This window comes from Vigna unguiculata, chromosome 11 (assembly GCF_004118075.2).
Source record: "Vigna unguiculata cultivar IT97K-499-35 chromosome 11, ASM411807v1, whole genome shotgun sequence".
Classification (NCBI taxonomy): domain Eukaryota; kingdom Viridiplantae; phylum Streptophyta; class Magnoliopsida; order Fabales; family Fabaceae; genus Vigna; species Vigna unguiculata.
Genome location: NC_040289.1, coordinates 40880432 through 40991238, shown reverse-complemented (window position 1 = coordinate 40991238; position 110807 = coordinate 40880432). Strand labels below are relative to the sequence as shown.

At 32.8% G+C, this 110807-nt stretch overlaps 17 protein-coding genes, 1 long non-coding RNA gene and 2 other non-coding genes across 27 annotated transcripts; 8 read left to right on the top strand and 12 right to left on the bottom strand.

Moving 5' to 3' along the window:
• The first annotated feature begins 642 nt into the window (after positions 1–642).
• LOC114168677 (DNA-directed RNA polymerases II, IV and V subunit 11) lies at positions 643–2759 on the top strand. Its single transcript, XM_028053576.1, has 5 exons — positions 643–825; positions 914–1003; positions 1105–1183; positions 1902–1997; positions 2431–2759. Exons 1-5 carry the CDS (start codon positions 773–775, stop codon positions 2461–2463), a joined length of 351 nt encoding a protein of 116 aa, XP_027909377.1. The 5' UTR covers positions 643–772; the 3' UTR covers positions 2464–2759.
• Positions 2760–4296: 1537 nt separating this feature from the next.
• On the bottom strand, positions 4297–8309 carry LOC114170432 (cation/H(+) antiporter 28). The gene is made up of 5 exons (XM_028055907.1): positions 7773–8309; positions 6620–7675; positions 6027–6158; positions 5139–5777; positions 4297–5039 (listed from the first exon to the last, which is right to left on the bottom strand). Exons 1-5 carry the CDS (start codon positions 7929–7931, stop codon positions 4431–4433), a joined length of 2595 nt encoding a protein of 864 aa, XP_027911708.1. The 5' UTR covers positions 7932–8309; the 3' UTR covers positions 4297–4430.
• Positions 8310–10153: 1844 nt separating this feature from the next.
• On the bottom strand, positions 10154–20957 carry LOC114168160 (protein transport protein SEC31 homolog B). Its single transcript, XM_028052895.1, has 22 exons — positions 20383–20957; positions 19182–19236; positions 18942–19064; positions 18705–18801; positions 18579–18615; positions 18376–18481; positions 18236–18293; positions 16831–16928; positions 16583–16702; positions 15651–15693; positions 15296–15417; positions 15085–15212; positions 14423–14978; positions 14217–14309; positions 13590–13775; positions 13288–13501; positions 12563–12660; positions 12290–12469; positions 11562–11684; positions 11211–11475; positions 10841–11079; positions 10154–10745 (listed from the first exon to the last, which is right to left on the bottom strand). The coding sequence occupies exons 1-22, from the start codon at positions 20697–20699 to the stop codon at positions 10650–10652; spliced, it is 3354 nt and encodes a 1117-aa protein (XP_027908696.1). The 5' UTR covers positions 20700–20957; the 3' UTR covers positions 10154–10649.
• A 4533-nt stretch (positions 20958–25490) lies between these two features.
• Positions 25491–26489, bottom strand: LOC114168176 (lactoylglutathione lyase). The gene is made up of 2 exons (XM_028052915.1): positions 25968–26489; positions 25491–25889 (listed from the first exon to the last, which is right to left on the bottom strand). Exons 1-2 carry the CDS (start codon positions 26310–26312, stop codon positions 25647–25649), a joined length of 588 nt encoding a protein of 195 aa, XP_027908716.1. The 5' UTR covers positions 26313–26489; the 3' UTR covers positions 25491–25646.
• Positions 26490–27024: 535 nt separating this feature from the next.
• On the top strand, positions 27025–30747 carry LOC114168175 (EEF1A lysine methyltransferase 4). Of its 2 annotated transcripts, XM_028052913.1 has the most exons (8): positions 27026–27379; positions 28498–28611; positions 28720–28788; positions 28928–28947; positions 29111–29163; positions 29273–29303; positions 29717–29798; positions 30281–30747. In XM_028052913.1, the coding sequence occupies exons 1-8, from the start codon at positions 27196–27198 to the stop codon at positions 30484–30486; spliced, it is 759 nt and encodes a 252-aa protein (XP_027908714.1). In that variant the 5' UTR covers positions 27026–27195; the 3' UTR covers positions 30487–30747. The 2 variants fall into 2 exon arrangements, with proteins under 2 accessions (XP_027908715.1, XP_027908714.1); XM_028052914.1 differs by lacking the exon at positions 28498–28611 and having other exon boundaries at positions 27025–27379.
• Positions 30748–33636: 2889 nt separating this feature from the next.
• On the top strand, positions 33637–40029 carry LOC114168692 (serine carboxypeptidase-like 40). Its single transcript, XM_028053600.1, has 7 exons — positions 33637–34118; positions 36409–36516; positions 36604–36878; positions 38663–38914; positions 39030–39238; positions 39420–39525; positions 39704–40029. Exons 1-7 carry the CDS (start codon positions 33737–33739, stop codon positions 39863–39865), a joined length of 1494 nt encoding a protein of 497 aa, XP_027909401.1. The 5' UTR covers positions 33637–33736; the 3' UTR covers positions 39866–40029.
• LOC114168691 (ubiquitin-like modifier-activating enzyme atg7) lies at positions 38642–45466 on the bottom strand. 2 transcript variants are annotated; one of them, XM_028053599.1, is made up of 15 exons: positions 45157–45466; positions 44743–44960; positions 44440–44631; positions 44290–44344; positions 44083–44177; positions 43250–43439; positions 43051–43150; positions 42789–42933; positions 42557–42715; positions 42271–42459; positions 41927–42118; positions 41738–41853; positions 41447–41603; positions 40638–40811; positions 38642–38766 (listed from the first exon to the last, which is right to left on the bottom strand). In XM_028053599.1, the coding sequence occupies exons 1-14, from the start codon at positions 45275–45277 to the stop codon at positions 40644–40646; spliced, it is 2097 nt and encodes a 698-aa protein (XP_027909400.1). In that variant the 5' UTR covers positions 45278–45466; the 3' UTR covers positions 38642–38766; positions 40638–40643. The 2 variants fall into 2 exon arrangements, with proteins under 2 accessions (XP_027909400.1, XP_027909398.1); XM_028053597.1 differs by lacking the exon at positions 38642–38766 and having other exon boundaries at positions 40484–40811.
• A 1052-nt stretch (positions 45467–46518) lies between these two features.
• Positions 46519–47643, bottom strand: LOC114168836. Its single transcript, XM_028053797.1, has 3 exons — positions 47392–47643; positions 47258–47310; positions 46519–46929 (listed from the first exon to the last, which is right to left on the bottom strand). The coding sequence occupies exons 1-3, from the start codon at positions 47480–47482 to the stop codon at positions 46810–46812; spliced, it is 264 nt and encodes an 87-aa protein (XP_027909598.1). The 5' UTR covers positions 47483–47643; the 3' UTR covers positions 46519–46809.
• A 606-nt stretch (positions 47644–48249) lies between these two features.
• LOC114168996 (pentatricopeptide repeat-containing protein At1g34160) lies at positions 48250–50080 on the bottom strand. The gene has a single exon (XM_028054002.1). It carries the CDS (start codon positions 50005–50007, stop codon positions 48274–48276), a length of 1734 nt encoding a protein of 577 aa, XP_027909803.1. The 5' UTR covers positions 50008–50080; the 3' UTR covers positions 48250–48273.
• Positions 50081–50907: 827 nt separating this feature from the next.
• LOC114168701 (protein RETICULATA-RELATED 4, chloroplastic-like) lies at positions 50908–54664 on the bottom strand. The gene is made up of 8 exons (XM_028053608.1): positions 54047–54664; positions 53744–53812; positions 53491–53622; positions 53306–53359; positions 53189–53233; positions 51698–51837; positions 51433–51558; positions 50908–51336 (listed from the first exon to the last, which is right to left on the bottom strand). Exons 1-8 carry the CDS (start codon positions 54563–54565, stop codon positions 51288–51290), a joined length of 1134 nt encoding a protein of 377 aa, XP_027909409.1. The 5' UTR covers positions 54566–54664; the 3' UTR covers positions 50908–51287.
• A 3852-nt stretch (positions 54665–58516) lies between these two features.
• LOC114169727 (50S ribosomal protein L1, chloroplastic) lies at positions 58517–63667 on the top strand. Its single transcript, XM_028054994.1, has 7 exons — positions 58517–58910; positions 59694–59873; positions 59970–60024; positions 61937–62064; positions 62725–62808; positions 63030–63155; positions 63239–63667. The coding sequence occupies exons 1-7, from the start codon at positions 58569–58571 to the stop codon at positions 63371–63373; spliced, it is 1050 nt and encodes a 349-aa protein (XP_027910795.1). The 5' UTR covers positions 58517–58568; the 3' UTR covers positions 63374–63667.
• Positions 63668–64997: 1330 nt separating this feature from the next.
• LOC114169617 (uncharacterized GPI-anchored protein At1g61900) lies at positions 64998–69781 on the top strand. 2 transcript variants are annotated; one of them, XM_028054853.1, is made up of 8 exons: positions 64998–65302; positions 66144–66300; positions 66560–67429; positions 67926–68171; positions 68280–68294; positions 68697–68837; positions 68934–68981; positions 69204–69781. In XM_028054853.1, the coding sequence occupies exons 2-8, from the start codon at positions 66267–66269 to the stop codon at positions 69275–69277; spliced, it is 1428 nt and encodes a 475-aa protein (XP_027910654.1). In that variant the 5' UTR covers positions 64998–65302; positions 66144–66266; the 3' UTR covers positions 69278–69781. The 2 variants fall into 2 exon arrangements, with proteins under 2 accessions (XP_027910654.1, XP_027910655.1); XM_028054854.1 differs by having other exon boundaries at positions 65028–65302; positions 65998–66300.
• Positions 69782–70723: 942 nt separating this feature from the next.
• Positions 70724–70795, top strand: TRNAG-UCC. The gene has a single exon. It is a non-coding gene; the product is annotated as a tRNA-Gly (tRNA).
• Positions 70796–70899: 104 nt separating this feature from the next.
• LOC114169977 (tyrosine--tRNA ligase, cytoplasmic) lies at positions 70900–73928 on the top strand. The gene is made up of 4 exons (XM_028055405.1): positions 70900–71412; positions 72413–72619; positions 73271–73431; positions 73805–73928. The coding sequence occupies exons 1-3, from the start codon at positions 70999–71001 to the stop codon at positions 73412–73414; spliced, it is 765 nt and encodes a 254-aa protein (XP_027911206.1). The 5' UTR covers positions 70900–70998; the 3' UTR covers positions 73415–73431; positions 73805–73928.
• Positions 72050–72552, bottom strand: LOC114169978. Its single transcript, XR_003601031.1, has 2 exons — positions 72440–72552; positions 72050–72362 (listed from the first exon to the last, which is right to left on the bottom strand). It is a non-coding gene; the product is annotated as an uncharacterized LOC114169978 (long non-coding RNA).
• LOC114169975 (polyamine oxidase 1-like) lies at positions 72630–85529 on the bottom strand. 4 transcript variants are annotated; one of them, XM_028055403.1, is made up of 11 exons: positions 85400–85529; positions 85055–85304; positions 84752–84886; positions 84585–84637; positions 84351–84505; positions 80827–80970; positions 78208–78357; positions 74704–74958; positions 74064–74145; positions 73086–73115; positions 72630–72967 (listed from the first exon to the last, which is right to left on the bottom strand). In XM_028055403.1, exons 1-10 carry the CDS (start codon positions 85449–85451, stop codon positions 73108–73110), a joined length of 1284 nt encoding a protein of 427 aa, XP_027911204.1. In that variant the 5' UTR covers positions 85452–85529; the 3' UTR covers positions 72630–72967; positions 73086–73107. The 4 variants fall into 4 exon arrangements, with proteins under 4 accessions (XP_027911204.1, XP_027911203.1, XP_027911202.1 ...); XM_028055402.1 differs by having other exon boundaries at positions 72630–73115; XM_028055401.1 differs by lacking the exons at positions 72630–72967; positions 73086–73115 and adding an exon at positions 73502–73961.
• Positions 85530–85613: 84 nt separating this feature from the next.
• TRNAR-UCU lies at positions 85614–85686 on the bottom strand. Its single transcript has one exon. It is a non-coding gene; the product is annotated as a tRNA-Arg (tRNA).
• Positions 85687–88568: 2882 nt separating this feature from the next.
• Positions 88569–88980, bottom strand: LOC114168454. The gene has a single exon (XM_028053273.1). The coding sequence runs from the start codon at positions 88925–88927 to the stop codon at positions 88700–88702; it is 228 nt and encodes a 75-aa protein (XP_027909074.1). The 5' UTR covers positions 88928–88980; the 3' UTR covers positions 88569–88699.
• A 3084-nt stretch (positions 88981–92064) lies between these two features.
• LOC114170546 lies at positions 92065–95856 on the bottom strand. The gene is made up of 3 exons (XM_028056049.1): positions 95717–95856; positions 95481–95643; positions 92065–93302 (listed from the first exon to the last, which is right to left on the bottom strand). Exons 1-3 carry the CDS (start codon positions 95774–95776, stop codon positions 93187–93189), a joined length of 339 nt encoding a protein of 112 aa, XP_027911850.1. The 5' UTR covers positions 95777–95856; the 3' UTR covers positions 92065–93186.
• A 4191-nt stretch (positions 95857–100047) lies between these two features.
• Positions 100048–107647, top strand: LOC114168425. Of its 2 annotated transcripts, XM_028053223.1 has the most exons (16): positions 100049–100238; positions 100484–100561; positions 101297–101346; positions 101468–101521; positions 101683–101735; positions 101852–101924; positions 102509–102570; positions 103133–103201; positions 104092–104197; positions 104915–104979; positions 105188–105288; positions 105816–105911; positions 106479–106546; positions 106690–106735; positions 107136–107212; positions 107331–107647. In XM_028053223.1, exons 1-16 carry the CDS (start codon positions 100095–100097, stop codon positions 107335–107337), a joined length of 1149 nt encoding a protein of 382 aa, XP_027909024.1. In that variant the 5' UTR covers positions 100049–100094; the 3' UTR covers positions 107338–107647. The 2 variants fall into 2 exon arrangements, with proteins under 2 accessions (XP_027909025.1, XP_027909024.1); XM_028053224.1 differs by lacking the exons at positions 107136–107212; positions 107331–107647 and adding an exon at positions 107031–107129 and having other exon boundaries at positions 100048–100238.
• The last annotated feature ends 3160 nt before the right edge of the window (positions 107648–110807 follow it).

Below are 110807 nucleotides of genomic sequence, written 5' to 3'. Positions count from 1 at the left end.
TAAGGTAGTGAAAAACAAATGAAGTATTACAATTCTAGCTGCTTATGGCGACAATTTATATGCAGGGTGGCTCAGCAGGTTCTCAACAAAAACTCCTCTCGTTTAAATGTACAGCTTATACTTCTACTGCCCTAATCTGACAAATTAGAGCTGTTTTTTGTCATTTTTAATTTTATTATTACTCGTTTTGCTTAAAGTAGCGAAGGACATTATAACACTAATGGGAGGTTAAAAGAAAATTAAGATGTAAGAGTCACTTTTGTGCAAAATTAAAAGAAAATTCAGATGAAAAAAAAATCTGTATGATAAAAATATGGTAGATTGCAATTGTTTAAATGATTAGAAGCGGACAAATTCTGATTATTGGACATTATACAAATTTGTTAATTAATAACGTGTTAACATTAAATTTCACTGCCCCTATCCCTTCCTTTATAAAGCTCCAACCGTCTCTTGAACATTAACCTATTTTTAATATCTAATGAAAACTATTTTCTGAGTTCTGTATTTGACTTGTATATAACATAAACCACTTTCTATCATGTCATGGAGAATAAAATACATATTATATGTAAATTAAAAATATATATAATATTTATCAATCCTTGGTTAGAATAACAATAAGGGAGTGAGAGGTTTTGGGTTAATGTTTATGGTAGAGAGAAGATCTTGGGCCTGGCCCGTTTTAAGTGTGATGGTATTTGATTTGAAGAGTGGTGGAACGAGGGAGGAAGAAGAGTAGTCATAGCATAGAGAGAAAAGAACTGAAGCCATGAATGCCCCAGATCGTTATGAGCGTTTCGTCGTTCCTGAAGGCACCAAAAAGTAACTAATTCCTCTCTCAATCCTTTTCTTCCACCTTTCATTTGCACTTTCTGATTCCCATTTTTTTTTTATACAACGTTGAAAATAGGGTCTCTTACGAGAGGGACACCAAGATCATCAATGCCGCGTCCTTCACCATCGAGCGAGAGGAACACACTATCGGCAACATCTTGCGCATGTAAATACCTTTCCCTTTACTCTTAATCTTTATTCAATTACCGCGAAACCCTAACTTTTCTTTGCTGCTGCTGTTGCTGTTGGCAATGAATTGATATTCAGGCAACTCCACAGAGACCCCAACGTGTTATTTGCTGGATACAAGCTTCCCCACCCTCTTCAGTACAAAATCATTGTCAGGGTGAGATAACGAATTTTTCTTGTCATCAATTAGCTTCAATTTTTTCTTTTCTCATGGAATAATTATTATTTTTTTATTTCTTACTTTTCGAAATTTCGCAAGCAAGATTTTAGTTGTAACCTATTTATCTGGTGTGGTTTAGGGGCAAAGAAAAAGAAGACGCAAATTCTAGTTTAGTTGGAAATTAGGATGCATTCTATTGTTGTCCTGTTGTTAGAATTTGGATGTAAATGAACTGAACTGGTGGTGTGAAAACCTAAGAAGAAGAGATATGACACTGGGTATGAATATGGTATGGTTCTGGTATGAATTGGAACATGGAGACATGAAATTTTTTTTAATAATAATTCACAGCATTTTGCTATGTTACAAAGCTTAAAACTAAAATGAAAATTTGAATTGCAGGAGAGAATTTATATTTTAAAATGAGCATGACTTACTCTACACTTGATAAATGTTAAAAATAAAAATTTATCTAAGTGTGTATGCAGTGTCAGACATACGACTTAACATGTTCGCTGTTTGGAAGTGTCTTTGCTTCATAGTTTTAAACCCATTTGGTTGCCTCCATCTGCCTCTATTTTAGTATTTTGATATGTAGGTATTATAGTTTCTTTCTTATTTTCCAGGAACTGGGGAGTACTTACCCATTTTTTATTGTTTTTTATGAGAAATAATAGTTATTTGAGCACTATTTGTTATGTTGTTTTTGTTGTAGATACATACTACAAGCCAGTCTTCGCCAATGCAGGCATATAATCAGTCTATTAATGATCTGGACAGGGAACTTGATCATTTGAAGAATGCGTTTGAGGTAAAAGCGTCTTTTTGTTTTCTTAGTGCAATATATCTAAATTCTATGACCTTTTTTTCTAGAGTCATTTTAGAAATATGTATGTCTAATTAAGGACATCAATGCCACACGTGGGATTCAGACATAGATTTTACTTAATCTGGGAATGCAAACTGAAATATGTATGTCTAATTAAGGACATCAATGCCACACGTGGGATTCAGACATAGATTTTGTTTAATCTGGGAATGCAAACCTGTTGAATGTCAGATAATTACTTACCAATGTCTCTTGATGGTTTTTATGAGGTGACCTAATAGCCACTTCAAACATCTTTAATATCATTCTAAACAGTGCATCTTAAAAATGATTATAGTATGTATGGACCCTGTTCAGTATTATCATTTGTTTTTTTGTTGGGCCGGTAATAACATGTTCAAAAATTTTACTGCAGGCAGAGATGTTGAAGTTTTCAAGGGACTATTGATTGGATGGTGTCACGTTACATGCCCTGGCAGATATTTTTGAAATAGTGAATCACTTCTGCCAAATGGAATTTAAATGGGATGTTTTGTGCATTTTGGGAGATTTGTTAAATATGGTTGTGTTGAAGAAATTTTAACATTTGTAAACAGTTACTTTATGATAGTTATGTCAACAATTGTTAGTAAATAGCTGTATGGATGATATATATAACGGACTCGGTGTGGAATTATTAACTGTGACAATTATATTCTGCCGAGGACTTTTCGTGGCTATTAATTAGTCATATTTGCGTAAAAATTATTTAGTTATCATTAATCATATATATTGTTTGGAGTATGCTTTAGTCATTTAGGTAAAATTATTAGTGAAGTTAATTAATTTGCTCATAATATGGTGTAATCTGGGTTGGTAATTGTAAGTGTTTTATTTAATAAATCTTAAAACAATCTATGTGATTAATATTGAATAAAGTAAAAGTTAGTAGATAATATTTAAGAAAAGGTAAAAGTCTTAGAATGTATCATTCAACCTCTGCAAGATAACAAAGTCCTTTCTATAAGATAAAATAAGTTAGAAATTCATAAGATAAGAATAAAAATGTTTGGAACTTTTAGCTAAGGGACTTGTTTCACAAACCAAATAGATAAAATGACCCCAATTCATGATTTAAAATGACATCAATTCATCAGACAAAATGCCTCAAAAAAAAAAAAAAAAACTCCCGCTGCACCATCGAGATGTTTGGCAATGCCTTGTGTGAAAAAAATGCTTGGTTGCTGCACCACATTGCCAACGGAATTTCCGCAGCTGCTTCCGAATTGTCCACCGAATGCATAGCAAAGTGACACCAAACTGCTTTTTTTTCACGGTGCCAAAACTACCCACCAGCTGCTCGATAAATTGCTTCACCGAACAACTTTGCATATGATGATTATGCCACTGCTTCAAGACAGTGCACCACCTAGATGCTTTCATTTTGCACCATGACCCGAATTTGAATTCTTACACTGTTTCATTCTCATTATTTCATCTTGCACCAGCACACCTTGACGAAATGCTCCTTGCCAAAAAAATTAAACCACTTCAAAATCTGCATCGTTTTCAATTGCATGCCATGAACACAAAATTCAATCACTCACCAATTATCGTAGGAGATCGCCGCTTTCCCTTAATTCACATAACGTGCCCAAATTGTGAATGAAGTTGTCCTGCACCGCAAACCAACCACCGAACAGCTGCTCCCAATTTACGCAAGAAACAATGCCAATTGCATGCTACCTCATGCTTAATTCACGCCAAGGATGCGCCGTCTTCACCGCTTGCATTATCGCATCGTTCACACCAACTCGTGCCATGCAGCACCGTAATCACGTTACAAAATTCACGGAATCTCAAGCAGTCAAGAAAAGAAACAAGATTTGACAACAAAATTAGCGACCAAAAACACACCAAGTTGTGACACAAATAGCGACGGAACTGAATTGTGAATTTTGATCTTGTTTTCGAGTTCGACGGAATGACTCGGAGATAGCTATGTCAGCAATTACTAGTAAGTATCTGTATGTTTTTTATAGCTTTCGGACTTGGTATGGAAGTACAATTACCTGAAGTTAGAATGATTTTTTGTTCTCTTCCCCCTCTTAGTCTTTTTAAGAATCATCTTTTTTAGAAGCAACTAGTTTTGTATGATTTATTCCACAAATCGAATAGTGTAGAGAGATATGTTTCTGTGGGGTGAACTCTCCATGTTTTAATTTTCCTTTCGACTTGTAGGATTGTGAGTACCAATGTATTCTGCGTGCCTTTGTAGACATGATTGCTGAATGCAATTTTTATTGATTACAACATTCTGAGTAAATCTATCAAATTGTACATTTATCTATTCAATTTTCACAGTGGTTCTAGCAATTCTCTGTTTCTCTGCTACAGTTTGTATCTATTCCTACACTACCTATCCATTTACATGTACTACATGATAGTGAAGTCCTCGTCAAGCCCAGCTAGTTCTCCTCTAAGTTTGTGTTGTTGAATTATCAACACAGACACTGACTTTGAAAAATCTGGTCCTGAAAGAACGTCCCCTATTGGTCCCAGTTCTGGACACTGTTGCCAATCATTCATACCCTTTGTCAATATGGAGTTTGCTCCACCTTCTCTTCCTACAATCACCAGTGAGTATTCCCCTTCAAAGGATCTAAGAGTAGAGAAGGTCTCTGATGCATTTGCAAGATGCTTCTCCAAATAAGAAATGCGACCTCCAACTATATGCTGTTCATAGAACTGTGCAAAACATTCATCATCCAATCCCATCTCCTGCTCCTGCTCTGGGAGGGTCACCCTATAAGCTGCAAGTCTTGAAGATTCTGCACTGGTATCTACCAGGAATCTTATCACTGTCACGTGCACTCCCTTATGCCATGCCACACGACCCACATAGCAAAGTGCTTCTCTATCATCTCTTCCGCCAATGAATATTGCTGCTACTTTAACCGATGGCTCAGTCCTTGATATTTTCCCAATTGACCCAAAACCTCTGTTCACCAGAATTCCCACCGAACAAGGAGAGTTCTTTAATAACTGTTCAACAAAAAATGTCTATCAGTGCAGAAACTACAAGCTCTCTGAGATAACATTGAAAAGCATTTATTTCCCTGACAATGAATGACATCACATTACCTTTCGGTTCACATATCTGAAGCCTGGATTTCCAGTATCGAATTTTCCGTCCTGACGCTGGTTCCTGTGGAATGGAAGTATAATGAGTGCAGCCATCAAGTTCTCTGCTAAAACGCAGATGTTCTGCGCCATGTTATTGATTGTTGACAGTGCCATCGCTCTTTTGAGAGTAATACCATCTCCATCAGTATCTATATAGGCCTGAAACATGTTCGTTATTTGTTCTCTCATCTCTATCACGGCCTTGTCTTTTATAGTATTACTCTGTACTCCTTCACCACTCTCCATTGTTGATGCTATATGTTCAGTTAACTCAATAATTTCTGCGACATATATTACTAATCCAGGGTCTGATATCCCTCTCGAGATCTCCATGAAGTTGATGGAAGCAGGAACACTATCAAGTCCGTGAAGGCATAGGAATATTCTTAACTCACTTGATGGCTTCAGCAATTGGAGGGCGTTGGTGTGAGTAGGTGCCCTTTTCCTCGCACGTCTGATGATCTGTGCCACAATCACAGGGGAATGCACCACTGCGAAAAATATTGCTGCCACCGACAGAAGGCCCGAGTCGGCACTATCGGTGCTGGGGTGACAGGTCAGCTGGTAATACAAGAGAATGGTAATCATGTCACGATGTGATTTTCATTGCTAAACATGCTTTGTGTTAAATTTAAATGGGTTAAATATTTTTTTTCTAAGTTTCACTCAAATTTGGAATTGATTTTTGGTATTAATTTAGTCCAGGAGATGGAGAGGAAGCAGCCTGGTTCGAGCACCAAAGACCTTCCAGCTGGGGTTCTCCGCTCCTGCTTCCATCTCCATCTCATTCCGAGGGGACCGGGTAGATCAAGACTAGGAGATAGGTAGCCCGGTTAACCAGACAACCTGGAGGGACTTCCTGCCATACAGGAAAGGAAAGACCTGGGGCCTGTACTCCGGAACTCCGCTTATATCGAAGGGGAGCAGCTTTTTATGCGACACTACTCTGGCGAAGAGTGAACCGCTTCCTACGCATTTCTGTCGGTCAAAAGACCAGATCCCATTACCTATTTCCACATCTCCGGTACCGGTCTAATTCACCTCGCAACGAAGGGCGCACTTATCTTAGAATAATGACAGGATTCCCTCGTATTTAGTACTTCTATGATATCGGTTAAACTACGCCCACTTCTGGCTCATCAACTAGGGCAGATCACTATATGGATTTAGTCTTTTTAACTAGATTTTGTTAAGTTTATGTAACGATTTAAGCGCATTTCATGATAGTATTTGAATTGTTAACATGGTTCAACTATTTTTGTTTAAATACTAATTCAATTATTATCATAAAACACATTTGAAACTTTAATTAAATTTTAAAAAAATTGATTAAATAGACTAAATTCACACATTTTTACAAAAATTAAATTGATCAAAATTTGAATGAAGGACTAATTTTAAATTTAGCTGGAACTTTAAGGGAAAAAAACATATTTAACCCGATTTAAATTCTCAGGTTGATAAAGATGGAAGTAATCGGTAATTAGGAAAATACTTGCCACTTTGATTGCCATGTAGATTTGAAAATGGCCCTTGGTGACGAGGAGCATTCCGATCAAAACAGATTCGCGCCAGTTAAAGCCAAGGATTGCCCCAGAAATGAGTGTGCCGATTACTTTACCGGAGACGACTATGAGAAGGGGAAGAAAAAACCTTAACCAAGTAAAAGGGTCTCCGGGTCTGAATTTGGTGACATCAGCTGCATTTCCCATCCACAAGAAGAAGATGGGGAAGAAGATGGTGGACAAGATGTAGTTGATTTTGCTGATAATCCATTTGGAAACTCTTCCATCACGGGGAAGACAAATCCCTGTCATAAACGCACTTAGAACCGGACTAAAGTCGTATAGAGTCGAGGGGGCACAAATCAAGGCCATGAAGGCAACCGACAATACCAGATGCGACCCTTTCATGGGTCTGCCTTCAGGGTTCTCATTGTTCACCCACGCCAAGAAAACCGGCGAAACCACCGCCGTGAACGACGTCTGCACCACCACCGCAATTATGGCTTTGACGTCGCTCTTCAGCGTCCTGTCACGGTGGTGGCCGATGCAGTATGAATCGGTCGGCATGAAAATGTAGCAGAGTGAGAAAACCAACAAGCAGATTAAATCGGAGTGCATTCCCGCTGCTATCACAAGCTTTCCGATGTCTGATTTTCCTATTTTCAGATTTGTTATGAGGCGCGTGAGAACCGGAGATGCTGAACTCGCCAGAAGAGCAGAGATGGAGATGGTGAATGCTATGCCGGTGTAGCGTGAGAAGAAATGGAGAAATGGGATCGTTGTGATGGAAATGGCGAAGGTGGAGAATATTGCGCAGTATGCAACGAGAGCATCTTTGTTGGGGCGTTTGAACAGCACGTAGGGATCCATCTCTATACCCAAAGCAAACATGTAACACATCATCCCAAAATCTATGATAAATCCAAAGGCTCTGTTGAATTCATCGAATAGTTTTCGTAAAAAAGGTATGTTCCCCAATACTAGTCCTACCTGCAATTCATCAGAAACAGCGAGAGAGTATCAGAAAGTTTTGATCTTTTCTGCAACGTTCTTGCATGTTGTTGATAAGCAGAAGAAGCTAGCTTACAACAATGTCAGAAGTAATGCGAGGTTGTGAATAGGGCTTTAGAAGGAAATGTAAACCGTTGCATGCAAGCACCATGGCCATATACACGATGAAATTTTTGGCTAACTGAAGAATGAGGTACCCTAGCTTTTCTGAACATTGGGTGAAGGCTATTGTCATGTCGATCCAAGCTTATATGTATGTATGTACGTTAACTATTATTATTATTATGTTATTATCTTTTTCCTTTTCTTTAGCTTCTTACCATTTCTTACCAGGTACATTCTCATCTTGGAGCACGCGATTTTTCCTTCTCGTTATTGTTTTTTGTTGATTATCATCAATTGTCGCCAATTCTTTGCCAATGTTTTTGGTTGAAGCGAGTGGTCGTGATTCATGGCTTGCTTTCAGGAGACAATGCAGGAACTCTCTCTCCAGTATCACACATATGTAGACACAACACGAGGATGCTAATAAACCGAAAATCATGGCTAAATCACAAATCTTCTACTAAATTTTCATCACTGCTTCTTTCTATATTTCTAAATGCCAAAACCTCTCCACTCCTATGATGTAATATATAGTGTTTACATAGATTCTGTTTTTTTTTTCTTCAAATTATTGATTAAACCTTTTAGATTTAGTCAAGATATTAACACTTCTTTTCAGAAATATTACTGATTTTAAGAAAAGTATATTAAAAAATATAGAAGAATCCTTTTATGCAATGGTTTATAATAGTTCAAATATTAAAGAGTTAAAACAATTATTATTTGATTTGATTAATGATATTAATTAAATTATTAGTAGACACAATTAGTTCTATAAGAACTCCACCTAATATATCAACATTCTTGCCGATTCACAACCTTTCATGAAATAAAAATATTTATTTTAGTTAAATTTTGATTTTAATAATCTTTTAATACCTGATATGCCATCCTTGAATATTATTTTACACATATTTGATTTGTTTTATTAATGCTAGGAAGGAATGTGCAAGCTTATGTCAACGATATCTATCAATGGTTAATGTTGAAGGCACACATCAGAGTCACTTGGAGGAGCTATTCTTGACTGTCAACAAGTATTAGTTGAAGCCTAATCCCGAAAAATATGTTTCAAGGTAAAAACTGGCAGGTTCCTAAATTTTTTTGCTGACAAAAAAAGGGAATTATGGGAGAAGTGCGTGGTTATTATCAGTATGAGGAGTACAAATGGTGTCAAAGAAGTACAGAGATTAATCGGAAGAATGATCGCTAAACCTTAACCTAAATCCTAAATCGCTCTATCTAAGTTTCTGGCCACTGAATGGAGATTAGGGTTTTCCTTATTTCCAATCAATTTGGAAAAACGAGTGATTCCAGTGAAGCGAAGAATGTGAGAGAGCGTTCATACGACTCAGAATATTTACAGTTCGGTCACCGAGCATGCAATGAGTTTAGTATTAGAGCAGAATGTCGAGAATGAGCAAAGGTTAGTTTACTTCGTAAATAAAGTGTTGCATTCGGGTACAGAGTCGATATTTGAAACTGGAAAAAGCAACACTCATGGTGGTGATAACTTTCAGAGTCATGTGGTAATTCATCATGATAGACTTACTTTATATTTGATAACATTTTAAATTTAAAACATGTTGACCTCTATCGGAAAGTTTCCATCTCAAAGATCATAGGTGATTTATAAAAATTTTAGTTCGTTTACTTAGGAATAATTTAACAATTTAATATTTATTTTTAAAAATAAAATAAAAACTCTTATTTACCATACTTTTGAAGAAGGTTTTTTCCATCAAAGGAAAGATTTTCACACTCATTCTTCCTGCGATTTAAGTCTCCTTCCTCCAAACACAAGTATTTCAACGAGTCATTGTGGATAATTTGGGTAGAAACGAGGACTTTTCAGAATAAAAGTATGATCCAGATATTCCGTTCGATCAAGAGAATGGATAGAAAGAGCATATGGACGCATGAAGAATTGAAAAATAGATAGTTGTTTGGATCACAACTCCCATGAAGAAAAGAGGGAAACCAACAATAAAATAACTTTTGACATGGACATATAACGAAATACACAAACAAAATGATTGTTACCCGTACTGGAGGAAAAAGAAATATTTTGTAGATAATCATTTACGAATATACTCAAATTCCTTTCACTGTTTTCATCATAATAATAAACAATTTTAATATTAATGAACAATAATAAACAATAATAATAACAAATAAAATGAATTTTCCTTATTATTAATCTCTCTGCTCATTTTTACCTTTTCTTTTTTTTTCTTTCAATCCATCTATTTCTTTTCCTACCATGTGATGCATTATGACTATGAAAAATGAATGCAGCAGGATAACCAATAGGAAGCAGTGCGACAAAATGACGCGTACAAGTTGGAGAAATGAGAAATTAAATGATGGATGATTAAATAAACATGATGCTACATTATTCACCTGTTTGACGATCAATCAATACTTATATGACTAGAGTGATACAAAATATTTCTTTAAAAAGAAAAAGGAAACATCGATCTAAAACTGGAGCTTGGAGCGTCAACGGTACCAGAGGGGTGAGAGGAAAAAACCATCTGGAAGTTTAGGTCAAATAAACAGAAAAAACACTGTTCTTCATATTACAAATATCGATTGAAAAACAATCTGCTAAATTTTCTGATCATTTCCTGAAAACTATCTTCAGTAACAGCTTTTAATAACAGTCGATGTGAAAGCTGCAGACACAGCAAGAAATTGTAGAAGCACATAGAATCAAAACCCTGCACCTGAAATCTAGTGATGGCAGTAGTCTGTGTACATAGATGAGAGGATAAGCAATCACTGCTGCAAGACGCTAATCACACGAAAATTTTCCAAAATCAGTAAAATGAAATCTGTAACTTGTTTAACTTAGTCTCACGCTCTGCCTTGTCTTGATCATCCGCTTGAGTGAACCTAACCAGGACTGGCATTCATCCCACTCGGTAGTAGTGAGAAGAACCTGCAACACAAGTAAAACAGATAGAATGTAAATATGATGCAAGCTCTTAAAATAGGCAAATACAATAATTTACATTTGCAAATTGCAATCTATACCTGAATTTGTAAGGCTGTACCAAAATCACCATTGTCTAATGACTGACAAAGCTGAAGGAGCTTATCAGAAGCATTTTTGGAAATGTCTCCACTATTCAACTTGGCAAACAACCCACCAAGTCTCTTCGAGTTGTCTTCTATCTCCCGCTTCTTTGCTGGGTTTGCACGGGAACCTCCCAGGGCATCTGATGTCTCGTTGAAGAGTCTTGTCAATGTTGTGACAATAGGCATTTGATGCCCTGCCATAGTCAAACCAAGCAAATAGTGCAACAAAGATGAGATGTTTAGTTACCCAATTGTAAAATTAACACAGGAAAGTTCAGGTTTAATTTAGTCAATGTCAAATTCCTGGATACCACAAAACAATTACCAGGAACTTTTGAAGTATCAGCAGTCTGCAGAGTTGGAGGTGGGGCGGGTGGTGCAGCAGCTGGTTGCACAGGTTGCACTTGAGGGGGACTGGGTGGTTGTATTGATCCCACCCCAGGTCTTTGGACACCACCAGAACTGGGGACTGGCATGAATCCCATCGGATTTGGGGTAGGGGCCGCAACTTGTGACAGGTTGTGGCCATGAACCAAGCCCACTTGTGATGTAGCAGAGGGTGTAGGCTGGTAAGGTGGATTGGTGGTTGTCTGAAATAGACAAAGTATAGGCTTAATCCACAGGTAGCCTCAAGCACTTGATAATATCAAAATTCAAATTAAAAAGGTTAACTGACATTATACAACTGAGAACCCAATGTGGGCTGCTGATACTGCTCCACATTTCTAAGCACGGGAGGAGTTTGAGGATCGAAAGTTCTCAAAGGAGGTGGTGCAACAGCAGTATTTGAGAAATTCAGCTACAACAAATATTTAGATTTAAGAAAGCAACAAGGGAAAAAGTACAAATAACAAAAAATTTGAATTTTGGATGGAATATAACATTAAATCTTATATTAGAATTTGCTACTAAAACACGCTAAACCAAAATTCAAGATTATACAAGGGTGACTGAGTATGAATTTCCCTCATCGCACCATCTAATGGTAACAAAACTAAATAAGAATGTTCCAAACCCAAATATTATCGACCATGTGTCATAGCCAAAGTTTAAATTTAAAACATTCTTCTGGCATCTCAAGGAAATGGTTGCATTTCCACCACTTGAGTTTGAAATTACATTCCGAAGCAACTTTTCTACTATGTCTCCAAAATCAACCAATTGGAGTCAAAACTTACTCACACTAAGTGCATGTTCGGTTCAACTAATTTAAAAGTGATATGATGTCTATATGATGTCTCTAAAAGAGCTTTAAAGAAAGTAACTACTCCCCCCCAAAAAAACTACAGATTGTCCATATATTTGGATTCAAAATCAAGTTATCACTAAGCTTTATTCTATAAACATTACCCACAAACACTATAACAGCTCTTTTTTAAGAAGTTACATGATATGATAACATACCTGGGGAGTTTGTGCAACTTGAGTGGTCTGCGGTGGAACAAACAAATTAGGCTGCTGAGGTTGCTGGGGTGGAGTAGAAGTACCATAACCTCTTCCGTATCTAGGATCAAACGGCTGTTGATAGCTATCAGGATATTGAATTCCAGGAACACCATGCTGCACTTGAGTGGGTACTGATTCCTAGATGATGAAACACGTGGAATAATTTTAAATCATAGAAAGACAGTACTTATTGCATGAAAAAAATGCCAAAGAACAAAGTTAAATTATTACCTGATAATAATTTCTATTATAACTGGAATTATCGGCACCGTAATAGGACGCACCATGTGCTTGAGTATTTTCAAAAGCAGCGGTTTTGAACTCTTTCTCTGCAAGGAATTAACCATTTGAAAAGGAAGCAAAAGAAGTGAAGAAAAGACATGTATACAGAAAGCTTCAACATTGGACAAAAATAGAAACACAAGAAGCTGAATTTTGTACACAGATCTCTCCAATCAAGAATCCTTGATAGAAAAAAAAATAGTGTTCCGCCTTCGATTAACATTGATTTAACTGAAATGCAGCTCTATATATCAAATGTGATTTGACAGTGACTAGTTTTTAAAGTAGAATAATGATAGAAATAGCATTTACAGAAAAGGAACTATAGGTAAAACCATTCAGTTTATAAACAACTAAACACTCCAATATTCATTAAGAAAGTTCAAAGAGTGGCAGACGGATCAAGTCTTGCTAAAACAAGAATTTTTTTGTTTATCACGAACTCCTCTTTCAGTTGCTAGCAATATCCCCCCACCCTTTTTCTCCAAAAACACACACAGCAAATTTGGTTGGAAGTAAAAATCACATCATACTACATTAGCAATATACAACTATTTTATACCATGTTTATTCATAACATTATAATGATATCACTGTTCGAATAAAAAAAAATCGGCATGCAAAATGTCACTAGCTAACAATCAGCATCCCATTGTGTCCAATTAACTTTTTACCAGGTTCTGTAGAAAGTGCAATTCGATCTTTCAAAATCGTAAGTTCAGGCGATAGTTCTTCAGAACCCAAAAGTTTTAAATACTCCATTGCTGTAGTCAATAGCCCTTGACTAGCTAAAATTTCAGCATATTTCTCAACAAGCTTGCACAGAGAAGCACTAAACCGCTTCTGCCCAGTTGCCAAGGCGAGCACAATAGTCTTTTCCATTAAATCCTAACAACATATAATTTTGTCAATTTACAAGTTGTAATAATGCTAAGTGGGAACTTTGCAACCGTGAAAACAAAAGTATTGACTTTACCTGAAGAAGGTCAACATAAGATTTCCCCTCGTACTCATTAGATAGGCTCCTTGACCAAATTTCAACAGTTTTATCAATATTCCCAGCACATATATAACACAGGGTTGCAGCTAATGTATTGCCAGCCCCCATGAGCTTCGATGCAAGTGTGTCACAAAGCATGGTCCATTCATCTCTCTGAGCAAACTGTTAATATTTGATAACATGAATAATATGAGTGTAATACACAATAACTCAATCATGAAAATTAATGGCTATTATGGAGTTTTTCTAATTTGTACTATAAGAGAAATTTTGGTCATAACTTGATCCAGTAAAACATATACTGCAAGTAACAACAATACAAAGACATATAGTTAAAAGACAAAGCAAGAAAGGGAATTGGAGCAGGATTCCAAGATTCAGTAATTCTAGAGATGTCAAAATCTTAAAAAGAAATAATAAACTATTAAAGAAAACCAGGGTACATCAAGAAAGAAGAGCAAGTGAGTGCGAAATGCTGGAAAAATTTGCGATTTCCAATCAATAGAAAAGAGTGTTTGCTAGAACTCCTCACACTAAAATGATTTCAGCACTTCAAACTCCAACCAAAAAAATTGACTAGCAGCGAGGACCAATAAGACTTACACTACAAAGAAGAGCAAGGGTTTCTTTCCAGAATTTCAGGGGCCTAGTGTTCACTAAGCTCAATAGATCATTGCTGACCATTGCTGATACAATCTGAAAATGACAATAACCCACAAATACACAAGATTAGTAAAAACCAAAATATCAGGTCGGTATTTGATAGAAATTGTTAGATAATGACAGATTACAATGCCATCATTAGCTACCTTCAAGTATGGTGACCGGACCATTTTAAGGTACTGATCACGTGTACTTTCCCACAAGGAAGCATTCCCAACATGAGCAATAACTAATGCATCTGCCCATTTATTTGCAGAAATGCATTGCATAACTGCCCCCTTGTAGTCCCCAACAACTAAAGCATGCTGAACACTGTCATCAAATGAAGGGTCACTGCTTTCTTCCATTTCTGCATCATCTTGAATTTTCTCGGAACCGTTGGCATTTTCAGCAACAACAAAGGTACCAGCAGACGTAGATAAAGGGGTATCAGCTTTTGGACTGGGAAGATTGTTAAAGAAATCCTCTCCATTATCAGTCGAGAAATTAACCGATTCATTAGTAGCCACATGTCCAGCATTGTCAACAGTTGTGTCCTCCAGTCCAAGTGCATTTACTTCTTGGGAAAGATCATCATTAACTGTGTCTTTTGCTTCACTGGGTACATTGAAGCCAAGATGTGAGAGGAGTTTTGTCCGTGCAGTCCCATCATCTTCAAACATAACTTTTAAAAAGCCCCATGTTTCTCTTTCCTCCTCAGATCTATAACATCAAAAAATTATCAGCATTGTTCAAAAAGTAAAGAGTAAGGTTAGACATCAAAAATAAAGATCATTAGACAATATTGCTCTGAGTAAATGGAACTCACTCTGATTCCTGTGATTTTTTATCACATAAAACCCTCAACAAAGACCTTTCACCATTTTGTATGGCAGCTTCAAATTCAGAAGACCGACTCACTAGACCATTTTCAGTGACCAAATTATGCACGTAAACCTAGAAAATCGGTTGTAGAATGAATTCAGCTAAAAGTTTTAAGAATTTGATAAATAAATATGATTAAAGCACTAAAACCTTACCTCTGAAGCACCAGCAGAAGAACCTGTCGCAGATGCCCTAGGATGAAAAGACACAAGTTTGCCTCCAAAACCAAAAGACACGCCAGCAGGACGCTTGTACCATTTTGGTGCTCTCAGTGGTACTGCACAGAAAGGAAATATCCGCAAAAGATTCAAAAAAGCCTCGATACCAAGGGCACCAAAGGAAAATAAAGCCTAGCCTAAACCTCAACAACACAAAACGAACACAAAGATACACCCACAATATGCTTATCAAGAAAAGCAGCATAGACTTTTAAGTCATGTACAGTTGAATATGAAAATATATAATAGCTAGTTTGACTAATTTCATACAAGTAAAGAAATAAAGTATCACCTGCACCAAAATCATTTTCCGCAGCACCACTTTGACGGCAACCCTGCATACAATTACAAATATTACCATAAATAATATGGTCAATATACAGATCTACAGTAAGAGAATCTGGAATGCAAATTATTGCTACACCAAAAGGAAATTAAAAATAGGAAAAACAAATTTAAAATTGCTTGCATTTCTAAACGCTATTTCTTGAATAATTTGACTTAAAAAAGGAAAAATTAAATATAAGTCTAATTCTGTGAAAAACGTAATAAATAACCCAATTAAACCAAGTCTATATAGGCAAAACGGGTTTTGATAAAAGGTCCAATTCAATATCAAAAGTTGATTATAGGCAAATACCCACCCGCTTGAAGAGTGATTTTATGAAAATAAGATCATGGGGAAAAGATACAATGAAAAAAAAAAAAGGCATTTTCCACAATGCAGTCTATAATTGACAATCAGTGTAATTTCTATGAATTCAACAATAAAAAAATACTTATTTTATGAGTTACAACATGATTGATGAGATAAAAAAATACAGATACAATTTTACAACAGTAATTAATCTAGAAAAACAAGATGAATAATGAGGAACAATGTGATGGTTATATTATATCAAATTATGTAAAGAATGTATTTGTAGAGAGTAAAACATTAATTCATAAACCATATAAATATTTGTATATGTTGTAGGGTAAAATATTAATTCATCATACAATTTATACCACTACCTCTCCATATGATCTACTGTATTTATGACCAATATAAATATAGTGAATAAAATTTAGCCACAACTAATCTAGGATTTACTTATCCATGTCACTTTGTTGTATCAGTCCAAATGAATTTTTACAACTTTAAAGCAGACTTCCACATACTTGTCAAATAAAATCAAGTGAATACTCTCCAAAACAAAAACAAACCACCAAAATTACTTGTACCTTAATATTGTATATACCAATTTTTCCATCAAAGGAAGATGCTGATATTACTCCAGGTATCTTAGGATACCAATGCACATCAAAATTCCAGTTTGTCCCAGCTGGCAATTCGTAGGCTATCTGTACCCCCACCCCACCCAAACAGGAAAACCATCATCATTGAGCAAAAGTTCTATAAATGTAAAGGTCAAGTTCTGGAAATCATCAAACAGAATATGAGATGGGTAAAAAAAAAAACCAAACACCACCTCTCCAGAAATCATGTCCCAGCATATAGTTCGGCTATCTTTACCACAGGTAAGCAAATAAGAGCTATCATTGGGACACCACGACATTGCAATCACACCTAATATGGCAAATTCAGGCAACAAAACCAAATCAGATAGACTAAAAAACAGTGAGTATACTATAGCTTCACAATAAACGACAAGGACTATAAATCACAAATCACAACCTCACACTATCATCCATCTGCTCAAAAATTCAACAAGAATCATGGACAATCTTACAATACATTATACTTGGTTCAAAAGCAAGAGCCATAAAACACAGCTTTAATAAAGGAAGAGCACAACAGAGATGACAAATAAAAAGAAAATTATCACCAAATCATACAAGATGGCCTACCAGGGTGTAGCTCAATTGCTAAAATGAAAGAAAAACGGACTACCATCTAATTTTTGGAGGGATTTGATAAGTATAGACTTTATTATACCTTGATTTTTAAATAAATTTTCAGTTATGGCACATTTTGGCAACACTGGCTCTTTACTGAGCACTATATAATATAAGAAAATCAACCGTACAAAGAAAAATTGCCTTGATTTTTAAGTAAATTTGCCCAGTTCAGGCACATTTTAGCAACACTGGCTCTATACTGTGCACTATATATATATAAGAAAATCAACCATACAAATGTACATGAATGGATACCAGTCCAAGCATATTAGTGAAGTGCTTTTGCAGTGTTTCCAAACAAGGAATATAAAAGGCGTAATAGGAAGTAAGGTTACTTCCAAATAGACATCATATTCATATCTAGAATGTACCAGTATGACACTTCAAGGACACTCCTACTCACATCTTGAATTTTTCCACTTTGATTTCTGAGGATTTTCATTTTTACACAAATAAAAGTAGAAATACTGTATAATTGAATAAACAGTATTTTATTCACTCATGAAAGAAATATTAATTCCCTTTCAATTTAAGCTTGTGCTTTTTAAATAATACTAATACTGTTCCATATATTATACCATAACCAAGCCAAGACGTGTCCCAAAGTTTCTAGAAATTGACATTATGTCAAAGTTGTGTGCCCATATGGCATCCATGTCTCCAGCAATATCGAAGCTTCCTAGCACCATGTCACCCCCCCACCCCCTCCCCCCAAATCCCCCCTACTCTTTCTGTATAATTCACACAAATTTAGATAAATAAGAGAACATGAAGATCTATCCAAAAGTCAAATTATCTACCCAGGCCAGCTCCACAGCTAACAGTACTTGCTCACTTACTTCTCACATGCTTTGGTCTTTTAACTAAAAGATCAATGAGGGAGGGAATTAAGAAAAATAAAATTCATCGACATAGGAAAGGAGCATTGACAAAGACCACCACACGAATTATACATAAATTAACAGGTTCCATTACCTCTAGTGTGTCCCGCAAACTCCTTTATTGGTGAAATTATATTCCTCATATCCCAAAGCTGGATCAACATGCTCATATAATGTCAATGCATACAACCCTTGAAATAAAAAGACAAAAAAGTTGCAGTAACTATAATATACCCTCAAGGAAGGAGAGCCATCTTCATCTGATGCAACGACAAGTTGTGTGGCAACATCAGGATTCCACTGCAAAACAGAGCATCTCCTTCTAACCGAATCTGCAAAGCTGCCAGATTACAAATCATACATAAGGTTATTTTTTCTGGATATAGAATACCAAACTTCTTCCTAAACGAAAGGCAGAAGATGAGCAACCAGGTTACCTTATCACTGGCTTTTGCTTCTTCAGGTCCCAGACCACTAGAAAAATAAAACCAAAATATATATAATATTCCACCAAACATAAATTCAGAACAGAATAGAAAGAGTAGATTATATTCTTGAATTACCTGTGGTCCCATTATATGAAGTAGATGCTAATATGTGCTGGACTTTACTGTTCCAAGATAAGAATGAAATTTCTCCCTGGGAAGCAGAGCCAGTACTCTGCACCATTATCATATACACTAGATGTGTGAAATTTATTAAATTAAAAAGAGAAATATCTGAAGATTACAACCTATTAATTCATCAAAACAATGGCAAATGTAGGTAGCATGCACACTCTCAAGGGAAAAATCTCCCACCTTTAGTGGTGGAAAATGAGTAGGCTCAGAAGGATTGACCAAATCCCATATGCAAATTTCACCATCCTCAGCTCCGGATGCAAGAAGATTTGGTGCAATGACATTAAACTCAAGACCACGAACCTGAAACATAAAAATATTCAGTATAGGATTTTAAATTAAGTGAACAGTACACATGGTCAAGAACATTGAACAATTAAAACTTATCAGGTTGACTTATAAAAGAAAAGCAGAACTTACAGGTCCTTTATGTCTTACAAGGTGTCCAACAAGAGAACTTTGATTTGACTCCGAGCTGAGAAAAGATGCCAAAATAAATAAACTCGTTGGATGAACAGAGTAAAAATAGTAGATGAAACTAAAATTATAACTTGAATGAATTAAGCAATGAACCAAAATATCCAAAATTGCAATATGTTTTATCAGTGATGCACAGTTTGTTTGCTCCAAAAGAAATTATTGTCTCTCTATTTTCGTGACAACCACTCTGCAGTGTTAAAATTTGAAGAGAACTTCATTTTGAGCTGCCATCGGTTGGATCTAAGTGATTGCCAATCACTTGCATCAACAGACAAGGCATCCATCTATAATTGCTCAGCTTAAAAATTTTGAAAGGCAAAGATGACTTAAAATTGAGGGAAAGACGTTCGCATTGCTTTTACGTGAAAATATTTGAATAATTCTGCTCAAAGGATGTAAAATTCAGGAATCGTTCATCAAAATTAATATACTTTTAGGAAACCTTCATCTCGTATTCTTCCAAAATTTTCTTATACAGAGAAACCACAACATCCCACTCGCTAGGAAAGTAAAGGAACATAAACACAGAGCTCCACAATTCTAATACTTTCAAAATATAATGAGCAGCATTAAAATCACTAAGCTATCTATTAACAAAAGGGTTGCTCATCTCTTTCCTCCTGATGCATCTTTTCATTTGATGCTTTAGGAAGATACCTTACCTCCCTGCTTCTTCGCTATGATCTAATGTATGAAATCTTTATTCTTTCTTCAATAAGTAGAAGAAAAAAGGGGGTGCAAACAGTACTGAACAGCGATGTATGTATTCTTACACATAAATCACCATTTTAACTCAATAATCCTAAAGCAGCAAATGAAAATGGCCACTGTACTATACCAAAAAGTATAATTATAATAAAAATAATAGTAATAAGTATTATTATTATTATTCATAATGAGAAAACAGCAATTGGAAATTGAATGTTAATTTTAATTGCATCAAAATTATATCATCCGATAAAAAATTCCAGAGCTTCATCCCCTAATCACTGATGTTGAATTGTTGCACCAATTCATGCATTAAAAAAACTACTCAACCAGTGATAGGAGGCCATCTAACCCTAGAAACTCTAATCTCCATACCCAAATATCATGTCCAATATCAAAACAAAAGCAACACGTGAGAGAAAGGTCCAATTACCGGATCAGAGTGAGAGGATTCCAGATGTCAATGTTGCCATCCACCAACCCACCAGCGACGAGGCCAAGGGAGAATCCTTCGGAGCCAGAACCGTTCTTCCCCCACGTGAGACGGTTGAAGCGGTCGGAGCTCGGGCACTCGGCGACGACAGGCAGTTCCGAATCGTCGGACTGAAAATCGAGCTTGAATATCTCGAGATTTGCGGACGAGCTAAATGACAGATCAACGGCGCCAGCCATGGTCCCGGCAGCAAGGTACGGCGCGTCGGGCGCCAGCGCTACCGACGCCGATCGATTCACCCCTTTTATGCACGCCATTCGATCTCCGAAAACCTAATTGCAGCGAAAACACGGAATTGAAATCACGAATCAGAAATTTCAGAGTGCGGGTGGAGAGCGGAAATAGATCTAGGAATTGTGAATGTTTGGATCTGATCTATGGAATGCGAGAGTGAGAAGAACCACTCTCTCTCTCTCTCTCTTTCTCTCCCCGTTGTGCTTGTTCCTCCCTTTTTCTTCTCTCACCGTTTTTTCTACAATTTATTTTGCGTTGTCAAAACTCGTTGTTTCAAGTTTATAGATACACTCGCTGTGTGACACACTTTGGGCTTTGAAAGGGTGGTCTTGTCTCTAACGTACAACCGTTTAAGCCAGGTCTTGCAATGATGTAGTAGTACACGCCGCACTGGATTATTATTTCCTACAAGGCACCACACGAATCAGTGGCATCGCCAATTAGGGATTGACACGTGAGAAATTTGTGAGACAATTTATATGCATTTTAGCCACTGAGAAATTCTCTAATCCACTTTCATCTCATAATTACTTCTACACCCTTCCCATTTCCTCTAATCTTAATTAAATTAATCTTTTCTAAATTACAAAACTGATTTTATGTAAACCTAAAAACTATTTTTTTAAAATATTAACTAAAAAAATTATATCAAATATCCTTGACTCAAAGTTATGTAAGAACATAAATAAACTTGGTTATTTATATACTCAATTGAATTTATCTATAATTAGATTTTATTTATTTATTTAAATTGAATTTTTTGTTTTAAAATTTTGAATAAGTTGTCCATCAGTCTTTTCTTCGGACAAATAATTTGTATATGTTTTTAAGAGGTTATGTTTGTCTGAGTTTTGTTTTGTTATAAATTACTTTCAAATTAAAGACAAAATAAAAAACTTAAAAATTTGTTTAGTTTTATTTTAAATTTTAACAATGTTTATTTGGTTAAATAGATTTAAATCATTTAAAACTAACTACGTCACTAAAAAAAATATGTAAAAGTAATTAATTAGTCATTGCATTTATGTGAAATAAATTTAACATTTATAAATTTAATTCATAGATATAATGAGATGATGACATAAATACATTAAGATATATATATATATATATATATATTCACGAAGTTGGGCTAATAGACGTACATGTCATCTGGGCTCAGAAACCAAAGTCTAAACCTTATATCTATGCAAGCAAAATTGGGTTGATTTGATTTGAGTACTTTAAATTATGTTTGATTTATAAATCACATAAATTATAAATGTGTTTGATATAACTATTACAAAACTTATATAATTCTTTCTTAAAAATCAATTTTATGCAATTAAATTAGACTTGAAATCTAAATCATGATACTATAGTTTCTTTTTAATTATTTTCGAATCTATTGCATTTTCTTACTTTAAACCCATAGTTTAAAGATGTGAAGGGATGTGTTAAGAACTGTCTTATTTGTGATAACCTTGAAGAGTATAATTTATTAGCATTCAACTTTATTTAAAGATTAATTGACAAGATTACATTGTACTTTAGTTTCATGTAATGAAAATGTTTTATATTTAAAGTCTTCGGACAAAAAGAAAGTAAAATCATTAAAAATTATTTTTAAAGACGATTTTTAAACAAATTAGTATATATGAAAATAAATAAAAGTCTTTTCAAGAGGTAAAAAAATATTTCAACACGAAACATAAATTTGTCTTCACCATGTCTTTGAGTAAAAAATAGACAAAAGTTAAAAGTTAAAATAATTAAACAGTAAAAAGTTTCTATTAGAATGTCAAATACAAATAATTACTATATAGGATTATTTTCTATTTCAAAACTAAAATATCAATGTTAAGACTATCTCAATTATCTAGTAAAAATATAACAAAAAATAATTAAAATATATCTATAATTAAATCTATCAAATAAAATATAAATTTTATGTTTCATAAATTAAAAGATACAATTTTTAAAATCTTGATTGAAACCCATAAACTAGACAATAAATTCGTATTTTATATAATTGTGAATTATTATATATCATAAAATAATTACATTTTTTTTAAACGTTATTTTCCTTCTTGTATATTTTGGTATACTTTAAACCGCTTTAATATATATCATTAACAAATAAAAAAATCTTTTGGTGTATATAAACTTTTAGAATTTTATAAGTAATAATTTTTTAAAATTAAAATAATGACTTTATTTAATCTTTATATTCTTTAAGTAATTATTTTTTATAAATTAAAATAATTACTTTTTTATTTTAAAAAATATAATAATCAATTATTTAAATTTAACTATTTTTTAAATTAAAATAATTATTTAACCATTTTAAATACTGTTCTTATAAATTTAATTAATTTTAAATAAAATTAATTGCTTACAACAAAAAAGATACATCCGTACCTTTCACGTATGCAATAAATATTTGTGTTTTAATTTTAACGTCACAGTTAAATGTACAAAATTTAAAATAAATGTACTCCTAAACAAAATTAATAAATATAATTAATGATTAAAATATTCAATAAATTAAAAGTTTTGAGCTATCTGTGAGATTTGATATCATCTGACATTTAACGAAATATTTAAACCATATAATTCGAAGTATTTAACAAATAGAGAATTAACATAAAAAAAAAATAACAAGTAACATTCACAATGAACAGTAAGTTTAGAAAAAGAAAAAAAAAAAAATCAATCCGAAATGTTATCGTTAAGAAGACCCTGCTGTTCTTAAAAATAACTAGACGAATATAATAATATTAAGTGATTTTAAACTACGTTGTGACAAAGAAAATAAAAACGCATAATTTTTTACGAAAAAAACACCATTTAAACCGTATATACTAATGTAAACACACATATAATATATACATATTTTTGAAATAAACATAAATGTATATTTTACATTAAAAGATGATTATATTATAATGATGTTAAGTTAATATATATAATAAATTTATATTTACTAAAAATAAAATAAAATTAATAGAAACAATTAAAAAAAATAACTAACTGTAAATAAATAAATAAATAATTTTATAAAAAATATGTTAAAATAATAATAATTTTTTATAATTTAATAAATAATTATACTAATAAAATTTGAATTATAAAATATAAACAACTAAAATAATCTTTATTTATATTAGCGTATAGAAAATATATATAATTAATTTTTAAAATAGTTGCTAAATATAAAATTTCAAAAAAAATAAAATATGTACACAAAAAAAATTATTAAAATAACTGTTAAGAACAAATGAGATTTGTAAAATTACAAGATAAATTATTTATAAAATAATTAGTTTTTAAAATAATAATTAAGAGTAAAATTGAAATAAGTAAAATATGAATTCAAAAGAAAGTATATATATATATATATATATATATATATATATATATATATATATATATATATATATATATATATTAGAAAATGAAACAAAAACTATAAAGCTGCATATAATATGAACAATACTCACACAATTGGCAAGTTTTTTTAAGGTTTACCGTGTGATTGAAAAAAAAAAACATCATAACTTTTAAGATATTTAAATATATTGAATTTGAATTTATGTTATTTTAAATTGTTTCATATTTTCAATGTTTTGGTCATATAATATAATTTAAAACTCGTTGTAAGGTATTTTAGTAAGGTCGAATTTAATGTAAGGTTGGTTAAATTTAATTGAGTTAAGTTAGTTTGGACTAAGATCAAGTTGATCTAGGATCAAATCAAGCTTAATTAATTTATACTTATATCGAGTTAAGTTAATTTAGATCTAAATTAATCTAAGTTTATTCAAATTTAGAGTGGGTTTAGTTAATTGTATTTAGTTGATCCACTCTAGTTGAATTCGACTAAGCCCATTTAAATCTTAATTCAATAAAAACTAAATCATGGCCAACCTAATAAAAGATGTTGTTAAATCGTGTTTACTCGATACTATGTTAAATTTAATCAATTTAGACTTAATCGATTTTAGTCAAGTTAGATGGATAAATCAATATTCATTCAACTTAAAAGACCCGCATTCAATTTAGTTGAATTGGGTTCAAATAGATCTTAGTTTAGCAAATACCAAGTTAAATTTAACTAAATCAAAACCATGACAAGTTGAATTTAGTTAAAATCAAGAAAATAGTTAAAATAAAAAAAAACTAAAGTTAATTTAATTAAATTGACTTTGAATCAACTCATACCAGTTAAGCTAGTTGACTTAGATTGAATTAGGATAAAGTTTGGCAAAGTCTACCACAAATCAAGTCTACCACAAATCAAGTTTAAAAAGTTTAAATTAGAATGGACTTAGAAAAGGCCAAGCCAAAATAAGTACTTTTTTCAAGTTGAGTTACTTTTCAACTTGAGTTGGATTTTGAATTAAACAGACAAGGTTTACTTGAGAATATGTTAAACTAAAAAATAAATTAAACTAATGTTGAATTGTAATATAAGATTGAAATAATGTTAAATTAGATTAGATTAATCGGACAAAGTTTACTTTAATCGATAATATGTTAAACTAAATTGAATTAATCTTTATTAGTTAAATCTAAATTATTTCAATTTGATTTGACTTCAATTTAACCTAAATTAGAAATATAAACTAAAAAGAATATAAATAATATATATGAGATTATTTCCACGAAAAACATCCTTCATTTTTTTAAAATAAAAATAATTTGTGACGGTGAGATAAAGATGATCTGTACAATTGTTGATTCTTTAGGAAAAACTTCTTATGGTTTTACTCCATGTTTTTGTTTAAATTCAGATTTTAATCCTCTAGGTTAGGAATGATCATCCTTTCATTTAAAATAAGTAATCGGTGCTAAAACAAAATACACACAATTTCTGGAGCCGTTAAAACATAGTAGTTGATTCGAGTTAAGAAGATTTATAGCAGATTCATAAACTCAGCATGAAAGCTAACGAAGCAAGATGAAGAAGTATTTGAAAAAGTAAACTTTCACTGTGTGTGATTTGTCTCCACGGGTGGCGTGTGGCGATCCATTGGAATCTTGATCTTGCTGAGTGACTCAGCAGGAACGAGTTTCAGATTCTCGCAGTTGCATATCTCCACCATGAACCCATCTGGGTCGTTGAAGAATATCTGCTCCATTCTCGTTCCATCTTCAGCCTCCAGATTCCTTTTCATGTACCTCACGTTCATCTCCTTCAACTTCTTCTCCATTGCTTCAACATCTTCACACTAACAAAACAAGTAACCCCAAATCCATAAAAAAGATCAAAGCTATATATAGTTTTTTTCCAATAGCTAAATCTATACCTGAAAAGATATATGGTTGTCCTGAGGATCCAAGTGTTGAGCATCGGAAGGCAATCTCTGATCTTCTTCTTTCGACTGCACCAAGTGAATTCCGACTCCATAATTGAACAACCATGCACCCTCAAAGTCCAAACCTTGGGGCCTCTCAGTTACAACAAATCCCAGCACCTTTGTGTAGAAATCTATGGATTCCTTCACATTTCTACACAGCCTTGAAACGTGGTTCAGAGCCATCAATGGAGGTGCCTTCTCATCATCCTCTTCCTTTTCCTCCTTCCCTTTCTCTGCCTTTCCATCAATCTTTTTCTCTTCTTCTCTCACCTCTTGCTGTTGCATTTCATTCATCAATATTTCCCTCAAATTGCTGAAAACTTTCAACTCCAATTCTTAAGGCTCTCAGAATAACTGTGCCTTGCATTTTATTCACATAAAAAACAGAGTGAATCAATAAAAACTGGTTTTTACGAAGCGGTGACAGCGTTTCTTCCTCATCTGGTTGCTTTGGACGCAAACGGTGCGGTGCGGTGTTCTTTTCTCATGGCATGTTTTATTTCTTATTATAACATTTTTGTCAGTGGTTTTTCTTCATAAAAATATCTTAATTAAAGCTATTTTAAATAAATAATAAATGAAATATATTGATATATATTTTTTCTAGGATTTCAACCTCTCCGTATAAAACACATTTTAGAAATTTTGATTATTTACTTGCGAAACTGCTGTTAATAAAGTTAGAATAACACCGACTATTTAGAATAATTTAATAACATTTCTTACACATTATACATTGCATGATTGAATTACCATGTATAAATAAAATTATTATTTTTTAAATACTTTTTTTTTCCTGAAGATGCATGAGAATAATAAATTTAGAAATGAATATACCGGATCTTTCATTGAACCGTGAAGGAATGAATGCTGGATAAGGATTTGTGTATCTGCACATGAGGAGAAGGCCCACAAACAAAGGCCCACACACAAAAAAAAGGCCCACAGAAAATGAGAAGAATGGGAAGAAGTGAAGTTCACACTTTCTGAAGTCTCATTTATATATATAGTTAAAAAATAAATAAAAAAATAAAAAGAAGAAAATCTGGTTTTGTCGCCGCCGTGTTCCATTCCCACCACACAGTCTCACGCACCAACCAACCACCATAACCGATTTCTCACTCGCTCACTCGCTCGCACACGCACTGTTCGAACTGCAGAAAGATAAGATTGGAAGATGTATAGGGATGTGTCTAGCTGCAACACCTACAACTACGGCGACGCGCTGTATTGGGACGCGCGCTACGTCCAAGAGGGTGGTTCCTTCGATTGGTACCAGCGTTATTCTGCTCTCAGACCTTTCGTGCGCAATTTCATCCCTCTTTCTTCCAGGATTCTAATGGTTGGTTGCGGCAATGCTGGTAAAGCTTTCCCCTTTCTCTTTTCTCTTTCTTCACTTCGCTCTCAGCACCAACACAACTCAATACAATCATTCCATTTCGATTCCTCTCTCCTTCTCTGCTCTAATTTCACCAACTCTAGGGTTTTTCCTCTTTTGAGGATTGCAAACGCTGGATCTTATTTTGTTAACTAAAACAGCACATCCTTCTGTTTATTTCCCGCTTCTTCTCTAAACGGAGAAGAACATTTCATTCTCGAGTAACTTTTGAAGTGAGTTGCTACCAATTGATGGAATAGAATTTGTTTTAGCTCATGTTTGTGCCATTGATTGCCAAGGCTCTGGAAGTTTGAATAGTGATACGATCATATGACCAACAAGAGGAGAAATAGGGATTTCCTTGGTAATTGGTTTGTGGAGGATGAATCTTGTTAGTAAACACGAAATGGCTTTGGTTGGAGATATAAGCTGCGGTATAGTTTATATAGTTTAAGTAGTGTTTCACATAATATGGAAGAAAATAACTGCCCTGAAGAGATTTTGCAGTGTGGGAGTTATAAAATAGTTTAGGAAATTGTACTAAAGCAATGAGGATGGAGGTGGTAGGTTTAGTTTTCATTCTCATCCATGCAGAAGATGGAGTTCTCATTCTCTATTACTCGTATACGTATTTATAGTATTTTGAAGATGATTGATGAATCTAGTCCAGGAACTTTGTAACTGATTTTTTTTTTTTTTTATAGTATTTTACTTGTATTTTCGTTTAAGGCATCCATGGCATTTTATTTTAAATTATGAAAGTCATTATTTTTTTTTCTTTTTTAAGAATTTATTTATATATAGTATACATGGTGCAAACTATTTGCCCATAAAAAAGATGTAAACTATAAGAGAAATTCAAAACAATGGCTATCATGCTATAGCGATTTTGGGACCATTCTTTAGGCACCACTATCCGGGATTTAAACATTGCTAGAAACAAGTTATTGATTAATTGAATGTGAGCTATTCATACGCTTATCTCGGTATCTTATCATATGCCATGCCATCTTGCTTGAATGAAATTTATCGTGTGTGAACTATTGAATTCATATTTTTCGGAGAATCTTACAAGGAGAAGGATACTGTCATATTTTACAGTTATGTCCGAGGATATGGTCAAAGATGGTTATGAGCACATCACAAATATTGATATTTCATCGGTTGCGATTGAGATGATGAGAAGAAAATATGAGTACATACCTCAGCTAAAATGTATCTAATTGATGACATTGTTTTGTTTATTTGTATAGTATGTTACTTTTTAACTAACTTTAAAGGCCCTAAACTCCTTACTTATGCTTCCTCAATGAATCTCAATAGACTTGCAGATGGATGTCAGGGATATGAGCCTTTTTCCAGATGAATCCTTTGACGGTGTTATTGATAAAGGTATCATAACTCCATTCAATGCAAACTTTGTCTAAATTAATGAAATCTAGAATGTATACATGTTTCGTAATTCTTATACTGATGCTGCTTTGGTCTCGTTATTACATTTTCACCATTGCTTGGTTGATGGTTGATCTAGGAACTCTCGATTCATTGATGGTATGTTGCTTCACTGATAGTTCTCATAATTTATCTATATACCTCTACACACACACACACACACACACACACACACACACACATATATATATATATATATATATATATATATATATATTTCTCTGCATGTCCTAATCCTCGATTTTGCTTGTATGTACTTCAGTGTGGTACTGATGCTCCAATTAGTGCTTCTCAGATGCTTGCAGAAGTGTGTAGGTTGTATAGACTTTAATGAGAATAAATTTCTTGAGATTTGAACAGAAGCTTTAACCGACCATCTTCTTGTCGAAATTCTCATTGATTATGTCTATTTTCTTCTTTGCAGACTTCTAAAACCTGGAGGGACTTATATTTTGGTAATATTATCTTCTATTTATATAAATCAGAATAGCTGTCTGTCTTTGATGGAAGTGTTTTCAGGAGCTAATATTCAATGGAAAAAGTTTTTAGGAACCTTTTTTACGACGATAAAACTTTTAAGAGTTTTATTTAACTTCTTGAATTGAATTTAAACTTTTTAAACAAATTTTCATTAGTTTAAAATTATCCAGATCATAATATGAATTACTTACCGTAACTTAAAATGAAACTTGTAAGTTCAATAATTATTATTTTTAGGAACTCAAATGATAATCTTGCAATATATTTAAAAATATTTATTATAAATTTTATGTATGAAAATAATTTATCATTTGTTTGTATTATATAGGCTAAAATATTGGTTTACTTGGATAAGTATAGCTAATTTTTGAATGGTGACTTGTTTCAGATCACGTATGGCGATCCAACAGTAAGGATGCCTCATCTAAGCAGACCCGTATACAATTGGAAAATTACGTTGTATAATATCCGTAAGTTTATTCCTTTTCATCTTTTCTTGTGCTAGAAAAAACTTTTTCTTCACCACTAAATGTAGATAAATTGCCCTTTTACTCTTCATTTTGTTCTTGACATTGGATAATTTGGGCCAAAAGAGGTATAGAAGAAGATTTATTTTGGTTTCGTTCTTATTTGGATAATGAGCAAAGCTATCTGATAATTAAATATTTTTGCAAGATTGAAGATCTTTGTCTTCTAAAATGTCAGATCTTCAATGCTTGAGGGAGAGTTGATACTATGCTTGTAGGCATCTTTGCAAAAAAACTAAATGTAATTTGAAAATTAAATGATTCTTAAATAGCAGAATCAACTTATTAAACAAGTTCATTTCTTATTTAAGATCATGGTGATTCTTTTGCAAAAGGTTATGCTCTCATGAATTTATATGAAGAAACAGCATGAATTATAATTTGTTGAAGTTGTGGATCTGTAATTCAGTGTTCTTCTGATGCAGCAAGACCTGGATTTCAAAAGGCCGAAAGTAGTACACCATCGAGAAAATCATTCTTGGAGCCCATCCCTCTTTCAGAAAAGGGATTGCTACCAGCAGATTTCGTTCTGGAAGATCCAGACTCTCACTTTATATATGTTTGTAAAAAGATAAATGACACAGAGATAGACACTATACCCACATACCAATTAACAGCTGATGTTTTATAGCGCTGACTTATTTTAATGTTCATCATAGTCATTTATGGTCGCTCTTGTCATCTGTATTAGTTGGATAAGTTACCACCATCAATGTGTTGTTGTTTGCAATAGCATTTTATTTTCATAAGTTAGAGCAGTGAAGTTAGCTTGTAGAGATGATTGAAATCATTAAAATCTTTGAAGAAATCAGACAAATTGACTGATTAATGTATTGTTTTGCCGGGATTTTGTTTGGACGAAGATGAATGGATTGTATGTTGTATTCTTCTATTATAATATGTTTCATTGAAAGATTGAGGATTTGTGATAGCAAAATGGTTTGGGAAAGAATGTGCATGTGTGTTACTGGTGTTAGTGTGAGGGACACTGGATGAGTTTGTTTGGCTGGCTCTTAACCGTAGCTCTTTACCTTATCACTTTACTTTTTATTAAATTACTTTGATCTTTGTTTTCGTTGATAAATATCAAATTAGTTTTGCTTTTTTTATCTTAATTTAGTCTTGAATTTTTTTAAAATAATTCAATTTCGTCTTTATCGGTTGTTGTGAATTATTGTTAGTTTTTCACAAACTGTTTTAAATTCAAGAAAATCACATATCGATATGTAATATCGATTTAATTAAAGATGAGACAAAAAAATAAACGGAGGACCAATATAATACTATTCACAAAATAAGGAAAAAAAATTAAATTAACTTTTTTTTTCTTAAGTTTATTATCAATTTGACCTGATTTTCTTCCACCGAAGGACGTGATATATCAGACTAATTTAAATTCCTTTTATTCTCTCTTTAAAGTGAATAAGTGTCATTAAATTTAGAAAAACTCAATCCAAATTTTTAGGAATCTTAATTGAACGAAAGATAGTAAATATATGTTAAAAATTATATATAATTTACTTTATTATGTCTTTCCCTGTCAAGATCTGGTCTTTACTCTATCCTTAACATTTTGGTAATTAACATTTGTGATTTCTTTGACTTATTATACAAGTCGATCACGATATAATTACTACTATATCATTAAGCAGAAAAAAAAATGTAAAGCTAAATTATGAAGTACATTCAATCACTACGGGTCTCTCATTTGTAGTAAAGAATGTTATGTCTTTATCTCATAAATAAATCTTGGTTAGGTATATTATTATCATGGAATATTTCTTGATATACAAAACAATATAAACAACACCAAAAAAAGTGTCCCACTGATAGTGATTGCTCATAATTAATTTGAACCATTCTTTTCTTCATGCCTACTACAAGCTTTTGAAACTAACGGACACAAAATATGAATGCAGTGTTAAACTTTTGTCAGAAGCAATTTGGGATCAAATTTTAAGAGTAATTTATTAGAAACGAATCCCACAGAATTAGTAAAGGGCTTTTATGTTTTCGTCACCTTTTTCTATTTGAAAGCGTTTTTTAGTCCAAAAGAAGACATGGAATTCTGAAAAATGCAGGTTGAAGCAATATTTTGGAGAATCACAGTGTTGGAAAAGAAACTACCTAACGAGTTTAAATACAAGAAAAAAAATTGCTTTAGTTTGTGAATTTGTATAATTAAATACAAGAAAGTGAATGATGAGAAGAAAAGAAAACAAAATAAATGAGATACAATGATTGATGTGACAGAGGAATAGATAAATAAATAATATAACAAAATAATATTATATTAACAGCACCATTATTTTTATAAATTCAAGAAATATTGAGCTGCATGTGCTTTTATGTCCATGCCTATTAGAATATAATTCATCAATCAGTAGTGCAGTATTTATCTCCATTAAATTCAATTCTTTGTTTTGAAGAAATTTGGTAGAGTTTTTAGTTTTGGGTGAGACACAACAGTTGAGTTCAAACATGTGGATGTAAAATTTGGCTGTCATGCTAAATTGAAGTAAAGAAATTCATCCATGTGCAGGGTTTTGTATATTTCTTCATTTATCAATTATATTTATTGAGAAATTGAAAGATTATATTTTTATATGGTCATGAAACATTAGTTTATATATATATATATATATATATATATATATATAAAGTATTTGATATCAATTTTACATTAAAATCTTAAAATAATAATATTATGAGTCTTTAATTTATATAATGTTTAATTTTATCTATTATATTTAATATGAGACTTGACTCACATTTAAATATTCTCGATACATGATGACCATCCACAATCTAAATGTTGAGTTTTCTTTTATTTAGAATTGCCCTTTTTGATCTATGCATTTTTTTTTTTAATGTTGAAACTTGGCATGTGCATCATTTGTGATGAATCTTCCTTCCTCCTTCTTCTACCATCTTTTTCTCTGTCTTTTCCATTCGCCATTTTCATAATTTACACAAATCAGTAGTATTAAAAAAGCAGACTCATTGAAATGACACCCTTATGAAAGTCAACAAATGGGCACAATAATTACCCTAACCCTAAATTCAATAAATAAAGTGATTCCGAAATTGAATAGCTATCATTAGACACCAGAAAAGAGTTAACACATTTTAATTTCTTCCTACATGGATTCTTCCTTTTGTCACTTTTGTTCCCTTTTTCACATTCTCTTGCCCTAACCCAATTCTTCTCCTAACCAAATTAACTCACATTTAGCTTCAAGAAACCATACCAAAATAACAAACCCTAATAATTATAATAATCTTACACCGTCCAAAGTTAATTTTCTTTAATAAAATATATACACAGAAGATAATCTGATTTGATCTCACGAAAAAGTAAATTTTAAATCTAATTCAATTTTATAAATTAAATTCGTATTTGAATACACGTTTTAAAATTGATTTTACACGAATTAATTTCTGGCCAAAACAACAACTAATTGTTGTTTTCCTTTAAACACAAATCTCCAAAATTCATTTCAACGACAACCAAACACATTATCTAAGGGATTATTAAAAGATTCTTATCTTAAATTTAGTTATGATATTGAAATAAAATTGCACTCCTAAGATCCACTTTCATGTGGCCTAACACAATTGGTGGCTAAGGAGAAGGTAAGGTTCAAATTTGGCCCACATGCTTATCATATCAATTTTGGGTTGCTCAATCTTACCCTTCAACCATGTCTTGGTTGTTGCAACTTCAAAAATCTAAAGCAGTTATTCTTCTTTGTACAATACAATATATAGTGTGATGGTGGCACAAAACTTTTTGGCATATTATAAACCCATACCATTAATTCTCACATTTGCTATATATATTTGCCACTCTTCTCAGTGATTCTCCACAGAAAGACACAATGGGCAAAGCAAACACTTCTTGTTGTGTCTTTCTTCTATCCCTTTTCACTCTTTCATTCTTTGTGCCTCAAACCTCTGCAAATAGGCAACTTCAAACCCTCAACAAACTGCAAAATTCTAAGTTTTTCAGAGGAATTTCACAAACTGATAAGAGTGAGTTTGAGGTTGAAGAGGTTGTTCTTGATGGCATTGTTGATTCTCAAAAGGGTCTCAAAGAAAAAGATAGAATCGGAAGACTTCCAGGGCAACCCCAAGTGAGTTTTTCTCAGTATGGAGGGTATGTAACTGTGGATAAAGTTGCAGGTCGTGCCTTCTACTATTACTTTGTTGAAGCTCAACGTTCTAAACACTCACTCCCTCTTCTTCTTTGGCTCAATGGAGGTAAGCAAGAACAACAACAATATCAATCTTATTAGATCTAATTCTTTATCGTCATTTTCAAAATAACTTTGAGCTTATTCTTTTGTTTCCGAAAAACTAGCATATTAAATAAATTCGTAAATACGTAAATAACGTGTGTTATGCACTCAAATATGAAAGCTATGTTAATTTTGTAGTTTATTAAAAGACTAGTATATTGAATGGATTAGTGAAAAGGGTATGCACTCAAACATGAAAGCTATGTTAATTTTGTAGTTTATGAGTTTGAATGCTTTGAAAGTTACACGCTTTAGAGTAAGTGTGTGTGAGCCATTGTGTCCACACGCATGCACATGTAAATGTTTTTTTTTGCCTCCAATTCATGCTATTTTAAGGGACACATCACTTAAATTCAAACAAAAAATGCCAAACAAAATTCACAAGAATCTGGCCTGAGATGCTTGCTAAATTCATTGCTTCCTTTTTTTTTTTCCTTTGCAATGAAAGTGATGTAAATGGTTTAATTAAGATGAACTATAGCAATTGCTCCAAATGTGGTTGCAACCCTACATGAACACACTTATAACCACACATAATTTTTAATGTTGTTTTTTTCTTAGGGAAACTTCATTATTTTGGAAGTTACTTTCAACCCACTTAAGTTGAGTTAGATCACGTGAACTCATTCAATAAAACATGAATATTTTTGTCACTCTGAATCTACTTATGGTCAATTGTTTCACACGACTCCTATGTTGTTCATAATTAGATGAGTTGTTATATAATAAACATTAATTAACTAATTAATTGGAGTGTTTAAATTAATGAGCTGTCTAAAAATTATTGCTAATGAACTGTTTGTGGAAAGAGAGAGACTTGAGCTGTCATAGTTATTCTATTCACTAATTATATCACAACAAATGGTTCATTCATTCTTCTTAGAGGTGATTCATCATAAACAAGTGGATTCTTATGAAGGTGTTCAAATCCCATAATTCAAGCATCCAGAAGATTTTTGCATTTATTGTAACCATTTTAAAAAGATGCCCTACCAATGTTTTTATATTTTTTTAATTTTTATGCAACATAAGTATTTATTGGCTTTACAAAAGTGTAAGCTAATCGAGTCTAAATTCTTTATTATATTTTTTCTGTCTCCTATTAAGCATTAAAAATACACTATATTGATATTAATATTTTTTTAATTTATTTTAAAACGTTAAAATTAATGGTAGTTTGTCTATTATAAAAGTATAGTAGATGAAGTGTAAAAAAAACTAGTAAAAAATCCAAATTTTAAAACTTTATTTATTTTCTCATCAGAAAAAAGACAAAGACTTTATTTGTTTCACCCAAAGACTAAATTGTGAATACAAGTCAAATCCTGTTTTCGATATGAAATTTAAAATGGTCATTTTCCACTTAGAAGTAAAATACCAATCTTTTTCAACACTAATGGTAGTCCATTCAAATTAAATTATTGTATATTTATTGTTCACTGGTCATCATGATCAACATATACTATGTTTTTGTCAACTTGCGAACCTCATGTGCTTGTTTATATGGTGGGGTAACACCATGCTTTTTGTGTATAGAACTTTTTATTACAATACACTATGAATACGAGTTACTCGTATTAAAAAAGAAAAGCTGATACCACTTTTAACATAAAATTTCAAATTTTTTTGTATTTTGTATTTTTAGGTTTAATATGTTTTTATTTATTAACTTTTTTAATGAAAAATAAAATCGGTTTTTCTTCTAAATTTGAACTAATTTATTTTTTTATTTTTGGAAATACGTGAATTTAGTCTTTTTAACGAAATATTGTTAAATTTATTTAATGTTTCAAACGTGTTTCTTATCTAACATTGGAGCATAAATGTGTCAAATAGTGTAAATAATTCAATACTATCATCATAAAACGCGTTTTAAACGTTAAATAAATCTAACAAAAAAATCGGTTAAAAGAATTCACACATTTCTAAAGTTTGAGAATAAAATTAGACCAAAATTTTGAAGATGAATTAATTTTAATTTTTACTAAAAGTTGCGGGATAAAAACATATTATCTTTATTCTATTACACAACTCAATTAAATGAATTGTCTATATAAAAGACTTGAAGGTTTAAGATTTGTGAATTTTTTTCTTATATATCACTCAATTTTTTCTATTTTGATTAATGCAAGACTTTTAACTCATAGTTGATTTTTTAACTATGTATACACCAAACATGCTAATTAATAAGAAAATAATTGAACCTAATTGCATATTATTGTGATTTAATTCTTTGTGATATAACTTTTCAGGCCCAGGATGTTCTTCTCTTGCCTATGGAGCAATGCAAGAACTTGGACCCTTTAGAGTAAACAGTGATGGCAAAACACTGCACACAAATGCATTTTCATGGAACAGAGGTATATACCAAAATCAAAATTGTCTTCTTTTTCCCTATACTGTAAAATAAAATGATAGTTGATCTCACTTGTAATTGGGTTTTGAAGTTGCCAATGTTCTGTTCCTGGAGTCACCTGCTGGAGTAGGGTTTTCCTATTCAAACAAATCAACAGATTATGGTTCCAATGGAGATAAGAAAACAGCTGCAGATAATTATTTGTTCTTGGTGAATTGGTTGCAGAGATTTCCTGAGTATAAAAACAGAGATTTTTTTATTGCTGGAGAGAGCTATGCTGGGCATTATGTGCCTCAACTTGCACACACCATTCTTTATCATAACAAAAGGGCAAATAAAGCAATCATCAACTTCAAAGGAATCTTGGTACGAATACATTCCTTATTTTTTTTCGACAATGATATTTTAATTTTTAAATTTTGACAATTTTCTCTTATAATATGAGGTGATATTTTATAAGTAGTTTTGAAATATTGAGAATGAAAAAATAAAAAAATGAAAAACCATTTAAAAAATGACACTTAAAATTATAAAAAAAGTTGTCAAATAGTAAAAAAAATATTTCCCCTTTTTGTTTTTCAAATGCAAATAGTGGTTGTTGACCCATGTGTTAATTAGGTCTACAATATAATTGATAAGTCCTATATCTCACATTAGTCATGGTTTAGTTGAATAGGCTTTTTCTAAATTGTTGTACCTATTATTGTTGACTAGGCTTTTTCTTAAATTTTGTTACTTTCATATTTAAAAAATTATAATAACACAAAAAAACCTAGTAAAAAAGGTTTGAGATTAGTTGGATTCAAAAGGGAATTTGGGTTTGGACCAACCCACTTTTCCTTGGGTGGGTCCAAGTTTATGAGCCGTGATTGGTTTATTGAATTGAAATAATGAAATTGTAGTCCTTGCTATGAGAGATGAGAGGATAGGGTTGTATAATTTTTGGAGATAATGTTGATTTTTTTATTGTTAGTGGGCTAAGAAGTAGATATGATTAGTGGTCCCTTAAGGCCTGACTCAGTATGGGTGGTGACACAGTGTAGATTGGTCATTATTTGATTCAATTTGGCACCATAGCTATCATTGGTTGAACAATGAAATGTATACAAACTTCATACAAAATATAAATAAAGATAACAAATAAAATGTTTTGTTAGATAAATAATTTTTTTAATATAATAAAAATACAGAATTTTAATAATAATCGAAGTGAAGAGACACATGTATTTATTAAAGAAAACAAATTGTTATATAATTAATACTTATATAAGATTAATTACATAAGAACGTAAATTTTTTCTCTTTAATAAAAATATTTAACAATTACTAAATATCATATATGTACTGAATTGCGTTAACTAATAAAATTAAAAAGTTTAAAGTTGTGATATTAAGAGTGTAACCTTTTTGTTGTACTAAAAATAAAATATGTAATAATTATAATACTGAATTAAATATTTACTTTTCTTTGTTCATTGTACTAAGTATACAGAAACTACAGATGTTAAAATAACCTTACAAGTATTATTCTTTAATTTTAGAGAATTGAAATAGATTATAGATATATTTTAATAGTCCAACTATATCCTATAAATTCTTTTAATTAGTTGGTCTTGTTTGTCAAAATATTCACGCATAATTGAAAGATATACATTATGGAGATTAGTTGATTTTAAAAAAATAGTAAAATGGGAAAAATGTGGAGTTTATGAGATATTCATAGATTTTACATAGATGAAGTGTAATATAGCTATTTGTTACACTCTAAGTAATTAATGTATATGCCAAAGTGAAACAATTTGGCACCCTTGAATAAAAAATGAAAATTTAATAACAATTATTCATGAGTTCATCATAGAAAGAGATGGTACTTGAGTCATTCTCCTTATCAGAATGGACAATGATATTTTTCTTTCTCTCTCTCTCCAACTGTTGCAATCATAATTGCAGTTTCAAAACCTCAGCTCTAAGAAAAAAGCTCGTAGTTTTGTAAGTGACTGAATTGAATCTTACATATACCATAAAAAAAAAACGAGTCAAATAATGGTAAAGGATTTGAATTCTTATTATCTTCGTTCAGAAATTGTTATTGCAATTACAGAACAGGACTAACATATAGAACTCTACGTGTGTTTTTTCACATTGTACAGATTGGAAATGCAGTGATCAACGAAGATACTGACTCGTCAGGACTGTATGATTATCTTGCAAGCCATGCAATCATCTCAGATGAAGCAGCTTATCTCAATAAAGCCTGTGATTCCTCATCAAAGATAGGGAGAAATCAGTGCGATGCAGCAGAATTAGAACTTGAGAAAAATATTGAATACATTGATTTATACAATATTTATGCTCCACTGTGCGACAGTACAAAACTCACACCCCAGCCAAAAAGATATTCTGTAAGCTTCAAATTTCAGTTTTTTTTTTTCTTTCTATTTGTTAAATATTTAGTCCAACATGATGCATGAAGTTCACTCTGATGAAAGATTCCATTTTTATTTTGTTTTGTTGCAGATTGTCACTGATCCATGTAGTGAGTATTATGTGCATGCATATATTAACAGAAAAGATGTTCAAGAGGCTCTCCATGCTAATGTCACCAATCTCAAACATGATTGGGAACCCTGCAGCGAAGTCATTACTAAGTGGGTAGATAGTGCTTCAACAGTTCTTCCACTTTTACACGAATTACTCAACAATGGCCTTAGAGTTTGGATTTTCAGGTAAAATCTTCATCCACCCACTTGTAGGGGCTATTTTGATCATTTAAAAAAGTTAACTTTTGCATTTATAAAGAAAGAGATTAAGAGGTAAAATAGTGAATATAAAGTGTGTGTAAAATTTTACTGGGTATCGAAATAATAGTACCCATCTTCTAATAACTAATTCTCCATGTTATTACAGTGGTGACACAGATGGAAGGGTGCCTATTACTTCAACCAAGTATTCGGTTAAGAAGATGGAGCTTCCCGTTGAAACTGTTTGGCACCCTTGGTTTTCCCATGGAGAGGTAATAAAGAAACCTCAGTTTTCACTAACTTTTTAATCGGTGCAAATGCATTACAGCTAATTAATGATTGTACATGTTGCATTGAAAGAATAATCATGAAGCGTGGTAGCTGCTTTAACATTTATAATCATACTTAATAGCATAAGAAAGCATTTTCACAATAACTTTTCTGTGACAGGTTGGTGGCTTTGCAGAAGTATATAAGGGAGGCCTAACATTAGCTACTGTGAGGGAAGCAGGGCATCAAGTGCCAAGTTACCAACCCGCAAGGGCCCTAACTTTGATAAAAAATTTCTTAGACGGCACTCCTCTTCCCGGTCCTCCCAAAAGACATAACTAGTTTCTTGGAATTTCGTTTCCAATAATTATTGTAGTGATGTCTAATTTGAATGAAAATAAATTCAATTATAGTTGGGGTTCTTGGATTCTATTTTTGTTGGCAATCTTTCATTGGTAAGAAGACTCTTGTAAGGCTGTAAATATCATTATAAGCTCAAGCCAAAACTTGAACATGGCAGGACATAAATGGTGCAACCCTTCAAGCCTAATTGCACTAAAAGGAAAAGAAAGTATATTTATTTGGATTCCTAAAAATATGGTGTATTCAATGTTTCGTAAAACATGGCCTTGAAGAATTGCTTATAAATGAGCACGACCCAAATCACCAGACGGTTAATTACAAAACCCACAAATACAGAAGCAAGGGTCACTAAACAGGGAGTATAACCTACCTAATAAGTCTCGCATAAGTTTTAATAATGAAAAAGTAAAGTTTAAAAACCAATAATGAAATAAAAATCTGAAGATGGTGTTTAACCTTTTCCCTTACAGCAAGAAAATGGTGATTAAGATACAGTGATAATGGTGTGGTTAAATAAGATAGCCATAAATGGTTAGTAAAGCTTGAGGTTGCCTTCTCAGATTTAGATTTTGCACGTGTTAATAAATTACCGACTGGTAAATGTATAATAAACTTCAATTGCTGACATTGATGAATATACAGTTATTACATGAATTCAGTTTTGTACATTTGACAAGTTATGGCAGTATGGTACTAAACCATTGCTAAAAAAATCATATAAATTGCACAGATTAATTTATGTACAACTGACCGATCATTAAATTTCAACACAGTCGTCATCCTCCTCGTCTATCTCCCTGTCCCAATCCAAGGAGGTGGCTGATTTCATCAACTCTGTCAGTCCAGTGAGATCCTCTAGGTAAGTAGGATGATTAATGGCTTGAAGTATGAACTCCATTCCTTGGTTTCGATATTCTAATACAACCTGAATGGTTGCAATTTAAAAAAACATGGACAGAGAAAATGGTGATGATGTGTTCGACAACCTAGGCCAACAATATACCTCACGAACATCTATTAAACTTTGATGCATGCACCTATGCCAATGAGAGGACAACACGCACTACTACTCTACTATGAAAGATAAATCTAATCAGTTCTCCATGTAAATTTTCTCCCAAAATTCCAGCATATTGATTGTTTATTTGAGAGTTTGTCAATTAAATTACACAAAAAAAAAATATATTCAATAATTGGAATTAATAATTACAAACTCCAATCCACCCTCCATTTGTGTAATTCCCTTTTCCAATTCCATATTCCACTTTTTCCTCTATGAACAGAAATATTATTCCACTTTGCACTACTAATTGAATCTGATTGATGTTAATGGTTTTAAACTAAACCACAAATAAAGCTCGAAGAAGTTCGAGAAAACGCCTTGGTCTAAGTAATTATTCTTTTAATTTTTAATAATTAAAATTTAGGTAAACTAAAGTTAAGCACTAAATCTTGTTAGCACAGTTTCATGCCCAGGCGTTATAGGCAACACATCCAGATCACTACTAATTGCAGAAGAAGCATTATCAAATAACGAAACTATTTAGCACCCAGACTTACTGTATGACTACAGGCAGTGCAGCTGTCTGAGGAGTAACCAATAAGGGTCATTTGAGAAAATTGAGAAAGGGAGCCGCGAATCTGATGAGGTAAAATACCAAGAGGTTGCTCAGTAGCTCGATCGACACTGTTGCTAATGTCTCCTACTGCAAATATCCTGTGAAGGTATAATTGATATCTCAATTTCAAGATGGATAAATAAAGCAACAAATGGGATTTCCTCTTTGGCTCCCTATCGTGATGCTTCAAAATTCTCGTACATAAAATAAATGTTTGTTGAATTTGAATTACCCTTGAGGATGATGCAAAATCCCGACTAGAAGTTCAACTGCAAGGGCTGAAGCAACAGGAGCCAGCCCTGGTCGGGTCACTGTACATTGTTGGTCCAAAGTACGGTTGGATGTTGACTGCAGAAAGCCATTATGAATTAGTTATAATGCATAAGTTAAAATATCATACAGAATGCAGCACGAAAATTACATCGGTAGGTGCAACAACATCACTGCAGAAATAACAGCCCAATCTATGCTTTCCATTTGCATCATTAACTGGCATATCAACAGATGAAGAATTAACAATTTCAGCATTCAACTTGTGGTCCTGACTTAAAGGACCAGCTCCATGGCGCATAACCAAGAAACTGTCAAACCCTAGTGCAGCAGTAATGGTAATCTGCAAATTGATGAATAAAAAGATACATAAGCATATTAGTTAAGGATACCCAATCAAAGAATAGATTGGATAACAATCACAACATATGCTTCATTTTGAAATGTGAATCACGTGTTAAATCCATCCCCTTAATGAGAATAAACTGATCCAACCTTGTTAGTATTGGCACAGAGAAGTGTTGGCAGCCATCGACTTTCCCTTGTATCGGTTAACAAAAAAACTGAATCGTGAGCTTCAATTAAATCATGCAACCTTTTACAATCATCAAGCACACTATTGTGTTCCTGGCTTTGTATGGGATGTCCAGGCATTGGTATAGCCATAACAATACCTTCTGCATCCTGAAAATGAAAAAAATGCATGTAGTTTATCTGAAAAATACGATGATCAGATCTACCAATTTAGCATCAAGTGAAGTCTTACGGATTAATAATTTACCACTGCTGGAAATATCCGTTTGAGACTTTCAACTGCTGCAGTAGCTTTAAATTCACCACCATTAAGACAGTTATCCAAAGTATAAAGAGACTGCCTCAATGGGTTAGACATAGCCACCCTACCATTGTCAACTAGAGTAATTTTTCGAACACCCCATGCCTGCAAAAGAACGTTTCTTCCATTATCACAAATTGAAGGATAAGAATGACAATATGATTTTCTCAACACTCACCATAAGCATGCGTGCGACCTGGCATCCAAGCGTGCCAGCTCCAAGGAGAAGACACTTCATGGAAGATAAGGCATTCAAGTTTAGAGATGGCAAAGCGCGCCACCTCATAAGCTTTAAATTCAAATCTGCAGCAGATATGGCCAATCTGAAAAGAGACAACAATACAAAACTATAGATTTACCGAAAAAATAAGAAGGCATTTTATGAATGGAAAGAAGGAACAAGTAGGAGGGCGGGCAAGAGATATCAGGGAGAAAATAACCTGGTTGGATCCATGGACTGTGCAAGGCTTATACACCTAGAAGCTTTTCTCCCCTTATTAAGTTCCCATCCAACTGCACTAGGCACTGTGTCTTTCCACCCTATAAAGTTACTCCTTCCAAGTTAGAAATAAAATGAAAAAAATACAAAGGCATATCAATAACCAATAAGTGGTTACACAATACACAGTGAAATTTTACCTTGTGGAACTGTTATCAATGCTTCACCAACAAGAGACAACTTCATATCTGCAAAACCACGGTTCTCTCTGTAGCAGAAAAATTGAATTGAGTTGAGATTCCACCTCACAGAAATAAGTGCTAAGAAGTTGCGAAGAGGCCATCCAGGATTCTTTGGGAGATGACATGGATCATAAAATCCAAAAAAGATCTGCCAATAGAATCTGGTAAATTTCATCAAAGGACATCTACAGTTTCACATTCAAAAAACAATTTTACAAAGATTACATTCAATGTCTTCATTGCCCTTCGGTCCTTCTAGTTTGGCTTCTGTGCAATTTTCATGCTAATGTACTCCCTCTATTTATAAAACTAAGAAAATTTGGTCCCCTAGTCAACTTTATTCTACCTAAAATCTTCATATTCTCATTTTCTACTTAAAATCATTACAAATCGAATCAATTAAATTATCTTGTAATCAGACTTACCAACCAAATTAAATTTCACCAGAAATATAAAAATTAAAAAAAGAAACTTATTTTCAAACTATAATCTTGCATCTTATCATTTTAAGTTAAACAATTTCAACCACATTTCTTATTTCCAGACTATTAAAAATATTTCATATAAAAAGCCTTCATAAGCGCCCCAAATATTTGGATAAATAGTAAAAATATGAGTTTTTAAAATGGAAAAGAATTAACAAGGAGACCAAATTTTCTTAACTTCAAAAATAATATACTTGATTAGCTCAAAAACAAAACTGAGGGTCTAAAGTTGCACAATGTCCAAACTAGAAGAACCAAAATTCAATTACACCTTTAATAATCATAATTGGTGTTAAAGTACGAGACCTTGTTACCATTGCCTTGACAATCTTCCCAGTCCTTCAGAAGCCTGACAGTAGCACATGAGTTTTGATCTATGGTGACTAAAAAGAATGGGACATCTGCCACATTTTTTTACTATTAGGCAAAGCATACGAAGTTAACAAAGAAACGACAAAACACATTAATTAGGTTACTTCCACGCGTTTTTTGAGGAAAATACGAAATTTATACCTGCTGTTGATTTTGAGCTGCGCCACTCATTACACGCTGCAGAGAGGGATTCAGCCTAGCATTCCACAAAACAAAGAATGTTAAAATCAACAAAAATAAAGTTATGATCAAACAAATGAGTTGGGTTGAGAATAATGAAACACAGAGTACCTCGGCTGCGCTGAACCACTGAGAAGCTGGCTTCAGATTAACAACAGTTGCTGGAGGATCAAGCATGAGAGCCGGGAAAGCAAACCAGTAGTTGAAAGTCCACTTTTTTAGGTCAGCAAAAGAAATAATAAGGAATCTCGAAAGTACTGAACAGTCCTCCACAGCTTTTCCAGTTAGAATATCATCCCATATCTAATATAACAAAAGCAAAAAAGGAATCCCAAGTGAGATGAAAAAAATTAAACTCAATTTATCTTCTCTGGTACTGTCTACATGAATAACGGAATGGAATACTATGTCTACCTTTGCTGCTTCTTTCTTCAGCAGGTCATTCTTATCAAGTGCATGGAAGCTCTCCACAGTATTGGTATTGTAAAGTATCCCCGGAACAGAACACCTGTTCCGGTTGCCGCGGCTCGGTTCTGGAATTAACGATGCCTCGCTCAACTCAGAAGGTAAAGACTCGGATAAAACAGTTAAATGATTTGATACTTGAGAGTGAGAGCAAGGTGCATAAAAGCCTGCGATCAAGACACAGCATTTTGAGATGAATGAAGCTAATGTACAGAACTCATCAAACAGCGTCACATTGCAGATTCATAATTTGTAAAAGAAACTGAAAATACAAAATACGCGCATTCTTTCACAATCTTAGAAGTGGAAACAAAGATAAAAATAGTTATGTTGACATGTAGAGATGAAAGTAAAGAGATGAACCGAATATGTGAATTGGAGAATCGTCAATGCCAAGCTTGTTAAGCTTCAAGGAAGACAATCGATGCCAGAAACCCTCGTCGACGGAGCTCTGCATCGGTGCGAATTGCAGCAAAGGCTCCATCGTTTGTTGTTTCTTCGTGATCGTAGATCTGTCGCTGCTTCGTTGGGTCCCGCTTCAACGATTTTCTAACCGGTTTCAATTCTTCAATTTTCAGCAGAACTCGTCTTCGTGGTTCTGTTCATGGGGATTCAATCGCCCTCTTCAGTCAACAATGAAGCTGTTTGTTTTCATCGTCCAACAAAGAAACTTCTTCTACTACACCTGCTGATCGGCCCATATAGGCTCAGTTTTTTATGGGCCTTCAATTTTATTCTCTCCTTCGGCCCAATAGTTTAAGATGTAAGTACCTTAAAATATAAGTTTAATTTCTTATTTAGTGTCTACATTTTTACGAAATTCACTTGCCTCAGTACTTAAAATAATAGTGTAAATTATATTATATTCTCAGAAAATTTATCAAAATACATTCACTTTCTGGTCAAGAGTATAAAATTCAAACATCATAGTTTGATGGTGTAACTTATTTTTACTTGAGAAGCATAACGGTTCCAATTTGAATTGACTCACCTCTGGATTTGGTAATTTTTTAAAAAATAAAAAAGAAATTTGTACAAAATTTTAACAATGGGTCTATAACAAAATCAGGCAGATATTAATATAATTCATTCTAAAATAATTCATTTGGTTCTTATTTCATTTTAATCCTTATATATACATCTTACATTTGATCTCGCAGAACTGAAAACTATTAAAAATACATAAATAGAGACATAATAAAGGTGATATTGAATGAAAGAAAGAAAAAATCAATTGAAGTTTGTTTTAAGAATCAGACTAATAACTAAACCTTTAATCATAATTCTTTTTAGCTTTTTGTTAAAACGTTAATACATATCTTCACATACGATTCATACAATCACCATTATACCGAGTAGGAAGATGAAGGAAAAAAAAAAGTTAAAAGAAGATCGAGAATAGGAAATTTCAAATTTGGCGAAAATGGCATAAAATACTATTCTCTTTAGTCGTTTGTTACTACCTGTATTTTTGACATTAACAACCAAAATAAATCAAATTTAACGTTTTACACAAGTTAAAACTAAACCCTTTTTTTTATTTTTCAAATTCGTGTAAAAAAGATTGGACTTTCTTTTACATTATCGTATACCAAGAGTTCTCAAACATAAATCTCGTCACCAAAGTAAGCCACCACGAATCAAATCCGTGTTTTTCTAAAATTTCAGAACTTCAGTTCACATGCTAATTTTACATGCATCAACTTGTATGCATAGCTTCGTATATTAAATGGAAGTGGAAACAATCACCTCTGTTGAATTCATAAAAGTATAACTTCCTCAGTTACCACAGACATGAAATTTAAGGATCAATACAATTTCCCACATAACTAATAATCAACAACCAAAAAAGAAAGGGAAAAAACAGAGCAATTCACACCAGTGCATACACTCCCAGCAAGGTGAAATTATCAAAATTGATTTTACAATTTATAACTAGAAACGCTCTAAGACAATGCACCATTCATAAGATACATTCAGCTATGACAAGAATCACTGTTTCACTCAATTAACAATTTATTTAGCACCACTTGGTTGCTCTAGTGGAGGCTTAATGATGCCTAATTGGCCACCATCCTTTGTTGCTAGAGTCGCTGCTTTGATCTCATTGCAGTGATTAATGAATTTGCTAACCTCCTGGTTGAACACAAATTGAACCCAACTTAGTAGAAAAAAAAAAATCAATACTTAAAATATCCACCAAAAAATCCATAAAACTATATCAGGGAACAGTATAGGTCTATCTATAAAAACTATCAAATTGTGATATACTCGCTCTGATGATCATTGAGAAACATATAGAAGTTATGAAAAGCAATTACGAGGAAACCTAATTTGCTGCTAAACAACCATTCCGACCCCCCAATGCAACAACATACCATTCAGAACCATAAAATCCTCAGAACTATGAACACCACAAAGGAATAAAGTGAGTGGGAATTAGAGATGAGTTAAAGGGGCTTACACGATCAGCGTCCATCTCCTTTGTGACCTTGGATGGCTTCACGAATCTCTTTCCTGCGGAAAGAAACGGTAACAGATTATTGCAAAAGATCGTACACTGAAATGGAAGAAAAACAATGTGCGAAAGAGTGAAACCTTTGCGAGTAACAGGGGCTTTCCCATGACGATTGGGAGGAATTGATTTCTTCTTGGCTTTACCCTTGAAAAGATTCGCCTTCTGCGTCATTTATCTCAGAATCTGATTTCTAGGGTTAGGGTTTTAGGTGCAATCGGTTTGGGAATTATGTATGGCTGTGACACACCAAGTTAAGTAATAGGTAACTGTACAGCTTTATATAGTGGATTACTGTGGAAGATAAAGGCAAGGCCCGTGTTACGATGATCACATAATCCACAATTTGCTTTTATATTTTACATTTTATATTGAATTTTCAGGAATTAATATACATTTTAAATTGGATTTTTTCGAATCTATACTTCACACTCTAAAATAGTGATCCTAATTATTTGTTTATAAAACTTAAAATGTTTTCTGATATTATAATCATTTTTAAATCCTAAAAATTATAAAATATAGTTATAACAGTAACTTGACCCCAACAGTGTGCAACATCTAGGAATTAGTGTCTTACTTGTCATTTTTGTATTTAAATGGAAAGGGGAGTACGTTTAGCAAAATTACCTTTTTCTTCTATTAATTGCAAGTTCAAAGTCCTGATATTATGAAGAGAAAATGTTGGATTTAATGCTGTCGAAATTTATTATATATAATTGAATTAATTTGAATTCAAAATAAAAAATGGTGTAAATTGGATCAAAGTAGGTAAGTTTTTCACCAACAGTTTCTATGAATTAACCTATACTCTTTCTTTTTCCTCCACAGTCACATTACCTATCTTATCTATCTCTTCCTAAAATGTTGTGAAATTTTGGGGGTATGATTAAGTGACTTGTGAGAAATTCACTGTAGTAGTAATTTAGTAAATACACAAATATAATAAGCATTTTGATATAATTTTACCAATAATCTCTGCAAGAACATACACCTTCTTTAAATCTGTGAAATCTGGCTCTATCACGCACAATAATCTCCCTTTTATAAACAGTTGATATGATTTTTATCACAGCATGACAATCCACACATATTCTAAGGTTCTTTATGACCTGAATTGGTGTTCCATCACCTGTACTAATTAAACCAAATGCCACGGCCAACTTCTCGCTGTGATAATTAAGCGCATTCTCCTTGTCTTCTTCCCCAATATCATGCAGCACAAGATTAGTCTCTGCTGCATATCCATAGGCTTTAATCCTGAACTTGATCTCATCAAGTTTTGCATATATCTCTTTGGAACTCGAATGACTATGATCAGCATTCACAAACTTGTGTATCCTACCATCAATCTCTGTGTAACTAAATCCTGGCACCTTCCTCACATCCCTAATCTTCATGGCCTCCCTCACTCTCCCAACATCATACCATCTCTGTTGTGCTGCATAAACATTCGATAACAACACAAAATCCCCACAATTGTTTGATCCCATCTCCACCAGCTTCCTTGATGCCATCTCAGCCACTTCCACGTTCCCATGAATCTTACAAGCCCCAAGCAAACTCTGCCAGAGCACCACATCAGGAACCATTGGCATTGAGTTTATGATATCACACGCCTCTTTTATCCTTCCTGCTCGACCTAACAAATCTACCACACTCCCATAATGCTTAACATTAAGTTTCACTCCATACCCCTTCATCATATCAAACAACCTAACCCCTTCTTCCACCAAGCCAGCATGGTTGCATGCACACAATGCAGCAAGATACGACACCGCATCCGGAACCACTCCATCCACAGCCATCTTATCCAAAAGCTCAAGCGCCTTATTGCCATCACCGTTCATCGCAAGCGCCATGATCATAGTGTTCCATGTGACAAGACTCTTCTTGCAGCTCATGCTAACAAACACGGAATAAGCTTTATCAACAAAGCCGCATTTTGCGTACATATCAATAACTGCGTTACAAACAATCACATTGGTGTCTAGTTTCTCGTCCACAACATAGGCATGAATAATCTGGCCATGTTTCAAAGCACCCAATTGTGAACAAGCGGAGAGTGCACCCAGAACAGTTACCTCATTAGGCCGCCACCCCTCGTCCTTCATTCTGTTGAACAAAGCTATAGCCTCGTTGGGTCGGCTTCCTTGAGCCAGCCCAGAAATCATGGCATTCCACGAAGCAATATCTCGCTTTCGCATATTATCAAACACCTTATGGGCAGCGTCAAGATCACCGGTTTTGGCGTACACATCCAACAAAGTGGTCAGCAACAATACGTCAGCTTCGAACCCAAAACGCAGAAGCTGAGAATGAATCTGGGTGGCTTCGGAGAAAGCCAATGCGCGCGCACAGCCCTTGAGGGCGAAGGAGCACGTCAAAGCGTCCACCTTTTGGGGACTGCGTGACATGGCGCGGTACCATGACAGGGCCTGCATCGGTTCTGGGCTTTGGGCCAGGCCTCGGAGAACGGCGTTCCAGTCGTTGGTGGAGGGGCATTGGATTCGCCGGAAAATTTGGCCTGCGAAGGAGAGGTCGCCGGCGGGGGAGATGGAGCAGAGCTCGAGGAGCTTTGACCGGGAAGGGTGGAATTGGAATTTACCGGTTGTAATGAGATGCGCTTGGAGCTGCTTCATGCTAATCAGAGAGCTGCATTTCTGCAACAATGAATCCAATTGATACTGAGCGATCATGCTATCGAAGGAATCACATCTAAATTCAAAATCTTGAGTAAGTATATATTACTTTTGAGTTATATTATTTATATGTTCTATAAATACGCTAATGAAAATATGAGCGCTTATCACAGGTGTTAGTTATATAACATTCGGTAAATATTCTAACATTGATACTATTTTTTTAAGAATTTTTGTGCTGGGTTCTTTGGTTAATAGTATATTAATTATGTCGAAAAATTGTGTTACATGTTCAGTTGAGTTTGGGCTTTGGTTCTGAGTAATTGCAAACAAAGCAAGCCCGAGAGCATTACCAATACATTTCTTTATGATTTTTGTCAAATTATACTGCCTTGTTCTAAACATGATTCAAATCAAACACCGTGAGTTTTTACTTGCGGCAAATGTAGTTGGTAATTAAATCATATAACTCATTATTTTTTTGTTGTTTTACGTAATTTCTTAAGCTTGATTTCGGTTTCACTGTCACGTAGAATGATTAAAAAACTCGATCATAGTTTTAGACTTTTTTTTTTTTTTGTTGCAGAAATTAAAAGGAGATCGTATATTCCTTATCTTCTAGCTTCCACTCTTTCGTGAAAATGCACAAATAAATGAAAATTTGAGTGAAGTATATGCATGTAAAGAATACCCTTGAGTGTACTTTTACATAATTCCATGTATATTATTTTTTTGTGCTGGCATGTACGTATACCACGGGCTTCTTCCGACGTAAACAATGAGTGAACAAACTTTAGCAACGATTGAAGTGAACCAACTTTTAACTCTCTTTTTTACGTTGCTTTAATGCTCAAACGAGAACAAATAAGAAAAGTGGTATGGTTAAGGTTAAGCAACCAATATAACAGAAGCAAATCGATGACCAATGTGAAAAGAAATAAAGTTACGCAACAGTTATTAGAGAACTACCAATTTGAATTTGATTCCTTTCAATTCAACTTTAGATGCAAAACACACAAGAACAATAGAGGAATTGCCTCCACAAATGTCTACTAAAGATTTGACTCAATTTCATCTCATGATGCAGCTTTCTGCTAGCTACGAGAGATGGATCTTGTACCTTTACTGGCCACTGCAAAAGATGATAATTGGAGACTCGTGGTACTTGCTGACCTCCGTTATTGCTCAATGTACAATATTGCTTTCAGGAAGAATAAGAAAAAATACAACACACCAACTTTACTTGCAACAATGAATCAACAGAGAAGATTTTACCCAAAAATCTTGTAACTGAAGAACCATTATGCCAATATCTTGTGACTGAAGAACTGTTATGCCTATTCCCGACTCCTCTGGACTCCAACCCAGCGAGCATAATCCACCCACCTGCAAGATACATGCATGTCACAAATTATAAGAAGTGGAAAATAGCGAATTTAGTTAAATGCACAAAGACATATCAAGATAAAGTGACAATCTTACAATAATGAGCCCAAGAAAGTGTTTCCAGTTCTAACAGCAAAGCAAATTGCGCTCAGCACAAGCTTGTGCTGGTGCAGCAAAGGTTCTAGAATTCGTTGTTCAATAACTCCAGCTATTAATTGGTACCTGGAAGAAGACAAAGATCTCCTCTTAGATTCTGTTTCACGCATGCAGAGGATAATTCATTACTATTAGGGTGTGCTCCCTCACTCAATCCGAGAGAATAATTTCATCATATAAGTTATTCATTTCTTTTTTTAAATACCTTAAGTTGCTAGAAACTGACATGTAAACCCCATAGGTAACACTTGTCGATAATACCGGTAAATCCTCCGCCTCAGCGGCAAAAGATTTGTCAACAAGTTTTCTTGCATTGATCAGTGCATTTGTTATTCCTGTACCAATCTGAAAAAGCAGTGCAATTACTCATTCGTACAATACGAGTCCACAATATATCAATTACATGATGCCCACATGAGTTGGTTTATAGGTGGGAGGCTTAGATAATTTGTATGAGATCCTAATTGCAAACCCCATTGCTATAATAATAATAATAATAATAAAAACAATAAAAAAAAAATAGCATGCCCAGATAGATCATAAGACAGGTAATTCATTTATGCCTCCCATTTTAAGCTTACAGGGTGATGTGCTCACAATATTTTCTTTTTCCTATTACGGAAGTTGTATTAGTCTTGTGGACAACAAAAAAGCAGCGAACGAGTATCATCACCCACGTATCTGAGCTCAATGTTCTCTAATCAACTTCATAAAGTATCTTTACAAATTGATTCTGTAAAATCTTGTATAAAAGGTTCTTAGACCGTCCGACATGTATTAGACTATCTTGTGTATATATGTAATAGTCCAAATGAGTAGATTGCCTCATTAGACCGTTTAGTCTCATAGTGTCTACTAAGTTTTGGACAGTTTGACACGATAGTATGTTAAGATCGTCTAGTGTCTATTCAATTATATTTTGAAAAGTACTATTCACGTGTCTTTCTCGTGAGTATACATGTGTCTTATGTGTGTCTATAAATAAGACTTTGTAACTTCAGAGAAATCTGAGTTGTAATCCCTTATCTATAATGAATTCTTCTATGGATGTAGATTGAAGTTTATTAATACTTCAATCGAACCCCGTTATTTCTGTGTTTGCTTTTTTTTTTTACCTTGTATCATCCAACTATTAGGTTAGGATCTCTGTTTTCTAGGTTGCTTGTGTGGTAGACATTTCTGAGTGAATTTGTGAGTTATTCCATAACATGTCTATTCTAAGGTATTCCTTTTTAATTATTCTCACTTTACACATCTTCTAACCATACACGGTTTACTCATATGGCGTCCAGCTGTAAAATCTTAATTCCAGCACTTCAAATAAACTAAGATAAATTTAGTAAGCATGGGGAAGTATGCAAGAGTTGCAAGTTAATTTCCAAATAATGATAGTGTTCCCTGTCTTCATTAGCTACCGAATAATCAATCTTTTCATTAAATTAAAAATAAAAAAGAGGCACACCAAAGGTACTGCTTTACCCTACTGTATTCTTGTGAACATTCTTAAATCCCCGCAAAATAATATCAACAATTGGAAGATGGTAACAAGAGCAATAAAAAACAGCAAAATGGCGTTTGTAATGTATGGTCAAGAGTAAGTCTGGTGGCCGAATGATTTTAAAAGAGAATTCACCAATCATCATAAACTAGAAGAAGCGGAAACATGTATTTCAAAGCATCTAAGAAGTTAAATTACCAGTGATGCACTAGTCCCAACAGCAAATAGCTTTGCACCGTTACGCTGCATAAGAAATGTTGTTAAAAACCGTCACTGACAAATAGCTGCTTGAATTTCTTAGGATCCAACACGTACCACTATAGCACCTATTCTCTGGATGAGTGTATATGAGGTTCCGGCCAAAGCCACCTGTTGAGTGTTTACGAAAAATTAAACCCAATCACACAACGAGTGTAATTTTAAAAAAGTACAGTATTTATCAAGACCAAAAATAATAAAATAAACAGAAGCAGATGAAGAGTAGTTTGAACAGTGTTAACCTGAAAAGCATTTTCAGGGCAGCCATAGAAGAATTTAGCAACAGTTCCAGCACTAACAGCAGGTGGTGGTCGGAGAGAAACTGTGGGAGCAGGAAGCCACACAAGCATAAAATCCGCTACAATGGCCATTATCTGTTCATAATTAAACGATACAGTGATTAATGTTTTATTTGCACTGCATAGAAAACTCAGTTTTACAGAACATAAATGTAATGTACTAAGCAGGTTCAAGGAATTGAAGGAACACGCCTACCACATCGGCACAAACAAAATCAAGCTCCTTACTAAAATTTTCTTTGCGCTTCTCCAACTCCGCAGCAGTCTGAAAAGCAAAAGTGATAATTATTACAACCAGTGAACCATGCACCACACTGAAATAGTCGAATACATAAAAATGGGTGAAAAATTATGGTGTTCATCGAAATATTACAATGCAGGGAACACTCTATCTAGTACAGAGCACATTATAGCATGTGGTAATTTTGGTCTACCTCATGCCATATCTAATGCATGCAGGATAATATAGTTTAAGAAAGGTGAAATTGCGAAAAGGAACCTTAGTAAAGATGCCAACACCGCATTCCATGGCAACCTTGGCAAGGAACAAATCATCCCCCAGCAACCTCTCCTTGAACCCTCCGAAATTCAACAGCCACCGCAACACCGCCGATTTCTCCAGCTCGAAGAACCTCTTCAAAATCGACCCCGGTACTCGCCCCGCCTCAACCGCCGCCGCTAAATCCGCCGGCAATTTCTCCAGCGGCCGCCCTGCCTCCGCGAGAACCAGGAGCGCCTCCTCCCTGTTACGATCCCTGTCTTCCGATTCCCCGTCGCCTCCGCTTCCTCCTCCTCCACCTCCACCTCCACCTCCTCCATGCCCTCCTCCGGTCCCTCCGCCGTGTGCCGATGCAATAATGGAGAGTGCCGGAGAACGAAGCGATGTGAATAGCGGAGCGTAGGCATAAGAGTTTGTGGTACGCAATGAGAGAGTGAAGGAAGGTAGCGGCAGAGAATAACCGTTTTGCAGAGAGAATGAGCGCGCGCCGGAGAAGTTGGAGAAGGAAGCCACAGCCATTGCAGTTGCAGTTGAAGTTGGAGGGTGCGTGTTGAGAGAGAGAGTGACCGTTAAAGGTAGAACTTTGGTGGTGGAGTGGAAAAGGGAGGTACATGACTTGGACTTCTTTGTCAGACACACACTCATCACACTCTAGCGGTCGTTGCCGTATACACCACGCGCTTTCCTCTGTCCTCAAATTTCTCATAACAAACAACCATAATCACCTTTTTTTTTTTTTCTTTTACATTTTTCTGTAGCATAATTTTGCTCTCCTCCTTATGTACAGTAATGTATCCTTATTCATGAAAAATATTTTATATAATTTTATATAATTTAATCTAAAAATTATGAATAATATATTTATATGATAATAAAAGTAACCTTGTTGATGTCGTTATGAATAATTTATAGATATTCTTGATTAAGCATCAATATATCAAATGATGACGGCGCATTGAATATTAAAAGGGTGGGAATTGAGTTCTAATTTTTTTAAACATGTCTCAATAATAATATTTAAAATAATTTATAAAGTTAATATTAACATTTATACTAAAATTTAGTGATAAAATTTATAAATAAAGTTAACAGTGTTAATAATTTTTGTCTGAAATAGACCTAATTGAGATATTTTTTTTAAGTTAAGACTCGTTTAATATCTTCTTACAAATCAATGACAATCTGACACGTGTGAACAAAGATAATATCATCTGATTAATTAAACCATAAAAAAATATTAAAATATTAATGTGCAATATCTCTTAGGGTTAAATATATTTTTTTATCTCTTAAGTTTTAGTGAAATTTGTAATTAGTCTCCCTTCAAAACTCTATACATTTTAAATCAAATGTTGTTAAGTTTATGTGACGTTTCAAACGCGATTTATAATAATAATTGAGCTACTATTAAAGATAAAATGTGTCAAAATATGTAAACATTTCAAATATTAACCTGAAATGCGTTTAAAATGTTAAATAAACGTAACAAAATTTAGTTAAAATGATTAAATCTACACATTTATAAAGATATGGACTAAATTAGTCTAAAATTTCAAAAATTGACTAATCAAATTTCATTACACTTGATGAAAAAAACATATTTAACACTATTTTTTATTCTCCTTTTCTCCATATTTTTAAGCTTCGTCTATTCTCCTTAATTTGAAGGGTTGGGGCAAAATTGTGACTTTAAATTTCACGCGCATAGATTATCCGGTTGTGAAGGTGATATGATGCATGAGTTAATAAACTTTATATATATTGTTTGTGGAAAATAAACTTAAACTACTTCCAATGATTTAATTGAATTTTTATCATTAAATACATTTTAATGGAGAAAAATATTATTATTTATTTTTTTATAAGAGACATCTACATACTTATATATTTACTTTGCATAGATTGAGTTTTTAAATACACAATTTTATTGGTTCATGCATCAAATACAGTTTCAGTGATTTTCAAACATGTGTATAGGGAGAAGAGTAAGTTATTCCAAACATGTCAATGTGCTTCAACAAATATATCATTCATTAAACTACTTATATTTGAATATTCATGAATACTCGTAAGTTTTAAGAAAACCTCAAATATTTTTTAAACACCTATCGATAATAAGTAAATTTTTTTTATCCGGCTCATTATCATTCATATTATTATCAAGTTTCTATTTTTTAATCTACTCACAACATAAAACTTTTATTAACATATGGAAAAGTATATTAAATATTATTAGCAAATAAAAACAATAATTGTTGACACATGATAATTTTATCTATTTTTTATAAATAAATAATCTTTATGATATTTTTGTTATATGCTATAAAGTTTGAAACAAATAATAGTTGTTATAGACCAATGATTGTTTTTATTTTCTGGAATAATAGATGAAAAACTTAAATATAATCTAATCCTCAAAAAAAACTTTAAAATACAGTGCACTTTGGATAATGAGATTAAAAGTAATATAAAAGAATATTAGTTTATAATAATAATAGTCAAATCTTAAATTGTTAACCATATCAATTTTTATAAAAGTGTACTGTTAATTTTATTAAATTTAAATTTTACGAAGAATGCAATATAATATATTTATTATAAACACAGCAAACAAAAGTGTATTTTAATAAAATATTTACTTTAATATAAGCGAACATTTAAATTTAAATAATTATATATTTATATTCAACAAATGTCCGTTTACTTATCCCAGATCTGAGATATATGGACTTTATTATTAGTATGCGGAGTTTCAAATACATGGAATAAGTCTTAAAATAGGTGAAAAGATTATTCTAAAAATCCTTAAATGTAATTTATATTTATGGACTTAATAAGTCTGTATATGCAATACATTATTAAATTCTTATTAAGTCAATATATTATAACAAAAAGTATTTTAATTTTAACTGATTTAAAGAGGTCTATTTCTCCTATTTATCTTATCAAAGATCAGATTTATATTAGCAAAAGACTATAGCTCGATTATTGATAACTCACACCTCATTTCATTTCGAGACTATTCATGCAAAAAACCGATAATAGCAATTTTAAAAATAATAGAATGTTTAATTCAAAAGAACCAGTTACAAATTTATAATTTAGTGTATATATTATAATACAAGTGTGTACTTGTTGGATTTATAAAATTTTGATTTTCTATTGAATTTATTAATAAACATTAATTTCAATATTTTAAAATATATTAAAAATCTTTTTACTATATCAATATATGATATATTGTAAAAGTCCTACGAAGAAGCAATATAATAAACAAATAAAGAATCTAAATGCGTATTTGATCTGTTTAACAACTTTTTTCAATATCTATTAGAATGACCGAATACGATTCCTAACTTTTATCACTAGAACCACATTAAATATTAATCAATTAATTTATTTTTTATTTTTTATTATATATCATTATGTGTAAATAGATTAATTTTTTCTCTTAGATTTTTTAAGTTGTTTTTTTCCTGTATTTTTTTAAGGGTTAAATATGTTTTTGGTGTCTTAATTTCTATGAATTTTGAAATTAGTTTATTTCAAAATTTTAGATCAATTTAGTCTTTAATCTCTCCAAATATGTGGCTTTAGTCATTTTAATCAAATTTTGTTAGGTTTATTTGACATTTCAAGCGCATTTCATATGAGTATTTGACTTAACATTAAAGCAAAAATATTTCACAGAGTATAAATAACTTAAATACAATCATAAAATCTGTAGGAAACATCAAATAAACTTAACAAAATTTGATTAAAAAAATTAAACTCACGTATTTCATACAAAATTTAAAAAATGACTAATTTTAAAATTCGCTAAAAGTTAAGGGACAAAAACATATTTATTTTTTTTAAAACTAATACAATGATTTTAACATTTTAAATATATTAAAATTAATATATTTTAAAAGAAAAAAAAGATAATCTGTCTCGTACTTTTAAAACATGCTTTACCCAATCAAACAAACTTTATTAGTGGCCGATATATCACACAAGGCAATTGAAAACTACTTCATCATATATTGTGAAGCTTAAATTGAAATGAGAGTCCAATCTAAGTTTTCAATGTATGGACAATATTCATCACTCAAGTCAAGTGACAGTGAAATGGAGAAGCCATAACAAAAATTATGACACATTACATTATTATCATTTTCAATTATCTTTTATGAATCAAAAAATGGAAATATATCACTTAAAATTAATTAAAGCTATAAATATATAATTTCTCATTTTTTACCAACACTAATTTAGACCATAACTAAACATGTTTAACATTAAACTCGTTTTAATTTTGCAATTGCAAGCGCTGAATTTTAATTTAATTTTAATTTTTGTTTTTGTTTTTGTTTTTTTTTTACCCTGAAATAAAAATCCACGCGTCAATCGTACACGATAGGGAACATCTTATCCTATTTTTTTTTAATTTTTTTTTAATATCTGGATAGGTATAGAAACCTAAGCTTGGTTTGGTTTGGTTTGGTTTTGCAGAGAGTGTATCAACAGAAGAAACAGAGGCATGGCTTCGTGTACAACACCTCCTTCGCTTATGCTGGCTCATCCACAGGACCTTTCTTCTTCTCTTCGCTTCTTCTCTCACAGTCACAGGCCTCTTTCTAGAACCTTCTCTTTCTGTCCTCTCGTCTTGAAATCCTCTTCCAAGTGGGTCCGCTTCAGTTTCCGAACAGAGCCCAAATCCAGGACTAGCCATGCCGTCGTCGCCGCTTTGGCTGCGGAGGTTGAACTGCCTGAAACCGTCGACGACGCGGCGGATGGAGTCGATGCGTCCGCCCCCACCGACGCTGTCGCCACCGTCAAGCCTAAGAAAGGCAAGGCTGCATTGCCTCTCAAGAGGGACAGGGTATGTGTAATATCTTTTCTTTTTCTATTTTTTTTTTTAAATTTGTTATGTGTAAGGAGTTTTGGGTTCGCCGGTTAGAAATTAAATTAGTATTTTCTTGTGAATAAATTGCATGCTTTGTGTTTTTCTATTTGTTTTTTTTTTTCGTTTATAATTGCTTTTAAGTAGAAGTGTGTTGGTGTTTTTTTGTTTTTTTTTGGGTTCTGTTTCGTGTTCCCTCGATGGGTAATTGCTGCAGTGGTAAAAGGTGTATCTGAATGTCCTGTGTTTGTTTGAATGACCAATAATGGGTTCTTTGCACAAGCTGCTCGTTCAATTGAAATGAAATGATGTTTGGAAGTAAAATTGCCTAGCGTTTCATTAAAGTGGGATGTTGATGAAAAAGATGTTGATGAAAAAAAAAACAATTGAGTTATAATTTTATTTGGACCAAGTTTATATATACTATCTGTCTTTTTCGCGGAATTACATGCAAAATATCTTCTGAATATTCAAGGGTGTATAGTTTGAGTACCAGGTTGGAGGTGTTTGTTAGCGGTGCATCCTTGATTGTTAATGGTGGTGTAAAGTGTTTGTTCCATGATCATTCTAGGATGGTTTTTGCTTGTTTGGTCTCCTTCTTCCCATTTATTTGCATCATCAGTATCTTCCTACAGTTTTGATATAAATTTTACTACTTCTTCCATAATCGAGCTGAGTGCTTCCGTCATCAAGTTGTTCATATTTGATGTTATCTTTTAACCCGTTGTTTCAAGTCTAATTGTTCTTCTACTGTGTCACCAGTCAAGGTCTAAGAGGTTCTTGGAAATTCAACAATTGAGGGAGCGGAAGAAAGAGTATGACTTGAAGACAGCAATATCTTTGGTTAAACAAACTGCTAAAACCAAGTTTGTTGAAACGGTAGAAGCCCATTTCCGCCTCAACATTGACCCTAAGTATAACGACCAACAGCTAAGAGCAACAGTGAGTCTCCTGCTCCTTGGTTGATTTTGTTACATTGAAAACTTGAGTTATGATGAATGGATTTTAATTCCGAGTCTTATGACGCTTTCTTGACAGGTAAATCTGCCCAAGGGAACTGGAAAACCGGTTAAAGTGGCTGTTCTCACTCAAGGTATTTATGCTTCATAGTCTTCATTCCCACTTTTATTAGTTAATTATAGGTTTCCAGAAATTGCTGAAAATAATTTTCTTAAAAGAGGATTCATACGAAAGGAAGTGTATGTTATGTAAACTTCCAGTATGGATGGGCATAATAAGATGGTAGTTTTCTCTCCCAAATGTGGACGTTGTGCTGCCCAGGCAAGGTATTGAAATACAGGATTTTCTGTGCCACTTCATAAATGGAAAGTTGTATCATTCTGGATTCAGAATTTTTAGATAACTAATTTCTGGTAATTCTTTCAAAAGTTAAAGTGCATCTACTTTTGGTAGAGTGTGATGGTTCATGCTTCATGTGTGTACAAAGTATGAGTTGCTATGATTGTGTATTCAAATTATCTGTCTTTTTATTTACATGGACAAATAAATAATTATAAAAGCAAAAGATTTTATCCGCCTGTGATATGCTATTGCCAGTCATTCGCTTTAGATTCTACAGAGTTCTAACTAACTAGTGTCTGCTTTTACCAGCATGCTATTTGAAGTTTTAATCCTTCAGTAAGTGGACTGTAATTTTGATCATACTCCATCTGTCCTTGAGTTGGCTATGTATTTACATTTGATAATTTTATGATCTTCACCCTGTCAGAATGAGTATTGTCTGGCATACGGTTTATTTAAATTTTCATGGTAGACCATGACCCCTTTTTCTAAATATGTCTGTCAATTAGCCCATCCTTCTGAAAGGAACATTAATCTTTGATCTGTCTCTGCTCTGAAAAATAAAAATGTCTGTAGCTGGAGTTGCTGATAGGGATCCACAGAAACAACTGCCACCCATGTCACAACAGTTTGGGTTTGCTACATGGATCAATTAACACTATTGAGTTTGTACGAAACCATCAGTAAGCCATGTAGTGAGTAGAAATATTTAGAGTTAATTGTTAAAAAGGGTGGCCTGGTGATGGTGGTTTGGGATGGGTTCTGGTTAATTGTTTACAAGTTTAGTTTATGCATTGCTTTGTTTGCAAACTTACTCATTAGACGGATAGGTTTAAGAAGTCAAATTTCCTCAAGTTACAAGATTTTTGTACCATAAATAATAGTTACATATTAACAATTAAGTGAAAGTTCTTTGCTAGTCACTCTCGGTTGTCGGGAGCCTGTTTTAGTGCTTTTTATTGTGCTCTTGTTGATTTGGTTCTGAATCTGAGCAGAGATATGTCATAACAAGTATTGTCTTAAGGTGTCTACGTTTGATGAAAAGAACACTGGACTGTTTATGTATATGAAATGGTTGTAGTGGGTAGGTCAGATCCAATTGTCTGTGTATGTAGCATTTTTGCAAATGGATAGGTCAGATCCAACTTTTTTTCTATTCAATGTACACTTGTTATATGAATTTCTTCTGTTTGTAACTGGAATAATTAAACTATAGTTTAATCTGTTTGATGAATTTTAAGTGGGTTCCTTGACGTTTTTATCTATCTCTTTGGAGGATATTTATACTCCCCGCAGTTGTGCTTTTGCTCGTTCTATCTGATGAAATATCTTCTCAAGGGCTATTCAAAACTTCTGAACGAAAGTTTTTCATAAGTATATGGTGAGATAATCAAAGTTATGAATGACAAGTATCTTGTCTAAGATTAAAAACGAACATTCTAAATTGCATCTTAATATTCCTTGTTAAAATACATGATAGTAGCTTTTAAAGTTTAGCGAAGAAAGAAGAATGGGATAGATGACAAGTGTTCACCATATATATAGGCTAAGGCGGTTCTGAATGTCCAATGTAATGACGTCAATAAAAATCAAATGGACAAAACACCATTAGAGTTACTTCCTGCTTACTATTTACGCATGCCTGTATAGTTCATAATACATTTTTTGTTTTTACTAGACTAATCCCAAGTTCATTATGATAGGGGAAAAATTCGATGAGGCAAAAAATGCAGGAGCTGATTTGGTGGGTGGAGAGGACCTTATAGAACAAATAAAAGGAGGATTCATGGAGTTTGATAAACTAATTGCTTCTCCAGATATGATGCCTAAGGTGTTACTTTGGTTATCTTTGTTTTAATTTGTGATTAGATTAATAGATTTTGTCAATTTCGCATTTATTTATTTATTTGTATAATCTGAGTATTCCACAGAATTATGCAATCTCAATAAGTTATCTGTAAAATTGGTAATAATTGAATTATTTGCAAATCGGATTATCCTAATGTGGATTAAAAACGACCTTGTAAGTGTTTTGGTAAATTTAATTTTAACTAGTTTGCAACCTCTGCGTTCCTATTAAATTAGGTGTTCTGAATGTATCATCCAGGCATGCTTTGTCTGTGCTTCTTAACTGTTAATTTACTTCACTTGCTGATCATATTTTTTCAGTGAAAGTTTGAAACTTATAATTAGATGGCATCAAATGGATTGCCACCCATATGTTCCCGGTTGACATTTCAAAGTGCTTGTGATAAAATGCATATCTCTTCTCTATTATGTTTAAATTAATTAACAAACTTAGGTGTTTGTCAATTTGGTAGCATGCTGTAAGGTAGCATTGTTACTCTTCAAAGGTACCATCATTAAACTTTTAGATATGCTGTTGACATATTTTCTTTAATTATGAAGAGTTCAGTAATTCAATATATTTTTAGTTTTTCTATTTGTGATGGAACCACCCTTAATTAATTATCGTTGTTGATTGTGTCAGGTTGCTAGCCTAGGAAAGATTCTGGGGCCAAGAGGACTGATGCCAAACCCAAAAGCTGGCACTGTAACACCTAATATTCCTCAGGTGTATTATCCACTTCTGTTTGCTTTTTTCATTGCTTGCATGTTGTATGTAGTGAACCGTGGTGCAAAATCTACAGATTTATACTTGGTTGACGCACTCTCTTTTGTTTTTTCATTTTCTCTGTAAAGAGATACAGATTTATACAAGAGAATGGGTGACAAATTTTAAGATTTTTGCTTATGGTTAATCAGAAACCCTTTTAAATCCATTCAACAATACAGGCTATAGCAGAATTCAAGCAGGGAAAAGTTGAATACAGGGCAGATAAAACTGGAATCGTGCACTTACCTTTTGGAAAAGCTGACTTTTCAGAAGAGGATCTTCTTGTAAACTTTCTTGCTGCTGTGGTATGTTCTTTCCTTAGCAACCTTTGTATCTGTATTTCTAATTTCACAATGATAAACTTGTAACCAACGTTCTAATTTCACAGAAATCAGTAGAGGCAAACAAACCTTCAGGTGCTAAAGGTGTGTACTGGAAAAGTGCCCACATATGTTCATCCATGGGGCCTTCAATCAGGTTAAATATCAGGGAGTTGCTTGATTACAGACCTCCATCAGAATAGAACCTTCACCTGTAAATGTTCGTTTGAGTTCAGTCGGCCATCCCGGGTCCCATTGTGAGATATTGTCAAATATTTAGTGAAAGATGTTACCGAAGTTACATCTGGGGATGAACAGGGGATATATATCACACTGTGGTGCTTATATCTCTCTGTTCCAAATGTTTGCACACTACATTACATAATCTTTGACCCCCGGCTGAGAATTTTCCTTGTAGTACTTCTTTTGTAACTAACACCAGACATCTAATTATATTTTCTTTCCTGGGAATAAAGTTTCACTTTTACATTTGATTATTAGGTATTCCACTCCTCAACACCCTGTGTTCGTTGTAATCATTTACAGGGTTAGCTTCATGTTTATAGAAGGACGAGTTTTTAATTCACTCCTGTTAAAATACATTGATTTAAGTATTTAACCAATCTGAAATGAACTTTATTTATTAACAATAACATGTAAACCAAGCATCCTTTTATCTGTTGAATTTAGGTAGTAGTTACCTAATAAAGACAAGAATGTGTGTGTGGTTAAGGAAGATAAGGACATGGGTAGGAGATAATTGTTGGTTAGAAAGTTTAAGATCTTAAAGAGATGGTGCATAAGTGTGTGAATGAATGAATGAGTGGTGTTTTTCAAAGCATTATGTGGCGTGCATTTGCAGGCAAAACATTTCAATCATGAGTGGAGCCCTATTAGTGACAAAAAAAAACTCCTCAGTTTGGTGTTAGTACATAGCCCAACAAGCCTACCCAAAAATGGAGGATTTTCTTCTCTTTGTTTTCTTTTTTCTAATCATATTATTCCATTCACCCTAATGTTTTAATAAATGTTATTTTTAAACAAAAAAAAAATGATGTCCCAATTTCAAATCTTAAAATAATTTCAATGAATTCCGTATGCGTGGAAAGTGAAAACAATCATTTTTTCCATCACTTCTCCGATACCAGAAGGTTTTGAAAAATATGTTTGCAAAATTAGAATTATGTTTATTAAAATACCCGAAAACCTTATTAAATTATATACATCCTACTTGTTAAGTATTTATGCATATAATTTATTGTGAAAGATTTCAAATCTGTACGGAGTACTTTTTCAATATAGTTTAATTTATATCCATAATATTATAAAGATTCAGACTTTAATGTATTAAATAGTTTACAGATATTTAATAGTATGTTTTTTCTCTAGTTTTCAGACTAAACTAAGAAAAAGTATTCTCACAACCCCTTCCCCTGCCATCTTTTTCCATTTTTACACTTCTTTGAACAAAACATTCTATAAAAAGAATGTACTCTTTTTTGTTGTCAGATAACATTTCATTAAAAAAAACAAATAGCAAGGAAGAACTAAATAATATTAATTAATTAGTTAAGTTCCTAAGCCAAACTCAATAGATATTACATTTACTTAATTTAACAAGCAAGTTTAAAGCTTATAAATCCCAAAACATTTACTTAATTTAATAAAATAAAATAAAGAACTATGCTTACTAAATGAACATATTTTAATCAAAAGCTAAGTCTTGATTAGGGAGTGTTATTTTTTAATCTATTATTACTTTCAAGCAAAGATGTACTTAGCATTAAAACAAAGGCATAACATTCACAAGACTTGTTAAGGAAAAGTTAAACCTGAATGATTGAGAGTAAGAAGTTGAAGGGAAAGAGTGAAGAGTGAAGAACACTATTATTGACTATAGTGTTAGAAGTGTTGTTGTGTAGTGAAAAACGGTGCGTTTAAACTTTATGGGAATAGGAGTAGGTAATGCGGGTGCCAGCTGTTACCATATCACTCTTCTTCTCTGCTATTCTTCTCTTCTTCATCACTGCTCCGATTCTTCCATTAGGGTTTCCTTTTTCCACCCGATCCATATTTTCTTTTCTGCAACTATTCCTTCATCGCTTTGATTTTACACTTCTCGCTGTTCCACGGTACGCTTTTCGTATTTTTTTGTTACGTTCATAAATCAATCATAATCTTTCTCTGTGTTTCTTTCTTTCAGCACTTGTTAACTCCGAATCTTGTATTTTTTTGTTGTTATATTTGACATTTCTATTTTTGGCTTGTCAAATTTGGATTTGGTGATCGTGCCACTTAGTGTTCGTTTTTTAGTACAAAGAGGAAAAAATAGCTGTTTGTTTCCCTGTCCATCGGGACCCGTGTGTGTGTAATCTGTTCACTCTGCTTCTAAGGAACTTAGTCATTGCTATAGTTGTCTTGTCGCTTTTTGGTTTTTTTCTTTAACTGGAATTGTCCACCTCAGTGAGTTAATTATGTAATCTAATCTGAGTTACTAGGTTCACTTTTTTTTTTTATTAGTTTATTTTAGCTCAAATCTTGTTGGCATGGTAGTGAAGATACGGGTGAATGTTCTGCACAAACATCGTGGTTAAAAAAAAAAGAAGAAGCAGAAATGCAAACCATTTCAGTTGATTACTTGGTTCCATTTTATCTTGATATTTTTGAAGTGTAATATCTTTTTGTAGGAAATTGCAGAAACGAATACAAAATCCTAGGGTTTAAAAACCTCTGCTGTGTGCACTGCCCTATCTCAAAATTTCATTTTTTATTGCTCACTCAAAAAATTCCTGCTAAATGCATATCTGAGTTTTTTTTTTTTGTTCAGGCTTGATAATCTTGAAGTAAAGTCTCACTGGTTTTGACCTGTGCAGTAGCATGTTTGTGTTGGTTTCGGCTATTATGTAGCGGTTTGCAATAGTACTTGATTGTCCTCTTTCAACAACCTAAACTGTTCTCGTACTTTAATCACAGATCTTAAGCTTGAGGGTATTACATCATTGCTACACTGCTATGTGGTACCAATTGGCTTATCACCGGCAACTGCCACTCTGTTCTCCTTTGTAGAGCTCAATGGTACCAGAGGGCTAGGGAGTTATGGGCTGCTCTCAGGATGCTAATGGTTATAGGGGTAAGACTAGTACATTTGATGGATGCTTCCTTGTCAGTGGTTCATTAATTTACAGTTTAGGTTTTCATAAGCTTCTGAGTCTTGAGTCTTGTATGAGTTATTTTTTAGTTAGTCATCATCACACTGTAGTACATATCAACAAATTCGTCATTCATTTTTAAATGTCTGTTCGATCAAATCACAATTGTATGCATTTGTCTTTTCTTTTAACATGTTCAAAGAATTATACCTCTGTTAAGTGCTGATTATATTGTTGCAGGTTCTTTGTACTGTCAGCTAATTCTCTTTATCGTCTGGCTTCCCACTTTTCAAGATGTGACAGCACGAGAAGTACATGCTGACCATAGAAGAATTTCTTCTCTGGTAGAGTTAGCTAAGCAACCCGCTTCTGGTGAATCTGGACTCTTTGACCCCATAGAAATATCACCTGCTGTCTTACCAAAATTTCCGTATCCTTCTGAGTCTTTGCCACCAATGTATCCTACTTTCCCAACCAGATATGAACCAGTTTTAACGGGAAAATGTCCTGTTAACTTTTCCCATCCAGGTATATCGAATATACTAGATAAAACAGCATCTGATTGCTCTGGACCTTTGGCAGCCCTTGTAGGGAATGTAATATGTTGTCCTCAGTTTAGTAGCTTGATCCACATCTTCCAGGCTTTCTACAACATGAAATCCGATGATTTGGTTTTACCTAATGCTGTTGCCAATCATTGTTTTTCTGATATTATTAGTATTCTAGCCAGTAGAGGGGCTAATAGTACGATACCTACACTATGCTCAATAAAATCATCTAACTTTACTGGCGGGTCATGTCCTGTGAAGGATGATATTACTCTCGAAAAAACAGTCAATACAAGTAAGTTACTTGAGGCGTGCAGCACTGTTGATCCACTTAAAGAATGCTGCAGACCTGTTTGCCAGCCTGCGATAATGGATGCAGCCCTACAAATTTCTGGAAGACAAATGACGATTAACAATAATGAAAATATGGCCGGGGAAGTGAATCACACTGACTATCTTAATGATTGTAAAAGTGTGGTTTATTCATATCTTTCCAAAAAGCTATCATTTGAAGCTGCAAATACTGCATTCCGAATACTGTCGGCCTGCAAAGTCAATAAAGGTACACTGTTTAACTATTTCATTTTTAATTTAATTTAACTTATTTATAGTTTAGGAGATATCCAGTGACAGCTAGTTATATCATTCATGGATAAATTAGGATTAGAATGCAGGGGAAGGTAATTAAGTGAGTTTATATTACTGGTATTGGTTTATATTCACGTGTCTTATTACTTGGGTTGGGTGATTTCATATTTTATCTATATTTCGTGTGCAGTAAAGAGTTCTAGTTCCATTAGGAAAGAGTTAGAATTTGTGTTCTTTTTTTCTTTAATTTAGGCAAACTAAGATTACCAGAATGTTGTACAATATGATATTTGATTCGAATTTTACATTTCCCAGAAGCATGCGCTTTATATTTTGAGATGAATGGGTATACCTGGACTCAAAGTTGTGCATGCGAATGACATATAATTAAATTTGTGTTGGGTAAATTGAATTGTAATCTTGTTTCACCTTTATTAAACACTTGTAAAGAGTACATATTGTTTGCGCAGTTTGTCCTTTGAGTTTTAAGGAGCCTGCAGAAGTAATCAGTTCATGTCAGAATGTAGCTGCCCCTAGCCCTTCCTGTTGTAGTTCATTGAACGCATATATTGCTGGGATACAAAAGCAAATGTTAATTACAAATAAACAAGCTATAATATGTGCAACACTTTTTGGATCTATGTTGCGTGGAGGTGGAGTGATGACAAATATTTATGAGCTTTGTGATGTTGATTTGAAAGATTTCAGCATACAAGGTATTAATCCTGCACAAGCTTAATTGATATGTGCTGCCCATGACCATTTTTTGAATTTCTCTGATCTAATCTTTCTGTTGTGGCTCTGCATGATGCTGGTGCGGGCAGCATATGGACAACAAGGTTTGCTCTTTTTTCCTAATGCTTGCATTTTGTTCAGAGCTGTTGTTTTTTAATTCACTAACCTATTTACACATTGGTTCAGACAGCACATGGATTTGTTATCATAGTCCAGGGAATTTGTGATATAATACTTGATAGTTGAATGCAATCATGCTATTTAGGAATTATTTCCCATTCCTGTCAGAAAGTTGATGGATTAGGTTGTTAGTTGAACATTGCATGCGGGATTAGGAGGGATGCATTCTAGGTTCATTAGAATACGATCTTGGATCATCTCATAATAAAAATAGTTCAGTTGAGCAGAGAAAAAAGGCTGCTTTTAAAGCAGTGTCTTGATGCTTGACTTTTGTCAAGGAATAATTGTGATGTTGGTAAATAATATGTTTGTTGGTTTATATGCAGGATGTTTACTTCGGAGCTTGCCTGGAGATGTGGTATTTGACAATTCATCCGGCTTTAGCTTTACATGTGATTTGAGTGACAACATTGCAGCCCCCTGGCCATCATCATCTTCAATTACATCTCTCTCACTCTGTGCTCCCGGTATGTTTTTAGAGAAAATTACTGTCTTCATTATTGCATACTTTTACAAAATACTGTTTGCATTTGCTTATTTATTGCCCCTATCCATTTTGGCAGAGATGTCATTACCTGCTCTCCCAACTTCACAAACATTAAAAAATAATGGTAAGTCCCATTTTGAAGTTTATTTTATATATTAATACTGATCTGGCCGTTAGTTCAACGAATATAATACACATCTTTAATGTTTTAAATTTTCTTGCACAGTGCACACCCTAGTTTTACGCCTATGATATGATTAAAATTCTTTTGGCCTGTCTCCAGTTCATCGAAGTGAAATTGTTGCAGAGCCAAATTTTAACATTATGAACATGGTGGATTTTGCAGGTTGTAATTCCGGTGGCGTTGGATTGCTTTTGCTTATTTTTTCATTTTTCATCTTCAGTACGCTGTTGTGTTGAAGAGTAGGGTTTAGAAGTGTGTCAGGAAGGCAGTTCAATGTGTCTTTGGTGTGGCTTTTGCATGTATATTTTTGAATGGCCTCATTGTATAGAAATCGCCCCTTTTCTCCCCATTTCCACGTGTCTTCTGCTTGTATGTTCTGAGCAGATCATTCCGGAGTCGGTGCTCATTTGATTTAGGATCCATAATTGTGCTGTGAAGGGTTCGATTATTTTCTTTTTTGCTGAATTGCTGACAAGCAGATGCTACATTACTATGGCAGCATCAGGGACTGACTAACACTGATTCGGAACTGACAAAGTTGAGTTTGACCATCCATAAGGGCAGCTATTAAAGTATGTGACTAAATCATTAGACATTTAGATGTGATTTGAGTTTAACACCAATACTAATTCATTGGACGTGAATGGAGTTTAACTGGAGAGTGTCTTCAAGGTAAAACTTTCAGGATATTGGATGTTAAAACCCGTACAGAAAAAGTGTTATATTTGCCCCCAAGCTAATACATGCCAAAGGCTCAATGCCCAGAATAGCATTTTCAATTCGCATTTTGAAAATAAATAATGCATACATGACATGAAAAAGCTTATAATTTGTTGTGTGGATGTTATACAGATTTATTTTTCCCAGAAAGCGTATTTTTCTCAGGTAGGAATGAGAATCTAATGTAATGGACAGTGACATCATTTTTTGAAAGGTTAAGATATTAGTATTAGGAAGTTATTTGTTCTGTGACAAATTTTAAACTATGTAAACCCGCTTAAGCATATTTGTCAAGAGAACGTATTTTACCATAAAATGTTTCGAAATTTTGCAATTAATTGAATTAGAAACTGGACGAAGAATGTATATAATAATAATAATAATGATGTAGCAGGCCATAAGTGGGTCAAAACATAGAAGGTAAATGAAAATAAATTAGATTTGGCTGAAGAGAAATAAATGCAGCAGTAAGATTAATTGAAAAAAGAAATATAGTTAAAAGATAGCTGTGTTCTTTATTTTCATTCTAATAATAAACAGTTTCACTCTTATCATATTCAATGATTTTCTCATTAGGATTATTGATTTTTTATAGTTTAAACATGGATAATCGCAACTTTTAGAACTGTAAAAATTATTTAATTCCAAGAAAATGGCTTTTTGTGGTATACTTGGAAATAAAATGGAAATAATTTACTATATTTCATTATACAATTTTGTGTCTAAATTAGGTTTTATAAATAAGAAAATCAATAGGCATATAATGTACTGCCTTAGATTTGACTCGACCTAAATAAGAGACAAAAAAAAAATATGACAAAGAATGAATTAATATATTAATATTTTACTCTTTTTTGTTGTTTTGTAATTGATTTATGAGTTTAAATTTGATTATATATTTGGAGCACGTGTAGTAGATTTAGATGAAGACAAGTTTACACATTAGAAATTCATATGAAATCGCGTTTGTAGTCCAACGGTTAGGATAATTGCCTTCCAAGCAATAGACCCGGGTTCGACTCCCGGCAAACGCACTTTTGTTTGTTTTATTCAATAAAACATCTATTTTTTTTTTTTTTCACAATGGGTATGGTACTGTTAAAACTTAGAAGAAGATTACTTAATGACAAACCTTAATATACTTTAATTTTACTCACTGGCATGGTTTTTTCTGTGTCTTTTCTGGGAGGTTTGAAATCTAATCTAATCCTCCTTCTCTCCATCTCACACCTCTAAAATGGCAAATGCTTTTAGAGTTGGTTGTGTTATCTCACTCTGCTCCTTACGGAATACCACACCTCATCTCCCCCTTCTCTCCAACGCCACGCGCTTCCGTTCCAAGTTCCCCTTCTTCACCCTCTCATCGTCGCAAACCTCATTTGGGTTTTCTCCTTCATTTCGAACACTCTCTTCTTCTTCCATTGATGAGGCAGTAACCGCCGAAGCCATCACAGGGAATGCTAGTGGCGAAGCTGAGAGCAGTATTAGGGACGCCGCGGGGCTGCTTGACATAAGGGTTGGACGCATTCTGAGGGCATGGAAACACGATGAAGCTGATTCTCTGTATGTTGAAGAGGTTGATATCGGTGAGCCTGAACCCAGAATCATATGCAGTGGCCTTGTCAAGTACATCCCTATTGAACACCTTCAGGTATTGATGATTTGTACTCAATTTTGATGTGGGTTTTGATTTTGAGTATCTAATCCTTGACTTTGAGTCTTTCTCTGCTGAAAAACACTGTACAAAATATCACCGATCTCGATGTGGAATTTAAGCATATTCAGACATATTTTGTATGCTGATATTCTGAGTATTAGCTTAAGGTTTATACTATCTCCCAGCTAGCTTTCCTACATGTGTGAGGGGGCAAAGAAGTGTAAACACCCTAAAAATGTTGTTGCATTTGGGCTGTATCCTTTCTAGATACCCCTCAAACAACCATCTAATACCTTAATCTGCATCCTATCATTCTCTTACTTGAAAAAAAGAAGCATTAATGTTTTTAGTTTAATTTAAGATGTGAATTTTTTCTGTTACTTTTATATCAATATGTTGTATCCCATAATTGGAATTACCATATTCTCGCATCCTTGTTTTGTCACATTCATGTATTACCATATCCATGGTTCCTCCTAGGTCTGGTGCTTCCATAAGAGTATAGAGGGAAAATATACTAGGATAACATATTTCTTTAGATGATTTTGACATAATGAGATTTGGTAAAAAGAAGTATATTTGTGTGGAAGCAAATTATTTGAATGATTGTGTCAAATTTTAGACTGCCATATGTCACTAAAGAACTAGTTCAGATTGTCCTCTCTTGATAGTTTATGTGGTTTCAACTTTCAAATCAAAACTTCTATTCATTTGGATAATCCGTGTAGTGGAAGAAACAGTGATTTCTACTGACTGCTCTTTGTGCATCATTTGCACAGTGTGAATTCTACAAGCAACACACTTTATGTTGTGCAAATAATGTATACAATGATGGATTATGTAGACAAACTTATGACTGGTTGAATAGTTGCTTCTTTGTGTGTGCATGGCAACAGTGCAGAAGTGGATTTGAGGCTGGAATTGGCATTATATTGGTGTTTTTTCTGTACAAATACAAGTATATAATAGTTAACTAATCGTATGCTACATGCAGGGCAAAAAGGTTATTGTTCTTTCCAACCTGAAGCCAAGAAATATGCGTGGGGTCAAATCCTGCGGAATGCTGATGGCGGCTTCTGATGCAAAGCATGAGAATGTTGAACTTCTGTTCCCTCCTGAGGAAGCAACTCCTGGTGAAAGAATATGGTTTGGAACGGAAGATGAAAAAGATAATCAACCTGCTGCTGCCACTCCGAATCAGGCAATAGCTCTTTCTTAATAACAATTAATATGACTAGTTGAATAAGGAAGTTCTGGAATTTAGATGATTTATGTGTTTTATAAATAAGGCCAAGTCACATTTTAAACCAGTCAGTTTTGCAGTTATATGGCATAAGATACAGTTAATGTGTCCAATTATAATTGTCTCAGACACCGTAGTTAGGGACTGAAAAAACCGTAGTTCAGGTGGTATTTTTCTTGGAAGCCACAAAAAAGTGTTGCCTGCATGTTTCAATTAAGTATAGTAGACTCTTGAACTAAACCTTCAAGGGTGTATAGATCACTGATTCACCTTGGATGGCTGCTGTATATAAATAAATCTTGCTACCTGTAACGTATACATGAATGCCATTACAATTTTAATGAAATATGTTAAGACAAACACACTTTAATGTGTAGGGAAAAAGTTTATTGGTTAAATACAGTGTAGGAAAGAAGTTCAGCACCTGAGCTTAGAAAATTGAAGACTTATTTATCTGCGGAAGAATTAGAGAATTTAGAAGCATAATGTTAGTTGTTTTTCTCATAAGTAATTTCAAGAAAAATGCTAATTGATGGTTTATGTCATCCTGTCTTTTTTTCTATCTGGGTCTTAATCTTATTCTTCTTCTTCTTCTGTGACAACGCACAGATACAAAAGAAAAAGATATGGGAATTGGTGCAACCTCATCTTAAGACAGATGTTTCTTGCATTGCGATGCTAGGGGAGCATGTCATGCGTACATCTGTAGGTTCAGTAGCATGCCAGTCCTTGCAGAATGCAAATATCTCCTGATCAGCCAACACCTATCAGTACGCAATTATTCTGCTTAACAATGAATTTTTTGGTTTATAAATTCGTGTTTCTTTTTTGAGTACTTCATTTTCTGTAATAGTTCTAGTTTATATTTTAGCATTTTCACTTGAACATAATTATTTGAAATGTAGTAGTTTTTAGCAATACTAATCATAAATATCAGTTGTTTTATGAGGAGCTAATTTCTTGAGGGTCACAAGCAAGTTTGTCGGCCAATTTGCAAGTAATAGGATAGGCGAGTAACTTCCTATTAAACGTAATTTAACTAGCTCGACATAACCTAGGCTTTAAAGGGAAGGACGATGCCAATGATGATTCTCGTTATTCACGCTTCATTCATCTTCGTCTAATGAAAGGGTTTTTCTGCAGGTGGATGCAATCATAATTTGGCTTCTGCTATCCGAAGCTTGCCCCTGGGATATAATTGTCTGGGAATATTGCATTCGGTCAATACTAGTATGGGCTTAAAATAATGGAATTTGTCTCTTTCTCATTTCTTCTAGTAGCTCTTTGCTAGAATCAATACCTGTCATGCATTCATGTCCACAAGTAGGACCTTTACGTCATCGCCACTAAAGTTATCAATAATCTGTTTATGAAAGCAAACTTAACACAAGTTAATGCTCACCCGCGAGGTATGCACCATGCACGTAGCCACTAAATCTGTCACTCGTGTGTTCTCCAGTAAAGAAAATGCCACCTACTGGAGCCTGAATCATAACCCGAAAAATTAAACACAATGGAAAACGGTGTTTGAAAATACAAATATTTCCTGTTGGAATGAACACGACTAAAAGTTACAGAACGAATCAAGGGGCACAAAAGAAAACCAAAATACAGCACAGCAGTTCGTCCCAATAGGACAAAAACACCGTAGGTAACATTGGAACACCAAATTCAAAACTTAAAATGTGGTTACTAGTGAAGTTTTGCGTGATTGATTATTGCAATTTGGTAACATATTCATACGACCGGTAGGTTATCAGAAGAAAAAGATACTGAAAAAATGGTCACAAACAATTGGATGTTTAGTAATTCTAGAACATGCTTCAGAAAGGAAAACTATGTATGTTGCTCTACTCCTGCCCTGCTCGCTCCTTTTTACCTTTTGTTTGGGATGTATTTCGCAAGTGAAGTCCAAGAATAATCCAAGAAGTTAAAAGCAAAGTCAAGAAATACGACTTGTTTCACGTGTTTTCAATTAGCTATGTAGATAAGTTTTTTAAAATCTATCAATTTTAGTAATTTAAGTAAAATGATTAACAAACCTTAATATCATGAACTAGTTGGGTATTAGAGATTATGGGATGGTTGCTGTAGCTGCCACGTTGGAACCTGTTATTCCACCATCGAGGAACCAGTATATGAATGGCATCAGGAATGTTGGGTCCAAACATATCCCTGAGCACCTCCATAGCTTCTCTCAAGGTGTCTTCATCGGCTTGAGCTTCCACACGTTTAGATTCCCCATTTGTCAATGTGACGGACAAGATATTAGATCCAGGGTATATGTTCTCCATTTGCTGTTGATAAACAATTGGATCAGATAGCACAAAAAGATTTTGACAATATAAGAGAAAAGACAGCTAACACCCAACATTTATTGCAAAACAACCTGATTCAATTGTTTTCTAGGTCCTCGAAGTTATTATATTCAAAATTAATGGCTAACTCCACTACAATTAAGTCAGTTGGTGAAGTTTGATACTTAACTGTAAAAGTCCCAACTTAGTTGTAGCATATTTCAACCCTTTCTCTCCTTATCCTATCTACTTCGTACAAGAAAACCATGTCAGTGTTGTTTGTCGTTTAGACTTTAAAACTCATGTTTCAATCGTGAAAAATAAAAATGATCGAAATTAATTTCTCAAATATTGATCCATGTTTGACTTATATAACATAAAACCAAACACTCAATGCCGGAATTGAAAAGAAATGTCTGCTGAAATTATATATAATACTTTCGAAAAGGTTAATTTTCTTTCCATTGTGATTTTTTTTTATGGAAATCTATTTTTTATAATTTCAAACACAATGTCTATCTGAACCAATTTTTACATAAATTGTTATTAATTTAACTTATTCATCAACTAAAATTAATTTATATACAATTTAAAATAAAAAATTAGAAAAATTATGAGAAAGCTGCTACAAATTTACCTATGCATAAATAAATAATTTTATACTGTGGAGAAACTATTATGTTTTCTCTTATGTACGGATCTAGTTTACAGAAAAAGCTTATAATTTTTTTTTATGAAAGTGTCACTTTATAATTAGAAATATAGAATTTGTTTGGACCTGTTTTTTCACAATTTTTTATTATAAAAAAAGAATTTGACTTTAAAGTTAAAATTAGTTTATAAACTAAAAATGCAAAAATTAGAAAAATGATATGAATTTTTTTTGACAAATTAATTCATGTATAAATCAATTTTAGTTTGATTTTTTTTTCTCATGTTGTTTACCAAGAATTTCCATCCTCATGATATCCTTTTGCGCAAAGAAAATCAATCATTGTTGGTAAGTAGTTCCCGTTACGAAACTTTCGGATAGCACCAGATGGAAAACGATTGTTTCAGAAAATGTGACAAAGTTTTTAACAAACTTACGTAGCTTTAATTAAGTGAATTTTTAAGTTAAAAAAATATTGGACTGCATATGAGAGAGAAATGTGAAGGAAAGGGAAGTGATTCAAGAAAACGGAGTTCTCTTTCATAAAAGTTGTTTCCGTGCTCGATTCAAAACATTGCTAGTTTATGAAGACCCTCTTCTTGGTGCAGACTCAATTTCTTCAATCCCACCTACACTTAATCATTTCTTCTCCATGGTGGTTCACGTGTGAGAGAGAACGATTCTATAAAAAAGCATTTCGATGCCGGATTAAAATTTTCGCTGCCTTACCAAAACCCCTCCGCTGCTTTACCCAAACCCCATTGTCATTGCACATTGAAATTGTTCAATCCCACCTGCACGAAAGCAGTTCGTCCCGACAGTGGTTCACGAAATTGCAGTAGAACGTTCCCGACGGTGGTTGACGGACAACATGGAATTTGCAGATTAGGTTTTTCGATTGATTTGGGGTTTAGGGTTTCAATTGGAAACCATAGCTTTTTGGATTCGAATGCAATTTTGGGGTTTAGGGTTTTAATCGGAAACTGACGTGATCCTTGTGATATGTGTCATAGCGTCGTACCATTGCTGGAGCTAGGTCGCAAATTGAATGTGTGGTGTTTACGGAGCTTGTTGAGACCGGGCCTTGGGCCGGCGACGGTGTCGTCCCATAAATCACTGGATTTAAACCCACACCCTTGTTTTCAATATTAGCCATTCAAACATCCTTCCCTTTTTTAGCAACTTATTTTTGAAGTTTATAAGCATGCCACAAAGTCATAAGACAAAACAAAATCCAGTGATTTGTGGGACGACACTATCGTCGGCCCAAGGCCCGGTCTCAGCAAGCTCCGTAAACACCACACCTTCAATTTTCTACCTAGCTCAGGCAATGGTACGACGCTGTGACACATATCACAAGGACCACGTCAGTTTCCAATCAAAACCCTAAACCCCAAAAATGCATTCGAATCCAAAAAGCTATGGTTTCCAATCGAAACCCTAAATCTCAAATTGATTTCCAATCGAAAAACCTAACCTGCAAATTCCACGCTTTCCGTCAACCACCGTCCAGAATGTTCTAGTGCAATTTCGTGAACCACCGTCGGGACAAACTGCTTTCGTGCAGGTGGCATTGAACAATTTCGATGTGCAACGATAATGGGGTTTGGGTAAAGCAGCAGAGGGGTTTTGGTCAGGCAACAAAAATTTTAATCAGGTGCCGAAATGCTTTTCTATAGAATCGTTCTCTCTCACACGTGACCACCGTGGGGAAGAAAGGGTTAAGTGTAGGTGAGATTGAAGAAATTGAATCTGCACCGAGAAGGGAGTCTTCATAAACCAGCAATGTTTTAAATCCAGCATGGAAGCAACTTTTGTGAGAGAAAATCCCCGTTTCGTGAACCACCTTCCTTTCCTTCACATTCTAAAGTCTAATATTTTTTAACTTAAAAATTCACTTAATTAATGTCATGTCAGTTTGTCAAAAACTTTATCACATTTTCTCTGTCCAAACAATCGTTTTCTAAAAAAAACTATTATATCCGTGTTATCTATACAAGTACGTGATTAATATTTTCAACAACGATGGGAGTTGTTGCAGCAAAAGTGTTTTATTAAGACCGAACACTTCTAAAGGTCAAAATTACACATTCGGACAAACAAAATTAAAAGCACACCTTGGGTAAATCAAGGAAGGGATTAGCAGCATTATCTCTCCATATCAGACAAGATATGTACGCTTACATTGGATCCTAGTGTTAGTCAAGAGGATATTACTTAAATTTCACGTAATCAAAAATTGTGTGCCGGAATGAATTAGATATTTTAATTATCATGTTCTCGTTATTCACGTTATTTCCCAACTTAGTATATATGACGCATGCAATGCAACATGCGAGAATTTAACTCTGCAAAATAAATTTTTAATAACTAAATTTTTATAATATTTTTTCTTAAAATATCAGATAATATCTTTTAAATAACTTTATATCTTCTTTTTCTTTATTTTAAAATTATTTAAAAAATATTATTTCAAAAAAAATTGTCAAAATTTAATTATTTAAATATAATTATCCTTCCTAACATAAAACAATTGGCTTCAGATGAGAAACAGCATAGTATAAAATACAGCAAGAACACAAAAATTTCGAACAAACCTGCCAAAATGTGTAGTAGCCTCTCCGCTCGTGAGCATAGACGAAGAATTCCTTTCCGGGTCCAGTTGGCCAGAATTGATACGGAAACTTCAAGAAAATTTTCGTGTACACCATTATCTCACATTTCTGTATGGCCTCCAATTTCCATCCCTGAGTAATTCATGAATTTATCATGGACGTGACGAATCAGACAAATATTACTTAGTTAAACCAACTAATATTAAAATCATAGAAGGGAAAGTTTGACGACTAATCTCGTCTGGGACCAGAAACCAGACATAGTGTCTTAATTCATATGTTTTAGTTATTTAATGGAATCATCAGTGGTCGTTTCAAGTGCATTTTGATGAGCACACACTGTGGCTCGACTGCTAAGTGTTAGTACCGGATTTTGCTGAGGAGTCTTCGTGGTAAAGTATAAGAATTTTAGGAGTTAAAGTGCTGTGTGGAAATGCTACATGTTGTAAGTAGAAACACAAACGATACACCAAATTTAACTAGTTTTTTTTTTTTTTTTTTTAAATCTAAAGCAATTAGTACTATTTTTCTAACTTTTTTTTTTTTAGATCTAAAGTAATTAATATTATTTTTATCTTTTTTAGACTTAAAACAAAAATTTTAGTTACTTGTATAGATAACTTATTCTCTTACTGATTTAAACATTCAAATCTTCTAAACGTAAATATTCTTGTGTTTCCTAGAGATTTCTGACTAGGAAGTAGGAAATAATAATTTAAGTCCCGAGAACCTTATACTCTATCTTTAAGATTTCTTCTTAGGTAAGAACACTAAGTATTACACATTGTTAACTACACCTAATCGTAATATTGTATCAAAGGACATGAAGAACAGATCAAGAAACTAAGAGAATAAATAAAATAATAATAGTAATAGTAATAAAAAGAATACAAAATGTTTAACCAGTTATATTATATATAATTTTTTCACAAATAAGAATATAACTATCAAAAACATTTCATTAACATCCCTAATTTCTCAATATCTTTTTTATCTCAATTTTCCTATTTGTCCTGTTACTTACTTACACTTACGTGTCTATCTCACCCTAAATCTCAATTAATACCATAGTTTTCACGTATCAATTTCCAATAATTTTTTATATAAGTTATAGGGAACCATAAGTTTTATTTTTATATAACGCTAATGTGCATACCAAAGAATGAAAAGAAATATTATATTTTTAATTTAAGTCAGTGGTCATTGTTATATCAAAGTCTGACACCTTTCCTAGAATAAAAGATAAACCATTATTAAAAATTAAAAAAATTATATTTTGATTCTTATTTTTTATTTCTATAATTTATTTTTTGACGTGATTTGTTATTGATTTTTATTTTTATAATTTAGTTTTTGACGTAACTTGTAATTGATTTTTTTTTTAAAAAATATAGTAGTACATTAATCGATCACTTACACTTAATCATATAAAAAATAAAGATAAAAATAAAAAATAGAAATTATAATATTATTATCCAAAGATTTAAAAAGAAAAATGTACAAAAGGTTTAACCCATGCAACATAAAAAGAACATTTTCTGTTTTCAATGTCAAAATCCACGACAACGTATGCAACAAGAAGCTGGTTACAGAGTGACTCATTCAAGAGGCTGACTATTAATAAATAACCCGTTTTAATCTTGAAAGAAAATTATCTCCTAAGACTAGGATGACAACTAGATAGACTGATATTTTGGATTACAGTAAATTGGTACAATGAATTGAATAAAAAAAAATCATCAATTCATTGTGGTCCATAAGAAATCCAACTAAAATTTGATCAAGTCCTATTTATATAATAAAAATTTAGTTCAATTCATCTATCAGCAATTTTTTTAAAGATGTAAATCTGATCCATTCAAACAATATTTTATTAAAAGAAATAGTTTTCAATAATAATTTTTTAAAATAATTTAAAAATATATAAAAGTAAAGTTTTTAAAATAAATTAATTATGAAAAATTGGTTGAGTTAATTTCAATCTATTAAACATTAATAAAATTTCAACTGAATATCAGGAAATAGTAGATGAATCATTAATAACTATAACAAATAAATAGACGGATTTTATCTCTTTAATGTTTTTTATATTTTTGTAATAGATAGATTTAATGAATTTATTTAAAAATATTGGGTAAAGAATTTGTCTTATCACGTAATTCAACTGATATAAGACCTAGTCAACTATGGTTTTAATGCTAAACTCCAACTTATGTAATGGCATTGGAACATGAGGCTACAATCTAAACAGCTTTAAACACAAAACAAAACAGATTTGAAATTAAGTAGCATCTCCAACTTATTTTCTTGTATCATTTTTAAAATTTTCTTACAAATTTTACTTCAATAAATTTTTTTTATAAGACTCGCGTTTTAATCAAATTAACATTTTAAAAGTTGAAAATATTTTATTTTATTTTTATGATGCATAGTCTTATTTAAATTTTAAAGTATTTTGTATCATATCACCGCATTTCAATTAAAAAGTTTTATAAAAGTTAAATCTTAAATTTATGAACATCTTAAACTGTAGAAGACAGAAAGAAAATAAGATATAGAAAGAGTATCGAGGATATACGTAGACAAGAGTAGAAGACATACGGGCAAGAGTGGCGTAAAGGCAACGATGTCGCTTTGGAGAACACCAATGCTGACAGACACAATTACGTAGTCAGCTTCGTAAACGCAACCATCCTCTGTTATCACCCTAACGCCTCTTTCCCAATGCAGTATTTCACGAACCACCTGCACTGCACCACATCCGTGCAAAAACATCACGGATACACATCATTAAAGGTTTCCTTACGTATACAAAGCTGAGACAAAACAAATTATTTAACCTTTTAATATAGTTTGTGTTTGGTTTCGCTTCACTCCGAAATAGAATTAATTTTTCATCACAGAATCATTCTATGTTTGATTTCAAAATCAATTTGAATGTCAAAAATTCATGTTTAAAAAAAATCAACATCAATGAATTGATTCAACTCAAAATCAATTTTCTGAAGCATAACCACACACAGTGATAGACTTTTCATTACGGATGGTTCTTGTTAATATAACTTGTTATTGACGTGTGTTTAAAGTGTGTATTGTTTAAGAATGGTAGACCGTTTTTATAAGAAATTACATTAATAGGAATTTTTTATATAAAAATATTTACTTTTTAATTACTTTTACATGGCAGTTTTCTTTCTTATCAACTAAAATGAGGCCAAAGCAGTAAAATATCCTGAGATTATGGCAAGCAAGCCTAAAACTCACCTAAGAATTCGTTGTTTCTTATCTTTCAGTTTAGGTTATTATTTAGACGCTCCTCAATTTTTCTACGCCTATGAAACATCTATTAAAAGTCAATATTTTTATTTTATAAGTATCTTTCTCTAAATTATTGTATATTTTAAAATAAAAGTATCGTATTATTAGTGTTAAGTAGGTGTATTTTAAAAATTGAGGTGTCTATTTATCATTATTCATACATATTATTATATTGCTTCGTTGGGAACTTTTGGCGAATCAAGGATGCTGAGTAGGAGTGTACGATTTACTTACTAATTAATATAATAATCAAATATAAACTTCTCTATCTCAACTCTTTAACCGTACCTTGAACATTTGCCTAATTTTTTTACGAAAAATGGTACGGTGACTACCTAGTAACAACCTTACGTAGAAAACAATATTTAATTTTTTTTAATTGCATCAAATGGAGTAGCACGTGACCGAAGGAAAATCTGAAATTAAATTACCATTTTCCATCTTCCATCAACTAACATCTTTCTTGTGAAATTGAAAAAAGAACCAAAAAGTGAAATTTCAGAAAAAACTTTGCAGTCGCATATCACGGTGCCTCCAGACCAAAACTTTTCTTCTCCATCGTGCCTCTGAAGTCCACCATCTCTTCGAAGTCCACCGTGCAGGCACGAAGTTCACTGTCCGTTTCGAAAATCCACCACCACGATGAAGTCCATCGTCTTTGCGAAGACCACCGTGCCGTGCGTACAAAGACCCCGTTCCTGCGAAGTACCCCGTCCCTGCGAAGTGCCTGGCATTGTTATTATGCAGACTTTTTTATTCACCTAAGCAACATTCACTGATTAAATGGTATTGCATATGATATTTCTGTACACTCTGATTGAATAATCTGGTGACCCCTAATGTATTATCTGGTAACCTGCCCATAACATTTTGCACAAAAATATGAATTGGGGTCTGGTGTATGGGGAGTAAACATGTTCCCCACATACAGTGACAAGAATGACCCTCAAAGCATGTGTGCAAGGTATGTTGAAACTATTAAATATTGGTGTCACATAATTGCTCCAAAAATTCCACCACACATAAATGAAGTCTGCACGAAATATCTGGTGACCACACAATTCATAACTGGTGACCTTCCCTGAACTTTTTGCACAACTTATTCACCCCTACTATGTTGTAAGGATGTCCACAACTAAAACCTTCATGTTGTCAGTTTGAATACCTCAATGACAACTATAATAGGTATATCTAGTCCTAAAAAAATGGTGAGGAATAATTAGCCCACAAGTGCTTGAACACACACAACCTAACATTGACTGAATAATATGTTGACCCCTGATGTATTATCTGGTGACTGATAACATTGTGTGTGCTCAAGCACTTGTGGGCTAATTATTCCTCACCATTTTTTTAGGACTAGATATAACTATTATAGTTGTCATTGAGGTATTCAAACTGACAGCATGAAGGTTTTAGTTGTGGACATCCTTACAACATACAGGGGTGAATAAGTTGTGCAAAAAGTTCAGGGAAGGTCACCAGTTATGTATTGTGTGGTCACCAGATATTTCGTGCAGACTTCATTTATGTGTGGTGGAATTTTTGGAGCAATTATGTGACATCAATATTTATTAGGTTCAACATACCTTGCACACATGCTTTGAGGGTCATTCTTGTCACTGTAAGTGGGGAACATGTTTACTCCCCATACACCAGACCCCAATTCATATTTTTGTGCAAAATGTTATGGACAAGTTACCAGATAATACATTAGGGGTCACCAGATTATTCAATCAGAGTGTGCAGAAATATCATATGCAATACTATTTAATCAGTAAATGTTGCTTAGGTGAATAAAAAGGTCTGCATAATAACAACAATGCCAGACACTTCGCAGGGATGGGGTACTTCGCAAGGACGGGGGACTTTGCAAGGATGAGGACCTTCGCAAGCACGGTGGTCTTCGCAAGGACAGTAGACTTCCTCGTGGTGGTGGATTTTCGAAACGAACGGTGGACTTCGTGCTTGCGCGGTGGACTTCGAAGGGATGGTGGACTTCAGAGGCATGGGGGAGAAGAAAAGTTTTGGTCTAGAGGCACTGTGATATGTGACTGCAAAGTTTTTTCTGAAATTTCACTTTTTTGTTCTTTTTTCAATTTCACGAGAAGGATGTTAATTGACGAAAGATGGAGAATGGAAAGTTAATTTCAGATTTCCCTCCGATCACGTGCCACTCCATTTGATGCAACTAAAAATAATTAAATATTATTTTCCACCTAAGATAGTAATTGGGTAGTCAAAATGGATAGTCACTGTACCATTTTCCTTTTTTTACGTAACTTCTTTCCCACGTATCAACGATAACTTAGACACTCGTTAAAATCCTCACAGGTATAACAATTTTTTTGGAGGGAAAAGTATGACATATATTCAATATATTATAAAATATTTTCACCAAAATTTTCAATTTGGAGATTAATAGCTAGCAAAACCCATTATTTTATTAATTTGTATAAACAAATCTATTATCTGAGTTTTTTTTGGTTCTAAACTTAAAAGTTAAAAGTTAAGAGAAAGCTGATAAAAAAAAGTTACATAAATTAATTTTCAAATACTAAAAGATAAATTTATCCCTCACAGTCAACAAATATGCATTATACCATAAGCACGGAGAACGACTGGCAGAAAAACTATAGATAAACTCTGCCATCGTATTACCTACTGTGTTTCTTTCAGCACAGAGCAATGGTAGCTAACAGACAAACCCACCGCGACTACGAGAGGGCCCATGGACTCGGCGCGTAGGCATTCATGGATCAACGAAGGAAATGAATAGGAATAGAGAATTAGAGAAGGAACACTACCTGGTTAAGTTTGAGACGACTGTCCAATATTTTACCCTCGGATGTGAACAGAAAATCTTCAGCCATTTTGTACAGCAAATAATCAAAACCTCTTTCATCCGCAACCGAAAATTCACTTTCGCCTAAGTCTCTGAAGGTACATAACGGTACCGCCTCTGCATCCACAACTAACACATCCATAAACTAACCGAGCAAAACATACATGTAATTCAATTCACAAATTCAGGAACACACCTGCCATTTCAAAATCATGGAGGATGAAATCAATTGCCAGCTCTAACGGTGTCCTAAGACGAAGAAAGCAACAATAAACACAATCAACATTACTTATAGTCATAAACTCGCAATCACACCGCATTCATTTGTTCCTTCATCGAATCGTTTTGTTACTGAAAACTTACGAAGGTGAATCGGTTTTGGAGTTGGAGCCATTATCGCCTCCTCCGACATCTTCTTGGTTCCGGAATTTCCGAATCGCTGATTCCACAGCCTTTTTGTACGAGTCCGCAGCGATTTCTCTTGGAAATATCTTCCCACTGCAACCAAATCCTTGTGGCGGAAAATTCAGTCACATTTGTAAACCACAAAAAATCGATAACAGTAACCACAGAACATAACAGAAAGAAGCAAACAATGGAAAATAACGACGCTAACAGTAAGAAGAAGTAGTCGCGCTGCAATACGGAAAATAACTGTTCCCGAACCTGCGATCGGAGATGTTGTATCGCACATTAGTGTAATCGGCGAAGCAGGTTCGGAGGCCAAATTCGGTTGCGAGTTCCCAAATAGGATTGGACTCTTTGCCTCCGACTCCGACGATCCAACCGGCTCCGAGTTCCACTGATACGCCACCGAATTTTTCTTTCCGGATCCTCCCGCCTATGCGGTCCGAAGCGTCGAGGATCACGAGGTCCTTTACGCCGTTTTCGGCCAGAACCTTCGCCGCAGATATACCTTTCACACAAAAAAGAAAGAAAAGAAAACGTGATTATTAGTACGGAACGGCGGAGGTTGCATAGAAGAGAAATTGTAGCGGCGACGGAACTCACCGGAGATACCAGCTCCGACGACGATGACAGAAGAGTGAGAGGGAGAACCCATGAAATGAAGGAAGGGAAGATAGTGAAGAGAGAAAGACAGGAACGATTAAGAACACGAAATTGGTGAGTCTAGAGGGAAAAAAAAAATTAGCGGGAGTGAGATTAAATGATGTAGTTTAGTATCGAGTTTTTTCTTAAAATAATTATAAAAAATAAATTAAAACACGCCTGGTGGGACTCGAACCCACAATCGTCTGATTAGAAGTCAGACGCCTTATCCATTAGGCCACAGGCGCTTAATTGATAATTTATTATTTATAATTATAAATATAAATTATATAGTTTGCTAATTGTAAAAAATAAAAAATATTTATTATTTAATTAAATAAAATGATATTACTATAATTAAGAACATATATTTTCATGTTTTTTGTTATATGTCAATTATTTATTAAGATAAATTAATCTGATTATTTTCTTTAAATTGATCTTTCCTCAATTTATTTAGTTGTTGCAATTTAGGATAACATTAAGAAAGTCATAAAAAAAAAAAATAGATTTATATCTTTTTTTAATGTTTTTTAATTGTTAAATAAAAATTTATATAATTTTTTTAATGTTTTTTATTTCTTTTTGTCACGTGTCAGGTTTTTGTTGTGACACGTGACAAGATATGTGTTAGTATCACTATCAAATGTTATTGTTTTGATCTTAATTTAGTCTCGAAATATGTTTATTTATTTAAAATTAGTCTCTACATATCCCTTTTGATTAAATTTAGTCTCAATTATTTTTTTTTCAAAATAAAAAATATTATTTCTCTTAAGACAAAATTTATTATTTATATAATGTTATATTAAAACATAACTTAGAAAATTAAGTATTGGTATTTATATTAAAATTTAATGGTAAAAATTATAAATAACAAAATATGGATTAATAATTAAGAAAAATTGTAATATGTTATATCGTTATTTTTAATCTCCTAAATGCTTATAATCCCATTTATAACATATTTGGTTTGTTGAAATAGTGTAAAGAATTGTTCAAGATTTTTATGTCTGCCATCTAAAAACGGCATTGAGGTCTTAAATGTTGTGCAAGTATGCATGAATTTGGTTATCATGTAAAATGGAAAATTGGATTAACAATGAAACATTTCATGCTTGATTTTCAAATACGACAAATATATTGATCGAATCATACCAAACAAATATGATACTATGGATAATGGAATGTATGAAATTCTAGATGGATGCTCGAATTTTACTTCAAATTTTAGATAGTTCAATTTTCTTTTATTGTAGTTTTATGTACACCCTCTACTTTATTCCTTCACTTTAAACAAGTTGAACTATTCATCGTACGAAACCGTACATAGAAAATATATTGACATAGTGAAAAGAGTAGAGGAGGTCCTTGTGAAATGTGTGGTTTAACATGGGTGACTTTTGGTGTTATAAACACAACATTAAAGTAACCATGTTCTGTATCGACAAATTTTAAGATTCTTCAACAGTTATAGTGGAGAAACACTATTTGTCTTCCATGGACAGAACTATACTACAAATCAATGAAGCTTTTCTAGCCTCTTTTTTTTTCAATAAACTAAAATCATGGTTTTTGAGGTATAATAAATAATAAATGAGTTCCTAATATAGAAAACAAATAAAAGTTTTACAATTTTTATGTACTATCTTCTATTTGTTTTATATAGATGATGATACCTTGACATTCAACATATTTTTAAAACCTATCTTACATATACTATTTATCTTTTTATTCTCTTTTTTTCGGTTACAATACAAAAATAAAAAATAAAAAATGTTAAATGTTAAATTCACTGTTCATATATGCATACTCTGAGCAATTTTCTTAACATTCCACGAGTTTCATAATTTTTCACTTAATACATGTTTACGGGTTATTGTAACTTAATTAGTCCTAATCATTTCCTTTTTTTTTTTTAGAAAGTGAAAAGTAAAGCTTAAAAAGTCTATTATTTTCTTAGAGCAAGAAGAATACAAAGAAACAAACGAGAAAAATAAGAATATTTAATTTAAATTTTACTATGAGAAGGAAAATAAAATTTTCTATTTTCTCATTTTCCCTATACTTCATTTCCTCTTGACCCCATCACTCTTTTCTTTTCTCTTTTGACAGACAAAAAGCATCAAGTAGTTTCCTCTTAAATTGGTGAAAAAAGTTTGATCGTGCAAAGTCTTAATTGGGGGAGATAGTTCATGACCCCACATTCTTCCTTTTGGGTTATGTAATCAGAACAACTAGAAGAAAGATGAAAGGTACAAAACCTTTTCTCAGTTTGAATTTTCATAACAAATATATTTTGGTTTGGGTACCAAATCCTCTTTAAAATTACCATATTAAACCGGAATTTATTATAGTATGAAACTAAACCAAATATAATTGATAACTATAATTATATATATATATATATATATGTATATATATATATATGAGACTACTAGCTCTAATTCAACAAAACTAAAAATGAGTGCAGCAGATCGAAAAAATTTTCTCTTTGAAGTTAGCAGTTACAGAAAAACTACAGATATGTTGAGGTACAAGTTAGAAAAGCTTGTGATATTTCTTTTTTTCTTATGGAAAATGCAGAATTTCTTTTCTGAACAAAAAGTATCTCTCAACACACTTCTATCTTTGTAAGGTGTTCCCATCAATTAATTTACTTTATCCTTTGCCAGAATCTAAAAGCTGCTTCTGGTATTGATTAGTCACTGACTCACTGCTATATTGAAAATTTTCTTGTTAGTTAGTGATCAGAATGCATTGAAAAATTATCAAGAGAGATTAAAGGCATATATATATATATATATATATATATATATATATATATATATATATATATATATATATACACCAAGAGTGAGACTAAGATGGTTTACAACAAAACCAGCTTCTTTCATCTCATTCTTTATGACACTGATAGATTCTTCACCATTAGTACCACATTAGGCAGAAATAACTTAGGATCAATGAGTTTCATTGAGATTAGAGAAAAAAAAAGATAGAACAGTGATCACCATGATATATACATATGTATAATAGATATAATACATACATATATAATAGATTAGTTGATTTATGGATTAGAACTATAGAACAAGAAGAAGAGGAAAAAAAGTTAAAGGAGAATATATAAAAGAAAGCAATTAGTTGTAGTTTTATGTGAACTAGAACAACTTTCTTTCTCTTCTCTCTTAAGTAGAGAATGATATACAAAATTTATAGTAAAAGTACTATATTCAGAACAAAAGTTATAAACACTCACTAATCATGGGAGCATAGAAGCATAATGATACATCTTCTGAGTATATAAAACCTTCCTCTACCTTCTTTGAGAAGGGCACCCATGCCTTTGCCCATTAGTCTTCTTTTGGATACTCCAATGGTTTCAGCTTCCAACTTCATCTTCTCTGCATGAATGGTGAAGCTGTTGGGGCTTTGCTTGTTTCCTCTTTTCTCTTTTTGAAACATGTAGTGTACTTTATAGGGCATTTGTGTGTGTTCTCTCTTTATGCTTTGTGGATCACTTTTTGAGAGGCTTTGGATGTGCAATCCAGTTGCAACATGAGGTTATGATTAAATTGCATGAAAAAGGAGGGTGATGAGTGCACTTATATAGGGTAAAAAGAAAATTAAATAAAGGGTTTTGTGGTGGTCCTGTGCTCCTACCTTTCCCTGGTCGCCAATGAAGAAACCAAACGTGGGGTTTGTGGTGGATCATATGAGATGTCCCAACTATAGAAATTATTAGATAATCTTCTCACACTAATTTGTGTGTGTGTGATAATGATATTGTTACATGTTATTCATCATATATATTTATTAATTGAACATACATATATAAAATAGTTTATTTCAATAATTACTTTTTCTATTTTTTTAACTAGTTTTAGTTAACACTTTTAATTATGAGAATAAATTAACAACACTTAATTATGAGCCAGATAAAAATTGATAAGAGGTAACATATGATAATTTTTTGCAGCTATTGAGCAGAGAGTTATAGTTTGGGCCCCAACACTTCTGGCATGGTTCAATAATAAAGAAGAAGGAATGTTCAAAACCATACAACAAACTCTGTGTCTCTCTCCTACCTTTTGTTTTGTTATTCCACCTCATATAATAAAATTATGACTTTCCAAAAGGGATGCTTAGGGCTTTCAATCTTATCTCCACCAAGTACTTCTGTGCACCAGATTCCTATCATCATGTGGAATGGAGAAAGTCAGAAATCAAATTTTAATATTATTAAATTTGAAAACTACCAATGCACTTTAATATATCTCATTGATTATTAATTTTCAAAAACTAGTTAAAACTATATATACCAATAATATGCTAAAATCTAATAAAGTAAACTTTTTATACATAAAATTTGTATGGAAACCTGTGAAAGACATATATTATTAGAATGTAGGTTACCACTTTTGGCCATATGATCTTCTGAACAAGAATTGGTATCAGTAGGTTACTGTTAAGTGTTCATCACCTACACGCTATCACTTCACGTATGTGTGTTGGTCACTTTTGCAGATGTTATATAGAAGCATAGTTTTGTTTGATAAAGTAATTTTTAGTTCTTAGCCATCAAGAAAATTAACATGTGTAGTCTAAACAAAAGGCATAATCTACAAAAGAAATGGTAAAATTATACATGTTATTGTTTTTTCATATGTTATGGTAACATATTTTTCATTCAAAAATGTGGTAAATAAAAATGTTAAAGTGAGAGTGGTAAAATTATGCGTATAAAACTGAGGTTGTGAAGGAAGTTATCTTGATCCTGTAACAGCCTCTGAACAGTATATAATGATGACTGATTCAATCATTTTGAACAGAATCCTAATCCTATATGCTATGAATAGTTGGCTAAAAGAGAGAACAGTTTGAAGATCTTCAACTTTTGTCATGGACTGTTTATTTACCATTGTGATTCGCAACTTATTTGATAAAATCTTCACCAATGAAGAGGAAGGACAAGCTCGCCATGCTAAAGTCTTCTTTCTCATCCAAGTGGTAAAGATAACATTTTCAACAAAAAAAAAATGAAAAAAATATCACGTATGAATTTAAAGACAAATATTTATTTTTAATATAACAAGCAGTGACTGTCTCAAAAATAAAAAAAGTATATTACAAAAGTATAAACGTCTAAGTAATCATAATTTTGTTTGAAAAGCTGAAAATTTTAACATGTGACAAGCATCTTGGAACGAAGACAATAAAAATAAAGACATACATGCATAAGAAGTTATTGAATGAATTTAATTTTCAGATAAATTCTCTATACACATATTTTTACGTGGTTAACTATAATAGCATAAAGCTCGTAAATTCCAAGCTTGAGGCGAGGAGAAAGAATGTGTTAAGCTCTCAATAATTACTGTAAAACTTGACGTTTTATCTATAATGAATTATACACAGTTACATAAAAGATATATTTTACACAGTCTATTATTAGATAATCCTATCAATTCATTCTAACTAAATTCATATAGTATAAAACTCACTCTAAATATTTCAAATAAAACTATCTATATGGAATTTACAACACTAAAAGACCCTAATAAATCTCGGTGGATAATCAGTTAAAAAAACCTATCAATGTTAGTTAGTTTATCTGACAAATTTTGTTTCGTTGGTTTTTCATTCAGTTAAACTGCACACGATTCAACTATTTACTTCTTTGTTAATTTAGGTATTGAAGTTAAAAACCTCTGTTTAACGAAACTTGAACCAGTTTCCTAACACATCCTTTATAAAGTTTTAGATGAAGACTTGAAGATGGAGAAAACAAAAACAAAACACTTTCATTTGGCTGTAAATAAAGATCTAAAGTAACTTACAGATGTCTTGTAGCTGCGTTGATAGCAAAAAGAAAATTTGTGGGAAACCAAAATCAATCTTTGTGTTGCACGTGATATTCACGTGGTAAACAAGTTCACTGTCTCTGATGCCGAAGACAACATTCTTTTGGTGTTCCTCCTCAATTCAATTTTTTTTGTAAACCACACACTCCTTTCCTTGGCTGAGGGAGCTTCCTGTTGTTTTCCATCTCTTGGGTTCCAAGCGTTCCCCTTTGACTTGAAGGAGCCATTAATGGCTTGTGGCCTCACATTATTACAGCACGAATTACAGCATGTTAAAAAATATTTTATTTTTTATTTAATATTTATCATTATTTTAAATTGCTACTTTTGTTATATAGTTTTAAGTAGATCAATTATGACTCTGAAATGTTTCCTACGTGCAACAGCATCGTGCATTCTGAATTATTGTGCAGGTTTAAGTAATACAGATCCCCAAAACCCTCCACATCAAATTCACCTGGAAGTTAAAATAATTGCAGCGTTGTCGACAGTACCGTAAACGATGAGCATGATTCTCACTCATTTGATGTCGAAAGGGCTAAATCAAAATTGACAAGTCAAGAACCTTTGGATGGATAGGCATCGTTGTGCATATAACTAAGCCCTGCGTACCTATATTTTGAAGGAAAGTATTTTGCTTTTACTGTTTGTAGTTATAAGATCAGAAAGGACATTATAACTACAGCAATAAAATTGAAAATCTAAAACTCAACACTGTAAAACTTGCAATAAGTTACTGCCCAAGAAAATTCAGTCCGAAGTTAAAAATGAACAGAGACGCTAGTATATAAACCTGTTTCAAGTGGGAAAATACCTTGTAATTTGAAGAAAAGGTTGGCCGTTTCACGATTTGATGAATGATTTTATCATTCATTTATGAGTAACCTTACTCACAAATAATAACCTGAAAGCCCCAGTTTGTTTCTTACTGTCATACTTAAGCAGAATCGATGCTCTAAATATGGGTCCCAAACTGAAGCTGATGGTGACAAAACAGTCACATACTATTACGTAATATCAATAAACAAGCTTGTGGAGACTACGAGCAGGACCCCTACCCAAAAAGAGCAACTTAAAGGAGCATATTTGTCCTTCTGAGAGCTAGAAAATGATATGAGGAAGTCTCTTTTCAGGTACGAACGATGTCAAGCACTCCCTGCGGGAAAATAAAGTACATACAGAGAGTGTACGAAATGGAAATACTTCCTTGTCTTAATGTTGTCGTACCAATTCAAAATCTATAAGCTTGTGAAGTCTGTAGTTGACCAACACAGGCTAGTGGCCATAACCCACATGTGAGGCAGCATAATCCTCAGGAAGCAACTGTATCCAAACGTGAAAAGCTGCTTCACCGCTAAGAGTTTGTTGCCCTGTAAAGCTCATACTCCGCAAGGGAGATAATTCAACAAGAAAACAATCTTTCACGGAGCTGGTTGCAGTTCTTTACACCTGCCAACTTCAATGGAGCAATAACACGTGCTTCATTTTTTTTTTCTTCAACTCTTCATTATAGTTGTTGCTTGCCTGTATCTGGCGCTTGGGACTTTGTGACCATAACTTAGTTTCGATTCAAATGTGCGCAGTGGCCATTTACTTGCTAGAAGCTACTGTTCATATATTCCGTATCTAGGTTAAATTAAAGTAATATAAGAGAATATGAATGAGATATGATGATGCTAATTAGTAATGAACCAAACGGACTAGCATTCTGGCATTGTTTTGTTCTTATCACTTGCCAGAACAAGGAAAATAGGCTGACGTTTAGTTCTTTAAGTAACTTTCCAAGTTTATATCCATCTCTAAACTTCAGTAAAATATCAGTAATGACAAAAACCTGACTACTTGACTTGAAACTCCTGTTAATTTCTTAAAGAAAGGAACTTATTGACCGTCATCACTGGTCCCAATTGCTGAAAGCAGTGTAGTCTTCAAATCACTGATATCCTTAAGCAATTTCTCATTCTCCCAGGTACTCCTCTGTATCTGAACTTGTAATGCTGCATTACGGGGAGTGGGGAAGTGGATTGAAAAGGTTACAAAACGTCACTGTCAATAATCAACATCTAATACTTTATTAACTTTAATAATTAGTTTTATATACCAAAATTTGTGTATGTATATTAACTTCACTCTGTATGTCGTCTTATATTTGGCTTAGTGTGAGAAAATAAATTCTAAGTAAAGGACTAGCAAATTATCCCAAACAGCACAAGCAATTCTCACACAACACAGATACAACAAAAAACAACGTCTCTTGCCACTAGCGCTACACAGATCACAATTTAAAACCTGTTTTCCTATTCAATTCTTATATTGATAGTAATATAGAACTTTCATTGGACTAAGGTTAAAAAATCTACCTGAGTTCGAACTATGAAGATCTTCAAGAATCTCCTCCACAAAGGCCAATACTGAATTTTTCAAGACATTATTTTTCTTATCCATAAGTTCAATTTCATGTTCGAGGGAATCTTTCTCCAACAACAAAGATCTCACTTCACAATCTTCTCTCTTGTCAATTTCTTTCTGAAATTCTAGACATAGTGTTGTAAAAGCTCCCCTTCATAGAAAGTAATCACTCAGTCATCAAAATTGAGATGTAACGTTGCTAAAGATAATGTCACTTCCACGGAGGACTAACTTCATTATAGAATTAGATCCCATGAGAAAGCTTGAAGTGAGGATTCAAATGGTATTCGAAGTTGAAATACATAAACACACAGACAAATACATGAAGGCACTAATGCATATGTTCTATTATATTAGCAACATAGCAAGCAAAGAGAATTGAGAAACTAGCTTCAAAAACTATATTCACTCAGCTAAAGTATCATAGAACTGGTCCTCAAACTAGATCCTATATTATTTGTAGAAATAAGACGGATCCCATACTTCGTATGAATCTCCGCGGACAGTTTTTGTCATTTCAATTCCTCAAAGTGCCCCAAAATAAATGCGTAGACATATAGCAATCTTATAGCCTTACATCTACTTCAAAACTGATACTTCTTGCACTATATGATTGATTTTTGAGATATGTTGCCGCCTATGAAAAATAACTTCAACATTTGCTGGCGGAGTTACGGAAATCCCGGTACAAAATTAGACTTCAATAAATTCATCTGTCTATTAGTTAAGAGTTTATCAATACCGTTTTTCATCCATTTCATTAACGATCTCATCCCGCTTCATTCTAAGACAGCATAACTCCTTCTCCAAGGTACTTACTGAAGCCTTTAAATCAGCTATAAATGAATAGAAAAAACATTGTGACAACGTACGTAAGTTGAACAGCAAAAGTAAGATCTCCAATCTATGAATTGTTCAAGGAAAATTAGCTAAGAGAGATCCAGCTGCTAAAGATCCAAATTCCGATAAATGAATGCTTTCTAAAGTAACTACTAACTAGAACTTCAAATCTGCAACATTTATTTCATTCCAAATTCCGACAACGTACTTCAAACCCTGCACTGCTTTCATTCTTTCCCAAAGGGGAAGGGTTAGTGGTACTAAGACTCAATTCATCAGACTTGTCAATTAACAAGTAAAAAAAATCCTATAGTCTGTTATTACGATGTCTATGGACTTTGAAATGAATCTCATAGGTGTGTGGGGAAAAAATTATTCTGTCACTAAAAAGGAACTTGTAGCATCGGACATGGTCTGCGAAATTAAATATTAGGAAAGTAAGTCCAGAAAGAAAATTTCCACCAATGTCATGATGAATCACAAATTGTATTTGCTTTATAAAATACAACCTGCCTTTCCGGTAAATATTTACATATTTATTTAAATAATATTTTTGTTACCAGTCTATTATGAAATAAAAAACACATAACTAGGTCCTAAAATCCCAGACCAGCAGGAAGCAAAAGAAAAAAGTAATAAAAGTAATCGATTAATTATCGATCAGTTGATTTAAGATTTTTCACGCGTGGATCAAGTTATGGATAAATAAGGAATTTGAACCGTATATCATTATCGAGCAAATCTATAAATTGAAGTGCACACCTGTAACTAAACAATTTGATTGCCAAATGAGGTTTCACGTTGTTTGTTTCTAAAAATTCAGGAATTAATTGACGACAGCAAACATCAAATACTGCAATGCATGTAACTAACTGAAAATTAGAAGGATGAAGAGCGAATTGAAATTAGCAGAGTCTATGATATACCAGCGACGGTGACATATCCAACTGTGTCGAACTGCAAGATGGCAGAGGTTTTGATCAAATCGGCTTCCCTAGTTGCCAAATCAGCCTCGATCTCCTCGCATTTGACGATGCTGGATTCAATCTCTCGAGTAATCTCAATATTAGCCTCCATCTCTTCGTTTACCTGCTTTTCTCCAACATAAATCAACATCTAACGAAGAAAGAAATTGATAGGATGAACACAGATGCATACATACCTGATCCAGCATTTCCTTCAGAGATGAAATGTGAGCGAGAATCGCTCCAGAATCTTCCATGTTTTCTCTCCCTCTCTGTGTTCTGCAATGCAACCAACGAACCAGTGCTACCACCACTTTCCAACAGCTCACTACCTGATTTCCCGCGCTATTTAATGTATAACAGAAAAAATTAAAGAAATAGATTAAGGGATATATATATATATATATATATATATATATATATATATATATATATATATATATAATATTTGAAAAACGAAAGAAAATTCCCGTGTAACTAGGGATGGCAACGGGGCGGGGCGGGCACGGGTTTCGTTATCCCATACCCATCCTCGTAAAAAAAATTCATCATCATCCCCATACCCAAACCCAACGGGTATTAAACTTTTGACTCATCCTCATCCCCACTGGGTAACGGGTATAATCTCGTACCCATACCCATACCCATTTTCTTACTACTTCAATATTAATTTTAATTAATTTTTATAAAATAATAAAAATTTTATGATAAAGGAAACATAATATTATCAAATATTCAATATTAGAATGATGATTGTTTCTTCCATATCAAATACTTTAAAATAAATTATAATTATTTACATTTTATATAATAATACCAAATAAAATTTCATGAGAGCTAAAACAATTATTAAATTTGCAAATATTAATGAAACATAATTGATAAAATTTAAAAATATTTTTTTAAAAATATAAAAGAAAAACAAATATTCAAATTAAAATATATTTTAAATGTTTGTTTACTTCAATCTTTTAAATTCTAATAAATCTTTTTTTATACACTAATAAAAGTTATAATACATCATTTGATCAAAATGTTACAAAGAACATAATTGATATTTTAAATGTTTGTTTACTTCAATCTTTTAAATTCTAATAAATATCTTTTTTATACACTAATAAAAGTTATAATATATCATTTGATCAAAATGATACAAAGAACAAATAATAATCATAATAAAAGTTTAAAATAAATTATAATTGTTTACATTTTAAATTATAATACCAAATAAAGTTTCATGAGAACCAACACATTTATTAAATTTACAAACATTAATGAAACCTAATTGATAATATTTAAAAATATTTTTTAAAAAGTATAAGTGAAAAACAAATACTTAAATTAAAATATATTTTAAATGTTTGTTTACTTAAATCTTTTAAATTCTAATGAATATCTTTTTATATACTAATAAAAGTTATAATACATCATTTGATCAAAATGATACAAAGAACAAATAATAATCATAATAAAAGTTTAAAATAAATTATAATTATTTACATTTTAAATTATAATACCAAATAAAATTTCATGAGAACCAACACATTTATTAAATTTGCAAACATTAATGAAACGTAGTTGATGAAATTTAAAAATACTTTAAAAAAAATATAAAAGGAAAAAAAATTCAAATTAAAATATATTTTAAATGTTTGTTTACTTCAATATTTTAAATTCTAATGAATCTTTTTTTTATACACTAATAAAAGTTATAATACATTTCTTAATCAAAATGATACAAAGAACAAATAATAATCATAATAATAAAATTTTAACATAGATCTTGTATCTTTTGAACTTCAATTATGTTGGATGGTGATAAAAAATTATTAATGACAATTATATTAAATTTTTATATTGTAGTAAATAAAAGTTATTTATATAATTATAGTGAAAAAATTACAGTATGATTGATAATGAGTTAAAAAATAAAAAATAATTAAATAAAATATATCGAAATAGTATTATACATAATGAAAATAAACAAGAAATAAAAATATTAAAAAATTAACAAATGTTTACAAACAATTTGAGAGACTATTGAAAGAAATCGCACAAAAGAAAACAAATGTATAATTAAGGGTATGATAAGTTGAAAAATATCTTACAGATCTAAGAAAACTTTTCAAATATCAACATATATACTCAGTAGTTGAAAAATAACAAAAAATGTTTTAGTGAAATAAAAAAGTTATTCAAATGAAAGAAAAACTAATAATAAGAATAATAAGTAAATGATTTTTTTATATTACCTAGTAAACGAAATGTTTGTGCTATTAAATACTTAAATTGAGAGTATTAAACATTTTCATGTGAAAAAAATATATACATTAAATAAAAATATTAAAAAATAATAGAAATATTCAAATGTGAGACATAAATTTTTTTAATTAACATACATATTTTGAACATAATTACATAAAGACTATGATAAGATGAAAAATATAATTGAAATGCAAATGAGTTTCATGACAACCCAAATAATTAGAATAAATAAAAAATAATATATATATATATATGTGGTTATTTAATTAATTAGGAATATTTTAATAATTTAAACGGGGACGGGTAATATGGCGGGGATATGTACATCCCCATCCCCATCCCCATACCCAATTGAAAAAGTCGGGGATTTCCCATACCCATATCCATATCCATACCCAGTCAATGCGGGGATTTCCCGTCAAAACGGGAACGAGTTCGGACAATACCCACGGAGACGGGTTTTTTGCCATCTCTACGTGTAACAGTTCAAATAATTCACGAGGTATATGTATAAATATAAAAAATGATAAAATTTAATTTTAATAACTAGCTATTAACTAACAAATTAGAATAAGAATATCAATGCAATGGTTATAAGCAAGTCTCGTTAACTTCTGAAGTCTTGTTTTGTAGGGTAAAAAGGTCTTCGAATTTTCAGTAAAAATATAAATCATGAAATTATTCATACAAAGTTGAGTTTTATAGCATTCATATTTTTTACTTTTTAAAGATTTATTTATTTTCTTACATTTCTCAATAAAAAATATTCTTGTACTCTTTTAATTTTTAAACAAACACCTACTTTTTATATTTTTAATAAATAATCTTCATTATCCTTATAATTTTAACATAGTATAACATAATATTCGTACGTCACATTTTATTTAAAAAATAACGTATTAAATAAAAATTAAACAAAATTAAAAATTAGTTTTTTAAAACATAAAAGTCATATAGAATTTACTGTAAGCAAGAAATTAAATGATTTAACAAAAAAAATCCAGTATTTTTTTAAGTTCTTCTTAAATGATATTAATAAAGTTTTGAAAGGATTCATATAATAGAAACCTATATTCGATTTGTATATATCATACGCAACAGTTCGTCAAATTCGCCTAACAAGTAATATTGCAAGCAGTGCAAATTGAGATTATAATATTTGACCTAGTGAATTAAGGAAAACTTTAATTATTTTTTAAATATATGTGGAATAAAGATGCATGGTAAAAAAGAAATAGAAAAAAGATGAAAAATAAGTAAAACAAATGAAAAATACTTTGTTTTTAAAATTATACCCATATTTTCATCTTAAAAAATTTAACCTTAGTTTAATTTCAATCTACACTGTAGTCAACCTTTTTTTTCCTTAAATATTTTTCTTCTAACATAAATTTTTTTCAAATAATTAAACCAATCGCTACCTAAAATTATTTTAAATTATGTTGATTTGGAAGTTCAGACACTACTAAAGTAGGGAGATAGAATAGAGATAGAATAATGGAGGTGTGAAGATGACTTTTGCATGTATTGACAATTACATAGGTATGCTAAAAAATTAGGAAAGAAAAGTGACGTAAATTATTGTTTTTCAAAAGTTTTTTTTTATAAAAGTATGGAAAATACTTTAATAAATAATGTATATTAATAATTTATATATATATATATATATATATATATATATATATTTATTTATTTATTGAAAGTACCAAATTGACCCTAATTTTTATGATAAATCAAATTTTATGATTAATATAATATTAATGGATCTTAGGTTAAATATCAGAATTTGACACACCGCATATACAAGAAAACAACAGTAATTTATTCGAGGTTTAATTAATGGGGTGATATTTATTTTAATTTAAATGTGTCAGTTTGATATCCGTTTTTAATCATATGTTAATTGAGTCTCAATTTTTTTAAAAAATATCTTAATTAAGTCAAAAAATTATGAACACCTTTAACGGTGTTGATATTTAAAATGATTTACAAAATTAACTATTGATATTTATATTAAAATTTAGTTATAAAAGTCATGAATTAAGTTAACGGCTTTAATAATTTTTGTTTGAAAGAGACTTAGAAACTCGATTAAGACACGTTTTCAAAAATTGATACTAAATTGACACATTTTTTAAAGTGAATACCAAATTAACACATGTAAAAATATGACTAATTAAACTTTTATTTAAATAATAATTTGAGTTTTCGTAACGTCACTACCCTTTTGGTCTTCTATTCTTTTACTCAATTTGAAAGGCGCAAGGGGCACTTACCTTGTTCTCTCATTTGAAATCAAAAGCAAGTCCCATGAGCATGCAGACGCTGACCCTCTTTCGCATTCCCCACCCAATTTCCAAAAACGCCGTCGTTCCCCGCTACGCCATGTCTCGTTCCTCCGAAACCTCCTTTCCCACTCTCACCACTACTTCTATCTCATTCTTTCAGCTCCAAGTATCTCTTACTCTCTTTATCCTTCATGTTCGTTGTTTTCGTTTTCCATGTTTGTGTGAATTTTTAGAGACCGAAATTGACGTTCAAGTGGCTTTCAGCTTTAAAATATTACTATCATTCGTATGATATTTGTTTGATCCTCTGTTATTGTAATGCCTTGCCTCGTTCGGTCATGGCTCTGCCTTTGTTTGTGTTCGGTGCCGTGTATTTGTTTGATTGTTGATATTCTCATTCCGTTGTGACAGGATAAGAACGCTGACTTGTCGTTGAAGATTGAAGAAGGCTTTGGACCCAATGGATTGGGGATTCTATCCGTAACTGATGTATGCGCTACTGTTTCACGTGTTTGTTCACATTTTTCAGTTTTAATCGCTCGTTTAGTTCCTACAAAATCTTTATATTAACCCATACACCTAGCAACTAGTCATTTTTGTCTTTACACGTGCACATTTTATTATCCGATTTGGTTTTTACAATTTTGGTCGGCAAGGATTAAGATGGATTAAAAAGTGTATATACGAACTAAATGAGTAATTGAACTTGTTTTAAATATTAACTTATGTCTTTTCAAATATAATTATGCTTTATGTTTGATCCTCTGTTTTTCTTTTTTTTTTTACTGCGGAGGGGTTATAATTCGTTGATTTCTGAAGTTGCTCTTAACAGACTTAATTGTTGTTGATGTTTGGATGTAGAGTTGAACCAAGTCTGTAAAAGATCATAAACTCAAACAACAGTAATTGAAGGCTGTGTCTGTAGTACAGTTTACCAGCTATCACATTTATAATTATTTGTTTCATTGTAGTGTAGTAACACTTATTCCGAAACAGATTTTTTGTACAAAGCCCCTATGCTAGTTTATATAATTGTTTCTTCTGTTATAAATGGGGAATTGGGTTATGCCATGTCCAGTTATTGTCGTAAACATAATTTTTTCCTTCATAGTGATGATTATAAAAATGATGTAGCATCTCTGGAGCTGGCAAAGCCTGTGTGTTGATCTTCTGCCTGCATTACAATTTGTGCTGTCATAATTATTTTCTTGGAATTGATTACAGGTCCCGGGATACCCTTCACTGCGCAGAAATCTATTGCAACTTGCACCAAGGTTTGTGCTTTACGATGATCTTACTACAAATATTCCAGGCGCATTAGTTTTAAATCATTCAAGAAGACCACTAGAAGATGATGTTTTTGTTGATGATAACATATCCCTCTCCTCTGGTCAGATTAGCAAAACTTCCCAAAGAAGTAAGGGAGGATCTTGAAGATCCTAACAGTAGGTAACTTATCTGTATTTAAGACTTCTTATACTAAATATTCACTTTGCATTGCATATTCTGCTTCGTTCATTTGCATTACATATTTTTTCTTCTGCCGTTGTGGCCATAGCTTTCTGTGGTGGCAAATAAATTATGTTGTTTCTATCCACCCTTAATCATAGGTACAATTTTGGTTGGAGTCATGGGAAAGAGAAACTTGAGTCAGGGAAGCCAGGTACCTCTTTCATCTGTTTGACATAGTAATTTTTGGTCGTTTCTCTTTGAAGCCTTGAATTTTTTATGGGTTAAATTTTGTTTTTGTTATCTACTTCTTTTATTCCTGGAGTGCAGATATATTAAAGGGATCTTTCTATGCCAATCCCATACTTGATACACCTACAACAGAGGCTTCTTTGATACAAAGGTAATGATAGATGAAAACATCACAGAATTTTCAATTTTTTTCATATTTATCATATTGGGAAAAACTTCAGTCTAATATAGATAGGGGCAAAACATCAGTGTATAAGTTGGAACGACATTCATATTGAGTTAGGTCCAAATCCCAATTCTATAATAGTACCCAAGATGTATTAAAGGAGTCAACCACCATCTTATCTATGTACCAAGCCCAATAATACTGGACGTGAAGAGGTGTATTGGGAAAAATATAATACAGATAATGTTAAAATATGGTATATAATTAAGAGATAACCCTCCAGTTTTGTAGGATTGAATTAGATCTAAATCCAAATTTAAGATATTATAATTCAATTGTTATTCTTTTATATATGTGGCATTGACATAATTTATTACAGAATTATACTTGGTTATCACCTCAGTCAACATGTTCGTCTTAGTTATCATAACCAGTGTAGTTTATGTTTCGCTTTATTTTCATCTTATCCTTCTTACTTTCTTAGTGGCATTTATATTATATTGTGTTGTTCTGTCTGAAACTCTGTGTCTATGATCATGCACATTTCCTTGGATTTGTGTCTTCTGCAGGTATCCATCATATTGTGGATCAAATATATGGCCTAGGAACACTTTACCGGAACTTGAAGTGGGTAGGCCCTGAACCTGAACTGATTTTGTTACCTAATTTGTGGAGATATACATTGCTGTGTTTATAGATATTTTTTTTCCTGTATTTTTACAAGAATGATCATAAGATGATGTGATAAGTTATGCCTTTGCGAATGCCGTAATCAACCTTTGTTGTTTCCTTCTGCATGTACCTATTGTCAGTTTTTTGTGACTCTTTATAGGTCTACCGCAGATACCGGAAACATTAATTAGGGTAATTTACAATTATTGAAAGCATATTTCATATTTGACAGAGTTAATGTCGTGAAAATTCCTAAAATGGAATTCTTGGTTAAAATATTTCCAACCAATAATTGGTTACTTATTTATCGTCTTGAGCAGCTGTGTGCTTCCTAACGTGAATATATTTTCACCAACATTTCCTTTGTAATTTTCTGGATAAATGATTAAATTATTCTGAACTAAAACTAACCTCCAAACTATGATTATGTTAGTGGACGATAGTAAATTGTCTTGGTTTATTTTTTCTTGATGCTAAAGTGATTAGTTGCAGTTCATCATTTATTTATTTTCAACGTGTAGCTTTCAAAGCACTTGGCATGCTGATATTTGAGGTTGGATTGATGTTGGCTTATCACTGTGATCAATATGGTAAGACAGGAAGCACTATTTTATTTGGCTTTAGACTTGAATGGTCTATGGCATTCACCGGGCTTTCTATTTCATTCGAATAGCTGCCTGTAGGAAGTCCGACTACTTTTTTGCTTATTTATTCCTTGTAAAGTTAATTTTCTGTCCTATTTTGGAATCAAGTACAGATTTCTTTTTTTCCGCTAGTTTAAGTGACTTATTTATAATATAGAAGCTCTTAGTGGTTTTACATGGCATAAGAAATAATATGGTCTAGAAATTCTTTTGAAAATAACAAGGTTTGATTTTTCTCCCCAGATATCTCATGGAATTGTTTTAAAGGATATAATACTGTTTCTTTTTTAGAAGCAGTAGACGTAATTTACCTCAAAATGCATTTTATTCCTTTTTCCCTCACTCACATTGCTCTATAAGCTAGGAGTCATCCTTAAATTTTGTAAGAGAAAATCGTAGATCTAATAAAAGGGTCACATATCAGTGTTATGCATTTACATCCAATAATGTTGGGCGTAAAGGGGTTTATCCATTTACATCCTCACTCACATTGCTCTATAAGCTAGGAGTCATCCTTAAATTTTGTAAGAGAAAATCGTAGATCTAATAAAAGGGTCACATATCACAGTGTTATCCATTTACATCCAATAATGTTGGGCGTAAGGGGGTGTATTGTGAAAAACCCAAACCCCCCTTCCATTACAGATAGAGCCACAAAAAGAGTATGCTAGTGGAGGGGAGCCTGAAAAAAGTATGTAAGTGGAGGGCAACCTCACCTCACACTGTCATGGCAATTGCCACTCACCATTCCTTTTTGGCTCATAACAACCCGTTGTACTTTTGTTTTCACTTCTATTTCTGTCCTAATATATTGTCACACTCAAACAATTTGTCAGTATCGAGAGGGATGAGAACTCGTGAGGATGAAGGTCTGGAATCAATACTTCGTCGCTCCCGCTGTCACAAAGGACGTTTGCTATATTATTTTCCTTCCCAACTAGGGTAAATCTGTCATAAATTGTCTCCTTGCTTGTTATAAGATTTCTGTCATAAATTATGTTCTCTATTATTTTTTCTAATTGGTGACTTAAAGTCAAGACAATGGTTAACCTTGAATTGTTTTAATATTACTGTTGTAATTAGATTATGATTTTCAAAATCCTTTGAACTTGAATGATATCACATTAAAAAAGCATTATGTTGGTTTTTTCTTTTACGTAAAAGTATCAATGTGGTTTGAATTTATGATCCCATGTAATCCTACTAAAACCCCTCATCAATAAATCAATCCCACTGGCTATTGTATTGGTATCCCTATTTTAGTTTAAACCCTGATTATATGGTGCTAGTAGAGGCTGGACCTTGAATAAATTATCAGCATGTCTTGAACTCTCAAAAGACTGGGATAATTGAGGTACAAGCTTGATGCTAGAGTAAACATTTTCTATACTTAAAAGTTGTGAAGGAGATTGAATGTGATGCTAGGAGGAACACTTACATTTTGATGGCTGTTTAAAAGGCATAACATTTTTTTCACTGTATAGCATAGCATGGAACCGTAAAGCCTTTCAACTCACTTCAAAATGCTGTTTAGAGTATATTTTAGTTCTAAACTTTAATAAGTATAATATAATTATATATACTTAACATCACAAACATTTCTAGTTGTACATGTTCATATGCATGAATATATATTAACGACTTACAAATGTTTAACAGAGATCCAGATGGTAACACTTTGTCATCTTGGTGTGGATGGCATACTGACCATGGTTCACTGACAGGTTGATTATATTTATTGTTATAGGATACGTGTTGTGCTCTCATTTTTTTCATTCAGTGTAAGATTAACCTTTTATACCTAATCTTCCTAGTTAACTTAACTAGAGAAGTCCATGGACATTAAGAAATTAATTTGTTGCAAAGAGTAACAATATTATAGTTCTTCAGATGCTATCATTTGCCTAATTTCCATTTCAATTCAATATGTAGGTCTAACTTGTGGTATGTTTACGAAAGATGGTGTAGAAATGTCTTGCCCTGATAGTGCTGCTGGCCTCTATATTCGAACAAGAAGTGATCAAATTGTCAAAGTATAAGTTCTTCTAGAATTTCAAGTAACATTACATATATAAATTATTAAAAAATTACATAATTGCAACATTACTACTGGTTCTTGGTTAATCTTTCTTTCAACGTGAAGAACCCGTCTTTTGTCGGCAGGTAAGTGTTGGTGAAATTTATCCTTTCTTCTGACAGCGTTGAGTGATTTTGGACTTGAATTTTGTTGAGATAGGGATGATGCAATTTTAGATAGGGAAATGCCGGTAAAGCATTCTTTAATAAGAAGTATGAGTGACTTCGATGATTTAGTAACTCCCGAATTTCATCCAATAATATCATGTTCAAAAGAGTATATTGCTATGAATATGTCTTTGGTAGATAAATATGTCAATTCATGACAGCATATAATGAAAAAGTTTGTAACACGTGGCTGCTAGAAGTATTCCTTAACTTCAAAAATAATAAAATCATTGCTTGAATTGTTGCAAATTTGAAGCTTAGACTTTTTGTGAATGAGAGTATAATGCGTTTAATCATTGTTTTTTCAATATTATAGGTTGTCTTTGGAGAAGATGATATAGCATACCAAATTGGTGAAACCACTGAAATACTTTCTGGAAGTTATCTTTGTGCAACACCTCATTGTGTTCAGGTAATTTAAAAATTGCAATGACATACATATTTAATAGACTTGTAGAATATGTCATGGTTATCCTGTTGAAGTTGTTTCATATATTCCCTCTTCTGTCTTTATGCTTTGCATCACTGATTGGTTGTACCGATGCTAATTGTTGATGTGATAATTATATCTCTCCTGATGTTCTTATTCTTCAGTGATTTTCAATATTCTAAACAGTGCTTAAAGTTCATTTTAGAAAAAAGTTTTCCTGTTTATTTTCCATTTATTTACGGAGTTATGGGATGCTGGTAGTTTGAATGTTAGATAGCATTTTCTTTGGAGATCTACTCAATTGTACATAGACAGATACGTGCCCAAGGCCCACCCATGCTGTAACAAAAAAATGTAATACTAAGTTTGATGTCAAATATTTATTGATTAATATTTATATATAAATTTTTAAAGAACTTTGCCTAGTGTTTCCCTAATATATGGCATCTATCACCAAATGCAATTTCTTTAACTCAAGTATTTCCTTTTTCTGTTCGGTTTCCACAAGAAGTTTTTTGTAATAAAATGTGAATGCTGTGATACTTTTAGGCTCCCAAGGGGGAGAAGTCTTCTGGTATTGAGCGCTCGACATTTGCATTATTCATGCAACCGAACTGGTATGCTTTCCAAGTCTGAACAATAATGCTGGACTGTTCTGTTGCTTAAGTTATGTCACGATTTATCTTGTGTAGAACATTATGGAAATCTCAGGTCAGTGATCAATTCTATATAATAATGTGTCAATAATTATGCTTTTCAGGGATGAAAAACTCAATTTCCCCGAGGAAGTTCCCATTCATAAAGAGGTATGTATTATTCTTGAGCTCATGATAATTCTTCACATTTAGCATGAAATAACTTACCATGAGATTTGAATAAGTAAAAGATGATATCAAAAGAAAGAAAAGAATATTAAAAGAAAGAAAAGAAAAGTAAGGGGAGTGACTTTTGCAATAACATATGTGGCATGCTAAGCATTAACGATTCAGTGTTTCACCCAAAAAGTATGGTTTGTTACATAACCATTTAGTAAACTATGAATCCATCTCACTTTAAAATCTGTGATGTTAAAATTCTGCATGGTATAATTTCGGTATGTAGATGATACGGCCTGAACCTGCTGCTTCCTTCATATTAAATGAGGTAAGCCTTGTTTCTAATGTCAAGAACGGGCTTATGGGCTGAATTTTTATCATTCTTTTCCAGCTTATTCCATCAAATTCTGCCCTTACTTTTGGAGAGTATTCAGAGATGCTGCTGGACAAATATTATCACCAAAAACAGTAATGTTTACATCTTGGCTATTGATGTTGTTGATCAAACTCGATCTATGTTTTTGGTATTTGTTTTAGCTTCATGTTTATCTCTGATGATAATTTGATTTACCTTTCCTTCTTGCAGGACCTAGGGTCGATCACTCGTTACTTCTCAGCAAACAGGTATAACTGGTTGAAGAGACTTGGCCTGTTAATTCATGGGACTCGAATAATATTGTGTAGATGTGTAGTCGCTATTAGATAGTAGCAAAAGAAAATAATAGCTGGTTGACTTGTTATTTACATGCCAACAAGTATAACTAGTTGTGTGAAGAATTAACCTGTTACTAAATCACGGGACTGATAAAATTGTGTAAATAGTAAGTGTGCAATCACTATTGGATAATAGCAAAAGAAAAGGGAAATTATTATAAACTACATAGAATGAAAGCTACTATTGAATCCAATGTTTGCTTTCTTTTATCTTTAATGGGAAAGTCATGCAATGATAAAACCTATTTGTGACAGGGATATAAGCTCCGAGTTTAAAGTACAAGGAACATGGTTCAACTTTTTGAGTGTCATCAAACCATGAACCTTAAGCCTACCAAGCTTAACAGCATTAAAAGTTTGATTGCTTTTTTAAGATTTGGACATGTTAATAAATGCATGGATTTCTCTACCATCTTTCTCTTAAAGGAAAAGTTGTCGAGCAAACATACCCAAATCCGCAGGCAAACACCGGCAGATAGATCAAGTTTAACTAACAAATTATCTAGAAATTTTTTAGTTTACTTTAACAGAAGATAATTTTTTTTAATAAGTTTTTCTTCTTTTTTCCTTTGCGAAACCGAACAAAATTGGATGTCACTTTCACCAACTAACACAAAATCAAACACAGACAGGAAAATGGCCACCTAATAAGATAGTAAATATTTTGGCCGGTCGAACTAATACGCAGTCGTCATTGTGGAATTTAATTTGGGTAAACTCTAGAAGCCTAGTCTATTAAAGAAATAACAGTGGGTTTCTATAAAGTTTTATATATATACGTTTTAGTTATAGTCATGATAGGATAAAAAATCATATGATAAAAAAAAACTACATAGAATACTAATAAACTTAAGATTTGATGTATCCAAAATTTTGATAATTAAAGGAAAACAAACACTAAAAAGGATAAGTTATCATGAACAAAATCGTAAAAGGTTTAATTAATAAAAAATAACACCACACTCGATTTAAAATGTTAAGTTTTTTCATATTCTTGTTATTCATAGGTTACTCGATTTAATTAAGGTGAGAAAGTTGGTAAAAGAAAAATTGAGTGAGCATAATAATTTATTTTCCATTTGCAAGGGTGGTGAGGGTGACTAGGCATATTCAATAATTCAATCTTATCTCGAATGAAGTAGCCGACATATTGTTTTGTGCCGCCAAAGTGAGCAGTGGCCACAAACTGCACTTGCATCTCATAGTTGCTACAGTCAAAGTTCTATTCTTCTTCTTTTATTTGCTGTTTAGAAAAACGTGATTGGATATATGTATAACGACGATAATGCCACCTGGTTTGGGTGGGGAGGTGTATATACAATGGAAATTTCCTAACACCATCCATTATTCTATTCTATTATTCTGTGGAATAAACATAACACACCATATTCCTCATTTTTCATTTATCCACTCTCTCTAATTGCTTATGGTATCGTCCTTGTCATCCATGCTACTTTCTCCTCTCTCTTTTTGACCATTTTGTATTCTTTTTTATGTCCTTCTAGATTCCTATATATGAACTCAAGGTCTGTAATAAAAAGCATGCAAATTTTTCTTTTACTTCCTTTTTTTTTATATTTCAAATCATAATGGTGTCTTCCATTGAATTCAAAAACATGTCTTTTTTTTCTTATAAAATTTGCACACGGTACTATGATTATAACTAGGGTTATATATATTCATGATCCTCAAGTTTTAGTGAAATTTAGAATTTTAAAATTTTTGACCAATTTAGTCATTCATCTTTAGAAATGTATGGATTTAGTCTTTTTAACCAGATTTTGTTAAGTTTATCTAATATTTCAAGCGCATTTCATAATAGTATTTGAATTGTTTATATCGTTTGATATATTTTCGCTTAAATATTAACTCAAATATTATAATAAAATGCGTTTGAGACTTTAAATAAACTTAAAAAAATTTGATTAAAAAAACTAAATTCATGTATTTCTAAAGATGAAGAACTAAATTGGTCAAAAATTTCGATAAGAAACTAATTCTAAATTTTACTAAAACTTGAAGAAAAAAAAAATATTTAACCTTCGTTTTCTTAACTGAAATTAAAGTTTCATTTGGATAACAAAATGTTTCATCAATTCAATTTATCTTTTGTTGTGTAAAACATATCATAACTTTTTTTATCAATTTATAGGTGCATGTCCCTCCGTTAGGATTTTTTTTTTTTGTGTCAATTTGTATGACCAAAAAGCTATCTTTGTTAAAATAGAGTTTGAAATTGGTGGCTTTTTTTTTTCATACGCGTAGGGTATATGATACCAGCGTACGATGGTGACATGAAAATCAGAGCATAATGCATGGTGAATCGACAATAACGTTGAAAAGTGGGCCCTGAAACAAGTTGAAGATCAAAAGAGAAAAATTGAGTATTACTGAACCAACGAGTGGACCCCAACACGTTCTATAAAACCAACCAAGAGATGGTTGGGTTAATGTGGCATTCATTCCCTGCAAAGTGCGAACACCCTCTCAGGTTTCAGTTTGATTCATTCATCGTACCTAACCATGCCTCTCTCTCAACCTCGCCGGAAAACGAGCCTCCGAAAACGGTGCTTCATGGTGGCGAAGCAGCAGAAAACGCGCTTCTACATATTCGGACGCTGCATAGCCATGCTCCTCTGCTGGCACGACCACGCTATCTCCGATTAGATGCTTCACTTTAAGCTATGCAGGCATCGAAATTTCGAATTTTTCCTTGTGGGCACCCTCGGAATCACGTTATCGCTTTCACCACAAGAGGAATCACAAGGAGGGGTGTGGGAAAGTGGAGGGTCTGGTTCAAGAATGAAGATCAGTGTTCAAACGGGGTTGCGTCGTGCATGATTGAGGTTGGGTTAAGGAGTTTTCGGATCAGATGGTGGAAAAATTGAGTCTTTGAAAGGGTTGCTTACAGTATCTGTTGATCATGGGAAAAGAACTTGAAATTTGACACTTTTGAGTTGAGTGGCAGAAGCTGGGTACTTGATTCACTTCGCTGCTGTGCAACCATTGTTGTAATTATCTGATCTTGTTTTGGACAACAATTTTATTGGGCTGAAACAAGTGTGTGTCTTTCCTTGATAATTAGTTTGATTCACAAATTGGTTAAGGTTACCAACTAGTGTGAATTTTGGTTTCTGTCCCTCGCCTATTTTTAAACGGCTTGAGGGTTGGCACCGAAAGTTTGGATCATGTACACAACTACTAGTGTAATGAAAGATTGTTGTTCTTCTTTGTTCACATATGGTTAACTAGATTTTTTCATGGAAAAACCATTCCCTTAGTAGATCTGTTATCATCTTCTAAACTTTTCAAATCTTCTTGTGCACTAAAATCATTGCTTATCCCAGTG

Coding starts and splice junctions, on each gene's coding strand:
- LOC114168677 (XM_028053576.1), top strand. CDS start 773: ATGAATGCCCCAGATCGTTATGAGCGTTTCGTCGTTCCTGAAGGCACC. Junction 826..913: donor GTTCCTGAAGGCACCAAAAA/GTAACTAATTCC, acceptor CGTTGAAAATAG/GGTCTCTTACGAGAGGGACA. Junction 1,004..1,104: donor ATCGGCAACATCTTGCGCAT/GTAAATACCTTT, acceptor ATTGATATTCAG/GCAACTCCACAGAGACCCCA.
- LOC114170432 (XM_028055907.1), bottom strand. CDS start 7,931: ATGACAATAGCCTTCACCCAATGTTCAGAAAAGCTAGGGTACCTCATT. Junction 6,159..6,619: donor AACCTGAGAATTTAAATCGG/GTTAAATATGTT, acceptor TTTGACCGACAG/AAATGCGTAGGAAGCGGTTC. Junction 5,040..5,138: donor TCAGATATGTGAACCGAAAG/GTAATGTGATGT, acceptor TTTGTTGAACAG/TTATTAAAGAACTCTCCTTG.
- LOC114168160 (XM_028052895.1), bottom strand. CDS start 20,699: ATGGCGTGCATAAAAGGGGTGAATCGATCGGCGTCGGTAGCGCTGGCG. Junction 15,418..15,650: donor GGAAAATGATTTTGGTGCAG/GTGATACTTTAT, acceptor CTTTCTGTGCAG/TACCACTGAGAGCACCAAAA. Junction 11,080..11,210: donor TGATACTTCAAAAGTTCCTG/GTAATTGTTTTG, acceptor TGACTATGGCAG/GGCATCAAATGCCTATTGTC.
- LOC114168176 (XM_028052915.1), bottom strand. CDS start 26,312: ATGAATGAAATGCAACAGCAAGAGGTGAGAGAAGAAGAGAAAAAGATT. Junction 25,890..25,967: donor ACAACCATATATCTTTTCAG/GTATAGATTTAG, acceptor TTGTTTTGTTAG/TGTGAAGATGTTGAAGCAAT.
- LOC114168175 (XM_028052913.1), top strand. CDS start 27,196: ATGTATAGGGATGTGTCTAGCTGCAACACCTACAACTACGGCGACGCG. Junction 28,789..28,927: donor TGACGGTGTTATTGATAAAG/GTATCATAACTC, acceptor TGGTTGATCTAG/GAACTCTCGATTCATTGATG. Junction 29,304..29,716: donor CTGGAGGGACTTATATTTTG/GTAATATTATCT, acceptor GACTTGTTTCAG/ATCACGTATGGCGATCCAAC.
- LOC114168692 (XM_028053600.1), top strand. CDS start 33,737: ATGGGCAAAGCAAACACTTCTTGTTGTGTCTTTCTTCTATCCCTTTTC. Junction 36,879..38,662: donor TCAACTTCAAAGGAATCTTG/GTACGAATACAT, acceptor CACATTGTACAG/ATTGGAAATGCAGTGATCAA. Junction 39,239..39,419: donor CTTAGAGTTTGGATTTTCAG/GTAAAATCTTCA, acceptor ATGTTATTACAG/TGGTGACACAGATGGAAGGG.
- LOC114168691 (XM_028053599.1), bottom strand. CDS start 45,277: ATGGAGCCTTTGCTGCAATTCGCACCGATGCAGAGCTCCGTCGACGAG. Junction 42,119..42,270: donor TCTGTGCCAATACTAACAAG/GTTGGATCAGTT, acceptor ATCAATTTGCAG/ATTACCATTACTGCTGCACT. Junction 41,604..41,737: donor ATTTTGCATCATCCTCAAGG/GTAATTCAAATT, acceptor ATACCTTCACAG/GATATTTGCAGTAGGAGACA.
- LOC114168836 (XM_028053797.1), bottom strand. CDS start 47,482: ATGACGCAGAAGGCGAATCTTTTCAAGGGTAAAGCCAAGAAGAAATCA. Junction 47,311..47,391: donor AGCCCCTGTTACTCGCAAAG/GTTTCACTCTTT, acceptor TTCTTTCCGCAG/GAAAGAGATTCGTGAAGCCA. Junction 46,930..47,257: donor AGGAGATGGACGCTGATCGT/GTAAGCCCCTTT, acceptor GTGTTCAACCAG/GAGGTTAGCAAATTCATTAA.
- LOC114168996 (XM_028054002.1), bottom strand. CDS start 50,007: ATGATCGCTCAGTATCAATTGGATTCATTGTTGCAGAAATGCAGCTCT.
- LOC114168701 (XM_028053608.1), bottom strand. CDS start 54,565: ATGGCTGTGGCTTCCTTCTCCAACTTCTCCGGCGCGCGCTCATTCTCT. Junction 53,813..54,046: donor GTGTTGGCATCTTTACTAAG/GTTCCTTTTCGC, acceptor TTTGCTTTTCAG/ACTGCTGCGGAGTTGGAGAA. Junction 51,337..51,432: donor ACTTTCTTGGGCTCATTATT/GTAAGATTGTCA, acceptor TGTATCTTGCAG/GTGGGTGGATTATGCTCGCT.
- LOC114169727 (XM_028054994.1), top strand. CDS start 58,569: ATGGCTTCGTGTACAACACCTCCTTCGCTTATGCTGGCTCATCCACAG. Junction 59,874..59,969: donor ACCAACAGCTAAGAGCAACA/GTGAGTCTCCTG, acceptor CTTTCTTGACAG/GTAAATCTGCCCAAGGGAAC. Junction 60,025..61,936: donor AGTGGCTGTTCTCACTCAAG/GTATTTATGCTT, acceptor TCATTATGATAG/GGGAAAAATTCGATGAGGCA.
- LOC114169617 (XM_028054853.1), top strand. CDS start 66,267: ATGGGCTGCTCTCAGGATGCTAATGGTTATAGGG. Junction 67,430..67,925: donor GGCCTGCAAAGTCAATAAAG/GTACACTGTTTA, acceptor TTGTTTGCGCAG/TTTGTCCTTTGAGTTTTAAG. Junction 68,982..69,203: donor ACAAACATTAAAAAATAATG/GTAAGTCCCATT, acceptor TGGATTTTGCAG/GTTGTAATTCCGGTGGCGTT.
- LOC114169977 (XM_028055405.1), top strand. CDS start 70,999: ATGGCAAATGCTTTTAGAGTTGGTTGTGTTATCTCACTCTGCTCCTTA. Junction 71,413..72,412: donor TCCCTATTGAACACCTTCAG/GTATTGATGATT, acceptor TGCTACATGCAG/GGCAAAAAGGTTATTGTTCT. Junction 72,620..73,270: donor CTGCTGCCACTCCGAATCAG/GCAATAGCTCTT, acceptor GACAACGCACAG/ATACAAAAGAAAAAGATATG.
- LOC114169975 (XM_028055401.1), bottom strand. CDS start 85,451: ATGGGTTCTCCCTCTCACTCTTCTGTCATCGTCGTCGGAGCTGGTATC. Junction 84,887..85,054: donor TACAACATCTCCGATCGCAG/GTTCGGGAACAG, acceptor ATTTGGTTGCAG/TGGGAAGATATTTCCAAGAG. Junction 74,959..78,207: donor GCTACTACACATTTTGGCAG/GTTTGTTCGAAA, acceptor GTTTATCAACAG/CAAATGGAGAACATATACCC.
- LOC114168454 (XM_028053273.1), bottom strand. CDS start 88,927: ATGCCCTATAAAGTACACTACATGTTTCAAAAAGAGAAAAGAGGAAAC.
- LOC114170546 (XM_028056049.1), bottom strand. CDS start 95,776: ATGGAAGATTCTGGAGCGATTCTCGCTCACATTTCATCTCTGAAGGAA. Junction 95,644..95,716: donor TGAAGGAAATGCTGGATCAG/GTATGTATGCAT, acceptor GGAGAAAAGCAG/GTAAACGAAGAGATGGAGGC. Junction 93,303..95,480: donor TGGATATGTCACCGTCGCTG/GTATATCATAGA, acceptor CCCGTAATGCAG/CATTACAAGTTCAGATACAG.
- LOC114168425 (XM_028053223.1), top strand. CDS start 100,095: ATGAGCATGCAGACGCTGACCCTCTTTCGCATTCCCCACCCAATTTCC. Junction 100,562..101,296: donor GGATTCTATCCGTAACTGAT/GTATGCGCTACT, acceptor AATTGATTACAG/GTCCCGGGATACCCTTCACT. Junction 102,571..103,132: donor TTTACCGGAACTTGAAGTGG/GTAGGCCCTGAA, acceptor TTCAACGTGTAG/CTTTCAAAGCACTTGGCATG.